Here is a 144,179-nt window from a genome sequence, read left to right on the forward strand (position 1 = left end):
TTCATGATAACCCTCTTTCACTGCTTGTTTGAAATCCTAGTAAACATATTGAAAAGTAATATTATGGCCTTGTAAGGGAAAGTGATTTGTGTACTTAACATGACATGATATCACTTATTTATTACCCCCAAACTTTGTAAATAGCAATACCAGGGAATAGGTGAAAACTAGAAACTCAGCTCTGATTTGCAGATTCTGTTGGGTGGGGATTTCAGTAAGTTTTGAAGTGGTAAGTTTCAAAGTGTATATTCAGAATTGGTAAATATATTTGTGATTTCATAGAGTTCTTGGTAGTTTCGGAATATGCACCTTAATTTAATTTTTAGAAAATATCTATCCACTCGGCTCTCTTTGTTACAATTTCGAGGATGAGTTGTCATAACATCCCTAAGTAGGTAGTGAAATAGGGAAATTTAGATTTACTATTCCTAAATCCACCTCTACATACCTCGAAGATATCCTTAACACATAGGTACATATATGTGGAGGTAGGTATAGAAAATGTAGACCCACTCTCCTGGAGATATTTTATTTTTGATATTCTGTCCTAGATGTTATTTTCCATCGATATTTTTGATTTGATATTCAGGGGGAACCCTATCAAATTGTACAAAATGAAGTCTGAAGTAAAATGTTGTGAATTTCATTGAGGAGCGTTCCACCAGTTAAGGCTGAAACATATTTTGGGATAAGGAGAGTAAGGTTTACTGAGCAATTAGCAGGATTTTAAGACTGTTTCTAAGATAGAGTGCTTTCTTGCACGCTTGCTTTTTCAGCCGTGGCCGCTGTAGGTAAGAGCAGTGGGGCGGTGAGGCCAGCTGGGGTAGGATTACGAGAGATGACCAAGAGGGAAAATGTATTATTTATTTCATTTCCCCTTTTGGTCGTCTCTTGATATCTACCCCCCCCCCCCCCCCCCCACCCCCAGACAGCCCTATCTCTTTTTGCACTAGATAGAGCTTAGCAGAGTGGTCAGATTTGCTTCTTCAATCTGTTTTCTCAAGATGAAGTCATAACAATGATTTTAGTGACCCTGGCTTGGCAGATTTACATATGTAGCAAAGGCTGACTATGTGCAATTCTTCCAAGAATTGATGTCTAGTAATGCAGAATTCCAAGTGTAACTGTGCATCGAATATACAGGTTGGAAGGTAAAAATGTGCCTAAATATATTGCATTGCATTACATCGTGCCAAGATATTTGAGAAGATTGAAGTATTTCCCAGACATAATTTCGGGCAGGCATGAATTTTATTTTCATTCCATCCAGCACTGGCTTTGCAGATGGACCAGTCAAGTTATTGAACAGCCTTATTTTAGGAAACATTAATGACTTTGATTTAAAAGAAAATGTTTTTGAGATGGTCAGTTAGATCTTAAGTGTCCTTAGATCTCTTGATTTCCTTTCCATTGAGATTTCAATATGATTGTGATAGTCACATTTCCAAAAACTAGAGCATTGAAGTTTTTGTGAGCTATACTCAAGTTGTTATCAATGTAATAGGGTCCAAGATGATTTAACATATATCAGAGGCCCATACTAGTTCTATCTACGATAACAGTATAATCTGCGCGCAAAAAGATGCAAATCAGTATAACTCAGAGGGCCCGATTCACAGAACTAACTTAAGACAAAATCCTAAACTTACTACCTTTTTGGTATTCACAGAAGGCACTTACTCATTTTGGTGTTCACAGAAGTTAAAACTCCTAACTTTAGGACTCCTAAATGCCTTCTGTGACTACCGAAAGTCTTAAAATTGGGATTTTTCTCAGTTTAGTAGTAGTAAAGTAAGGACTCCTAACTTTAGGACTCCTAAATGCCTTCTGTGAATACCAAAAGTCTTAAAATTAGGATTTTTCTTAGTTTAGCAGTAGTAAAGTTAGGACTCCTAACTTTACTACTCCTAAACTGAGAAAAATCCTAACTTTGCAACTTTAGGAATTTACAGAAGGCATTTAAGAGTCCTAAAGTAAGGAGTCTTAACTTTACTACTACTAAACTGAGAAAAATCCTAATTTTAAGACTTTTAGTATTCACAGAAGGCATTTAGGAGACCCGCATTTGTAAGGTACATGTGACAACAAATACATCATATTTATTGACAACTATAAGGACAACCACAATTTCAAGCTTGCCTGCAGTCAGTCCAGCAGACATCTACTGAAAAATCACTTGGATTCAGGGACATTTTAAGGATTTTGGGGGCCAAAGGCTGAACCTATTTTTGGACCCCCGTTGGAAAAAGCTTTGAATTTAGGATCCAATGTCAGCCCTTACATGCCATCTTTAGCCAGGCCATTGCCAGTGCAGAGAGCACTCATCTAAATTCTAAAGCTGTTACATCTAATATTCAGGGATAGTGAAGTGTGTTTTTCAATATGGTAACACAGCAGCAGCTCACAACTATTACTGTAAATAATCTCTGTGACACCCTCCCATTTCTCATATGTGAGGTCCTGTTTTGATCGAAAAGAAACTTTTTTAAAGGATTTAGCATGAAACATAAATAACATTTATTTGCAAAATGTCTGTAATAGACTTTCACACATTACTCACATTAAAAATAAATTAAAATGAAACAGTATTTAAAGCGGTTTAAGAATGATTCAGGGTCATCAGGGCAAGACCCTCTGCAGATCAGAGCTGGCTCTATCAGGGGCCCCCTGAAAGACTGGGGCCCTTGGCCAGAGCCCATTTTGCCCATGCCTTAAAAAGTCTCTGCTTGGATTAATTTCTGGCACAATCTCTCTGTCAAGCAGCACATTACCAAGAAAGTCAAGACAGCTTGGGGTATCAATTCCCCCTAAAGGGGAAAGTGAAACTCTTCCTCCCTGAAACTGACATCAGAAAATAGTTGGAAACCTAGCTCTCTCTTGCCTGAATGGAGAGGAAGGCCCCCTTGATACAACACAGACCCCATTGAAAGGCAGCTTAAATGGCCCAGCACATCTCTTCAAAGGCCTCAGTATGTTTGAACGTGTTACCCTACACAAACACAACCACACTGGCTTCCACTCCAAGAGTGTATTTACTCTAAGAGCATCTGCAAGACACATCAGGAGGGCCACCAGAAATGGCACCCGCGGGCACCAGACTGAGACAGCAAGCACCGCATATAGACAGATGGGCACTCAAAAAAGCCAGGAGTCCTCAAATGGGAAAAATGCAAGAAAGCGAGAAACAGAGCGTAGCCTTCCTCAAGCTGTCCACATATTCAGATCAACATCCCGCTTAACATCAGAACTACACCAAGCACCCTGCAAGTCAAGAAGAGTCTGATGACTCAGCAGTTCAAAGAACACAATCGCTGTAGGCCGTAGGGTCCATCGCAGGTGAAGATGCAGACTCATGGTAAGCGATCATGGATCCTACTCTTGAGTTCGATCACATTGCTCTCTAGCTAGGTTTGTGCTCCACAGGCACGCCTACATACCTATACAACTCGCCATAACAGCAACGAGACTGTGGTCATTGATCCTGGGCCGATTTACATCCGCCATATATCGGAGATGATTTCCAGGATTGAAAACTGAATAGTGTTTCAACATGTTAAAACTGAGAAAATGTCCCTCACAGCGGGTATTTCATAGGACAAGAGATGACGTAACCTGCATCAGCTCATCTCCTGAAACGATGACTCAGCTGCTCGGAGCGGCGGCCACGGCCTAAAATGAGGTCACTGGAGAGGTTCCTGGAAAGTGACTCTCAGTGTTGACGCACAGCGTGCAGGGCAGGATGCTCGGATCAGCTTGTACCTGCCAATTTACAAAATATCTGCAGTGCAGATTCTGCACTGTGTGACGAGGGGGCGGGGCCTGGTGCCGAGAGCTATCCAACAGGCACTCTGCCCCTCACCAAGTCCCCCTCCACTCCCCCAAACCACCTCCTAAAAAACAAAGAAAAAACAGAGGGTCACCCAGGCTGTCGTTAAGGTCCTGGGATGTTTCACGCCTTTTCATGGGCATGGGCTGCTTACAAACTCCGAAAACGAGATGTAAACCCGCAGCTTTCCCTGCCGCCGTGTGATTTCGGCTCCTCACCAGGTGATCGTGTGAAGGGAGCCGAAACCGTGTGCCACACGGTACGGTGTGAGTTGGCAGGTATGTCAGCTGCTGAAGTGTTTGTACTGAAAGTAAAGTGGGTGTCGATTTCCAAAGATGTTCTCTCCTGCATGTAACCTGCACAAGGTGTGTATCTCCTTGGGGGGATCTCTGGGGGGGGGGGGGAGCAACATTAGGGATTCACCACTTTAAAGATCTCAGCATAGTCCTTTGAAAAGGATGTACTTCATAGCAGCTGGTGGCTGCTGGGGAGTATTGCAGAAAAGTAAATGTGACTGCCCTGGGTCCATACTTTAGGAACTGGAGTGGCAGTGTTACGGCGAGGCCTTATATAGGCCTTCCAAAATGGCGGCGGTGATGGCCGCCCTCAATTTTTGTGCTTAAGCTGTGGTGTTTATGCACAGAAGCACCACGGGGCCCTAGTTGCCACAGGCAGGGAGGCAGCGGGTGTCGCTGGGACCTCTGCAGTGAAGAGGTGCAGAGAATGCTGCTGGCCTGGGCACCCACAGGTGGGCGCTAGAGAGGTCAGCACTCTAGTGTCACCTGTTGTGTGTTTAGTAATGGTAAAGCTATATTATGTTGGAGGGTGGGAAAGGATACCAATGACGATACTAGGGCTTTCGCTGCGAACAGTAGAGCAGGAGGGGCAGGGAGCACTTGCTGTGGCACAGGTCTCCAGAAGCACTGGCGCGGCTTCCATCAAGTCCATTGGTGGACGACATAGGCCTGGCTGTTGATGAACACATTGCATTCACTATGTCAACAATCCTTGGTGCATGCAAACAAGGGAAGGCTAGGTGAACAGGATATAATGTAGGGTGATGCAACCAACTTTACCTGCCTATCCAAGCTGATCACTGTGAAGCTACCACTAAGGAGTGGATAATTCAAAGCAGATCAATCCTTGATTTTAATAAGGGGCGCAGCTCTGGCTACTTCGACTTACCTTGACGGCATGGATGGCGGCTGTTGCAGTAGATGCCACTTTACAGTACTCGTAGATTGGGTGATAATTGGCACTGTCATCACTAGTATCTGCTGCATTACTTATGTTCACAATAAATTAGGTTATGTAACCTGATGGAGGATGTGTTGGGGCTGATTGAGGTCCACAGACAAGTTGATAAGTTTACCTGATCCTCTTTTCTTACCCGAGGCACCACAATGCAGTCATAGGCTTCAGTTCTAACCAGTATCACTTTGTAATGTGATCTAATTTGTTTAACTGTAGAAAACTAAAGACTACAATTCCCAAGATGCAATAGCTTATGAAACTACAGCTTTAACTTTTAACATGTTATTTCTGGCAGCACCGAGCCCTTTGTGAAACCCTGATTTTACAAATATGTTCAGCAATACAAGTGGTGTAATGGTTCTATTAAAAAGTGCTGGGTTGATTTAAAGAGCATTATTTTGTAGGATTTTTTTACCTCCTCCACAATTAATGACTTTTTGAGTTTGCATTATTATGTTATGTTAATATAATTTATAAAGCGCAGGAATCACCTTGAAAGGGGTATCTCCGCGCTACTGTGAACCGCAGGTCAGCAGTATTAGTCTCTGAAAACCTCAGTTTTGAGAAGCTTTCCAAAGTGAAGGTGATCTGTGCAGTTTTGAAGGTGGGAGGGTAAATTATTCCAATAAAGGGGGGCCAGGTAAGAGAAAGCTTTACCCCCGGAGCGGAGCATGCTTTCCTAAAGCGAGGTATGATGAGAAGAGATTGCTCCTTGGACCACAAACATCTGCTCGGCAGGTACAGAAGGCAATTCTTACTCTATGCCAACATCACACCATCAATTGGCATCGATTTCTCTTATTTTGTCAGGCATCACAGTGGCTCATCACAGCCTGACATTTTGAAACCAATGTGATGTAAAGGACATTAGTAAAGCGGTCTGTTACTCCAGGGAGTGTCCTGGCGCTGTGCACCTCATGTGTTGACTGGTAGAGAGCCCTAACCATTAAGTCGGATTGAGCCCTAGTCTGCTCATTCAAGAGGGGACTATTTACCTCAATATTTTAATACTTCATCGTCAAAACAGAGGATCAGCGTCAGAAAAAATGAGCAAACAAGGGCTTTGAAACTAGTGAGAAGCTAAAGGGGATGCATGTGTGATGCAGAGACAAAGATTTTCAGCTGGGAAACGTGTACCCAACAGCTGCAGAATATCACAAAAAGGAGACGAAGGGGACCAGGGGACAAAGGAATTTTAGAGGACATAAAGTAGTCCTTTTCGCCAATCTCTTGCATGCCTCTGTGAAATGGCCCCAAAACATGTGCTCCCAGATAAAAGGGCTTACTACGGGGTCTCTCAGATACAGGTCATCAACGATTGGGGGGTTATCCCCTACACAGCGCTTCACTTGTAAAGTATTGGTGGCCATGGCTCTGCTCAGAAGCCTGAGGCTAGTGCAATTAAATGTTAGCACCCCAAATGCCAAGGCTGCATAGTCCTGAACCCACCTCGGGCCTCAGCTCAGACATGCCAATAATTGCTGGAGAATTCCCCTCTGGAAAGTAGTGCTTATAGGGAAGATAGTAGAAAAAGAGGTGTCATTAATATATCATAATCTAACACTGTAGACCCTCAAACCACACAGAGGAATCAGAGCCTCGCTGCGCTCCAGGCCCAGTGCCGGCGCTATAGGCGCCTTCCATCGCGATCACCTACGATATAGAACCTCAGTGATTACTTTTGCTGCAGCTTCCCTAACCCACCCTCATGACCCACCACACAACATCTTTACACAGTTGTGGACCCCTATCCCTCTTCCACATTGTAAGAACTGGGGGCACCAGCTCTCAAGGGGGTAGCATGGCTCGAGCAGGAAGGCAGCCAGGGGCTTGCGTGTAGAGCAGCCACTTAGCACACTCATCCAATGAAACACACAGTGGCGCAATAATGGAGACCACACCAGTAGTTGTATTTGAAAAATCAAGATCTTTTATATAGGCTTTTAACTAGAGCAATGCATTATTCATTCATTAGCATTTCAGGTAAGCATTTCATTAAGACATTTCATGAATCACGTTCAGGTTGGATTTCCTATGAATGGGTAAACATTTCATTAAAATAATAACCAGCTCATCTAGCAATGAAACACTAACTAACCCCGCCTGTCGCATCAGACTCTCTGACAGGCAAAGGGGTGATTGTATAAACCTGGAGGATCCTACAAGAAGCGACTATAGTAATGCGTTTAAGTAACACATCAAACCTCTCATGGACGCTTTTCCTTGGAGGTAATAAAACATATCGGCAAGTACTTATCAGTCTAACAAGGAACTCCAAAGAACACAGCCTCTAGTCATTTGTGACACGCCTTTCTTCTTGTGAATACAGGTCGGCCTGCGACCTAGATCAGATCATCAGAATACTATGGAAGATCACCTCTGCAAGAAAATTCAGTACAGTGAAGTGAATCTCCCTCTCATTTCAGGCAAGTGAATCTTGTAAATATGGTGCACTATGAACATTTCAGGCTTGTAAATATGGTGCACTATGAAAATTTCAGGCTTGTAAATATGGCACACTTTAATACATTAAGGAACGTGCCTGACCCTCCAGTCTCCAAATACTCGAGGCACATTAGGGGGGCTAACGAAGCCCAGTCACTGTTTTCCCCAGGGGAGGGGCGACCTCGGGCCTCAACCGGCCTACCGCCCTCCTCCCCGGGGGTTACCTGGTGTATTTCGGCCCTCCAGGGCCCTTGCCGAGTTGCTGGCAGAGGGGAGGGTTGTTCGTCCCTCACAGGACCTCCCTCGGCCCAGCGCGGTGCAGTTGTGGCTTCTAGGCACCGGCGCCGGGGCCGCGGTGAGGCCAACGTGCGGGGCCAAAAGGAGGGGCACTCAGGCTCCACGGCCCCCTCTGCGATATTTCCGGCCCGTCCCAGGCCCACCGGCAAGGCTCTGAGGCCGGGGACGCTGCAGATCGGGGCTGGGGCAGCTCCAACCCGCCGCGTGACCTGCCTCGAGGGCGCGCCTGCCTGGACCAATGGCAGCTCAGCGCCCGAGGGCGGGCAGAGGAGCTCCCCGGTCATGTGACAGGGGACAGCTTGGCTTCGGGCCTACCGCGGCCCAGCGTGTGGAGAACGGCGGCCCTCTCCTCACATACGGGGGCCGCCGAGGGTGGTAATTGAAGCTGGGGCGGATCGCCACGCTCCGTCAGGGCAGCTGCACTTCAGAGGCATCGCGTAGGCGTCGCGAACGCCGCAATGGTCACCGGGCCTCGTCGAGTGCCTCGGACGGCACAGCAGCTCCGGGCTGCGGCGGTGAGTGGGGGTCAATAGCGCCTCGGGGCGACAGTGTCCCGGCACCACAGCGCTCACTCGTGGGGGTAAACCATTCAGCTCAGGAGAGCGCGTGGGGGCGATTGCAGGCAGGATGAGTTCTGAGGTGAAAAGTGCCTCAGGGTCACAGCGCTGTACCCACAGGAGCACAGTTAGCTCGGGGCAGGCAGGATGATGCAAAGCGCTGGTCAGGGGGGAGCAGAATATAACGTTTCTCCTCCAGTTCAGCAGGGACAGCGGAGCAGTTAAGACAGTGGAGGAGTCAAGTGGGGCCAGAGGGGCCCACTGCAGGAAGGGGGGATGCGCAGGGCAGCACAGTCCAGTACCTGGTTGATTCCCCAGCAGTTTCTGGTCAAATGAAAGCAGACTTTCTTGGCGATTGGATGGTTCTGCGCCCTTGGATGCTGGTTACTTGAAGTTGAAGGGGGGGGGGGGGGGGGGTTTGAGTTGAACACTTGAAGAGTTTCTCCTCAGTCACTGCAGATGGACCCTGGGGTTCCCTACCACTGGGCCAGATCAGGGGGCTAGCTTAGGACACCTCACCCAGCTTAAGAGGCAGCACCTAAATCCTGTCACTCTCAGTAGCATAGGTTCCTTACTAGGCCCTCCCGCCTAAAACTCCTGCGTGGGTTCCCCCGGTCAATGATGCCCCAACTGACTAGAAAGTTTCCCTCCCTTTCCTTATATAGTGGCAGTTGGCAGTTGGCAGTGGCAGTTGTCGCCTCCCCTATTCTGGAAGGTTCCAGGAGCTTTCCTCATTCTAGCTATGGGCAGGCTGGTAGGCTGGCAACATTGTTTAAGGGTTCCAGCCAGCTCCTGGCTACTAGAGTGCACCTATACAGACCACGCTGCAGTAGCAGGGGCCAGTGGCAGCCATGTTGGGGGAAGAGAGCCCCTGCACCCTGGCATTGATTAGCAATGGGAGGGTGCCCAGAGTCCTAAAGCCAACAAAAAGTAGGTGGGAAAAATGAGGCAAGGGCAAAAAATCACAGGGAAAGACGACCCTAGGGCTGACAGGTCTAACACACATCCACACCCTCCTCACTACTCACTCTTCACGACTACCGCTCCTGCAAACCTCGCACACGCACCAACCCCATTCTCGCACCATAGCCTGTGACACCGGGAGATCTGATATTTCTGGTTACAACTTTCCCACCTATTTATTATTTTCCCTTCTCTTCCCCCCTCTTTTTTCCTCCCTATTGCCACCCCCCACCCTCCCCTGCTCCCCCTACAGGCACCCTGATAGGACACCTACGGGCCTTTGTACTCTGGGCGACCACACTACGCCCCCACAAGACTGTCGAGGTTAGAGAGCCTAGTATAACACCAAAGTGGACACGCGCAGGAAGGGAAGATGGGGGAGCAGTGGCAGAGAAGGGGTCCACTCCTCCTCCCCCATCCCCGGTGGCCCCCCTTCCCTGTGGATGAAGCCCGGCCCAGCCCTGTACAAATGTACCTAGCCTATTCTGTTCATAACAGCACTATCACTGCATGCAAGGCACCATACTCAGACACGCAGCCCTAACATACTCATTTCTCCCAGGATGCCCCCCCCCCCTCTCCCCAGATCCCATTAGGATGCTAGCGGCCCTGAGAGTGCAGCTGCGAGTAATACGCCTGATGCTGCATCATGACCCCAAGGGGGGCACACAGCCCTCAATGACCCCGACACGCACCCAACCGATGGCAGAGATTAACTCCAGAGATGAAGGAACCATACAGCGCAGCACAGAAATTACTTCTTAAAATTCAAAAGGCAGCTCAAAGACCTCTACCTCAATCGTTCTCTCCCAGTCTCAAATCGACAAGCATGCACACTGCAGCACAAAGACACTTTGAAATTAAGACTTTACTCGACCCCTCCCGCTATCCACCCTCCCTCTAGGAGGCCCAGCTCAAGCCAAAGTGCACCCGACTGAGTTACTATAGGACTTCCTTGATTTAATGTTGTACAGCGAGCTGAGACTTCCGAAGCGCCATGAGCCAATATGTATACTATTGCTATAGTGTGTGATATCATCGATACGAATGTTGTAAAGTGCTCTGATACCTTTGAGTCTAGCCAGCGCTATATGAGACCCTTTTTTATAAAACATTTTATTTTAAAAGAGCATCTCAGACACAACCCCCAGCCACCGCCCCTTTCCCCCTCTTCCCCACCCTAGGCTAGCACTGTTTTTGTCCATATAATCCATCTGCCAACCATCCAACCATCAACCATCCGTGGCTACTCACTGATGTAGATTGGATGTAATACATTGATCCCCAACAAAACCTATTACTATGTACTAACTTCTTTTGTGTATATGTTGTGAAAATGTAATAAAGAATTACAACACAAATATATCATAAGCTTATTAAATAAATCAATAATATACAAAAACTAAAAACAACTTGGGAAAGAGACCTGGGTAAATATGAGGACATCGATTGGGAGGAAGAATCTATGCACCTAAGAGAGGTTTAGATTGAGAATAATCTAGTTTAAAATATTGCATACTATACATCACAATCTCTGTAGACTCTACAGGATGGGATGAGCCCAATCTCCTACCTGTCTAAAATGTAACCAAGAGGATGGCACATTTTTTGCATACGCTTTCGGGATGTCCTGTCATTAAAAAGTACTGGGATGAAGTGCTGACAGAATTCACAGCAATTTTGGGCCTCGACACCCGGTACTACCCAGTTTGCCCTTGGAGTGAGGTGGACCTCCCGCAATCTCAATTGTCCTTTTGCAGAATGGGGTAGCCAGAAAATTCCAACCAAATGAAATGGTTGACAGGTAAGGACGTATCAGTGGCGGCTAGAACTATAAAAATATGGTGAAGCGCAACAGCGCCAAACTCACCATAGCTACTGCTCCCCGATCAGCGTCCTCCAGCAGGAAGGGAATGACTTCCTTCCTGCTCAGTGGAACACCATCAACCAATCCTGCATGAGAGCAGCTCCAAGATTGGTGGGAGCAGGCTAACCCAGCGCTCATTTTGAGGCTGAGGTTCTGCGCCAGCAATTCCCCGGCTGTTTCACAGCCATGGGATTGCTGGTCTACAGTGCGCATGTCGGGCTGGCCATAGCAAACCAGTTGGCCAACCTGACAATCACTGTAATCCTGCAATCCCAGGATTCACCCCCACCCCCTGCACTCACACTGTGGCTTATAAGTAAAATGTACCTATTTGTGTTTGCCTGCTGCGGCCGCCCCTGATGGAAGCAGGGAAAGTGAGTGGAGGGGTTCTACAAAGAAATCTGATAATGTTTAGGACAGAAAGAGAATGCACTATGGGATTAATAAACGAGAAGTGGAAAGGAAAGGGAATAATAGGTAGTTTGACATTTTAGGGAAGAACCACAAAGACATGTAAAAGTACATACAGGAATACTTCTTTAGTGCTACCTCCGGCACTGATAAATGCTTTATTGAATCAGACCATTGTTGTTTTGCCAGATTCCATGTATGCTCCTGAAGCTGATGACAGCACAGAAGATGCCTCTATGAGAGGAAACACATGATGGTCGCATGGTCCACCTGGATGGAAAACAGCCTTTACAACCAGGTTTTTACCTCGTTAACCATTTACCACGTATTTTTCAGTACTCATATTTTTACTGCAAAAATGCATTTTCAACGCCTGCCAATACCATGCATTTCAGGTACGTTGGGGAGGTGGGGGATCTCCCCCCACAAATACATTGTTTTTAAATATAAAAACAATGCATGGGATCGGCATGCATTTTAAATGCATTTCCGCTGTAAAAACATGCGCGCTAACAAATGTGTGTCAAAGGCATGCAAATTAATTGCATGCGTTGTACTGTCATAGAACCATCTGGATGAGTCTGACTAGTTATATTTATTAGTTTCAGTGACTCATGCAAAATGCAGAAGTTGGTTGTTTAAGCTAATGTTGCTGTCAATCGTAGGAAAAGCATTTCTTACTATGTTACCTATTAGATGGGCACGGATTTTGGATTCAATTAATAAATGTTACTAAAAGCTGTCATTTTCAAGAACCTTATTTCAATTCCACTTATTGAATGTACCCAGGGTAACTGAAATTAAGTGACTCTGGAGCCATAGTGCTTTCAGCATTATTATGTATTTGATGCTTTCGCCATGTGAAAGAAATTTGGTTATTGCTTGAGGGTAGCGGAAGCCCCACCCAATCAACAACCACAATCCTTTCTCGGGGTGAACCACAAAAAGTCACAAAATTACCCTTTGCTTAACCCTCTGGTAGCTTGGCACAAAGTAGTCACGCTTAACTTAGAGGCAATGTGTAAAGTATTTATGCAGCACACAAACAGTAATAAAGTGAAAATACAACACTAGAAACATCACACACCAATTAAAAAAATATAAATAAAATGACACCAAAACAAATTAAATTTAATCAGTAGAAACAGAGTTATATATTTACAAACTTTTTAGTGTAAAATAGTGCATAAAAGATCAAAGTGCCCACCGCAGGTATCTGGTGACACGAGATCGCAGCTAAGTCAAAAGTGAAAGCCGACCACGATGGAGCATGGATTGGATACCCGAGTGGGATTGGGATCTGTCTTGGCTTACCTTTGACTTGGAAAATATTTCAATGAAAAGTCCTGGAGAAGGTACAGCTTAGCGGGGCTAGACAGTAGAGTGTGATCAAGGAGACTCGTCAGTGCCAGGAAGTGCTGGACGAAGTCTCGGAGAAGCCGTCGACAATGGCGGGGAAATGTTCAGAGCAGGAATGGCTGGATTTCCAGGCTCAGGAGGTCATCCCTATCGATGAAGAGTCTCCCGCCATCGAGCCCAGTGAAGATTTGAACTTGGACAATTTTTGGGAAGTCAAAAACCTCCAGCAGGACGAAGCTGCAAGCCCTAGCCAAAGAGGCACCACGAAGTTGGATGTCACCCTGAGGGGTCCCACTAAACAGGATTTGCTTTTGCGGAGAAGAATATAGTGGGAGCTACCACGAAGTGAGGCTGAAGGGCGATGCACCTTGGTCAGATCGGCTGACAGGTAGGTCCTGGTCTTGTGTCGGTTCTACTGGTTCTTTATGGTGATAATGATTCTAAGTCCCAAATTTTAGGGTTAGGCAGGAGCAGTACCCCTAACGCCACTTCCCAGGCTCCCGGACCTGGGGGACACAACTTGGGTAAGGACTAGGACTCACTCCACCAGAGGCCAGGTGCAGGGCTCAAGGACCCTGGAGCTTGTTATGTCCATGTCACATCTGGTGGTCCTGGGTTCAAGCAGATGGTCCTGTTCGAAACAGGCCTGCTCCACAGGATCTTATGTTTTAGAACTAACCGAATGCAAGAGCCTGGGTCTTCAAATACAGGCCAGCCATCTAAGGTCCTGTACTAATTGGGGATTCAAAGAGCTAGGGCACTTTCTAGTGACTGGCAGAGGCATTACCTGGCATGAAGTTCAGGCGAGGTGTGGCACCACTAGTAATCCTCCCTTTTTTGAACATATTCAGATTTTAAAAGCTGATTTGCACGTTTTTAATACACGCACTGCCTGTTTTTCACTCACCTCCCCCTTCCACTCGGTATTGGTGCCGCACCTCCCCGGTCCACCGCAGCTTGTGCTGTTTGTGTGGAGGGAGTCCTGGCAGGCGCAATACCACCGTACCCTCACTTCTTGTGGCCCGAGTTTGGCGGCCATTTTGGGGGTAGCGCTCTAGTCTTCGGCAGCCTCCGGCTACCATAAAAGAACACCATGCCACGTCCGCGCAGCGGACAATGGGTACAATGGGTCACTACTCCCACACGCCAGGAAGGAAACATTCTAGACCTAATCTTCGCAGAAGAAGATCTTATATCCATGAGAGAAACCCTACCAGTGGGATGGTCAGACCATTATCTAATAACATTCAATATCCACACTCTGGTTAACATTGGGCCTGCAAATAAACAGGTCAGAACCTTTATCAGCCGAGACTGGAAAGGACTATTAAAAAAAGGGGAAAAGGGGAATGCCCTCTTTCAACTTCAGACCCTGTTTAATCCAGAGAATGACATTACTGTGAACTATCGTTCGCTCTGTGACCATGTGACCAGGAAACTTGATCACATTGCACCACTGAAAGTAATCATGAAAAGAGGCAACCCTTCCACGCCCTGGTACACGGTAAAACTGAAAAACCAGAAAATCGTCTGTAAAGAGGCGGAAAGGCAATGGAGAAAAGATTATACAGAACAGAACAGACTACTCTGGAGGCTGTCAATAACTAAGTATAAAAAAGAGATTGCCACAGCCAAAGCAGAACACTTTGCAGCTATTATTCTAAAGAGTTCTAATAAATCATGCGACATCTTCAAGAAAGTAAGAGAATTGTCCAACCCTAATTGCGCCAATAGCAATATCAAACCTTCGCAAGAACTATGTGATGGCTTGGCCTCCTTCTTCGAGGAAAAAATCACCAAATTAATAGAGAGTATGGAGGATGCCCCAAACCCCTTATCACAGCACCAGAGTAGCGTGGATAACGGGAAGAAGAGAGAAGGAATGGATGGGCACCTAATGCCAAAGGCCATCTTGGACAAATTCGAAATTCCCTCAGAAAAAGAGTTTGCTCAAATAGCCCTTAAAATATCCTCTGGATCCCCACTGGATCCTCTACCCCACAAAGTTGTAAAGGAACGTAGGGCTGAATTCTTTCCCATACTCCATCAGTTATGCGGTCAATCCCTCTGCACAGGCACTGTGCCGAGGGAGTGGAAACAGGCGGTTATCACACCCCTGCTAAAGAAATCGAATCTGGACCCCAGCTGCCACAAGAACTACCGACCCATCTCGCTCCTGCCGTATCCAATTAAGATCACGGAACGGCTGGTCAGTAGGTCTCTGTCCCTCTTCCTGGAAACAAATGACATTCTAGAAAAGGAGCAATTTGGGTTTAGACCAGCCCATGGGACCGAATCAGCTTTGCTGATGGTCCTGGACAACCTGCGAATGAGGGCGGACAGGGGAGAATCAGCAATCTTAATTTTGCTGGACCTGTCCGCCGCGTTCGACAGGGTGAGCCATGACATCCTACTGACAAGGTTGGAAACCTTTGGAGTAGAAGGAGCGGCGCTCGACTGGATGTGTTCGTACCTGACAGATAGATGGCAGGCAGTGGCACTCCCCCCATACCAGTCTGAGTTTGTTAAAGTCCCACATGGGGTCCCATAGGGGTCTGCGATCAGTCCAATCTTTTTTAACGTTTATATGCAACCCCTGATGGGCATCATCAAGGCTCATGGTATTAGCGTGATCAACTATGCGGATGACACGCAGCTGATGATCTCCCTTGATGGTGCCCATGCAGAATCACTTGAGACATTCCACATCTGCATGCTGGAAATGGCAACTTGGCTAAAAAGTAACTTGCTACAATTTAACAGCGGTTGTAGTGTAGTTCCTATTTTCCCTATAGGCTCTGCACATTGGAATAACATAAACAGCAGTGTAGACGTAGGACTGCGGTCTTCTAGGTCTCTACTGACTATGTTAGACTTAATTTAGGTTTGCGCCAGCTAGCTCAGAGGTCACTGGAAACTTTCTTGACTGAATAGGAAGTGATCAGCTTCCCTGGCTCAGACAAGAAGGGATTCAGCTTCCGACAACCGCATAAACATGACAACTTTGCTCCTGAGAATAAGAGTCAATCTCTAGAGTCGTGTGAAACAATAGACAGCTATTTCACTCAGTCAGTTGTGCAGATTTACTTTCACCAGGGAGCAGAGAATAGAGAGACGGGCGTTTTCAATAAAAGATATTATTTATTGAGCAGTCTTCCTTCTCATGCAAGAGAAATGAATTGCCACAATTGCAAGACTTGTTATTATGAAAAGTGCATATAGTAAAAGGAGTATTACAAAATAATACTGTAAAAGCATTGATATGGTTTCTTAGCCATAAGATAGTTAAAATGAAATAAAATATATACATTCATATACACATTAGCTAAGGACCTCAACTGGTGCTTCTAACTACGCCTACCCCAGTGTACCTGACCTAAGTCTAATACAAGGGAGGGAGTAAGTAGCAGTTTAAGTTAAGTTGGTTTTGCCAAGAGTTTGTTTCAAGAATTCTCTCTAAGGGTTTAGTCAGCACCGTACCTCTGGAATAGAATGCAGGAGGTCTGGTATCTCCTTCTTAGGACCCGATATCCCAGTCACCCGCAAGGGTAGGCTGGAAACGCCGGAGCTGGATTTTCTCAGCAAGAGAAAAGACAGCATCTTTCTCAGCGCGTCAAGGAGGAGGGGCAGCGTCCGTGGGCTTCTCGCATCTGCTGGGCTCTCTGCAAGGGGACGGCTGTTCTGCTCCAGTATTCACCACCATCGTGTGCTTTCTTAAGGCAACGTTGGTATATTTATACCTGAAAGGTGCCGAGTTTGACGTAAGTTTGTGGACATAAGACGTCAATAAAGCAAGCAGGGCTTTCCCAGGTTGCTGGGGGTTTGGTATGTCGAAAGAACTCAGTGTGCTATCTAGGAATCTAAGGAAGTGTCTTCTGCTGTGTCATGGACTGTCATGGACTGCAGAGGCGAGTTACTGAAATATGGCTCTGATCGTTATGCCATTATAGGGATATGTATTGATTATAGCCGTATAGGGGTATGAGGTCACAATATTGATCGGGGTCCTAGATAAAACACATCACGGTAAAACAGAGATAATGCAATGCAAAGTAGGAAGAATCGCCAGAAGCCTGCCTGCTGACTTCTGGCCTTTAGCCTCAGATGGACCACTGACACCAGTAAAGACGGTGCGGAATTTGGGGGTCAGCTTTAATGACAACTTAAATCTGGAGACCAACGTCAACAAACAGGTGAGCAGCTGCTTCACCCTAATGCGGGGCCTCCGAAAGCTTTTACCTCTCCTTCCAGCACAGACCAGAGCAACTGTAGTCAGGAGCACTATTCTTAGCCGCCTGGATTATTGCAACGCTCTGCTACTGGAATCTCCTGCATATCTGATTTCTAGACTCCAGAGTATCCAGGCGGCAGCAGCCAAAATGGCACTCTATCAAGGACGTCGATCCTCCACTACTCTAGCACTGGCCAAGTTACACTGGTTGCCCGTGCATCAGAGGATTCTTTTTAAACCCCTATGCATTGTCTTCAAAGCAGCACATGGTCTGGGTCCCACACCTCTACAAAACAAATTCAAATGGTATGAGCCCACACAGACCCTCTTCCTCATCCAGTAACCTTATTAGTATACCTAGAATCAGGAAAGCAACTCACGGTGGCAGAACCTTTAGCATAGCAGCAGCCCACCTTTGGTGGCTTTCCGCAAGAAGGTAAAGACCTGGCTCTTCCCTAAAGTCTAACCACCCCAAGAGGAACTTGTTCACTCCCCCATCCTGCCCCTTGATGTTCACTTCTTAGTCGCACTTTTTCACAGTGCCAGGATGCCCGTAGGGTTGCAGCGTGCTTTAAAAATGGCATAAATAAATAAATAAATAAATCTCACAATTACTAAAAAAAGTACAGCCTTTTATCTGGCTCCGGCCCAACTCCACTTGCGACTGCTCTATTTAGAGCAAAATTGAGAGGGGTGGGCAACTGATATCGTTGTATACAGTCCCAAGGGGAACCTACTATCAATCAATCAATCATGGGCATTTGTATAGCGCGCTACTTACCCGGAAGCCGGAGGTGGATCGGGAGGGAGTTCCATGTCTTGGCTGCCAGGTAGAAGAAGGATCTTCCCCCAGCGGTGGCTTTGCGGATGTGTGGTACGGCGGCGAGGGCGAGGCTGGTCGATCGTAGCAGGCGGGTGGGTGCGTAGAAGGTCAGGCGGTTGTTGAGGTACTTGGGGCCCAGGTCGTGGAGGGCCTTGTGTGCGTGGGTGAGGAGCCTGAATGTGATCCTCTTGCTTAGATGGAGCCAGTGCAGGTCTCTTAGGTGGCCGGAGATGTGGCTGTGTCGGGGGATGTCCAGGACGAGTCCTGCGGAGGCGTTCTGGATGCGCTGGAGTCTTTTCTGAAGTTTGGCTGTGATTCCGGCGTAGAGGGTGTTTCCGTAGTCCAGTTGGCTGGTGACGAGTACCTGGTTGACCATCTTTCTGGTTTCGGTGGGGATCCATCTGAAGATCTTACGGAGCATGCTCAGGGTGTTGAAGCATGACGACGAGACGGCGTTGACTTGTCTGGTCATCGAGAGGGAGGAGTCCAGGATGAAGCCCAGGTTGCGTGCATGGTCCGTTGGTTTGGGGGTGGTGCCCAGGGCAGGGGGCCACAAGGAGTCGTCCCAGGTGGAGGGCGATGATCCCAGGATGAGGACTTCCGTCTTGTCTGAGTTCAGTTTCAGGCGGCTGTTCTTCATCCATTCGGCGACGTCTTTCATCCCTTCGTGTAGGCTGGTTCTGGCGGTGGCAGGGTCGTTGGTGAGGGAGAGGATTAGCTGGGTCTCGTCGGCGTAGGAGATGATGTTGAGGTTGTGTTTTCGTGCGATGGCTGCGAGAGGGCTCATGTAGACGTTGAAGAGGGTAGGGCTGAGTGATGACCCTTGTGGTACGCCGCAGAACACTTCGGTGGCCTCGGATCTGAACGGGGGGAGGCAGAGTCTCTGGGTTCTTCCAGCAAGGAACGAGATGATCCACTCCAGTGCCTTCTCTCGGATTCCAATGTTGCTGAGGCGCTGTACTAGGGTGCGGCGGCAGACAGTGTCGAACGCTGCAGAGAGGTCCAGGAGGATGAGGGTCGCTGTTTCCCCGTTGTCGAGCAGGGATCTGATGTCGTCGGTGGCTGCGATGAGGGCGGTCTTGGTGCTGTGGTTGGCTCAGAAACCGGACTGCGAAGGGTCGAGGGTTCCGTTCGTCTCGAGGAAGGCGGCAAGCTGTCTGTTGACGGTCTTTTCGATGACTTTGGTGGGAAAAGGGAGGAGCAAGATGGGGCGGTAGTTCTTGAGGTTGGTGGGGTCCACTGTAGGTTTCTTCAGGAGGGCGCTGAGCTCGGCGTGCTTCCAGGTCTCCGGGAAGGTGGTGGTGTTGAAGGAGGTGTTGATGATGTCCCGGAGTTGGGGTGCGATGATGGAGTCGGCCAACACCTAGGGCCCGATTCACAAAACGAACTTAAGACAAAATACTAAACTTACTACCATTTTGGTATTCACAGAAGGCACTTACTCCTTTTGGTATTCACAGAAGGCACTTACTCATTTCGGTATTCATAGAAGTTAGGAGTCCTAACTTTAGGACTCCTAAATGCCTTCTGTGAATACCGAAAGCCTTAAAGTTAGGATTTTTCTCAGTTTAGGAGTCGTAAAGTTAGGACTCCTAAACTGAGAAAAATCCTAACCCTAAAAACTCATGTCCTACTTTTTAAATACAATGCACCCTGTCCTGTAGGCTTTTAGGGCCTACCTTAGGGGTGACTTACAGGTATAAAAAGAAAGGTTTAGGCCTCACAAATGATTTATTTTGCAAGAGAGAGCACAAGCACTTTAGCACTGGTTAGTAGTGGTAAAATGCACTGAGTCCTAATGTCAACACAAAACGAATTCCAAAAACAGGAGGGGTGAATCCAAAAACGTGTGGGGAAAGACCACACTAAGCATTTCAGGTCTAACACCGTGTAATCCACCATCTGCTGCATAATGTTCAGATATCACCAAAAGAACAAGCATTGGCATAGCCAATAGGTCTCGCCTTGGGGACCGTAAAAGTGTTTAGCCATGCAACAGTTAATGTTCTTGCACCAAGGATATTGTGCTGCTTAACTAAATACTTATAAGGTCCCAAAAGCAAGACCTATTTGCTATGCCAATGCTTGTTGCTTTAACTGTCGGCACAATTTCCTACGAAAGCTAAAACGAAAAAACTCATACTTTATTAACACACTTTTAACGTGTTTTTCTCTGGACGGAACATCACCAAAATGGACATTCCAGACTTCAGCTGCAGACACAAAGTGAATACCGAATATGGTGAAAATCGATCCACGATTAACACAGTTTTAGGCAAATAAATAACTAACCTTTCAATGGAAAGTGAAGCTGAACCATAACTACACAGCGGTAGTCCCTGTGCAGTAAATATTCTGAAGTCCGAATAAGCATGTGCAAAATCATCTTTTGGAAAATAGTATAACCACAGGTTGGGGAAGGAGGGGCACAATAATCTAAAATAGAGGGGGTCAAAAGAATATAATCAGAAAAAGGCAAGCAACAGACTGGTCTACAAAATCAGAGCCGAAAGAACGGAAATAGGATTCACAGACAAAAAAAGCAAGTTGCGGCAAATTAGTTTCTTTTGGGGTGTGTAACTGTTATAGATGGCCATCGTTTTAGCTCTCGCTTTTCTAGCAAAACCGTGGGATGGGTGATGACAGAAACAGAGTTGCAAGGTAAAATGAAGAAGCAGATTTGGGGAAAAGAAACAAGACTCAAATAGCATATAATGACAGGATACGGAGGTGTGGGGAGAGTTGACAGGCAAGAAAGGGGCCTCCCCTGCACGTAATTACCTCTAACTCTTCATTCACCTCCTATATGTAAGAAGGGTAATGGCGCGACGATAGCCTATGCTCGGGCCTTGGTGAGAAGGAGGGAAGATCTGAAGCAGAGCCCGAACATGGTGCAGTCGGCTAAGTAACCTTGGAGAGAGAAGCTAGTGGGCAGCACACTGACAATTACACAAGGCAATAGAACAAGGACAACCCACGCCGCTTACAACGTCACGTTCTGGAAGTATCTAAGGACCTGAGCACGATGACACGGAAGAGGACAAGAAAAGATAGTCTGTCTGCCGGGCGGCCATTTTTAAAGGTGTTCTTTATCAGTGTGCATATTAGAGTTCACAAAAATATTTCCTTTATATAAGACAAAAGAAGCAGTTTCTAGCAAAGTAATAATAGTGTGCATAAGTCATTTGTATCTATCCATTTTATGTTGACATATATGGCCATGCGTTTGTTAATTTGTAGTAGCCCTTTCAGCACGTAGGGAACTTCTCCTCTCCTGTAAGATGCTTTAGAATTCACTTGTTTTGCAAACAATGTTCGTATTGTAATCAGTACGAGCACAAAGCTCTCATTAATGGTGACCCTTGTAGTCTTACAACTTAAGCCTAAAATGAGTGGTTTTGTGGGTACTTTTACTATTTTCTTGATATGTGCTAGGTTAGCAGGACACATTGCGGGCGCCCTTAATATGCCTGTTTGATTGTGCACTTGTCAGTGGTCTGAGAAGATGGTAAACCGTTTATGTCATGTAGTGATTGCTTGACTTTCTTGTCACTCTAATCAAACAAATTAGCATTTTTATTTATTTCCTCGTCTGAGGTAGTAAGCGCTTTATATAACAAGCACAAGGGTGGGCGCGCGCCTCACGCTGCAACAGGGAGAGGGGAGAGAGGCGCGATTAACTTCCGGGAGCGATAATTCCTACCATATGGCAGCGCTCGCTCCGCAAGTGAATCTCCACACGTGCACGCATTGCCATTGAGGGCAATAGAACGAGTGCACTTCTTTGGGAGAAAAGCCAAAGCGACGGCAAAACGTCTTTTTACCTAAGTAGCGCATGCACGCTGCATAGGCGAGACCTAAAAGAAGTCAAAGGGTACTAAAAAGCACCAAAAATGGTTGTGTTGATTGACAGACGATTTGTAGCGGTTTACCGATGGCATTTCAGTGGTTGATTGCTTCATTCTGCTGTTTAACTGGTACTAACAATTTGCAACTTTGTGTAGGCAGTATTTTTAGGTGTTGAAATGCCAAAATAAGTAAATCATTTTGTTATAGAACAGTCCATATTATCCTTCATAAATTGTCATTTCTTCTTGCACAATTTTGTGAACTCTGCTGCATAACCCTGGCTTTATTTATTAAAACACCACTGCCTGAGTAAATAGTCAAAATTATACAGGCCATCTCAAACCTCTTGACAAAAAGCAGCATTATCATGCCCGCTTCGAAAGTACGAAAATAAATATTTACCAGTCGACATTTAGAAAATCCTAAAGCTTCATGATTAGACACAAGCTCATTTGAGGAGCATGAAAGGCTGAGTGGCAGGACTTGAAATTCGACATATTCTGCACTTAGTATCTTGGCTGGTTTCTGAGTAATTACTTTAAAGCTGATCAAAGTGTCTTTGTTGCTTAATATGCAAGCAACGTTTTCGTCATTCAGGCGATTGTTTAGTCTTGACAGGTGATTATTTGCCTGTGCATGCCCTATTACTTTAACAATTAGGCCAAGGATGCAGTTGTTCGTTAGGCCTGGTTTGCAAGACTTATTTTTTACCAATTCTTTGCTATATACATGGAGATGACTGTGGCTCCACCCTACATGAGTATTACCCTCTCACTTCATGCAATTGGCAGCTTGGTGTAATATTCCACCACCTTGGAATGCTTGCATTGCAATACATGAGGGCCTAATTTAAATGTAAACAAATTATGTTGAATCATTATACATTAAAATTATGTCTCTTTTATATGCACTGCATATAGAAAGCAGTTGGTTCTTGTTTTGTTTTTGTCTGCAACAGGATTTTTTACAGAATAATTTAGTCAGGACTCAAAGAGGGAAGTCAGATATATTAGCTTTGCCAATGTTTGCTCGTTTTAGCATTCTTGTATGGTCAATAAGTGCTGTGCTCCAAGCATAATAGCTTTGAATGTGCTATAGACATAAACACAATTAGGACTTTAGAAGACTCCCATGGGGTGGCATTGACGGCATGAATCATCACAGTTTAGCTGGGCTGCTTCATTATCCCTGGTGCTCCACCGGTTGTTGTGCTCTTGGTACCGCTGCCAATGATGACATGCTGCAGGTGTAACAAAGCACAAAACTTCGATGAAAATGCAGTACATTCACAACAATGTCTCATCAGGTCTGCAGTACATATCTGAAATGGTTTAGTCCCTCACACCCCTGGGCCTCATAGCCACTGCAGCTGCTGCACCTTTGATAACTTTGCCCCTGCCTCCTTCAGCTGAAGGGTCTAGCAGATTATCATAAAGATAGGTATAGAACTCATCCTGCTCTGGCATGAGATGCAGGCCTGACATGGTCTACTTATCACCCACCTGGATTGCACGCAGGAGGGTAGGGTGCTCATGGATATGTAGTGAAGGGTGCATGGTTCCTAGCGGGTCTGCAGGGCACTCTGAATTGAGGTAGGGGATGGGATGCTCATGAGAAGTGGATTATGGGGTGAAAGGTGCTAGTCAGGGTGCTCATGGACAATGGTGATGGCTACCAAGAGGGAGGGGCTGCCCCCTACCCATGTCAGTGGGGATTGTGAGCTTGATGAGGTGTGCACTATGCTCTGATTAGTGGTGGCGGTTCAGGAGTCTCAGTAGGAGGAAGCGTCCAGGGCTATCTGGTCATCTTATGGTATCCCTGGGTTATGCAGTTACCCTGTGAGCTGCTGTTGATAGTGCCAGGTTAGCTTTATTCGCCTTGACCTGAGGCACCCGCTCTTCGCCTTGCCCTGACCATCTGCTCCCGAATTCTATTCAGTACAAAAGAGGGTAGTGAAGAACGGAACATCTGAACCAATCAAACACTCACACCCAGTCAACAGATGTGGGTTTAATCCATCACCGTTCTTTATTCCACTCTGCCACCCCAGTTCAGACATGGCCATATGCAAATCAGTCTGACTCTGTGCCTCATGAGAACAGTCCAGCCCGAACTGCCAAGCCATGCCTTCCCTGGACCGGAAACAAGCTTCCTAGGACTGGTTTCTGGCATTACAGCCATCTTCAGCCAGGCTTGCTTGAATCCAGTGGCAAAGTGAGCAAGGAACTCACGTCTGAGCATACCCTACCAACTTATGGTGAACAAAGCGGTACAAAAGGGGGTGGTGATGGACGGAGCATCTGAACCAATCAAACACTCACACCCAGTCAACAGATCAGGGTTTAATCCATCACCGTTCTTTAGCCCACTCTGCCACCCCAGTTCAGACATGGCCATATGCAAATCAGTCTGACCCTGTGCCTCATGGGAACAGTTCAGCCCGAACTGCCAAGCCATGCCTTCCCTGGACCGGAAACAAGCTTCCTAGAACCGGTTTCTGGCATTACAGCCGTCTTCAGCCAGGCTTGCTTGAATCCAGTGGTAAAGTGAGCAAGGGACTCACGTCTGAGCATACCCTGCAAACTTATGGCAAACAAAGCAGTACAAAAGGGGGTGGTGATGGACAGAGCATCTGAACCAATCAAACACTCACACCCAGTCAACAGATCTGGTTTTAATCCATCACCGTTCTTTAGCTCACTCTGCCACCCCAGTTCAGACATGGCCATATGCAAATCAGTCTGACCCTGTGTCTCATGGGAACAGTTCAGCCAGAACTGCCAAGCAATGCCTTCCCTGGACCGGAAACAAGTTTCCTAGAAACGGTTTCTGGCATTACAGGCTTGCTTGAATCCAGTGGCAAAGTGAGCAAGGGACTCATGTCTGAGCATACCCTATCATTCTATTAGCCACTCTGGAAGATTCTGGACTCTCTTTCCATGCTCTTCAACCTTTTTCTCAAAGATGACTAATCCACCCCATGTAAGTCCTAATGCATAACTTTACTGCAAGTCCTTGCATATACCACTATATTCAGCATCCAACAATCTCCAACAAAGGCCATCATTTAAGTAAGATATTAAAAAACAGCACTTTTCCTTTCCCTACAGTAAAATGCTCAAAAAACAGCACTTTTAGCACACAGCACTTTTCCTTTCCCTACGGTAAAATGCTCAAAAAACAGTACTTTCAGCACACAGCGCTTTACCCTGTTGCAAGTTAGGCCGACTACCGACGCTTGTCATCAATATAAAGAAGAAGGAGCCCCTGCTGCCAGCAAGCCGTACCCTTTATCTGCAAGAAGCATTCTTTCTAGCTCTGCCCCCTTATTTAAATCGCTGCTAGGCACCAGATCAATGCTGCCGGGCACCTTATGGTACCTCTCAGGGCACGCACTGCTCTGCAGTTATATGCTATAGCAATTTATAGCCATAGCTAGCTATCCTCAGCTGCCCCCAGCATTCTATGGCTCTGCGCACATCGCTTCACTTATGCCCTGCATCCTGCACTTTATTTTACATCCCTAGCCTGCCCAATACTTCTCTTTTTTCTGTATAACACTTTTGGGTCAAATTTTACCTTTTTTATTGTGTTTTTATAATGCTCTTTTAAAAATGTTTATTGCATGATTGTAAAGGTTTTAATTAACTGTACAATAAATTCAACTGTCAACTGTCTTCAACCTCAGAGCTGCCTGACTCCAAGCTGCTACGGTGCCTGATGTTCCTTAAAGCAGCAGGTCGACCATCCAATAGATTCAATGTTTTTTTGTTGTTGTTTTAAATAGGGCAAACTCAGCTCAAGGGCCTTGGAGCGCTCTACACAAGCGTCAGATTACATTAAAGAAGGACAGATTAATTTTTTCACTGGTATGGGGAAGATTAAGTGATTTGCTGAGAATCACAAGATGTTAACCTGACGCCGGGACTTGAACCTGATTCGCCAGTTCCAAAGTTGGCAATGGGTGCTTGGGGACAAGAGACCAGCGTAAAACAGCAAAGGATGGCACAATGGAGAGAGGAAGGCATTGTCTTGATGCTTAAGGTGAATCTTAGCCTGTCGGCAGTCTTAGAAAATCTGGCCACCAGTGGTAGGGAGTGAGAGGAGCAGAGTGACACCTGCAACCTCGCTATTTGAAGGTTGAAGTTCATAGCACACAGAAATCTTGATTTTTTTGCCCCTACGTCCATCTACTTATCTAGGTTTCTAATGGGCACCTCCCTGGCCCATACTTCTAGCATCTAAAATCGAAAATTGGTGGGGCACGGACTCAACCTAGCTTCACCCCGTTGCCATCTACTCCAAATGTATCTGTACTGGCCAGCCCAACCCCAACCCCTTTCCAGTTACATGTTGCCAATACTCTAACCCGCCCTGGGCCATTGTATTTAATGCCCCCAGACACATCTTCGTAGTGATACTACAAGAAGCCTTGACCAACAACTCGACGTCGCATGGCTGGCTTGTGCATCGAGTGGAGCCCAAGACCACCCAACGAATATGCACTGAACCCCACAACGTCTAAAAATAAGTCATTACCCAGATCACTCAAACCCCCAGATCTGTGTGAGCTGCTGCTGGGTGTGTTCCTTCTCCTTCTCCCCCTGCACTGGTAGGGCAATGCCCCTCCCGCCCATTAATACCAGTTGCCCCTGGGAAGGGATTGACCCAATTTCACTCTATGTATTTGCTATGTTTTGGAAACAATAGGTCTGCTACAGACAGCTAATATGGCATGAACTCTTAAGGTTAATGAGATGCCTAGTCTACCCTATATTTGTCCAATGAAGAATAGCATTATTCATTTATTTACTGTTTATTTTATTGCACAGATATCCCTACAATAACAACTTTGATGACAAATTCACAGTGGAATGTCTTGCCAAGGCTAGGCAAATGGCAAGTTCAGAGCAAGTCATTTCATTTCATTGGTGATTTATGTGTATATTTGTTTATTGCCTACTTTTCCAGTATGCTGAGTACCACAATCAACACTACAAAATGGTATTTGCTTTTAAAAAAATATTTAATATTAAATGTTATCCAGGGAAGAACAGGTGAACATTTAGAGTCATATTTCAATATTGTTTACAGAAATAACATTAACCAACATGTTACTTATTTGCGGTACAGACCAAACCATGTGACACCAAGCAGAGAAACCAATCAAAATCTGTGCCTAACAAGCCCTACGTTACGTGCCTCCGACAGTGTTCCTTGGCTGTATCATTTCAATCTGTGTGCTCCTCCTGTTAGCCTTTCCACTACCTATAGTTTAACTTAGTCCACTACAGGGTCATTGTGGGGATCCGGAGTCCTCCATCTCTGCACAACAGTCAAACTAGTAGCCGACAATAATTGTGTTATTAATTTTCCTGTGGGGGTGGACAAGGTGCATTGTCGTTCTTCGTCCACAAGGCTCAGAAGCCGTTGACAATGGACAACACTTCCCTTCCAAAATATCTGGACTCGGGCAGGCATTCCCACCATATATGTGTGTTTAAGACCCCCCCCCCCTCATACAACAACCCCTTCAACGCACATTAGAACTGCCACGTATAGCCTTTCAACACACAGGCTTCAAATACCATCTCAGCATAGTTTTATATGCACATGCTTTATAATGAGCACAGTAGATGCTTTTGCTGCTGTCTGCCAAGTCAGTATCCACTAATTATCTTTCCACGACCTCAGTTCAGCAGAACTGGGTCATATGTTTATTCCTTTATTCAAATCATGTATCAAGGAAAAGAAATTATGCAATAAAAAAAAAATATTTATTTGACTCCCTACATGTGTGTATAGTAGTCTAAACAAATCCTGGTTCCCTACATGAACTTAGTACATTGAATGTGCCGCAGTCTATGGACATTTATTCCATGGCATTCCTACTTACATGAGGGAGGATCAGAAATCCAGGACCTCCTGAGGTATAGTTCTTGCTCTGTGCACAAGAGGGAAAGCACAGTCCACTTCTAGTCCCCAGGTTAATTCTGCCCTGATGAGACCCACACATTCCAAGTAGGGTTGAAACGTCGCCGACACTACTATAGGATAGTCTAACAATGAGAACACCAGAGAACAATCTGGCTGATCTTGCATGGATTAAGAAATGAGAATTCAGACATCCTTGTATATACTAATAACCTCTTCTCAAATTTGAAGTCACTTTATTGTCACATGTTTCTATAAGTCTGGTTATGATTACTTTTACTTGGGTTTCTATATTTCTAATTCTATTCTTCAAAACATGACTCACTGAATTTTTTCAGCGTCATAAAAAACACACATGTACAGAGTCAAATATATATATATATATATATATATATATATATATATATATATATATATATATATATATATATCTATATATATATATATATTTATATATATATATATATATATATATAAGAATATCTCCGAATCCCTCTGCAGCGCCCAGCCGGAACACAGCCAAAGAAACGAAATACAGACTCCAATTTACGTGGATCTAGCAGGTCTTTATTTTAAGTTGTCAGACGCGTTTCGAATACCTCTGTATTCTTTCTCTATATATATATATAATTTTACTGCATACTTTCTTCTCCTGGATACATGACTTGAATAAATGAATAAATATATGACCCAGTTTGGCTGAACTGAGATCATGAAAAGATAATTACTGTGCTACTTGATCGTTTTTCTTGATCTTCATATTACCATCTGGCAGACATGTCTTATTCTACTTTTGTCTATCTTTCCTTTGATTAAATCAACACAGAATCAGAATCTGTGGCAAAATGAAATTGCTTCTAAAATAAGTTCAATGGGGGGGGCGTGGCTTGGACGGCAATGAGTGGAGACGAGTAAGTCCCGAGCTCCTCTGCACCCCGGGACCAGAAAAAGAATAATCAGTGCAAAACTACCGAAAAAGTAGAATCCAAGCAGAGAAATACCAACGGGAACCATCCGGGCACGTCACACAGCAAGAAAAACCGAGCCGAGCAAAAGACCTGGCACCCAAAAATAAGGAAGTATCGTTCGTGTGAGCAGAGCGGAGCGGAATCTGAAAGATGGCGGGAGCAGCGCTACAACGGGTGATAAACGAAGGCACCGCTTACCGAGCCTTCGGCCTTAGTAGGCGCTCCAGTGCCTCGGGCTTGCTGGTAACGTTACATTGGTTGCCCATCCGCAAGAGGATCGCCTTTAAGGCTCTGACCTTGGTCTATAAAGCTCTTCACAAGGGGGGAGCTAAGTACCTCCAAAAGAGACTGGTCTTTTATCATCCGACCAGGTCTCTGAGGTCGGAATCCCTGCACCTTGCTGTTGTCCCTCGGGTAAAGAAAGCGCGCCTTGGCGGGCGCTCTTTTGGATTGCTGGCATCTCAGCTATGGAACTCTTTGCCGCTGGCCCTGCGGGGAGCCACTAGCTTGCTGGCTTTTAGGAAAGGCCTTAAAACGTGGCTTTTTACTCAGTAGCCGTTCTCTCTTGAATTCCTGGCTCACTGCTCTTTTAGTCTTTCATTTGATGTTATGTTATTATGTTGCAGCTTTTTTGCCTTCTCCAATAAAAGCGCCGGGACACTCTTTTTGAGTAGCCGTGCGCTATAAAAAGGAACAAATAACATAACATAACATAACATAACATAACCGAGCAGATTAACAGATCAAGGCCACAAGGTTAGCGCAGAGCGACTACAACAACAATAGCCCCTACAGCACCCCCGCCCAACTTTTACCGAGGATAATAACAGAACAGTGTACAAGACGCAAGCATAAGGAAAGCAAAACCGACACTGCTACAGGGGGGCGGCCATCTTAGAAACTCAAATTTAGTTACTCCAGCCCCCGGCCAGCAAAGACAAGGCACTACTGTGGCAGAGCAAGGTATAAGTGCACCGAACAGAGTTAACGGAACCACGCACCCGCCTTAGGGAAGGATACACCCACTAGAGCGCTACCGAGCTAACTAGCGAGCAGGGCTCACACGAACAGGTGGGCATCTTGGGTGTGGAAGCAAGCACCGAGCAAGCACTGAGCCGCGAACAACGAGGCATAGCACAGCTAGAACTAGAGGGGGACGGCCACCGCCAAATCGTGCGGAGACAACTCGGCCGCCGCCCAGACAGTACGCAAAATTGTACAAGCAAGCGCTCCACAGGCAAGAGGGGGGAGCAATACACAACACGGCGGCCATATTGAGAGGAGAAGCGAGCACTACCCGCACACAATCAGCAAACAGTAATACAGCGGCCATCTTGAGAGGAGAAGCGCAATCAGCCGCGCACAACCAGGTACACGAACAAGCAAAGAAGCACAAGGTGTCCAACCGCCAGCTAACATCACACCGGCCATATATAGAGGAGCAACGTGCACTGATCCGCCGACATATAGCTATACCGAGGAAGCAATCCACATCACAGCGGCCATCTTGAGAGGAGCAGTGGGCATTTACCCTACACAATCAGCAAACCGCAATACAGCAGCCATCGCGAGAGGGGAAACAAGCAATTATCCGAGCACTACCAAGCTTATAGCTCCAGCAAACCACAACATAGCGAACATCTGGAGAGTGGTAGCGAGAAGCTATTCGCGCACACCCAGACAAAGCACAAAGCAGGGGCACCTTGAGCGGCAATACCACTATAAACGGACATACCATAGACGGACATACCGATCATACCATTGAACCAACAGAATAACAACAAACAGAAACAGATCAACCGCCCTACCGCTCAAAACAAGAAAAAAGCACACACAAAGAGCGCACTGCCGGAGCATGCAAAAACAAAAGCGAAAGTGGCCCAACACAACTAAAAGCAACAGCAAAGCCTAAAACGAAGGGAGCCACAAGAGACACTCGCCCAAAAATAAAGCCAGTCCCTGCTGGAAAACCAACAAGACAAAAGGCACAAGACAAGGAACCAACAGCAGGAGACGAAAATAGATTTGCGATCCTACAGTCCAAAAGAGGGCTGAGCAACATAGCGGGTAGCGATGGGAAGCTATCCCAACAACAAAAGAAACCGAAAGCAGACGCCACACCAGAATCTCCACTCAAACTGAGAACAGACATCAATGCCACACTAGATGTCATCCTCAAAAAACTGGCCGAAGTTCACAAACTAGCGAAATCGACGAAAAAAGACACGGAAACCATCAAACTGGAACTCGCAGCATCTAGGGCAGACATCCACACTGCCAACAATAGAATCAACTCTGTCGAGCAAAGAGTTAGCAACATCGAGAACACATCACAACTGTGAAACAAGACCATGGGTCACATCGCCAAAGTGACAACGGAGCTACAAAAACAGGCAGCCGATTTCTAAGACAGGCAGAGAAAAGGGAACATAAGAATCCTGGGCATCACAGAAGGTGAAGAAGACAAAGCAGGCTCGTGCGTGGCCCTGTTACAAGACCTCATCCCGAAACTGACAAATCTGAAGTTCGAAAACCCTTTCGAACTAGACAAGGCATACAGAATCCCGGCGCAGAAACAAGGCAACAGACAAACTCCAAGGCCAATAATATGCAAAACCCTACGCTCACACCATACAGAAGCGATATTCGGAGTGGCAAGAAAAAACGCAAACCTACAATGGGGGGGTAACAAGATCATACTCACACAGGACTTCTCCAAACCAACAGTAGATATCCGAAAAGGCTTCCTAGCACAGAGAGAAAATGTAAGGTGGAAAAACATAACATACTCCTTTATCGGTCCCACAAAATTCAGAATAACCAGCAACGGCGCAACACTAATTTTTGATGACCCAAATGAACTAGTACGACATCTAACGGAAACGTCACCACAAGCTATGGAACTAGCAACGATGTCGGCGAAAAGAAGAGCATCACAAGATGACGCAGAATAGGCGACCAGCATGCAACAACAACAACCAGATCTACCTCACACACGATCAACCAAATATCTACCTCTTTCAGACAAGGTCCTAAAACATTAGCACTAACAAGCACTGAATAAGCCAAGCAACGTATTTACCTCAGCAAAGTCAACGTGCACACCTCCAACGACTGGACAACGCGAGAAGCCCAAGCAGTACACCAAGAAGCCAAGATCCACTACAAGAGTAAAGCCACACATATCCTTTCTAAAGTACAATCTAGACCTATGCCTAAAACAAATCAATACTAATAGAGCCAAGGGAAATAGGAGGGCGCACCAAAGACGATTCACAACAAGATCGCCAACCCTAGTAGAGACCTGGGGAAGTGGGGAGCAGAGGACATTGCTGTTGCACGCTTCCAGAACGACGAAGTAGGGAGGGTGGAGGGGGTGGGGGGACGGAGGGATAAGCAGAAAGGGAGAGGGGGGGATCACCTGTATTCGTCATTTATGTTTTGCAGTATTAGTCACGTTCGTCATGTTAGTCATGTTAGTCATGTTAGTCAACACCATACCCAATGCACAACTCCGGACAGGAGTCAGGCCCAAACCCTACGCACCAAGAACACCTTGATACCCGACAAGACAGACCGCACAATACACTTCCCAGACACTCAGAGACCAAGCTAGAGCGACCACAACCAAGACACAGTGAGTAAGAGGGACACTCTACAATTGGATCTCAAGGTGGTATCGTTAAACATGAAGGGGTTGAACCACCTGGTTAAAAGAAAAAAGATACTAGACTATCTAGCAGAAACTAAAGGAGACATCATCCTACTGCAAGAAACTAAACTATCGGCATAAGATGCGAATAAGCTCAAAGCGCGATGGATAGGCCAACTAGCATGCGCACCAGCAGTAGGAAAAAAGAGAGGAGTAGTCACCATGATGAGCTCTAAGTCCAAAATAACAATCGAAAAGGCAGAACATGATGAGGAAGGCAGAATTCTGCACACACAACTCAAAAGAAGAGAGGAGACAATATCGGTAACAAACATATACGAGCCCAACACGGAGAACCCACCATTCTGGGAGAAAGTAAACAAGGTACTAGGAAGACACCATACGAACGATCTAAACATAGTAGCTGTCGATTTCAACCTAGTCCTAAACCACACTCTAGACAGACAATCACCCGCCAAGACAACACCAGCAGCCACCCATAGCATCTTAAAAAATATCTGCAATAGATTCCAGCTACAAGACCCATGGAGATTACAGCACCCAGACACTCGAGACTCCAACCCGCACAATACCTACAGCAGAATTGACTACATCCTCATCTCTAAATCACACACGCACCTGATTGAACATTCAGAGATAGCAACTAGGACGATCTCAGACCACTCGTGCATAAGTCTACACCTAACAGGCAGACACAACGACCACATCACCAGAAAGTGGCGATTCAACAACATAACCATAGCTAGACAAGAAGACAAGGAAACATTAGAAACAGCGATCAAAAACGACATCAGAGAAAACGATATTGAGGGCACCAGCCCAAAATGTCTATGGGAAGCCCTTAAAGCGACTATAAGAGGCAACCTCATAGAAATTAAAGCCAGGAGAGGTAGAGAAGCAAAAGCGCATCTAAATAAACTAGACAATGACATAAAGCAACTAGAAGCAAAACACATAGATGATCTGACGAACTCAGACCTCCTCCTCACCCTCACAGATAAGAAATATGAATACAACAGAATCCTAAGTGAGAGGGCAGGTCTGTGGATCAGGAAATACAAACAGATCAACCTATGCGAAGCCAACAAAGCAGGGAAGATTCTAGCTTCATACCTCAAACGCAAACAAAGACAACACTCCATCCCAAACATTACTGACAAACAAAACATCACACACACAAGCCATAAGAGTATCTTACAGACCTTCAAAGAGTTCTACAAAGAGCTTTACACCAAAGACAACAACATAGACGAACATGGCACCACAGACTACCTAAACAAACTCAACCTGCCCAAACTACTAGATGAGGAAGCTAGAGCATTAGGCCAGGATTTCAAGCAATCTGAAATAGCTACGGCCATACACTCACTTAAAGACAACAAGGCACCAGGGGATCACTGACATAATATCGAGGGACATAATATCGACTACCAAAAATATCGGCGACAAAATATCGACAGACAGAATATCGACTTTGTATCTACAAACAGGTAAGTACAAAAATATTGATTAAAAAATATTGTTTACAAAAATATAGTTTGTAAAAATATCGACTTTATTAAAAACAATGTTTAATTAAATTAATATTAAAAATAAATTACCTTATAATAATAAAATAATTAATTCAAGTTATAAAACAAAAATTTACAATCATATTTGTTAAAACATATATATATAGTAACATAATATAATAAAAAAATAGCCAATATTATTACCTTAGGATAGCAGAAGTGTAAAATTACTATTCCCACTCCAGAGAGTGCAACAGTAGATAAGGCGTTGGATAGCGTAGAGGTAAAAATTACTATTCCCACTCCAGAGATTGCAACAGTAGGGAAAGCGTTGGATAGCGTAGGGGTAAAAAATACTATTCCCACTCCAGAGACTGCAACAGTAGGGAAAGCGTTGGATAGTGTAGGGGTAAAAATTACTAATCCCACTCCAGAGAGTGCAACAGTAGGGAAAGGGTTGGATAGCGTAGGGGTAAAACTTACTATTCCCACTCCAGAGAGTGCAACAGTAGGGAAAGCGTTGGATAGCGTAGAGGTAAAAATTACTAGTCCCACTCCAGAGAGTGCAACAGTAGGGAAAGCATTGGATAGCGTAGGGGTAAAAATTACTATTCCCTCTCCAAAGAGTGCAACAGTAGGGAAAGCGTTGGATAGCGTAGGGGTAAAAATTACTATTCCCACTCCAAAGAGTGCAACAGTAGGGAAAGTAGATACTTCATATATTCTTTAAAAATGTATTTATTAATATCTATAAAACAATTAATTAAAAGTAATTATCAATTTAATATAATATACAAATTAATTAATTACAAATACTAATTTAATTTAATCATTACAATTAGTTATCTATTAATACTAATTATTTACAAATTAACAATTAATTAATTAGTCATTAAAAACGTACTTAACAATTAAAATCTAATAAATACCCCCAAAAAATTAACATATGTAATTAGTTATAATTAAATTACTTCCCACCCTATTCCCCTATAAACCCACAACCCACTACAGAAAATAAATTAGTAAAATTAACATAATTATCAATTAATCAATTTAATAAAATTAATTCTCAATGCAAATTTAATTAATTACCAAGTAGAAATTATTTAACAATTAATTATAAATAAATAACACTACATACATTAACATATTTAATTAATTATACTTTAATTACTTCCCACCCTACTCCCCTATAAACCCACAACCCGCTACAGAAATTAAATTAGTTAAATTAACATAATAACCAATTAATCAATTAAATAAAATTAATTGGCAATTAAAATGTAATTAATTACAAAATAAAAATTAAATAACAATTAATTATAAACAAATACCAATAAATACATTTACATATTTAATTAATTAAAATTAAATTACTTCCCACCCCACTCCCCTATAAACCAACAACCCGCTACAGAAATTAAATTTGTTAAATTAACATAATTATCAATTAAATAACATTAATTGGCAATTTAAATGTAATTAATTACAAAATAAAAATTAATCAACAATTAATTATAAACAAATACCAATAAATAAATTCACATATTTAATTAATTATAATTAAATTACTTCCCACCCTATTCCCCTATAAACCCACAACCCGCTACAGAATTAAATTATGCAAAATTTAAATAACAGTAAATTCATTAATTAAATTACATTATAACATAAATTAACACTTTTAACACATAAAATACACTATAAACAATTTGATATTATTAAATGTTCGATATTTTTATTAACCTATATTATGTACTTCGATATTTTGACTAGCTATATTTTAAAATTCGATATTACATTACTTACCTTCAAAACGATAATTTTGATGTCTATATTCTGACCATTCGATATTCTGTCCAGCCTATATTTTGTACTCAATATTATGTCCATTCGATATTTTGTAGTCGATATTTTGTCTGTTTACCCACCAGGGCCAGACGGCTACACAGCACCCTTCTATAAAAAGTTCAAAGAACTTCTCGCACCAGTCCTGACAAAAACATTCAATCAATGCGCGAAAGAGGGCACAACAACAGCAACTATGACACAAGCTGATATCATAGTCATCCCCAAAGAAGGCAAGGACACACAATGGCCCAAAAACTACCGCCCCATATCTCTCATCAACTTAGATTGCAAGATACACACAAAAATACTAGCCACCAGACTCAACAAATTCCTACCGCAACTAATCGGGAACACGCAAGTAGGGTACATGAAATCACGTATGTCACATGATAACACAAGACTACTATGCCTCATGATCGAACATGCCTCAAACTCGACGCACCCAGCAGTAGCTATCACACTTGACGCGGAAAAAGCGTTTGACAGAGTCTCCTGGCACTTCCTTGAGAAGTGCCTACACCAATACAACGTAGGTACTGAATACACGAAGAAAGTAATGGCGCTAGACACAAAACCCATAGCAAAGATCGCTGTAAACGGAGGATCCTCCGCACCATTCGTACTTGAGAGAGGAACGAGACAGGGTTGTCCTCTATCCCCGCTACTATTCCTACTAGCGCTAGAACCCCTGATCAAGGATATCCTAGCAAACAGACAAATCGCAGGAATATCAATAAACAACTCAACAGCCAAAATAGCCGCCTACGCTGATGACCTTTTAATCTTGACTAACGACCCTGCCAAATCCATACCAGCACTCATGCACACAATAGAAACATATGCCAAGCACTCAGGCTATAAACTCAATTCCGACTGCATGCCACTCAACGTCCATACCACCAGAGAAGTGATAGATAACATAGGACTGGCGTGGCAACCAAAAGCCATCAAATACCTGGGCATCCAATTAAAAAACAATCTAAGAAGCACTCTAGAACTAACCGAAACAGTGACGCTGACCAAAGTTAAAACCCTGCTGGATTCCTGGTCACCCAAGTTTATCACCTGGTGGGGCCGCATAGAAACAATCAAAATGATGATCACGCCAATAATTAACTATCTCGCAGACATGCTTCCAATTGCCCTTACAGAAGACTTCCACAAAAAATTAGACTTAATGATCAACAAATTTATATGGCAGACAAGAAAGCGAGAATAGACCAACGCAAGCTCAGAATAGCAAAAGAATTAGGCGGGCTAAACATAGCGGACCCAAAAACGTCCCAACTAGCATTCATAGCTAGACAAGGAATGCACTGGTTGCTTTCCACCCAAAAATACACACCACGTGGCCATGTGGCTACACACCCACGTGGCTAAGCATAGAGAGAGCGATCCTAAACAACTCTGCACCACTCACTATACTAACAGCAAACAAACACGCACTCAACAACAACCCCATCCTAAGGCTCACAAAAAAAGCGCTACTGACCGGAAACTAGAGGTCAGCATCAAACATTCAAGATGGGAAACACTTTAGGGGAACCACAAGATTAAATACAGAGGTAAAACCCTTGACACGAAGGCTTGGAAATGCGCAGACATCCACTTCCCAATTCAACTAGAACCAGATGGAGTACCTTACACTTTTACACCACCTCAAAGAAGAACACAACTTGCCTGATGTAGAACTTTACAACTTTTTAGCCATCAAAACAGCCCTAACGAAGACAAAGATTCACAGACAGACCCCTCTATCTTCCAACTAATGGAGAACATAAACCAGACAGGCCACCAAGTCTCGCTTCTATACAAACTGCTCCGACCTGGCACGTCCAAACTAAACGACAAAAAAACGGCCTATTGGGAAACCCATACTAAGACAAAACTGTCACAACAAGAGCTTCACACCCTGTGGGCTTCCCCTTCTAGAAATATGATATCGCCAGTACTGGCGCAGACAAAATTCTGCCTGTTACACCAGGTCTACTGGATACCAGCAAGACTAGCATCAATAGGACTACTAGACAATGACAGATGCTGGAACTGTGACACAGAAAAGGGAGACCTAGAACACAGCTTCAGAGAGTTCAGAAGCCAGATCTTAAGCCCACTTTTTAGTATAGGTTAAGTGTGATAGGGGAATACTTTGTCTAACACCCTTCTACAGTCAAGATGATGGCCATGTTGCCCCCCCTTCAGAACAAAGATCTCTCTATTGGTGGTCTCTCTGCCCCCTCTTCCTCTCCCATTAGAGGTTGTCTAGCCCAGTGTAAAAACTGTCAGACAAAACACGTCACTCTGGGGCATATTATCAACAAATAGCGATATTTATCTCTAAGTAGGCTTGGCCGCAATTTTTTTATCTCCGCGCATCACCAGATTTTATCGCTGAGATAACGTGCTATTAACAACGTTTATCTCAAAAGCGATAAAATTCCCGGCGATGGCGGCAAAATCCATGAATATCGCTGAGAATATAGCAATATTCACGCATTATCGCTAACAGGGTCTTAGCCATTATATCCACCTCCCATTGGATGTAATGGCTAAGAACTGGTCTGAGCAGGCATTAGTTTTTGAAGATATTTGCGCTTAGCGCAAATATTTCCATCGCTGCGCCTGTGTTGGTAATAGGCGATAGCGATGTTAGTGACTGCTTTCAGTAGCTAACAGGTTGGGTACGCCCACTTTGCATGTCATTAGTGATAAATATCGCTGACATGCAGAACGGGCCCGAAACCGCTCGCTATCGCATACAAGCTGTCGCTAACTGCTGTTAGCGACAGCTTGCTAATAGGGCGATAGAATTATCGCTGCCTAGCGGCCAAAAACGGCCGCTAAAGCTGCAAAAATTTCCTATTGTCCCCCTTGATAAAATACCCCCCGGTCTCAACTGGACACCCTGTACTCGACTCTTAAGACTGCCGTTGTCAAGCAGCTGGCCATAATGCAGTGCACCTCCCACAGACGAATCCAGATAGCCTCTGTCTGATAAGCCTGGCTCACGGGGGGCTGGGGGGGGGGGGGGGGGGATATGGGTCAGTGCAGAATGGTAGGTTGTGATTCTCTTATTCCAAACAGGTGTTTTGAACAGTAGGCCAAGTTTATTTTGTTAAAGAAAATTGGAGGGCCTTGAGTGGAGTGGATTCTTGGATGTAGCCATAACAGAAGCAAGGGAATCCTGCTCATCGTCTGCTTTGATCGAGACCAGGGCTTATATTTACCTAAAAAGCGCCAAGTCAACGTTGGAGTTAATTGAGATACTAGTAGATACCTTTCGATATCTGGTACACCCAGACATCCTACGAAGGGATTCTAGATAGTAGTGATTTGGCGATTCGTAAAGGCGTATCCTTCTAAATAAAAAAAACAATTTTCTTCTGAATACTCAGGGTCACTAGAATTATGCGGCAGGGGAGGGCAAATTATGCATCAGGGCTCCATAAATTATGCGGCACGAAAAGGCATTACTTCTTTTTTTTGTCATTTTTACATTGCCTGGGTATTGGTTGCACCTCGTTAGTACCCGTTTAACACCCAAATGTAGGAATAAGCAACAGAAAGGTGACCAGTCAACCTTTGCATTGGACTTTCCACTCCGGGTCAACAAGAGGTGCTGCATTTTTAGTTAATTTTGAACCGTTTGAACTGAAATTTGTTTTTAAAATAACATCTGTAAATTATGCATCAGATGTTGGATTATGTGGCAAATGCGGTATATCTATTATTATGCCAAAAATGCCACAGCCGCAATATTGCATTATTCCAGTGGCCCTCTGTATACTTTTCAAAGTATACAACATTATTAGCAATGTTCTACAGAGGTATTGCAATCTGGGCATAAAATTCATCTAGATACAGTTAATTCTTCCCACCTAAGAGACTTTAAGCCGTCTTCATCTGTAGAAGCCTTCATGTAACATGTAAAGCAATGGGGTGACGTTGCTATCATAAAGGTTGATTATTCTGTGGGGAATCATTACTCCCAGATATTCAATCCCTTTTGCAGCCTACGTCAACCCATTTCATATAGTAGTGGTTCTTAACATTGTGACTTCTGTGGACCCTCAGTGAATTACTGCTGGAAGCCAGGGACCCCCGCTTAAGCAATTTCTATGATTGAACCTCAAACCAATATAGAAAATACGGAAACACATATACATTAAACAACACCACTAAGAACAATGAATCAAATCAAATCAAATATTTCTTTATTCGGTTTTTGTCATGTTTAAAACTATAAAAGCATTTTGATAAAATAATTTACATTTTGCTTTCTACATTGATATAAAATAGTGCTTCCTAAAGCAATTCATAAAAACATGTTTGATAAAAAGAGCACACAAATTAACTATTAAATGCTCTATCATTTATGTAGTATTAAAAAACAACATCCTGATATGTACATACTAGCTTGAGGAGGGACAACTTCATCTTATTGAATACATAATTGGGGTTGTCGATTCACAAAGTTATAAGACGGTTTTTCTATTTTCAATCGATGTCGAAAGATGCATTTCAAAAACTTGACAATATACCTCGAAGTCCACTCTTCACCCACACACTGTAAGGCTAACAAGGCTGGGCGGCATCTTCTGAGTTTTAAGTTTTAATAGCGGGATAAGCCAAATCTTTCTATACTCCCAGTAATATTTACAGAAAAAGAAAGTATGGATGGTTGCCTGGATGAGGTCTCATCACACGGGGATCAAGGTAAAACTAGGTCCCAGTTATTCCTTGATGGAGACTTGATGGAGATGGGGTTAAATATGTTACACCAGACGGTGTAACATATTTAACCTAAACCTGATTAAGAGAAATCTCTCAAAGGTAGTAAAATCATAGGTTAAATATGGCTGTATAATAAAGGTAGTTTGAACGGCCATGCAATGTTGGACAGATGGTTTAGAGGCTTCATTGGCAGTCCGTAATTCTTCAAGATGGGTAAGGGACAACACTTGTAGTGCCTTCCTGGTTAATGACCAAATTGAGGTTGGAACCAGGTAGTATTTTTCCAATCCTAGGTCATTTAGAAAAGATTTTATATAAAATAACCAGCCAACTTTGCATGAGAGGTCCAAACCCATACAGTCTAAAATGATTTGCTGTGTGAAAATGTTTTTGTCTGACGACCATATACGGTGCTAGAGAAGAAGTGGTCCTATTCTGGCTAAGTCCGAAATGTGGGGAATCACCAATTCCATTTGGCACGAGAAAGTAGATGCACTCTTTAGTAACGTTAAAAGAAATCTTAGAAAGGCATTCTCTGCCACTTGTAGATTGTTTGTATTTGCGTACCCCCACACTCCTGCCCCGTATAGCGTCACAGGTTGTCATTTTGCTTTGTAAATCTTTAAAAGCTCAACTGGTGGCCTCTTTCCTAATTTTTTTGAGAAATTTACAAGGGCATTGGTAGTTCTCATACGGTGGATTTTTCTGGACTCAATAGCTGTGTTCCAGTTAAGTTTATGGTCCTTGATGATCCACAAATATGGGTATTGTGTTGTAGTTGCCAGTTTCTGCTGATTTAAATATATATCCTTTGTCATTTTTTCCCCAGAACCAGCTGTCATGACAAAGGTTATTTTTTATATTAATTCGTAAATCCAGGTTACCCATAAATTCAGAGTATCTGTTTAGAGCCTTCTGTAACTCTAAAGGGGTGCGCGCCAGTATCACTGCGTCATCCGCATAGAGCAGAGCTGGAATCGGACGATTCTTTGCTAACGGAAGGCCCTGGCTCCCATTCAACATAGCTCTCTCCAAGCCGTTGGTATAGAGCGTGAAGAGGAAGGGAGCCAGGACGCAGCCTTGTCTGACTCCTCTCTCTACCCCAAATGACGCAGATAGCTCGCCCTTAACCCCAAACCTTACCCTTGCTGAGGCGTTAGAGTATAATTCGCGGAGGAAGTTTACCAAGGGTGGGTCCACCCCCATATCCAATAACACAGACCAAAGTTTTGCGTGGCAAATGCAGTCAAAGGCTGCTGACAGGCATGGGCGTCCACAGAAATGTTTCCGGGGGGGGGGGGGGGCAAAATCTTAACTTCAGCACTCGCCTTCCGGGGGGGGGGGGCAACATTTTAACTTCCTCACTCGCCTTCAAGGCACGTTTAATGCAGACGGCCCATTGTCATTCTTTATGTGATGATCAGCAGCAGACAGAATGACAATGGGCCTGTCCACAGTCCGCTCGAGGTCGGGGAGGGGCTGCTGCAGCCTCTAGAGTCCAAAGAGAACTGCGAGAGGCCCCAAGTGAGAGAACATTTAAACTCCTGGGGCTTCTTGCAGGGAAACAGCCTGCTGTAATCTTGAACATTATGGACCAAAAGGAATGGTACCGGCGATCCAGGGGGGGGCAAGCGCACCCTCTTGCCCTCCCCTGCGGACGCCCATGCTGACAGGTCCACATATACCATGTGGATACTGCCCGCCTTCGCACATACGTATTTTCCTAGTAACAATGTCAGGTTTAGGGCCTGTTCAACTATCCCTAGGCACTCCCGGAACCCGAACTGAATACACGAGAGGATTCTGCCATCGTCCACCCACCCCTGGAGTTGTTCTAAGATGATTCTACCCGCCACTTTACCCAGGGATTCCTGCAGTGAGATCGGGCGATAGCAGGATAACTCCTGACTGTCCCCCTTTTTAAAAATAGGGACCCCTGGAGTTGTTCTAAGATGATTCTACCCGCCACTTTACCCAGGGATTCCTGCAGTGAGATCGGGCGATAGCAGGATAACTCCTGACTGTCCCCCTTTTTAAAAATAGGGACCATAATTGATTTGGACCATGAATGTATTAATTCCACCTCGCACGCTGCTTTGAGTACCCTCATCAAAATTGGAGCCCAAAGATCTAAGTTCTATTTGAATAGATCTATTGGGACCCCGTCAGGGGCCTTACCGTTTTTGCTGGCTTTTAGGGCCAGGAGGAACTCATTGATATTGATTTCTATTTTTAATGGCTAGGGAGTCGCTAGAGGGGCAAAAGTTGTAAAATCTTGTCTAACCTCATTGACTGAACCTTTCTCAAAAATCTTTGAGAAGTGTTCCACCCATTCCACTTCATCAATAGCCACTTCGATGGTAGGTGAATTTTTATTATCAGATAAAAATGGGGATTTAATCACGGCCCAAAAGGCTGAACTGTTTTTATGAAGACCACATTTATGACTCTCCTGGTCATTTCTGGAGGATCTACTTTCTCCCATTTTAAAGAATATCCATTTAATCTATCTAGATGTAGAGTATTTTGCCGTAATGCACTAACTATGCTTTGAGTACGATATTCATGAAGTGGGCAAAATGTTATACTGAGAGCGCAGTGGTCGCTTAGAACATTAATAAGTGTTTTAAACCCAGTAGCACGATTACCCACCATGTTAGATATTAAAATAAAATCAATGGTGGTGTACCTGTCCCTACCAATAAATGTTGCATCCAGCCGCTAGGTTGCAGGGCTCTTTTTTTTTGCAATTACAAGATCCAAGTCGAAAAGAGTTTCATTTAAAGTGATTCCAACACTTGAGTGGGAAAAGTGCACCATGGGATCCTCGTATTCATCAGTTAACCTGTACAACTTCCAATTACTGTGTAGGCAAGGATGTTTATTAAAATCACCACCCCAAATTATGGTAGCTCCTTTACCCGATTCCCTTATCAATACCAATAGTTGAAATCGCAACTGACGCAATACCATCAGTAGTTCACCATCCGGCAAATTATTATAAAAATTTAGCAGGAGAACCGTCTCCCCTTTACCAAAGCGGATACTCAATATTTGGAAGTTTACCTCTAAGGCCACAGTAGTTATTTGCACACCCCCTATCAAGTTTGAGATAAAAATACTTAGGCCGCCTTTCGCTCTGCCGGATGCTACGTGTAATGCGGGTGAAAAATAGGTTTTATAACCTACCAAGTGTATTGTACTGGTGATCCATGTCTAGTGGAGACATATTATATTAAACTTCTGGAAAAAATTCAGCCCGGTACCATTTTCTACCTTGGTGCGCAATCCAGCTATATTCCAAAAAAAACCATTATCGGCGCACCTACTTTGACTAGGTTATTATCCGCTAATGGTTTAGCATAATCTGCTATTGAAACTTCCGTCGTTCCCGGCACCACAATATTTCCACACTCATCTATAGATGGAAAGTGTTGGACTTGGCCCTTTTCACAGAAATCTTTTGCTTTTTGCTCCCCTGATTCCGGATGTCCCCCCTTGTACTGTAATTGTATAGGCCCTGTGAGGTTAAAATGCCCTGGGCTATATTAAAACCCATGCTAGATGCAGGTGCTTGACTACCCTCAACATGGCTGCCACTGACCCCTGCTACTGCAGCGTGGTCTGTATAGGCGAACTCTAGTAGCCAGAAGCTGGCTCGAACCCTTAAACAATGTTGCCATACCAGCCTGCCAGCCTGCCCATAGCTAGAATGAGGGAAGCTCCTGGAACCTTCCAGAATAGGGGAGGCACCAACTGCCACTGCCAACTGCCAACTGACACTATATAAGGAAAAGGAGGGAAACGTTCTAGTCAGTTGGGGCATCACTGACCTTGGGAACCCACGCAGGAGTTTTAGGCGGGAGGGCCTAGTGAGGAACCTATGCTACTGGGAGTGACAGTATTTAGGTGCTGCCTCTTAAGCTGGGTGAGGTGTCCCAAGCTAGCCCCCTGATCTGGCCCAGTGGTAGGGAACCCCAGGGTCCATCTGCAGTGACTGAGGAAAATTCTTCAAGCCTTCAACTCAGGACCCCCCCCCCCTCTCAGCAACTTCAAGTAACCAGCAACTAAGGGCGCAGAACCATCCAAGCGCCAAGAAGTCTACTTTTCCTTGACCAGAGACTGCTGGGGTGATCGACCAGGTACTGGAATTGTGCTGCCCTGCGCATCCCCTGCCTTCAACTGGGCCCACCTTGCCCTTCCTGTCTCCCCCCGACTGAACTACTCTGCTATCCTTGCTAAACTGCGTGGAAAGCGCTATATTCTGCTCCTCCTGTCCAGCGCTGTATTTAAGACTGCCTTCCCTGAGCTAATTGTGCCCCCGTGGTTCAAGCGCTGTGATCCTGAGGCGCTTTTCTCCTCAAGAATCATCCTGCCCTTTGAGGCGCCGCAGTTGCCCCCACGCGCTCACCTGCTTCGGTGTCAAGCGCTGTGTCTAGCCCCCGAGGCGCCTGAGGAGACCGCGTCACCATCGCGGCATCGGCACCGCCCACGCAACACCTCCGAGGTGCCTCCGGCCTGTCCTGCGGCCGCCTGCCTCCACGCGGTGTCCAGCGCTGTGATTGCCCCCTCGGCGGCCCCAGTACGCCAGGAGAGGGCCGCCGCCTCAAGTGAGCCAGGCCGCGGTAGGCCCAAAGTCAGCACGCACCCCACATGACAGGGGAGCTCCTTCGCCCCACCCCCGAGTGCCGCGCTGCCATTGGTTCTGGCCGGCGAGCCCTCGAGGCGAAGCACGCGATTGGTGACAGCAGCTCCGGCCACTGCCTCGTCCCCAGCGCCGGTGCCCTGAAGCTGAGCCTGCACCGCGCTGGGACGAGTGAGGCCACGAGAGGGTTGGAACCCCCTCTCCTCCTTTAAAACTGACACAAGGGCCCTGGAGGGCCGAAGAAGTGAGGTAACCCCCTGGGGAGGAGGGCGGTAAGCCGGGAGAGGCCCGAGGTCACCCCTCCCCCGGGGTTCTCTGAGACTGGGCCCTGTTGGCCCCTTTCCCCTTCGAATGTGCCTCACTAGAATGGAGTTTGAAGCCTGAAGTGTTTAGCGTGCACCCTATTTACAAGCCTGAAGTGTTTAGCGTGCACCGTATTTACAAGCCTGAAGTGTTTAGCGTGCACCGTATTTACAAGCCTGAAATGTGTAGCGTGAACCGTATTTACAAGCCTGAAATGTTGTAGTGCACCGTATCCACAAGCCTGAATTGCTCATAGTGCACCATAGGTACAAGCCTGAAATGAGAGGGAGATTCACTTCACTGTACTGAATTTTCTTGCAGAGGTGGGCTTCCATAGTATTCTGATGATCTGATCTAGGTTGCAAGCCGACCGGAATTCACAAGAAGAAAGGCTTGTCACAAATGACTAAAGGTTGTGTTCGTTGGAGTTCTTTGTTAGACTGATAAGTACTTGCCGATATGTTTTATTACCTTTAAGGAAAAGCGTCCATGAGAGGTTTGATGTGATATTTAAACGCATTACTATAGTCGCTTCTTGTAGGATCCTCCAGGTTAATACAGTTACCCCGTTGCCTGTCAGAGAGTTTGATACGACAGGCGGGGTTAGCTAGTGTTTCACTGCTAGATGAGCTGGTTAATATTCTAATGAAATGTTCATCCATTTATAGGAAATGTAACCTGAACGTGATTCGAGAAATGTCTCAATGAAATGCTGATGAATTAATAATGCAACGCTCTATTTGAAAGCCTATATAAAAGATCTTGATTCTTACAAATACAACTACTGGTGTGGTCTCCATTATTGTAGCCACTGTGTGTTTCATTGGATGTGTGCGTTAAGTAGCTGCTTTACGCACAAGCCCCTGGCTGCCTTCCTGCTCGAGCCATGCTACCCCCTTAAGAGCTGGTGACCCCAGGTCTTACAGTAAGATTTCTAATAACCTGACATCTTTACTAATTAATTCAGTGCTAGCTGTCACCTCTTCAATACGATTTGGTGCTGCTGGCTGTAAGCGGGTGTCCACTGATAAAGACTGATTACCTTTAGGGCTACCCATTTTGGTTAATAAGATTACTGGTTGTTTTAAATTGTGGCAGTCCCCAGAAACCTGGTTAATAAGTCAATCCACTCCTTCCAGACCGGAGAGCATGGAGAAGCGGTTGAAAGTAGGGACATTAAAACCAGAAATTTCACTGTGGTACCCATATAGAGCACAAGCTCTTGGGGGATTTGCCAACAGGGATTGGGGGTAGAAATAGCTCAAGTTCCGAGTCGAGATTTCATCCCCTCCCTGCACAGTGTACCAGTCACCCATATGTCTGATTACTCTACGGTCCCTAAAGTTAATGATGATAAGGTCTCCCCTTATGTCCTTCGGTCTGCGACCCACCCAACCAAGTCTTCTGACATGGAGAATTTCACTGTTGATGTTTGCAGGTAAAGGTCTATTACAACTTAACCAGTATATCACTTTATTTTTAAGCTCTTGGTAACCCTCAGTCTTCCCAGCCTCTAATTCCGGAACCCCCGTCATTATCACCACATAGGGTGCCGCCTCTGGTGGCAGGTCTATTATTTGCTGGTTACCCCTTGGGCACTTAATAGATGAGGGTGTCCTAGGTACGATTGTTTGGGATTTGTCGGGTTTTTTAACCTGCCTAACCCCTCCTTCTCCCCTAGGGTTGGTATGGCCTTTTTCTATTGTCAAGGGGGTCTTGGGGATCTTTTCTATGTGGTTTATCAGATAATAAGGGCAGGGAAAGCATGTTACAAATAGGTTGTGATTTTCTAGTATTTGTAAGCTCCCTGGTCAGATCTATGTTAGTTGTAAGTGTTTTTTCTATGGTCCCCAATTGCTCTGACAATCTTTTGACCCTCTCTACTAATGGCAATGTTAGAGATTTCACTAATTGCTCCATGCTCCCCATTAGTTCTTTAATAGACTGGGACGATAGGGGAAGATTATCTGGTGTATTCTCCCGTGCCATAATTCCTGAGCTCCTGTAGGGGCTCTGAGTTACTTTCTATGTTTTTGCGCTACTTCCGTTGTGGCTATTCCCCCCTCGCTTTCTTTTTTTGGTTATCTGCACTGGGCCAGTTGTTTTATTATACGATTTCTTTCTCAGAGATTGATTCAGGGATATCGTAGATGGTTGCTCATCGGAGATGATTTCAACTGGTGGATCTACAAACGAATCATCTTTGTTTCGTTCAGTGGAAGATGTTTGGTTTTGTAGCTGTTGGGGGATGCTAATATCGCCGGTTTGATCTCTTTCAATACTATGGGCAGGTGGAGTAGTCGCCAACCGGAGGTTGCCCAGAGATGAGCGTTTATTATATAGATGTTCCGAAGATAGACGCCATTCCGTGATGGCTATCTCACGCTCAAGAACTGAGGCCGCCCTAGTAATAAAGAGATCCAGTGTCCCCCTAACTGATCCTCCCACCACGGATTTTCTACCTCTACTAAGACGTGGACTCATGTTCCCTTATGCAATTCCGCTTAAAGAATGGAATCAAAAACAAATTGGAAGAAGGAAATTACATAAACAATAAGAACAAAAGAATAGTGTGTAGGATATTGCAATATACAATCACACAATACTAGCGATTGAAAAGTCCATCAATTAAAAGTACAAGTGGTTTAAACTCAGTTCTTACGGTAGAGGTATCAGTACCAGATGTACGGGGGTGGCCCAGCCCAGCCTTAGCCAGCCCCGGACGGCCACAGACAGCCCGCCCTTTGCCCGGGGTTCACCCGGGCACGTTCCCGCGTGCGTTCCGCGCAGCGGGTTCTGTGCGTTGTGAAATAGGTCCGGTGGGTGGGCGGGTGGGCTTTAGGCACAGGTGTTATCAGGGCACGGACTCCTGGGAGATGGAGTCCCGTGATGAGGTGCTCTGCTGGCCCCCAAGGCCAGAAACGTAACAAATGCGGCAATCTCCAAATCCCGATAGGTGCTCCTCCTGTCTAATGCACACAGCCTCGGGAAGTCAGGATACGAAGCGGGACCCGCGCCAGCGGGTACCGCGAGCTGTGAAATAGGTCCAGTGGGCGGGTGGGTGGGCCTTAGGCACAGGTGTTGTCAGGGCACGGACTCCTGGGAGATGGAGTCCCGTGCTAAAGTGCTCTGCTGGCCCCCACGACCAGAAACATAACAAATGCGGCAATCTCTAAATCCCGATTGGTGCTCCTCCTGTCTAATGCACACAGCCTCGGGAAGTCAGGATACGAAGCGGGACAATGTATTGATTATTTTATTTAACTCACTAGCAAAAAAATTGAGAAGGTCGGAGCTTTCCAAAATATAGTTTTTTTCTAAGAAATGAAGCAATAAGCTTCACTATCTCACTATTTCACTTAGGGGAAGATTTACAAGCCCCCTGCGGCACCAGTACGTCACTTTTTGTGACATACTGGTGGCGTATTTTACTGCTCCATATTAAGAAGGACAGGAAAAGCCACCTTGTGTGGCTTTTCCTATCCTTGTAAATACGGCCCTTTTACACGCAGCACTTTGTGTGAAAGGGGAGTTCTATGGGTGTTGATGTGGGTGTTCCCATGCAACACCGATGGAACTAGACACATTTCCAGATTTACGAGGAATCGTGACTCTGGAAATGTGTGTGAATGTGACGCCTCCCCGGGGGAGGCTTGGCGAGGCGCAACGAGGAGAAATGTTTTCATTTTTCCTCGTTTTTTCCTTTTTCAATGCGTGCTGCATTCTACAGCACGCATTGAAAGAGGAAAATGCCTGTAGTGATTGTTTTTGTGCAGGAAGGTGCCCCTTCCTACACAAAAACAATCTCCTCATGACGCAGGCAGCTGTTTGTGTGCCAGCGCTGGGTAGAGCACACAAATGCAACATATCATTGTAAATATGTTGCATTCTTGTGCTTTGAAAGTGCTGCAGCGTTGCGCAGCCAAAGGGCTTGCATTGCCGCGCTGCAGCACTTTCTCGTAAATCTGCCCTGAGTCTTTTTCAATCCTAACGCATGAATGTTGGCACATTGTAGTATTGTTTCTCTTGAGATCACCAATCATCCAATTCAAAATTCTGTTTTCTGTATTTGTGCAGCTCCCAAAGATCAAGATAAGGATACAAACTTAGGGGCCGATTATGATCGCGGTTTTCCCGCATCCTCCGGGCCGGCGGAAGCCACTGCTGGCCCGGAGGATGCGGGTAAACCGCTGCGGAGCCTCCAAAGACCCACCGCCAAATTAAGATGGCTGGTGGGTCTTGAATTCCGTCCGCAGCTTTTCCGCCGCGGTCGCCTTCCGACCGCGGCGGAAAAGCACTAACATGGCTGGCAGTGTCTATCAGACACCGCCAGCCATATTAGGATGGAGGGAATCACATGCTTTTCCGCGGCGGGTTTTCCGGATCTTTACTGCAGGGGCCCGCTGCGGGCCCCATAGGTGAAGGGGGGGTTGGGGGTGCACATGGGGGGTACCTATGGTACCCCCCTGCATTTGTATGCAGAAAGCGGCAGGCACCGAGTGGTGCCTGCCACTTTCTACATACAAATGTAATGCGTGCATTTTTAACATTGCTGCGGGTGCAGCTTGAAGCCGCACCCGCCGCAATGTTAAAAATAGTGGATGTGACCGCCAGGGTGGCGGTCACATCCTAATTGCACAGGAGGCAACGCCGCAGCCCATGCGGACGTTCCCTCATCCTCGGTGATCGCGGACGGACTCAAGTCCGTCCGCGATCATAATCGGCCCCTTAATTTCTAGTTTCCAGTTTCAAATTCCAACACATTTACAGAGCGTTTTAAAACTTTGAGGTTCAATGTTGCTTTCTATGTATATGAACTTTATACATTTGATAAGGTATTTAATTTATGTAGGCTTGGGTAGATTAATATGGCTTTTAAATAACGTGTTAAAAATTACCATTGTTTATGTAGAGTGAAGTGTATAAAAATGTGCTAATTTTAATTGTTCTGCGAAAACAGTAAGTTTAGCATCTGACTTACCCTGTCAATATTTAACTTAATTAAAATAAGAACAGCTTGGCTTGCAGTAAAAGCACTTTCCATTTTATGTTTACCAAAACAGTGCAGGATGCATGGGAAACATCAACACCGTGAGAAACATATATTTGTGCATACTAAACAAACCTGTACTCACCATTCTGAATTAACAAACAAATGAAAAACATATAATGAAGTGTTGCAAAAATGTACAGACAGACTAAATCACCAAAAATTAAATGTATACGTTTTTTTAAACCAACCTTTTCACTGAACATTTCTTGCTCACAGGTTAGACGTCTGGATACCTTGCTTCTTCTAAGCTATCCTGAATAATATTTAGGGTGCATTCTCTGTTCTTCACTGGCCCTTCCTTTACAACTAGGTTTGCATTAAACAAATGCCACTACAAACAAACACACAACATATTACTTGATTTTTGAGTAAAGAAACCTTCACTTTAATCGTATGTTGTTCAACGTGTAGATTCGAGCGCCTGAATAGCTTTGTGGGTGATTAGTGTGCTATACAAATAAACACAATATAGCATAACGTAACAAGTGTTGAGAGGGCACGTTAAAAAATGTTACCTAGATCCACTTCCGAAGTGTTTTGGGTGTCTGGTCCTTTGGGCATTGTTAGACCTGGCATCTTTTTGCGTGGCTTCCCCTGTCTCTTTGCTTCTGACCTCCTGTTTCTGACTGTGCTGGACTCGTGTTTGCTTGTTTTGGGACTCTGGACACTTAACCACTGCTGACCAGTGCTAAAGTGCATGTACTCTGTGTCTAAAATGGAATAGAATTTGGTTTCTCCACGATTGTAATATTTAATTTACTAGTAAGCCCCTAGTACCATGCACCGTGTGTGCCTAGGGTGTGTAAATCAAATGCTTCTAGTGGGCCTGAAGCACTGATTGTGCATTCCACATGAGTAGCCTTTCAAACATGTCTCAGGCCTGCCGTCGCAGAGATTGTGGGTGCAGTTTTGAACTGCCTTTTCGACCTGTCATGTTTGCCTACATGCCAGGCCCAAACCTTCCCTTTTATTACATGTAACACACCAATAAGTAGACCCATGAGCAGGGTGTAGTGTACTTAAAAGGTAGAATGTGTATTTGTTAGGTTCACATGGGGAGAGGTGTGGTGCTGCGGCCAGGGCGACTGACGCTGGGCGCTGGGGATCACGGTTCGATCCCTGGCTCCTGCGGCAGGGGTCTGCCCAGCACCATGCAACTCTGGGCAATAGCTTGCCTAATCTTCCCAACGGCCCCAGCACCAAAATTCCCCTTCGGGGGTGATTCCTGTGCTATACTAGTACTGGATTTACTACATGTCCTGGTACTGAAAAACGGCTAACCTCATTTTTACTACAGCAAGGCCTATCTCTCCCATAGGTTAGCAATGAAGTTGCCTTGTAATATCTTACAAGTATATCTTCCAGTTGGGAACAGATAGAAAATTTGAGTTTGGTGCCTATGGGCTCGCAATTTAGAAACACAGCTTTTAGTAAAGTTGGTTTTTGTAACGTAGGACTGAAAATACCACTTTTAGAAAGTTGGCATTTTCATACTTAACCATTCAGAGCCTCTGCTTGTCCCTCCAATATATGTCTAGGTGGGGTGATAGTTGGGCTTTATTAATTTACTCTTGACAGTCACACACAAAGCGAGCGACGGTGAGCCCTGCATATCCTGATAGGCTATCACGCGGCTGATGAGTCTCCCTGAGCTATGTTTCCAGGTGTCTGAGAATATGTCTGAGTCAATAGAGGCATTGAGTTTGGGTGTTGGTGCTGTGCTGATCAGTAGGAGCCCTTTGGTGAAGGTGGGGGCAGGGGGCAGATGGGTCGCCCAAATAGATGGTCTTAATGAAAGAAGTGATTTAGATGGTGGGCCAAAAGGTCAGGGTTCGTTCTGTGGGCATAATGGGAAATTGAGCTGCAACAGTGACAAGGTTCAGTTGAAGGTTGAAGTTGCTGTATATGGAGGTGATTTTGTTACTGAAGAATTCCTAGAGCTTGTTGCAGAGGTCTTGTGAGGGAGTGCTGTTGCTAGAGGAGCAGGATCCATGGTGAAGTCTTTGATGATGTGAAGATTTCTTTGCTGCCATTAGTGCAATCAAAGATCATCTTAATGGGACACATATGCAACTGAAGTGTGCAGCCTTCTGAATATTCATAATGAGTCATCTGGGAATTTGGAAGAAGTTGTTCTATTGCTTGTCTTAAATTCCTTTTTTTAATGATCTTTATTTTTAGTTATGGAGCCTATTTTAACTTCATATCAATAAAAGAGGATGTTACTTTCTGGTGACTGCTATATATTTAGACTCAGCTTGTGACTGATTGGTGGTTTCACTTGCCCTCACCCTGTAGTTTGTGACCCAGGCGTTGCTGGGAATTGAAGTTTTTGTGATTCATGACTGCTAGTAAAAGTATCTGGAGAAGAAAGCAAAATATTCACCTCAATGTCTTTAATAAAATCAGGACTTTCTTACACTCTTTGAGTAGGAAAATCTGCATTGCAGCACCTCCTGTCATTTCACTCTGCTTGAAGCTACCACTACCTGCTGGAGTGCACAGAATACTTGGTCAGCAGTTCCAGGCTGCTTCCTGTGATTAGTTGCTACAGACTCAGGACACAGATACACATATGGCCCATGTTGTAGCTGACTGTCTCGGGACAACAATGGTCATTTGGAAAGTCCTGTGTCGGTTTTGACCCTGATGGCCCTGGCCACCATCCCACGTATCCACAAGACCATGCCTGGAGGATTCTTCTCCTACTTTGCTGCCAAGATCTGGAACTCCCTCCCTCTGCACATCAGGCAATCACCACCGCTGCCGCAATTCAGGAAGGACCGCAAGACCTGATTCTTTGACTGAACCACAGATCCACCCTCCACACCCCACTCAGCGCCTTGAGACCCTCACGGGTGAGTAGTCGCGCTTTCTAAAAGCACTGATTGATTCATTCAGTAATGTCACTTAAATGGCCCTTGTCCCACACTGAGTAATCTGAGAGCATCCAATCAGATGCTTCAATCATTGAAACTAAGTTTACAATGATGTTAATGAGCATATAAGTAGAGTGCTTTAAAAAAGATGAAAATGTAATCATTAAAAAATGGTTTTCAAGTGAAAGCATTTTAGAGTTTAGCAGTGCTGCAAGCCAACAGAAGAGTCAGCTCAGAAAACGCACATATTATCGCTCCTTAGCAGAATTTCGGATAACAGTTTGTACATCGTGGAAAATTGTTTTTGGAAAGAAAAAACATGATACCTAGTTAACAATTCCACAAAAAGAAGCGTATTTGACAATTAATGCAAGCAGCACTTTGCACAAAAATGCACAAAAAAACATGCAGGTGACTTAAAGTGAGACTCGAAGAGGACTGAATATAGTTATAGAATTTGTTGTAGCTGTATAAATCCCGAAATACCGGATCAGGAAGTTCACCGAAAACTGAAATTGTGTACATCCACTTCATTATGTTTCCATGACATGCTTTTTATCGTTTTTAGTAAATGTGGCAGTGAGGACGTGTCTGGTTCGAAGTGTTTCGCCAGCTGTGTTTATTTAGAAAAAAAAGAAACACAGACCACACTTAATCACAAAAAAGAACAATATCTAATTGAGCATAATTAAGTTAAGTGTATCATTTAAGAGCTGAATTCTATAATTGGCTGCAGAAGTATAAGCGATGTTTTCCATTTGCATCATTATAGCCGAGGAAGAAACAACTAACAGGTAACCTGGAACAGGACCTGGGGATGTGTCATTCAAAACAAATGTACACATCTCATGGATCCCTGTACTCCTTTTTAATGTAAACACAACCCTTTTTACAGATAAGTTTAAATGAAGTGTGCAAACATCCCTGGTTCAAGAAACAGCTGCGTCATGCGGCAGGTGGTATTTGGTAACAAACAACGTCTCAACTGGTGATACTCAAAAGTAAATTCATAAAGTATGAATTGCATTACAAGGAGACAAAAAATTGCACACATAATGCTTATGGCAAGGTGAACAGAGCAAGTGAGACGCGTGGTAAGGTGAAAGAAACAGTGAGAAGGCATAATTAAACCTGGTGCATAAAATGAGCACTGGGACAACATTTTGTGTGAAGCTTGTTAGGAGCCAAGGGAGCTATAAGTCCGAACAATTTTGTCAACGGCTGTTAGACTTGGCCTTGCTTCCAGGGTCATCCCGAACATTTTCGCCTTTCCCCCTACCCTTTTTGCTGCATGTGCGTGATTGAATGCTACGCAATGGTGTGCAGAGGTTTATTTTCACCAGTGAAGGAAATGTCACTTTTAAAATGGACGCCATTGCTGTGTGCTTTGTGCCGCCTGCCTGCAGTGGGTTGGCGGTCTAGTGTTCAAAGTGACGGGGTGCCCTACACCTCCCCCACAGTGCCAGTTGGAACTGGAACTGCCAGGAGCCATCTAGAAGGTTCTAGCCCTTTCTGGTAGATGGGGTGAGGGGGGTATATATAGGGGGGCTATGCCTCCATGTGGTCAGACTGTGCATGGACCCTTTGTGCTTAAACATACAGCGGGAGCCTACCCCGCATATCTGCAGCTGGTTGCGTGTGCCCAGCCTGCGTTCTCTACAATTGTGTGTGTATTATAAAGAAAGCGGGTGCCCGTCCCGCGTTATGCATCTTGGTCGTGGGTGCCCACCACGCGTTTCCACCGCTAACGGGAGCCTACCCCCTTTTATGCTGATTTTGCCGCCCATCCGGGTGCCCATCCGTTTATGCCGCCTTTTGCTATTCAGACCAGCGGGAGCCCACCCTGCGGTCTTAGTGCCAATTTCACGGGTGCCCACCCGCTTCATGCTTTAGGATAAGTGGAAGACCACCCGACAATTGCCTGTTTCATACGCGAGAGCCTACCCTGCGTATCACCACTGCAGCCCAAGGAGCGGGAAGAGCCTGACCGGGAAGTCAGGCAGGACGAGTGTGACGGCAGGCGGGGCCTGCCCCGGAACCAGGAAGTGGCCGCGTTCAGAGCGCAGGGCTCCTAGGTGTTGGTGAGAGCCCCGCGTGTATCAATCCTGCCGCCGGGACCTGGGTGAAGCCAGAAGAGAGGCTGCTGTTGGCGGGGCCCCCGTGAGTAAAGGGAACCCCGATCGAGTGCTGGGCCGGACAGAGTCCCGATGTGACGGCCAAAACCGGAGGAAGACAACCAGAGCGGTCCGGACAGGGCGGGGGACGGTCGAAGCACATACCTGAGTCTTTCCCCTGCCTGAAGAAACCTGGTGACCAGCGGAAGCCTCAAGAGGAGTCCCGGTGAATGGGGCTCAGGCTTTACTGGTGGGGGGTGGAGACGGGGCACATTGTCGGTGCCCGCCCCCCCTTTGGCCCCAGTGAGGGCCCCATAGGGCCTGTGTCGGTTTCACAGCTGCCCTGCTATAGCTCGGGAGCTACTACGTTGTGGGCCACATTTCTTCAATTACCGAGTCCCAGGGGGGACTCTAACGTGCCAGTCAGTGTTCTTTTTTTTGTGGCTCCTCATTGACCGTGAGTGCACGTATGTATGTATGTATGTATGTATGTATGTAGGCATACTTATATAGCGCGACTGTCACCCAAAGGGCATCCTGGCGCTTTGACCACAAAACATTCCTACCGATGTCAATTACACTGCCTTTGGAAAAAGGTAGGTTTTAAGGTCCTTTCTATAGTACAGGAGATCCTGCTTGCACCTTAGGGCCAGAGGTAGGGAGTTCCAAAGCTTGGCGGCCGTGAAGCTGAATGAGCGGCCGCCCATCCTCACCCTTTTTATCTTAGGAACAGTCACCAAGAAGGCCGAGGAAGATCTCAGAAGTCTGGCAGCAGAGTACCAGGAAAAAAGACCTCGCAATACCACTAGACCCAGCCCATGCAAGGCTCCAAAGACCAAGCAGGCTGATTTAAAGCAAATCCGTTTTTGCACAGGTAACCAGTGTAGGTCCGAAAGGGCAAGAGAGAACGAAGCAGACCATGGCCGCGAGAGCGCCAGTTTAGCTGCCATATTCTGTACCCGCTGTAGCTTCATAATGAGAGTACTGGGAGCTCCCAGAATCAGTGCGTTGCAGTACTCTAGCCTACAGAGGATGATACTCCGCACTGCTTCCGTCCTCGCTGAATGAGGAAGTAGTGGCAGAATCTTCCGCAACATGCGTAACAGCAGCATGCAGGTCGACGTGGTTTTGTTAACAAAGGCGTCCAGCTGGAGACTAGGCCCGAGCAGGACACCTAGGTTACGGACTGAGTCTGCCGCTGCGACTGTGCCTAAGGTAGAGGAAGGCCAAAGTCCCTCTGGCAGAGGGCGAGGCGTACGATCTACCGAACAGTAGAGAACGTCAGTTTTTGCCCCATTAAACTGTAACGAGTTCTGACACAACCAATCCGCAGCTGCCGCCATGCATTGGTGAAAGAATTCGAGGGAGACCGCATCCCTGCCCTCGATGGAAAAAATAAGCTGAGTGTCATCGGCATAATTGATGACAGACATGCCGAATGACTTAATCAGACTTATTAGAGGGCCAAGGTATAAGTTGAAAAGAATCGGGCTAATTGCAGAGCCCTGCGGCACTCCCTGTTTTACCTCTATCACCACCGAACGAAACGGCGGCATAGCCACAGATTGTCGCCTGTTACAGAGGTATGATGCCAGCCAATCCAAGGCTAAGCCAGTTACCCCGGACTCCCGGAGCCTGCCTAATAGAACTGCATGGTCAAGCGTGTCGAACGCAGCCGACATGTCAAGCAACACCAGAAACGCTGCTCCTCCCATGTCGACACGCGAGGGCAGGTCGTCCAAAACGGCCACCAAGGCAGACTCCGTACCGTGGGCCGGCCTAAAGCCAAATTGGGCCACGTCCAAAAGGTCGTTGGATTCAAGGAAGCTGGACAGGACCCTAGTGACCAATTTCTCTAAGATTTTTATTGAGAAAGGCAAGAGTGAAATAGGCCTATAGTTGGTCGGACATAAAGGGTCCAAGGTGACTTTTTTTAGCAGTGGGGTAATTACTGCCAGTTTCCAGCTATCCGGGACCGTGGCCGTGGTCAATGACTGGCAACAGATGGAATAGAGCGGAGGGAAGAGCTCTGCCTGGAACGCCTTCCAAAACTTGTGTGGCAAGGGGTCTAACGGGGAGCCGGATGACACACTATTTGCTAACAGACAGAAATCCTCCAGGGAAGGAGTAGGAAAGCAGGTCAGCCGAGGCTGTACTGCTTCCTCCATAGTCACCTCCCGAGCTACTCCGCTGACTTATTCCAAGGAGCACAAATCAGGGTGGCTAGATAGGTCGGGGGCAGAGAGTCCCGCCAAGATGGTATTAATTTTTTCCTCAAAATCCAGGGCTAATGAGTCGCATAGTTCCTGCGAGGCCGGAATGGCAGATGTAGCACAGGCTGGGTTGGAGAGGTTTTTAACCAACTTAAACAAGGTTTGTGACTTGTTACCTGCTTTGGCCAATGTGTCCTCGAGAAGCTTAGCTTTAGCCAACCTAATCTGAGATTTATACTCCTGGAGGTTTTTTTTATAAACCAGTCTATCTGTTTCTGAATAGTGTCTTCTCCAGACCAGCTCCGCCTGTTTGCAACGAAGTTTCTGCTGGAGAAGGTCACTAGAAAACCAGGGAGTGACTTTCTGCGGTTTATCTTTCACCCTGCGCAGTGGAATCATCCTATCAAGTGAATCAAGGAGCTGATGACAGAGAGTTGAATAACTCTCCTCCACATTCTGGCCCAATGAAAAGGCCCTGGGCAGTAGTGTTGGTATAGAGGAGCCCGTAAGAGCACGTGTGTGACTAACTGCACCGAGGGGGCATCTCTGCCTTCCATAGTCCTGGTGTGAGGCTCCAGAGGCACCGTAGGTGCCAGGGACCATTGGTGACTACCCAGCTGCCCCGCCGGACAGTGGGCAGCTGCAACGTTCCGGGGGCATTGTTGATTTGAGAGTCCCAGAGGAGTGGCTCCCCCTGCTCAGTGGCGCCAAAGGCTCATCTGCAATGTTGGTGGCGTTCACAATGCGCACAGCTTTCCCCTAATGTTGCTATGACTTATTCTGTGTGTAAAGGACTGTTCTGCCAGCAGAGCCTAACCTTGCACCGTTGAGAACTGTTTTTGTGTGCCCCCATACTGCCCACGGAGCGGCAGCGACTTCTAGGGAGTGGTGGCAATCTTTGCAACGGGTGGGCATGTATGAGGTCGCCCTTCTGACTTGAAGTCTAATCCATTTCTATGCGTAGGGTAATCCTGCCATGATGTTCATGCTTTTATGCTAATGAGAAATGCCCTAATGATGCCTAATGTACCTGCAAAGATTCATGCCTAAGGTGTTTATACCCCAGGTTTCCTTGTTGCCTTGTGTCTCTGTGGCGTTTCTGTGCCGCTGCTGCTCTCCGGAAATCTTCTTCCCCTGGTGGGACAAGGGTCCTAGGGCCTACGCCGACATCGCCGCGCAACCCGCACCACCGAGGTCTGCAAACTCTGGGACTCCAATCCCCAGAGTGCACCGCTGCACAACACACCTGCCGCGAGTGAGCGGGAGGCGGGGCCAATGCGCTCATAGTGCAGCCTCTCCCACCGCGACACGGGCCGCGCGCAAGACGGAGCCTGGACGAAGCCCAGACCAAAGGCGGGCCCGTCTGAGGCCGTCAGAGACCGAAGGAGGCTGGGCTGAGCCACCTTATTTGGTTTTCGGACTTGGGAGGAACATTCAGGCGCAAGGTAATGTGAAGCATCTTGTACATAATTGACTTTATTGCATTGACTGGTGGATCAATACTGCTATACTAGGGTTAATTGGCGAGTAAGCGGAGAGGGGTAGCCGGGACTTTGGATGCTTTTATCGTAAGGGCAGAGTCACTTCTCATGCATGAGATTCAGTTGACGGCGAGACAACTGTCCTTGGACCCTGCAAAAAAATTGCCTATGCACACGTATGCGAAGATTCTGAACATGGGTAGTATTATAAATCACAAAGCACTATCATTACAACAAAGACACAAGAGAATAACATTGATTCCTTGAAACTCCGTGTTCATCAATTTCAAGGTTTATTCGCGATAGGTTTTAAAAAACGGCCAGTCTACCGGCTCACCGTGTTCCCTGTGTCGACACACGGAACACGGTGAGCCGGGAGAGTGGACGTTTTTTGAAAACCGGCGCTTCGGCAATACTCGAACATTGGAGGTATCCGCTCCAATCCCTTCGTTGGGTCTTCCGGTCTCTTGTGGACGAGCCTTTAACTTATGAGAAACCATTCTGCCTGTGAACGCTTATGGGATTGATCTATTCCTTGGTGTCCACTTCGTTAGAGATACCTGATGGTGCACTCACATCAGTCTACATTAGAGCGCTTCTACACATGCGTGTTCAGCTAGAGACAGTCACGGGCCCGCCGGGTCGGGATTATCACCAGTGGTGCGACTTGACTGGACTTACGCTACTGAAGATAGCCCTGAGGAGTCGCGAATACTTTGTTCCTATTGCAACGAAACACGTGTCGGCTGGTTGTGGAACGAATAAACCTTGAAATTGATGAACCCTGAGTTTCAAGGAATTCATGTTATTCTCTGCTGTCTTTATTGTAATGATAGTGCTTTGTGATTTATAATACTACCCATGTTCAGAACCTTCGCATATGTGTGGATAGGCAATTTTTTCGCAGTAGTTGAGTGTGTCTGTGTACAGACACACTTGTTGAGCGGTCTGAGGGTTTTCCTGCTCGCCAGTTGCACCGTCTTACTATTCCAGTAGTTCAGAATTTGTATTGCGTATACTGTTGGCAGAGCGCCTTGTCTCTTTCTCTGAGATACTAATTTGTCCTTGGATCCTGCTACGCTACAGTCTCGTCTGTCGCTGGGGGGCCAAGTTGATTCCAATACACTATACCCAGACATAGTTAATGTATCACCACTCACAGCTGTTCATAGCACTCGGAGCCCACTTTCGCTACCCCTGGACTCTCCTAATACACCCGCCCTAGGCGCACCCTGTATTAACTCTCGGGGACACGCTGCTAAATGTCACAGACACCATAAATCAGCTGTTCAACCAGTTAAAAGGAAGAAATTTGTTGTAAATACTGTAAATGCTAAGCCCAAACCCAAATCTACAAATGTTAAAAGTGGGGTATCCACCAGTAGTCTGGAAGTTCACGAGACTGTCAACACAACCTCTGTTGTGACTCGACAGACATTATCCCAGAGAACAGATTCGATGTGGTTGGTATGGGTACGGCAGCTTTGGGTCTTACCACGGAAGCGCTCAAATCTAGGCTGGACTGCTTAAAGGAGGAGATTGCCAAGATCTTTGATTTGGGGAAAATTGACGCACCTGAACTTTGCTATGGACAAGTTAAGCGGGGGAAGCTCAATAATGTTTTCACTGATGCGGGAGAGGGGAACCCCATGATACCAATAACTTCTGCAGCTGATTGATGTGGTAACGAGATGCAGCCAATCGTTATTGCCCCTCCCAATGACATCCCCCTCGCTACTTTATGTGTATCTTGTCGAAACCGAAGAGATTTTTTTGTACCTAACCCTACCTCCATTGGGAGAGATAACCAGGTTACATCAAGGCTAGAAAATATAAATAATCTGAACTCGGTTGCAGGGAGTGCAAATTGCAATCCGCCCCAGTCAGGTACCACTGTGGCTGACCCCACTAAAGATACTAGTGAGCACCCTAGGAATTTAGGTAAAAACCCAAACACCGATGTTCTGAATTTACCACCTGCCTCTAGTCCCTATGTGTTAGTCTTGGCCGGTGTCCCAAACCTCGTTGGGGGCTAGAGGGAGTTCTGGTCAGATCTTCGAAATAAATCTGTAGACTGGCTACGTAAACATAAAAACTTCAACCCTTCCTCAATGGATGAAATTATCATGGCCAGGAGAGTAGGGTGGGTTGGTCAATCAAATAAGAATATTGACGGCAACTGTATTGTTCTCAATTTTCGAAGACCAGAAATGGTCTGTCGCCTACTAACCATCAGAGAGCAGGCCTTCACCGTCAACACAGACATTTGTACGCTTCCCTTAGGCTATTTTTATAGACCATTAGTAATACCAATAAGGGATCCTGATGTACCAGTACTGACAGCTAATAGGCTCACGCACTTTCCAACTTGGACGCTCAGGACTGACAACCACTATCGACCCCCAAAATACAGGCCAACGAGGGAGCCACATCGGGCATCGACCCCATATCTCATAAAAACACAGATAGGGCAGGGACAACTAGGGCTAGCAGTGGGGCTGGTCAGAGAGTCCTAAGCTGGAACATGGCTGGGTTATGAACCAGGTTTTATTTTTTCATCTCCCCTTCTCTTGAAGATCAATTAAAGGCTGCAGAGGTTATTGCTATAGACCACGGGGATCATAATCCTATTAAAATAGTACTGAGCTTTGCCCCAAGACCCGCGTTCCAGATTGAATGCAGGGTTATGAATTTGATCCCCTCAACTGATAACCTAAGACTAATATGGAAGGGTGTTGATAGTGGCAAAATGTTTAAGAAAATAATTAAGGGACATATGCATCTTATTAATTCCTGCCTGTCATCACAACCTATACATACAGAGGTAATTCAGGATTTTACCAAACTTTGTCAGGCCACAAAAACCCTGCTATCAAAACCTGCCCTTCCAGTAGGAAGCACTCCTAGATGGTTCGACCAAGAATGTTCACTGGCTAATAGGAATTTACGTAGGGTCTTGTCAGCCAATCCAAGGTGTGCCATAGATGTTCAGTTGGCAAAGAGGGAATACAACACGACAATTGCAAATAGGAAGAAAGTTCTACTGACGGAACGTTGGGAAACCCCTTCCGAGGCAGCTAGCTCAAACAAGCATTTACAATGCAATGGTCTCAGCATTGTTAAAGTTAGAGCTATTGGCATTGCTCATGACATTATTTTTATTTATGTTTTTGCTTTTAAAACATAAATAAATGGCATTGTCATTTACAATGCCAATAGCTTAATCGCTCGCAAATGCGAGACCTATTGCATTTGCACCCACACAGAGCCACTCGCACACACATACAGAGCCACCCACACAGAGCCACCTACACACACACAGAGCCACCTACAAAAAAGCTACCCACACAGAGCCACACACACATACATCACAGAGCCACACACACACAGAGCCACACACACACACAGAGCCACACACACAGAGCCACACACACACACACACACACAAAGACACACACACACACAGCCACACACACACACAGAGCCACACACACACATACACAGAGCCACAGACACACACACAGACACACACACCCACACACACAGCCACACACACACACACACACAGCCACACACACACACACTTCATCCACCCACTAAGTCCATCCACCCAGCCACCACTCAACTCCATTCATCCACTGACTCCATCCACTCAACCACACCTTGTCAGGGGTAGTAAGCACTATATAAATACAGTTACAAAACAATACATAAAACGAACTTGTGCAAGTACATGACACCTTAATGAATCACAATCACTTGCTCTGTCTTGATCCAGGCGTAAAAGCAACTTAAACAAGATAAAAGCTTTGTAAATTAACCCCATTGAAACCATCGATTTGCCAGTCTCTCCCTTTCTCATTGCTCTTACTGCCAACTTTACAATAATGATCCTCAATCAGAAAAGAGAAGTATATAATTGAATGGCACAAAACAGACAAATGCGCACTATACAATATTTCACAACAGACACAGGTGAGATAATGGCATGGGAAGATGTTTTTACGTTAGCAGTTATGTACACAAAAGTGCTACGGATACCAAAGAAAATTGGCACATTTTGTAAACTGATACCTCATGCTGTAGGCTCCAGCTCCCAACTCTTGGACAATGCCGGAGAGGCTGGCATCGAAGTCCTGTACCAATCCTGACATGATGATTTCATCTGCAAGCGGCAGTTTGAGACCCCAGGCCATTTTAATCCACTGGTTCGGTCCAGCAGCCCCAAAAGTAAACCCCTGAAAAAAATCCTTTCTGATAATTAGAAATTGTTTACATAGACTATTCCCTCCCTTACCCCCCCCCCCCCCACACAGGCTGAAGGACCTATCGCTACCGCCCCCACACAACATGATTTCCTATGTAATGCTTTGCCACCTCAGCGAGATTCTAACATGCACCGGGACTGCTCTTGTAACTGGAATTATGGTTGCATACAGGGTCATCCAGTACAGCCGCAGCAGTACAGGGTCCCACAGATCGTCCCATGGTAAATCCTAAGCAGTACCCTAGGCCAATGCGTTACCTGTAACAAGGGCTTCGGGTGAAGGCAGATGTCACAATCGCAGTCTTCTCACATCCATAACATTGTTGTAGTCTTGTATTTCTAAAGGCCAGCGTTAGAACCAGAATGCAAAGTGAGGTCAGCGAATCCGCCAGAGCCCGCGTCCATCGGTTTACGCGTGTGTTTCATACGGTGCTCCATCACTCATAGGTGTCTGGACATAAAAATGACCCATGACAATGGTACTCTACTGGGAATTATGAACCAAGAGGCCATGATTTATTTTTTTTTGTGAACCTGGGGCACATTGATGGCCATCCCTAGGTCTGGGGGAAGAATCGGCTGTACACAACTGCGGGGGAAGAACTCAAAAAAGGGCCAGCCCCATTACGCTCCCCCTATTTGGCAGTGGTGGATTCGAGGTAGATTGATCAATTGAGGAGTGATTGGTCAAGTACCTCTGGGACTTCCCACTCACAAGATCTGGTGTCATCAAGATCACCCATTTAGCACTTCATACTTACAGCCAGACGTGGAGCCAAAGAATGTATATTTTACAGGTCAGCACCATGACATGCCTCGCACAGCCTGACATACTTTGAATAAACAATAACACACTAACACACACCTGAGGTGAGAGAGCTCTAAGCTCCTGGAAGGGCAGAGGCTCATCTATGAACCATCGCTCCCAAGAAAGACCTAACCCTGCACTTCAGAAGCACAGTCAGAGCCAGCACAAATAGACCGTAAGCAAGGCCGCAGCGTAGCAGCCGACAAAACAGATAAAAGAAACTAAACATGTCCTCCCCGCCCCGCGATTAACTAATCCCAACTCCAATACCCAAACCCCCTGCACGCCTAGGCTGCATGTCGCCCACACCCCACCCTCCTGCAGCGCCGCAAACATACCCACCGCACACCGGAAAGCTGGGCCTCCCACCCCTCCCCCCTCTCTGAGGGCCATCCCTGAGCCCGCCACCACCAAACCACGCACACCCTAGGAACACCCTGGAGCCCCACAACCCTCCCCGGCCCAGGTGGCAGGCCAAACACCCCCGACACATATGCAGGAACACCAGCCAGGGAACAGGACAACCTACCCCTGAAGCCTGCCACACACACGGACCGTGGGAGAGCCGAACGAGAGCACACACACCCCACACCGCCCAACGCAGCAAGCCCAGCACCCAGTAAAATTGTGTCAAAGGCAGATCCTGACACCAATCCTGCTCTTTGAGTCACTGTCATCTCATCTCGACCGCTACCCACGACACACGACGGGGCCACTTCAGTAACGGCTCGGGTAGTCGGGCTGGTGAAAGTAGCATTGAAGTGCAACGGAAACAAAAGAGGGTCCGGGTGCAGCCGAAAAGGAAGAACGGGGCCAAATGGTTTAATGTTGTAGCCGGTGAGTGACAGAATCGAGTGCCTCCCCCCGGCTAGACCCGAGCGATGTGTGCAGTCCCGGCGTTGATGCAGTTCAGGAGCATCAAGATGGTCGTCGGGACCCGATAGTCAGGAGAGAGACTCCAGCTCACCGGATCATAGGAGCCCTCTACACTTGCTGCCAGACAGAGCGCTAGTGCCAGCGTGTGCTAAGAGCCATCGGAGCAGCGGGGAGGGCTGTGAGATACAGTCCCCATCACAGCCGAATGTGTGTGCCACAGTGAACTCTCCTTGCAGAGGGAGGGTGTCCCTGAACAACACCACGTTTCTCCGAGGCGATGCAGAAATGCCTCGGAGAAACGCAGCCTCATTTTGGGATTCGGGGGCGTGTTTTCTTTCTCTCCTATTCCCATTGGCTGGAAGGTAAAATTCCAGCCAATGGGAAGAGGAGAGAAAGAAAACAGAAAAAAGCTAAAAAATACCCCCCCGAATCCGGGCTTTGACGGAGTGATGCCCCTCTCCTCCAATGGCTGGCCTCCGTTTAGGAAGCCAGCCAATGGAGAAGAGGGGCGGGTTCAAGGCCCCACACTGAAAAACTAAACTTCTCACCAGCGAGACTGCGCAAGCGCACCCTACGCAGGCCGAGACCTAAAAAGGGTAACATCTTCTGGTCCGCAGTAAGGGACCTCCAATCAATGGATCAGGTGATCAACCCGATCAGCTGTAACATTTCCAGTGAGTCCTGGGAAAACCATTTTTCAAAAATGTATGCTACCCCCCAAACAGAGACAGTACATTACATGCCCGGTCCACTGGCCACCATAAGGGCTAACCATCATACAAGTAGAAGAGGCCATCAAACAGAGCATAGGGAATAAAGCGCCACGGCCAGATGGTTTGCCAATCGACTTAATTAAATGGAATTCAGATTTCGGGGCCTAATGCATACCACCTTACCCGAAACAGTATTATAGTTCGGAATTTTTAAAAAGGAGACAGATCCCACCCGAGCAATTACAGACTAATATCATTGATAGATAACACCCTGAAAATACTGGGCAGAGTTCTGTACAACAAAATTTGAACCTGGACAGAAGAAAATGATATTTTAGATTCATGTCAGTTATGCTTCCGGAGCAAGGTGGGCACAGTCGAACAATGCCTTAATCTTAATTTGGCTATTGGGAAATGTACCATTGCACAGAGGTCGCCGGTCTACTTGGCATTTATGGATTTGTCCACAGCTTTTGACCTTGTAAATAGGTCAAAGCTGTGGACAATCCTTTTGGCAAGTGGGCCGGATGAGCCGCTGCTACACTTTTTAGCGTAACTCCATAAAGATCTTCAGGCACAGGTAAAGATTTGCATTGGAGGAGAGGTTTCAGGAGTTATCAAAGTAGAAAGGGGGGTAAGACAGGGTTGCGTCTTGGCCCCCCTTCTTTTTATTATCTACATTAATTGGGTTGAACAGCTCTTTGAAAATTGCAACTCAAGATGTTCCCATAATTTATGGGAAACCTCTCCCTGTGCTATTATACGCAGATGACGCGGCACTTTTAGGCCACACTCCAAACTCTCTGCGTATCTTAGTACAAAATTTTGTAAAGTGTATGGACGGTTTGGATCTGTGTGTTAGTTTAAAAAATCTTTGTTTAATGTGCTGTGGTCCTGGGAAGCAAGATATAAGTTCTATCACAGTGGATAGCCAAAAACTGACATGCGTTCATTCATTCCCTTACCTTGGGCTGGTCTTTGCTGCGAACGGCTACTGGAATGAGCATTTAGCCCGTTCCAGGAGCAAGTTCTCAAAGGCCACCAACTTGATTTTGAGTCTCCCCCGCCCTAGGACCACTGGAGCCATTTTAGCCATTCAGAAAATATATAAACTACAATGCACTCCAGTGGCCACATATGGGGCCGAGATTTGGGGCACTGTAAACAGTTCATGTGTCCAGCAGGAAGAAAATAGGTTTTGTAGGAAACTGCTGGGTATCTCAATCTCGACACCACAATATATATATCACAGGGAACTCAATCTTCATTTTATATCTGATTTTATACCTGCTCGACCCGCTCTTTTTTGGATATCAGTATGGAAGAATCAGGCTGCTTCCCTTACCCGAGAGATCATTAGCGACTGTGTCAAGTGTGAAAAGGGGATGGACGTCCCTTGATTGAGTGGAGTGCAACAAAGTTTGCGCAGTATCAACAAGGAACAAATCTTTTTAGATACAAGTACCGTCGAAACTGTATCCAAAAAGGAACTGAGAGACGCCCTCTATTCTTTACACAACAAAGAAAGGATTGATTTAGAATTCACGAAATCATCTATCCGTAAATATAGATCTATCGATCAGTATCATCATCCTTTGCATATATATCTCACCTTACCCGTGAGCCGCTGGGAAAGGAGCCTGTTATTCCGTCTAAGAGCTGGAACTGTTAGATTTGCATTGTGCTTTCCCCTCGATTACCACCCCAACCTCAATTACATACCATGCCCTTGTGACGGGAGGAGTGGCCAATCAATTATATACTTTTTATTCTTTTGTTAGTACTATATTAAATACTCTAGGTGGCTTTTAAACCCTTTTTTAAAAAGAGGCGGCCTATTAGTTTGGATGAGGCCTACTTGTGTATAGCAACCCTGGATGATGAAGATTTGATCTTCTGCACAAGCACTTTTCTTAGAATTGCTATTAGAACACGCAAGTCCATGTCGGATCCTTGAGATTTTATTTTGGAATAATTGTAAAATGTTTAAATGTTTTTATATATTAGTAACTTATTTATTTTTATTACCAATTAAGTTATTCTTAAACTGTAGATTTAAAATGACAAAAAATTGTGTCAACACTATTGTAATTCTTTATACCGTTGTATGTTCTCAAACTCTAAGATTGTTCTTTTTTTGTTACGACATTGTGCATTTATGGGTATTAAGGTACCCGAATAAAGTTTATGAACTGAGCTGAACAACAATGGTGCCTATTGTGATTGATGATGCCTAATGCCACGCTGATGCCTTTCGTGTCTTTACACTAATGATATTGCATTTATGCTTCATCTGTTTTACTGCATAAGGTAGCTGCAGGCTAATGCTATGCAAATGTGCTTATGCCCAATGTGACGCATGCTGATACAATACGTAATGTGTTACATGCCTACTGTTTTCATGTTTAATATTAAGCCTAAGGGGCGGAGATGCCCAGATGATGCTAATTAAGGAGTCCATTAGGATGGCGGACGGATGCATGACCGCTGTGCTGGAGGCGGCGGAAAATGAACCTCACCGTCCGCCAGCAGCGGGCCTTCCGTACGCCATATTAGGAAGGTGAGCTGGGCACATTTACCGTCCGCCGCGGAAAAACGTGAACCGCCGCAGGAACACACCAGACACCACGGCGGACAGATCCAATCCAACCTCACCTCCATGCGGAATGACGTCCTGACCATCCGCAATATTACGCAATCTGAAACAAACCAGATCACCGCAGCGGCAACACCTCCATCTCATAGACGGTGGAAGCAACACAACGGAGAGGGAAAGCAGTGCCTCGAAACCCACTGCACGGACCCGACCGCCATGGACCCAGCCCTACACGCCTTGCTGGCCCTGTTCGTACTACACTTCCAGCAAGTCATGCACCGTCATGGACGTTGCCGCAGGTACGCAAGCATGCAAGATACACATAGCATGAGACAGGATACATGAACACTGTTACCTGTTCACACCAGCAGTGTTGGATTAGAATGAGGGCACTAGGGCACTGCCCGAGGGGCCGGTGTCCAGTCCCAGCTGAGGGCTGCTTTTGTGGCCAGCCGTGGTGGACCGATTTGTGTGGTCCGTGCATTTGTAAACGACCGCCAGCGGCCCAGTGGGTGCCTGAGAGGCCTTCCTGTAAGTAAATGTGCGTTCATTGCCAAGCTTCCTTCAATGGCAGAGGTGTCACTCCATTACTCTTGCTGGGCCGAACCAGTAATATATGAATATTGAGCGGTGCAGGGGGCATGATCAAAACTCGCCTCACTTGTTGTCAGGTGTGTCACCATTGTGAACTAATCCGTGGTAGACAGGGCATATTGTAAACACAAGAAATCCACAATGCAAGTACACAACAAGCACGGACACTGACAAAGTACACAACATGAGTAACTGACTTTATTAAACATCACAAAGATAGCACTCTGATGTACCCAGGAGCCAGCCCAGTGGCCAGTACACATTGCAGAGCATGTCCATGAGAAGCTGCACAACCAAGGGGCAAGAAGTGTGGCTCAATGGTTGGAGCGGCAGACCCTGATGCAGAGGTCAGGCCTGGGACCAGGGTTCAATTCCCGCCTCGGCGGCTCTTAGACTCAATCTCCCCGGACCTGATAATTCTTGCCTCGGTGCCGAGTCTAATCATGGGTCCCACTCTGTGACTCTGGGCAATAGCTTGCTTAATCTCCACAACGGCCCCAGCAGCGCTGTGGATGCCTGGCTTCACCTTGGGCGTGCCCAGGAGGGGCATCTCACAGGAAAGCCAGGAAGGGTTCCACAGCGGTATGAATACAGCGCTACGAGACCTCTGGGTAGAAGGCGCTATATAAATACAAACACATTTACATTTACAAGAAGCAGCACAGTTCCAGGCAGGGCAATGAGGCAATGAGAGAGTGCAGAGCAAGTCCATGAGAAGCTGCACAGTTACCACAGAGCCAATGGCCAGAACAGAGCAGGTACATCAGAGGCAGCACACATGAGAGGCACATTGCATCACATTACTACAGGGCCAATGGCCAGAACAGAGCAGGTACATCTGAGGCCGCACAAGTGAGGGGCAAATTGCCTCACATTACTTACAGGGCCAGTGGCCAGAACAGAGCAGGTACATCTGAGGCCACACAAGTGAGGGGCACATTGCATCACATTACTTACAGAGCCAATGGCCAGAACAGGGCAGGTACATCTGAGGCCGCACAAGTGAGGGGCACATTGCATCACATTACTTACAGAGCCAATGGCCAGAACAGAGCAGGTACATCTGAGGCAGCACAAGTGAGGGGCACATTGCATCACATTACTTACAAGGCCAGTGGCCAGAACAGAGCAGCTACATCAGAGGCAGCACAAGTGAGGGGCACATTGCATCACATTACTTACAGAGCCAATGGCCAGAACAGAGCAGGTACATCTGAGGCAGCACAAGTGAGGGGCACATTGCACCACATTACTTACAAGGCCAGTGGCCAGAACAGAGCAGCTACATCAGAGGCAGCACACATGAGAGGCACATTGCATCACATTACTACAGGGCCAATGGCCAGAACAGAGCAGGTACATCTGAGGCCGCACAAGTGAAGGGCACACTGCATCACATTACTTACAGGGCCAGTGGCCAGAACAGAGCAGCTACATCAGAGGCAGCACAAGTGAGGGGCACATTGCATCACATTACTTACAGAGCCAATGGCCAGAACAGAGCAGGTACATCTGAGGCAGCACAAGTGAGGGGCACATTGCATCACATTACTACAGGGCCAGTGGCCAGAACAGAGCAGCTGCATCAGAGGCAGCACAAGTGAGGGGCACATTGCATCACATTACTTACAGAGCCAATGGCCAGAACAGAGCAGGTACATCTGAGGCTGCACAAGTGAGGGGCACATTGCATCACATTACTTACAAGGCCAGTGGCCAGAACAGAGCAGCTACATCAGAGGCAGTACACATGAGAGGCACATTGCATCACATTACTACAGGGCCAATGGCCAGAACAGAGCAGGTACATCTGAGGCCGCACAAGTGAGGGGCACACTGCATCACATTACTTACAGGGCCAGTGGCCAGAACAGAGCAGCTACATCAGAGGCAGCACAAGTGAGGGGCACATTGCATCACATTACTTACAGAGCCAATGGCCAGAACAGAGCAGGTACATCTGAGGCAGCACAAGTGAGGGGCACATTGCATCACATTACTTACAAGGCCAGTGGCCAGAACAGAGCAGCTACATCAGAGGCAGCACAAGTGAGGGGCACATTGCATCACATTACTTACAGAGCCAATGGCCAGAACAGAGCAGGTACATCTGAGGCAGCACAAGTGAGGGGCACATTGCATCACATTACTTACAAGGCCAGTGGCCAGAACAGAGCAGCTACATCAGAGGCAGCACAAGTGAGGGGCACATTGCATCACATTACTTACAGAGCCAATGGCCAGAACAGAGCAGGTACATCTGAGGCAGCACACGTGAGGGGCACATTGCATCACATTACTTACAAGGCCAGTGGCCAGAACAGAGCAGGTACATCAGAGGCAGCACAAGTGAGGGGCACATTGCATCACATTACTTACAGAGCCAATGGCCAGAACAGAGCAGGTACATCTGAGGCAGCACACGTGAGGGGCACATTGCATCACATTACTTACAAGGCCAGTGGCCAGAACAGAGCAGGTACATCAGAGGCAGCACAAGTGAGGGGCACATTGCATCACATTACTTACAAGGCCAGTGGCCAGAACAGAGCAGCTACATCAGAGGCAGCACAAGTGAGGGGCACATTGCATCACATTACTTACAGAGCCAATGGCCAGAACAGAGCAGGTACATCTGAGGCAGCACAAGTGAGGGGCACATTGCATCACATTACTACAGGGCCAGTGGCCAGAACAGAGCAGGTACATCTGAGGCCGCACACGTTAGGGGAACATTGCATCACATTACTACAGGGCCAGTGGCCAGAACAGAGCAGGTACATCTGAGGCAGCACAAGTGAGGGGCACATTGCATCACATTACTACAGGGCCAGTGGCCAGAACAGAGCAGGTACATCTGAGGCCGCACAAGTGAGGGGCACATTGCATCACATTACTACAGGGCCAGTGGCCAGAACAGAGCAGGTACATCTGAGGCAGCACAAGTGAGGGGAACATTGCATCACATTACTACAGGGCCAGTGGCCAGAACAGAGCAGGTACATCTGAGGCCACACAAGTGAGGGGCACATTGCATCACATTACTACAGGGCCAGTGGCCAGAACAGAGCAGGTACATCTGAGGCAGCACAAGTGAGGGGCACATTGCATCACATTACTACAGGGCCAGTGGCCAGAACAGAGCAGGTACATCTGAGGAAGCACAAGTGAGGGGCACATTGGGTCACATTACTTACAGGGCCAGTGGCCAGAGCAGAGCAGGTACATCTGAGGCAGCACAAGTGAGGGGCACATTGCTTCGCATTACTTACAGAGCCAATGGCCAGAACAGAGCAGGTACATCTGAGGCCACACAAGTGAGGGGCACATTGCATCACATTACTACAGGGCCAGTGGCCAGAACAGAGCAGGTACATCTGAGCCAGCACAAGTGAGGGGAACATTGCATCACATTACTACAGGGCCATTGGCCAGAACAGAGCAGGTACATCTGAGGCCGCACAAGTGAGGGGCACATTGCTTCACATTAATTACAGGGCCAGTGGCCAGAACAGAGCAGGTACATCTGAGGCAGCACAAGTGAGGGGCACATTGCATCACATTACTTACAGGGCCAGTGGCCAGAACAGAGCAGGTACATCTGAGGCAGCACAAGTGAGGGGCACATTGCATCACATTACTACAGGGCCAGTGGCCAGAACAGAGCAGGTACATCTGAGGCCGCACACGTGAGGGGCACATTGCTTCACATTACTTACAGGGCCGGTGGCCAGAACAGACCAGGTACATCTGAGGCCGCACACGTGAGGGGCACATTGCATCACATTACTTACAGGGCTAGTGGCCAGAACAGAGCAGGTACATCTGAGGCCGCACACGTGAGGGGCACATTGCTTCACATTACTTACAGGGACGGTGGCCAGAACAGAGCAGGTACATCTGAGGCCGCACACGTGAGGGGCACATTGCATCACATTACTTACAGGGCTAGTGGCCAGAACAGAGCAGGTACATCTGAGGCAGCACAAGTGAGGGGCACATTGCATCACATTACTTACAGGGTAAGTGGCCAGAACAGAGCAGGTACATCAGAGGCAGCACAAGTGAGGGGCACATTGCATCATAACATAAACAGGGCCAGTGGCCATAACAGAGCAGGTACATCTGAGGCAGCACAAGTGAGGGGCACATTGCATCATAATTCAAACAGGGCAAGTGGCCAGAACAGAGCAGGTGCATCGGAGGCAGCACAAGTGAGGGGCACATTGCATAATAACTTAAACAGGGCCAGTGGCCAGAACAGAGCAGGTACATCTGAGGCAGCACAAGTGAGGGGCACATTGCTTCACATTATTTACAGGGCCGGTGGCCAGAACAGAGCAGGTACATCAGAGGCAGCACACATGAGAGGCACATTGCATCACATTACTACAGGGCCAGTGGCCAGAACAGAGCAGGTACATCTGAGGCAGCACAGGTGAGGGGCACACTGCATCACATTACTTACAGGGCCAGTGGCCAGAACAGAGCAGGTACATCTGAGGCAGCACAGGTGAGGGGCACATTGGGTCACATTACTTACAGGGCCAGTGGCTAGAACAGAGCAGGTACATCTGAGGCAGCACAGGTGAGGGGCACACTGCATCACATTACTTACAGGGCCAGTGGCCAGAACAGAGCAGGTACATCTGAGGCAGCACAGGTGAGGGGCACATTGCATCACATTACTTACAAGGCCAGTGGCCAGAACGGAGCAGGTACATCTGAGGCAGCACAAGTTTGGGTCACATTGCATCATAACTCAAACAGGGCCAGTGGGCAGAACAGAGCAGGTACATCTGAGGCAGCACAAGTGAGGGGCACATTGCTTCACATTACTTACAGGGCCGGTGGCCAGAACAGAGCAGGTACATCAGAGGCAGCACACATGAGAGGCACATTGCATCACATTACTACAGGGCCAGTGGCCAGAACAGAGCAGGTACATCTGAGGAAGCACAAGTGAGGGGCACATTGGGTCACATTACTTACAGGGCCAGTGGCCAGAACAGAGCAGGTACATCTGAGGCAGCACAGGTGAGGGGCACACTGCATCACATTACTTACAGGGCCAGTGGCCAGAACAGAGCAGGTACATCTGAGGCAGCACAGGTGAGGGGCACATTGCATCACATTACTTACAAGGCCAGTGGCCAGAACGGAGCAGGTACATCTGAGGCAGCACAAGTTTGGGGCACATTGCATCATAACTCAAACAGGGCCAGTGGGCAGAACAGAGCAGGTACATCTGAGGCAGCACAGGTGAGGGGCACACTGCATCACAATACTTACAGGGCCAGTGGCCAGAACAGAGCAGGTACATCTGAGGCAGCACAGGTGAGGGGCACATTGGGTCACATTACTTACAGGGCCAGTGGCCAGAACAGAGCAGGTACATCTGAGGCAGCACAGGTGAGGGGCACACTGCATCACATTACTTACAGGGCCAGTGGCCAGAACAGAGCAGGTACATCTGAGGCAGCACAGGTGAGGGGCACATTGCATCACATTACTTACAAGGCCAGTGGCCAGAACGGAGCAGGTACATCTGAGGCAGCACAAGTTTGGGGCACATTGCATCATAACTCAAACAGGGCCAGTGGGCAGAACAGAGCAGGTACATCTGAGGCAGCACAAGTGAGGGGCACATTGCTTCACATTACTTACAGGGCCGGTGGCCAGAACAGAGCAGGTACATCAGAGGCAGCACACATGAGAGGCACATTGCATCACATTACTACAGGGCCAGTGGCCAGAACAGAGCAGGTACATCTGAGGAAGCACAAGTGAGGGGCACATTGGGTCACATTACTTACAGGGCCAGTGGCCAGAACAGAGCAGGTACATCTGAGGCAGCACAGGTGAGGGGCACACTGCATCACATTACTTACAGGGCCAGTGGCCAGAACAGAGCAGGTACATCTGAGGCAGCACAGGTGAGGGGCACATTGCATCACATTACTTACAAGGCCAGTGGCCAGAACGGAGCAGGTACATCTGAGGCAGCACAAGTTTGGGGCACATTGCATCATAACTCAAACAGGGCCAGTGGGCAGAACAGAGCAGGTACATCTGAGACAGCACAGGTGAGGGGCACATTGCATCACATTACTTACAGGGCCAGTGGCCAGAACAGAGCAGGTACATCTGAGGCATCACAAGTGAGGGGAACATTGCATCATATTACCAACAGGGCCAGTGGGCAGACCTGAGCAGGTACATCTGAGACAGCACAAGTCAGTGGCACATTGCATCATAACTCAAACAGGGCCAGTGGCCAGAACAGAGCAGGTACATCTGAGGCAGCACAAGGACGGATGTCATACGGACAGTCCCATGGACAAGAATATTGCAAGGGTTGTTACAATGAACAGTCCAGACATCAAGTACAATGAGATTTGAGTGATGGAAATTGCACCTCACAGCACAGAATCAAGTGGACTGTGGTACCTCGTAGCTTCGGACACAATGGCAGGACCTGATACAGGAGTGTGAGAAATAGCCACAGCTCCAATGACTGACACATGAGCGATAGACCCAGACACAGTGGCAGGACCTGATACAGGAGTGTGAGAAACAGCCACAGCTCTAGTGACTGACACATGAGCGACAGACCCTGACACACTGCCAGGACCTGATACAGGAGTGTGAGAAACAGCCACAGCTCTAATGACTGACACATGAGCGATAGACCCTGACACACTGGCAGGACCTGTCCCTGGACACTGACCAACAAATACCATGCCAGCATCTGAGACATGAGATTGGACGACACACACAGTGGCAGTACCTGAAACAGGAGAGGGCACAACTGACACAGTGCTATTACATGAGGCATGACAGCGAACAACAGACACAGTGCCACTATCTGACACTTGAGAGTGAATTGCAGCTGACACACTAGGACCACTGAAATGATGAGCCACAGGGCTGTATTGGCCAGGAAGCAGGGTGGCTCTGGGAGCTGGGGACAGCTGTAATGGAACGACATTGGGGTGGTCAGGTGTTACCGGTGTGTGTTTCCGTTTCTTTGGGATTTGGAAGGGCACCCTGGACATGACTGGACTGTTAAGTGGTGCGGGCTCATCTGAAACATCACCCATCAAAGGTGGATCTTGTGCATGTGGCGGTCTGCTCTCTGGGGACGTGCTGGAACCTGCTTGACGCTTGCTTTGGCCCTGCCTTCTGCCCTCTGCATCATGTGTAATGGGGGATTCAAGTATACTCCTTCCTCTGCTTCACCGGGGCGTGGATGGGAGTAGAGGTATGGGGTCCTTCACCTCTGACACATGTGGTTTACGTTCCTTCACCAACACCAGCTTCAGGGGACGCATGGGTGATGGATGTCTGTCCATGGGAGACGCCTTGGCCCTGGGAGGTGCCTGCTCCCTGGGAGTAGCCTTGGCCATGGGAGACGCCTTGGCCTTAGGAGGTGTCCTGTCTTTGGAATGTGCATTATCCGTGGGCAGTGCTCTGTCCCTGGGAGGTGCCCTGTCCATTGAAGGTGCCCTGTCCTTGGGAGGTGCCCTGTCCTTGGGAGGTGCCCTGTCCTTGGGAGGTGCCCTGTCCCTGGGAGGTGCCCTGTCCTTGGGAGGAGCTGTGTCCGTGGGAGGTGCCCTGTCCTTGGGAGGAGCCGTGTCCTTGGGAGGTGCCCTGTCCTTGGGAGGTGCCCTGTCCTTGGGAGGTGCCCTGTCCTTGGGAGGTGCCCTGTCCTTGGGAGGAGCCGTGTCCATGGGAGGTGCCCTGTCCTTGGGAGGAGCCGTGTCCATGGGTGGTGTCCTGTCCTTTGCAGATGCCCTGTCCTTGGTCTGTGCCTTGTCCATGAGATGTGCCTTGCCCTTGTTAGTACCTTTTGAGGGGGATGCCTGTGTGTCCTGTGAATCTGTGCCCCCATCACCCCTGTGTGTCATCTCCAGGGTAGCTGATGTCGTGTTCTGTGAAAGATTTCCCTTTCCCAGGGGATGGTGTCTGGGGCCTCCGTTGCCTGCCTTGCTGCCTGTGGCTGCTTCTAGTGCAATACCCAGAAAATGATGCATGTTCAGAAGTGTCACTCTCCCCTGAGACAGTAAGTGGTGTGGATGGGGGAACTGAAGTAGAACCTTGTCCATGTGATTGTTGAATGGCTGCAGACACTGTGTTGGATAAGGACTATACTGTCCTGTGGAGACCAGCAACATCACCATGCATCCCCTCCATGAATGCTACCACCTGCCCCAACTTCCTATCGTGGTCCAGGAATGCATTTATCATGTTTGTTTGCCCTACACACAGCTGTCGCAACAGATCAACTGCCTCAGCACTAAGGGCAGTTTGTGTAACAGGGGCAGGGGCAGCCGTGCCTGCACTGAAGGCCACTCTGCTCCCCTTACTCCGGCGAGCACGAGCAGTACTTTTTGCAGTTGATGGCAGTGTGTGCCCAGTGTGCTGTGTACCGATTGAAGGTGTAGATTGTCCACTCCCTGTGTCTACCAACAGTGCTGACTCCCCACTGCTGTCTGAAGATGAGGACAATGGTGTCTACACATGTGAGTCCTCAGGGATAGTCCTGTCCCCCTCTACGGGGCTGCTCTCTTCCATCTCAGACTGTGTTTGTGTGGTCTCTGATCCGGATGCATTGCCACCACTTCCCTCCGTCGTCTGTCTGCCAGTGCCTTCGTCCAAAGCTGAAAGATAAAGATCAGAGGTATACCTAAGTGCCACGCTCACTAACTGCAAATTACAAAATCCAAACTTCCTTGACTGCTGGACAACATGTCGCACCCATCCTGCACATAAACCACCCCTCCCAGACATCCTCATGTCAAAGAATTAGTGGGCCCTGTGACACATGTACATGAAACAAACAGGGCAAGTGCATTTAGACCACCACACATGTGATGCCATGTGACCACAGACATGAATGGCATGTCCTGGGCCCCTGCACTACAATGCAACCGGTATGTCCAGCTAGCTGACATGGATGTTGACTCTCACTCGGCTAATGCCACCAACATGCAATGGCAGCACACCATATACACCATGGATGTCACTACTGTGTCTGACCAGCAATACATGCATGCACTCCCAAGTCACAAACCCATTCAGTGTGCTCACCGCTAGTTGGCTGCTGCTCCCCTCTCAACCATGCGGACATGTCAGGATGTGTCACAGCTATGATACGTAGCATTAGAGGGGTCATGGTACGTCGTGCAAGCAGGCCTGACCGGTCAATCAACCCCAGTGTCATCTCTGCCACACTCTTGCTGAGCCTGCAGATGTCGTCCCACCGCTTGTGGCAGTGTGTGTGTGTCACCTGTTGCACACCCCCACTGCCCGTACATCACGTGCTATGGCCCTCCACATGGCCTTGCAATTGTGCAGCTTGACCCACCATAATGGAAGACAAGAGGGGGCAAGTCAGTGAACAGTTGGCCGTTCATACAGATGGAAGGCACAGGTAACTGTCAGCAGCCATGCACAGTACAACATATGTGACTGACAGGACAATATGGCATTAGTCCATCATGGAAAGCAGGTGAGGCACAGACCCACAAGATAGCTGTGATCTGTCTTGACCCAGAACAGCCACAAGACTACACATATCATGTTTGTCACCCTTCAAAGATAACACTGCGCAGCATAGAGGTCAATCAGGCAGTGACAGAACCAGGAACACATCACAGCATGCCTGGCCTGCTGGGGCATACCCACACTGCCTCCCACAGAACACCGCCCAGATTGCAGACACCAGGAGTCAGGGACCACCTCAAGCACACCAACATGTTCCCCACTGCACTTACCACCTGACCTGGGGCACCGTAGAGCCGTTCATAGTGGCTGAGCATTTATGCTAATGTGTTATACGTAATGGCTTCTTTCCCCCTAATGCAATCAGGGTTATTGTACTGCCTAATGTGAGATGCCACATGCACATGTTAGGCCTACTCTAATTTATGCTAATGATGACACCGCTATGTTCCTATGTTTATGCCTCACGCAAAGGTGATTTATGCCTAACGCTAACGTGATTTTCTTTTTCTAAGGGGATGGTGCTGAGGTCCTTTATTCACCAGTAGGCACTGGTTAGTTTATAATTACTGTTCTACATAAGGTGATGATGCTAAGTTCATTTCTTTTACCCAACAGGTACAGACTGATTACGTTTATTATTACTAATGGACCCTCATTCATTCTTCGTACGAGGTGATGGTTCTGGCAGTGGCCCGATTGGCCCTGCCCTATAAATAATTCCCCTTGTATATTGCTACCTGGTGTCAGTTGGCACAGTGCCTTTACAGCTGTGATTGCCTGATAACGTGTTCTGCATAATACATATGCTGTTTTTCGCCTAACCTGGTGTGTAGTCTCTTTTGTATTGTGCCTAGTGTGTCGCCTGTGAGTGTGTGCTGCGCAGATGCTTTACACAATGCTCCTGGTTTAGCCTGCCCGCTCCTCACCACACTACCCCGTTTCTAACAATGGTGTTTCGACCTGTGTTGTTTTAGGTCATCATCAGGATGGTATTATACATCTCAATTGCAATTGCTCTTTGAAAGGAGGAAAAGAAGAAAAGGACTCAGGAAGAGGGTACCAGGTGGTGGAGAGGGATAAAAATGCTGAGGGAGAGATACCTGATTTGTTTTCTGAAAGCCTGTGGGGGGGAGGAAAGTGGAAGATAATTAAGTGGACTCCAAGCTCAAGGAGTAACCACGGGGGTGGACAAGGTATAAGTGAGAAATCAATGTATACATAAAGAGGGTTTGGGGATAGGGTAGTTTTTTGGGTAGGGGCCAGGTTTTAAGGCTCAGGGTGGGGAATTGGGGTAGTTTAAGGGCTCGGGCGTGGTGAATTTCAGGGCTGGGGTATCGGGTGTTAGCGTGCAGGTTGGGGGGGGTTGGGGGGGGGGCTCGATGTGCACTTTAACATGCATATCCCTTTAGCAATTATGCCTTTGCAATAAAGTTTAGGCATGCATTGTTGCATCATACAACTAACAACGGGAGATCAATCAACATGAAGTTGAGACGCTAAAAAAAAGGAAGAGAAAGTCAATGGGAGTGTTGCGGGAATACGGCTATGAACTCAATCAGGATGCGACAAGGGTTCTTACTGTGTCTCTCTATGTCATTGGTGAAGCCTCAAACAGGAGGATGAGTGCTTATGGGCAAGCCGTCGCTCTGCCAATGTGGGTGTTGGCTCGGCTGCAGGCGAGCAAGGCATGCTGGGGGAAATCAAACCACCAACCAGACCGAGCACTAGACTGGGCGCTTGGTTATGGGGAGAGGAAATGACACATTACCCCGGGGGGCAGGAGAGAGGGGTAAGGTGAAAAGGGGAAAGAGCAATAGCAAGGAGGCCCGAGTATGAAGGGGAAAGAGAGGACAAGACCCGTAATGGGCATGTGAACAGAGAAAAAAGTTATATACATTTCATTAAATGTATACAGTGATAAACCAAGATTTTCTGAGAAAGTTTAACAACATTAGAAGTCCCTTTCAAAAGAGGAGTGTGCAGTTGGACAGATTTACGTTAACATGTCTAAGATGCGGATGCCGGATATTTAAAAACAATTAAGGGTTTATAGGTGCAGATTACCAATAGATGATAGTCAAATTCAGTGGACAATTCCAAGATGAGCATGTGACTGGTAAGTGGCATCTTGACAATAAGGGGTAATTATCAAAATCAAACTAAAACAGAGCAATTGTTGTTAATAAACAGAGTAGGAGGATAGGAGTACATCTAAGAGGGTCTGTGTACAGAGTACTCTAGCATAAACTGTATTGTTCCACTCGTCAAGTGTATTGAAGCCCTCGTTGACAGAGTTGCAATGTGTGAGCCACCGACATTCGCATCTTTGCACCAGTAGTGAGAGGTCACCGCCACACAGAGGGAGGGATGGTTGATCTATCACTTGCAGGTGGTATTTGCACATGACTTACACAGTAGCGGCTGTTGCCATTGAAGAGTGGCGGGTCGGGTGGGGGGGAAATGAAGGGGTCAGGGGGACGACGGACAACAAATAAAATACAAAAAATAAAATAATAACTTACTTGAAGTCAGCCACATTGCGCTCTTCTGCTCCAGTTCACTCCAGGCACAGGCTGCCAGACTCCCTGGGGCCAATCTCGATGCTGCTCTCATGCATGAGAGCAGCGTCAGGATTGGCAAAGCACCCTAATTGTGTGCTCCCAGTGAGACTGGGAGCCTGTGCCTGCTATCTCCAACTTGGCAATGCAGCTTGGGTTGGAGACAGCTTCGGTGCGGATCTTGGTTTGGCCGTCCTGAGACAGCTGGCCACACCCTCATGCGCACTGATACCAGTGCATACCACTCCCCCGCACGTTTTAAGGTTTTTAGATATAGTGATGTGTACATTACTCAGACACTAATAATCATATCATACGCCATACTATATGTCTGCGTGCCATTAGTGCTAAGCCGGTTTTAGATACCATCATTATCACCGTTTTTATCAAACAACATTGGTCCCAAACATCGGAAAATTTCAGCACACAATGAAATATAGACAGAGTCAATCTATATTTTAGAAAGGCATGTCCAGCCGGACAGTGGTCTTTCAGAGTTCTTACTCAAATTTCATGTATTTAAATCACACGCAGTACCTTCCAACAATCAGCCAGTGTGGACCACAAGCCTGTGTCCAGTACTAACAGAGCAGGTACATAGGGTTGATATACAAAGCAAAGAAGGGCTTTATAAGGCAAAACAAGTAACTCTATCATCAATACAGTTGTACAGAGTATCACAACTAAGCACTTCACATCCTATAGTAATCACAGTTGATTTCAGTGCTTATAAGGTCGATGGCGTTTCGGACCCTTAGTAAATCACAGGGTCCATCATCAGGACAAATACAATGAAAAGCCGATTGTGGGTAAACGTGAATTGTTCATTTCCGCTACCCAAGGAATTAGCCTCTATCTTTTAAGGCTCCTCGGCATTTAGAGGCTTAAAACCATAAGGCTTTTCATTGTATTTGAGTAAAAACTCTGAAAGACCACTGTCCGGCTGGACATGCCTTTCTAAAATATAGATTGACTCTGTCTATATTTCATTGTGTACTGAAATTTTCCGATGTTTGGGGCCAATGTTGTTTGATAAAAGTATGCTCCCCGAGGTCCCTTCTGACTAATATTGGGGTCCCTTGTTGTTGTTGAATCATTATCACAGTGACACGTACACTTGTATTTTTGCACATGATTTTAGCCATGAAATTGAGGATTATTAACATCTAGAATCCAACCTGTTTACAGTTCATATTGCGTTTTTGCACATGAACGTGGCAAGGAAATTGAGGATCTATAATACCCAGTTTACAATTGCATTTTGCACACGATTTTAGCAATGTATTAAGGACATATGCATATTTATATTTTTGCACAAGACTACAGCAATGAAATCTGAAGACCATTAATATCTAGTGCCATCTTGAATATAGTTTATATTGCACTTTAGCTCATGATTTCAGCCATGAAACAGAGGATCTGTAATATCCAGTTTCATTTGTATTTTTGCACACAATTTTAGCTACAAAATTGAGGATGGTTCAAATCGGATGTTAACCCATATACAGGTAACTTACATACAATTGGTAGATGACTAATGCTGATGTGGGAGTCAATGATCTAGGTTAAAGTGTTTGTACGATAAGAATAAATGATCTCTACTTGTAAATAAAAAGAATTTTTGATAATCTGATAATTTGATGATTTTAACACAAAATTGTAATGGTTTTAATTAACTGTACACAATAAAAATATATATGTCACTCCCCCTCCAGTGACTGTCATCCGCCTGGCCCCGCCACCAAAGACTCGGCCAGGAAAGAAAACATAAAATGATAATAAAACGTTTTTATTATTGTTTTATTTTTCCTTTCCTGCTGTTTTGAGGGAGCGGGCAGGTAGGTGACGCCCCTCCGCCATAGCGGAGGAGCCGCCGCTGGATTTAAATCTATCTATAAAAAAGTGAATAATATGTATACAAGTATAATAGGGCTTGTTTTAGCACTCGCTCTTACTGTTTGTGTGTAGTTTGCACAGTCCTCACCAGGCATCATCTAGTGGAAAGTACCGAAGAAAACTAAGTTAAAAGGTTGATATTGTAAAACAGATATACACTCTAAAAATGTCTGCTTCAGTACCAGTTCTCAGTTTTAATAACCTTGTTAACACCTTGCTTGCGGCGGCGATTCTCTCCCGGTGCTGAACATTCCATTTGCGGGTGTGGTCGTGACGGAACCATTCCGTCATCCGCACAGCTCAACCGTGAGGCATGACGGAATGGTTCCGTCACAAGCATCGAAGGGGTTAAAGTTATTGCCTTGCTTGATAGTGCATGGAGGGGCATATTTGTCAATATTTCACGCAGTGCAGCAAGCCACCTTGCTGCATGCAGTTCTTGAAGCGAAATGTCAGGAGTGCGCCGTATTTAACGTTATACGATGCATTCCTGTTCTTTACTTGCCCTGATGCCCATTGTGCTGCCTAGCACCAACGCAGGCACCCTTGGGTCGTAGTGCAAGGGTGGCCGTGTGCAGGCAGGGATGTTTTGGAAGGGACATCTTCCTGCACAAATTTAATACTCAGAGGCATTTCCCTCTTTCTATGTGTGCTGCATAATACAGCACACATAGAAAGAGGAAAGAACAAGGAGAAATAAGGATATTTCTCCTCGTTGCGCCACACCTGGGGAGGCGCAGCATTTTGACGCATTCCCAGGTCTACCAGTAATGGTAAGTCTGAGAATGTGCCAAAGTCCATGGGTGGATGTGTGGGAACACCCACGCTCCACCCATGGAACGCCTCCCTGGGGCACAGTAATGCAACACAGCTGTGCTGGATTGCGTTACTCTAGATTTCTCAAGCCCTGCAGGGCCCTGCAAGGTGTCCTTGCATGGCTTAATAAATCTGATTTAGTAGGTGTGTCGCCCTTCTGCCTCCTTGCGCGGTGTACGGGCGATGCAACTCTTTGATACGTGTGCCCCTTGAAGCTAATGTGATCCTCCTTCATCAATAGACCAAATTAAGAAGCATCACTTTCAGGATAGGTAGAAACATAGATTTCTTTCCAGAAGACAGGTCATTGAAGATCCAATAGCTGTTGACCTCACTATTAAAGCTGCATCAAATACTGGCAAGAATGTGCACGAAAGCACCGCCGCAAATGGCTTCATGGCATTCACACTCAACCCTTGTTGAAGTATATTTGTACTTTTAGGTCCCACTCCCAACATCTCAAGACTAGGAAGCCCTGGTCCAAGTGTCCCTAGAAGCATGTTATCCCTCCTTTGGTGGCTGGATTAAAGGAATCTTCTGAAGGATCTTCCCCTGCATTCAAGTCCTCCAAAGTTCTGTACAACAGATGTCAGTTATCTTGGTTTGGAGGTACCCTGGAGCACATGTCAACATAGGATCGCCGGTCACCTATGGAAACTCAACACTCTTACAATTACAAATTAGAATTGCCAGCAGTTCTACAAGATATAATGTTCTTTCAATCTCATATTTTGAATCAACATGTCTTACTAAGGTTGGATAACTTGTACAAACCTATTGGGGATACATATAGTATTACCTTTTGTATTCTGGTATGACATCTGGCTCATTGGGAAGAATATCATCTATTCTCTTTGAAGGCTGTTCAAATGTGGGATTCGGAGAACATTCAAGCAGATCTTTTGAGCATGAGGTTTCTTTCGCAATTAGCAGGTGTTTTCGATCTGCTGATGCCTTGACATATTGTTTGGCTGATATTCCTCTACTGGTTGGATTCAGGGAAGATTAAATAGAAGTCTTGTTGCATCATGGGCAGAGGCTCCAGGGATTCTAATTGTAGAGGCTGCTATAAGGGCTTTCCCTCACACCTTCTTAGCTCCTTATAACTTGCAAAGTTTGGAGAATGATGGGTGGAACTTTGGTGTTGACATGCTTAGTTCCATCCTGTCGTAAACGTCCTTGTTAATTTATTTTAACCATTGGGTATGCATCAATAATTAGGGGCATATTTACAGGGAGCTAGCACTGCTGCAGCGTAATTTTATTTTTACGCAGCTGTGATGCAATCAGTGCTCCACACTGCTCCTTAATTACAAACCGAGGCATTAGGCCCAATGCGCCAGTTAGTAGAGGCCTGGGTCACACTATATCTGCGCCAGGTATAATGTATGCGGGGTAGGCACTCCCACATTAAAAGCCACATATAACTGACATTGTTTACAACTTTTCACTGCATCACTCTACGGCCTGACAGCGTCAAAATCTGTACGCCCTCTCAAACCAGGCGTAAGGATTGACGTAGCGGTTTTAGCATTGCACTCACCTCTGTGTTCTGATCCATTGCTGGAGTTGCGTCAGTCTTACGACCAATTCGAGCGATGCGTCACTTTAGCGCCTAAAGATATGTCACAATTTTTGTTGCATCAGTGAATCCTTGCACCATGGAGCACTGTATAGTAAATAAAGTGCATCCATGGCAAAGTTGGGGTATTTGGGGCAGGCGCAAGAAATCTGACGCATCGATGCAGATGCATTCGTTCTTGTAAATATGCCCCTTAGTGTAGAGTGTTTCTTTAAGATGAAATCTGTTGTTGTTTTATTGTTCTTAAGAAGTAATCACTGTGAAGAGGATCGAAGACGTGGTGGGAAAATACTAGCTATTTAATAATAGTATTCATTACTCTTAGTCCTACTATACCGTGTCTGTTTCAGAAATTATCCTCTTCGCATTTTTAACTCTTTCGAAATGTGCCGGGCTGAGCAATGTGTCCCCAATTACTTCCTGCAACACTAAAGCCATAGGCTAGACCAGGCTACCAATCAATGTGGCATGGGTACCATGGAGATTTCTGAAACATCTACATTCATGAGTTGCGGTGTGCCACTGAAGCCAGATCATAGGTACAGTATCTTAATGGTTGACATCCTTTAATCACTACCGTAATAAACCAGGTTATTATTGAGAGGGGTGAGAGCCCAATTCAAATAATAAATGCATTTCTTGTCAGGGTGAACCACAAAAGTCACTAAATAAACCTGTCCCTAACCGTCTTGTGACTTGGCACAAATGTGCTCAAGCTAAAGTTAGAGGCAATGAGTAAAGTATTCATGTAGCACTCAAACAGTGATGGAATAAAAACAGAACACAAGAAAAATCGTAAACTATTCAAAGAAAATACACTAAATATTAATAATTAAAATGACAAAAAGAATCCATTAAGTAGACCCGGAGTAATGCATTTTTAAAGTTTGGGTAAACAAAGCACCAAGAAGCAAAAAGTGCCACTCGCAGTTATTGGACCATGCTGTGGCGTGAAGTACAGACGGATAGAGCGGTGCTTCCTCTCCCTGAGCCGCTGCCAGGTGAGGTGAGGCTCATTTCTCCTGCAGAATAGTGACAGAAACTGTCCTATCCGCAGGAAAGAAACAGACACCTAGGATATCAGGAGCCCACGTTCTTTTTTCCATTATTATTTGTTTTATTTTGCCACATTATTTGCAGTAGCACCTACACTTTGGTCCTGATGAAAGCAAGGACTATTTGGTCCACCTAAATTGCTGAAACATGTTGACCTATATACAAATTGAGTAGTCATTTTTTGTAAACTGCTCTTTTGCTGCTTTGTTTTTAGTATTGGAGGATTGAGCAAAATAATAAAGGACTATTATTCACTCACTCATTTTTAATACACTTTTCACTCTCACATACACTGCAATTCAGTCACTCACTAGTTGAGATACTAAGTTAACATCACTAGGGCCCCCCATTGAGTTTCTGTGCATGGCAGACATTCCATCTAGTCTTCACCCATGACACAGATCTCAAGGAGTGAGGACCATGAGGAGTCTCAAATGGTGAAGGGCGGTTCCGAGTGACTGATGGGTATCCTCATATGCATAGGGACCTACTGTGATCAGACCAATTTATATCCACAGAAAATGCCTTTTTGTAAGATTCTCTGATCCTGTCTTAGTGTAGTCTCTCAGCTTTATCATATAAGGTAAGAAATCTTGGAGTAGGCTGGCCTGGCGTATGCCGGTCCAGCATAAGGGTATGAACAATTGCTCTGGGGCTCTGGGTGTGGTTCTGTACTGGGCTGGACAAGGAAGTAACTAATGCATGTGTCCCTGTTGTTGTGTCGGCGCCACCCATACTGCGTTTGGCAATGTGTCACTCTTTGACTCAAGTCCCATGACATGAGCAACATGGACGTAAGGGGGAATCAATGACCCTACATTCATCCATACTTCCACACTTGAATGATCATAGACATGACACATCGGTGTGATTATGAATGTTTAATGCACATTCAGTGGAGTGTTGCAGCTGGAGCAGTACAGGACAAGCAAACCCCACTTTACAATGTTGGTCTGTGGAGGGCCAGCCAGAGCCCTTCGGGGAATGACAAGACCAAAGGAAGCGGAAGAGTTCAGTCCACAGTCTGATTGCTGTGTCATTGGCGATCAAACAGAATATGGCAGTCCATGTCGAGGTCCAAGGTGAGTGTCACAGAGTGTATCAGGGCACAGTGAAAGATGATGATGCAGAGGGCAGAACCTAGCAGAAACCGGCCATATGGCGGAGATGAATGCTACTGCATCCTTCGTACCACGAAGGCAGGTCCATCTGCATCTTCGCCCACTGCTGTTTCACGTGCCTCACGTGTGGGTGGTGGTATTCTGTCTACAGCACTGTGTGGCAGTGATACGTCAGGGGCCGGAGGTGGAATGTCTGCTGCACTGTGTGGCACTAACACTTCAGGGGGCAGAGATGTGGATGGAGTGGTAGCAGCGGCATTCATCTGCATCAGGCCTTGTGGCAGCAATGCCATGAGGATGGTCTTGAGGTCACTGAGGAACCCAGCTACCTCTCGCTGGTGTACAGCCGTGGCAGCTGCTCTTTCCGCCTGCGTCCGCTCCATGGTCTCCATTAACCTCCGCATGTGTTCCAACTCCCGTGTGACATCGCTAGAGCCACTCTGACTGGACAGTTGTTCATGTCTCTGAATCAGGACTCCAGCAATGTCAGCCATGGTCCATTGGAGAGCATGGAGCGGACTGTGGGTGTCCATTAGGGACAGTAAGTGATCCCTGATAGGACTTAGACACCCACGTATGCCATGCGGTCGAACCCCACCCGTACATGTTCAGCCAGATTCTCCTGGCACCCCAATACACGGCGTTAGAAGGCCATGTGTTCTTCAAGGGGGTCCTGGGAGGCAGCCTTGGTGGTGGGTGCTGCCTGTTGTGTGTTCTGTGCAGGGGGTGGGGTCGCCTCATAGCAGCTGGGCTGCCCTGCTCCTGGAAGTGGGCTGCGGAGGCTCTCCACGAGCTGTTGGAGGCGTTGGAGTTGAAGGAGTGGTGGTCCTCTTGGTCATCAGAGAAGAGAGGTTCAGGCTGCTCTTCCAGAGGTGTTGGATGTTCCTCTGCAATGTGATGGAGAGATGCAGTTTAACATTGTGTTCACATGTATTTTGTTGCATTGTACATGTTTACATACAGACTGCCTGACTGTGTACATTGTGGCTGTTTGCAAGGAGTTGCCTATTTGATGTGGGACAGTGGACATTTCAACAACATCAAAGATGTGTGTTAGTACTTGTACATTATCAATTCACATTTCAGTGCAATGCCAAATGTGATTGGCCAGTTTCTACACACATGCGGCACCTGTTGTGTGTCCTGTGTTCTGTTGTGGACGTGTTGCGGTTTGTACCACATCGATGTCAATGTTGATGTGCTCTGCATGTTATGTGTGTGTGTGCTGCAGCTCTGATTTTGCTGCCCCTTCTCCCTTACATGCGGTGTGCCTTTGACTTCTGTGCTTATACAGTGCTGAGATGTTGCATACTTGGGTACATTGGTCTCTTGGTGGGAGTTGGGGGTCTGGTGTATGGTTTGACTGCGGATATGCCCTACTTAATTGTGCATGTGTGCCATTGTGCCCATCTGCCCCGTCCCCCCAGTCCCTGGTCATTACTCACCCCGGTGCAGTTGTGTCCGGTCATGTTGAGCAGTGTCCGGTCCCCCAACTCCTGCCACGGTCTCCCCACTGATGACTGTGGATACCATTTCCTCCATCTCGACCAGCTCCTCCTGTGGCGCAGGACTCCCACCTCCAGTCTGCATTGCTGCCTTCCAGTTGTTGGCGAGTTTTTGCTTGGTTTTGCGCTTCATATCATTCCAACGCTTCTTGACCTCTTCCATTGCCCTCTTCAGCACTCCGACTGCATTCACCTTGTCCACGATGGACTGCCATATTCCGTTTTTTGTTGCCAATGACACAGTGGAGGTGACGAACAGTAGTTGGTGTTCTACCACCTCTGTTATCAGGGTCCTGTTTGCCTGCGGACTAAACCGCTTCTTCCTACTCTTCTTGTCCTTGCCCTTCCCTGACCCGTGGTCCCAAGCTGGTCCTCCGGGGGGCTTGTGGGGTTCTGGTTGTCCTCTATACTTGCCCAGGCAACATTTATTGTGCTTCGCTGTTGTTTGGCTTTTGTTTGTATGTTTTTTTTCTACTTTTATAGTGATTTTTCCCGCCTGACGTGTGTGAATTGCAGGCCTGTCGCTGTTTTTCGCAGATTTTTGTATCGTGATTGGCCTCATCGCAACTTTTTTTGCGTTTGTGTTACACATTTTTTCGGCGTTGCGTCGACTTTATCACGGACATTTGACGCGTTATCGTGAGCCTATCGCATGGTACCGCCGTGTTGAGAATAGAACATTAACACAGCGTTATTTTCCTGTGATAGACTGAGATGTGAAGAGTTGCGTTAAGCTAGATGTGTGGTAATTATCACATGTTCTTGAGAATATCCCCCTCAGTTTTTTCAGTTTGCAGGCAGGGCCGGACTGGCCGTAGTGGGCACCAGGCGTTTCCCCGGTCGGCCGCCAGGGTGGGGCCTGGTTTTGGTCCCCTGGGGAGCCATTTTTATTACCAGGGGTGGTAATATCGGCCCCCTGTAACAAAATCGGACGAAACCAGCCCTCGCAAACAGCTAGGCTGCATCTCCCCTCTCCCCAAGCGGGGAGCACTTTGCCAAGGCCGGTTTCGATTCCCAGTCTGGCCCGGTTTGCAGGTTGGAGGAGTCACTCTGAAGGCAATCAAGGGTCCAGGACCTGGAAGGGGCACATTGTGCAGATGAAGACAAGCTCCAGCAGAGGCCAGCAGCAGGACTCAGGCTGGTCCAGTTGGTGCTGGTCAGCTTCAGGGAATGCCAATACCAATTTAACCATGTGTAAGGAAGAAAGCACAAGCCCGTATTCACTGGTTATCGGGGGTGAAGTGCACAGAGTCCTAGTAGCAACTAAACCAGGTTCGGCAATAACAGGGTAATGAAAGCAAAAAGTCCCTCCCGGGGAATACCATGCAAGAGGTGTCAGGACTGACAACTAAGTCAATGATTTCTCCACAGTAAAAAAGAACTCGTCAGCCATCGAAAATCGTATCTTTATATAATAAAATGTTCTGTAATTATGTCATAAGTGTTTTTAGTATTTTTAGAATACCCACTTGGCGGTGGCCATGTCCTCGAACTTTTCGGAACTCCAGTGTGTGTTTTTAGCATCATAAGTAATACATTGCATTGAAAAATGTATAGCCTTTATGCCAATTAAGCAGCTGTGTAGCTTGATTCATGTTTTTTGTCTTCGCCTTGGTTGTAGCTATTAAGATGACTTTCATAAATTATGTAGATTTTGGAAAATACACCACAAACCTGAAAATATAGTTGAATAATCTTATTTATGGCATCAGTTAGGATAGTATTTTTTTAAATGCCAGTGCCAACTTCTACCACTGGTGCCATCCACATCCTCCACTAGCTTGCATAACTGAACCACTCACGCCCCTTGGCATTACACAAAACTTGATTGATTGATTTAATTTTATCACGGTCACAGTGAGAATCAGCAGAGGCACTTCGGCACTTGACCTCTTTATAACCCACTCTAGTGACCTTTGCCATCCGGCTTCACTTAGTTCATCCTTTGCTGCTCATTTCTGAATAGCACCGGCTGGAATAAGTGGAACAGGCTACCAAAGGTCACTGGCCCCTGTGAGAACCAGTCAGCAGCAACAACGCCTCTGCAAAACTTGTATGCAGCGCCCCTGACATTATATTCATTAAATATGAAGCTAAAAAGGCCCAGTCGTGTACATTACGTGCAGGCCAGCTGCATTGGCATAACAAAGGTACCGTAGGAGTTGGATGCACTGTGTGTACGTTGTTCCAGCTGCTGAGTAATCAGGACTAAATGTCATTGTAGGTCAGGCGAGAAAACAGACAACTGAATATAAATGTATTATTATCAATAATATTTATCTGCCTTACTGTCTAGTGCTCCACTAGGGACACGTGGCTTTGGAAAATGTGCTAAATGGTAACAGCAGGTGGTGTACGAAAGCACTTCCTTCCGGTCCCCTCTGAGTCAGCAGAGTGCACCGCGGGGCGCACCGTGAACAGCAGGGGGTCCGCAGCTACTCAAACAGACGCCCCCTGCAGCGCAACACGTCAGTCCAACCCATCATGTCCACAGTTGTATAGGCCGTATAGATTGCAGAGCTCCATGCTGCTGTGTCTGTGCACAATACAGAGAGCTGTCCTGCATGCAGCGAGAAAAAGACCGCCCGCCGCCAGAGGCCTCTGCGGGGCACGAGGCAGTCATTGGGCGTGCACGCGCACGGCACGTGACGACAAAGGCCTACACACCTCGATGGTTCTTATCGGTACATGTGCCAAGCCAGCTGCTGTCCTGGCCCACGCAGGGCATCTTTCAAAGAGCATATACCAAATATGTAAAAAATAAAAAATAAAGAGAACATTAATTTAAATGCAGGCTTGATATATATGTGGCCCATTGAGTTTCATGCCTTGGAAATAGCGATTACCTAATTGCGATTCTCAGAAAATTGCAATTAGGTAATCGCTATTTCCAAATGTGATACATGTAGCCATCAGGTGCTGCTCCCTGTTTCCGACTGTACGCTATAGGCACCTGTGAGTGGACCCCGAAGAGTATCGGGATATGGCCCCCTATCTAGGTCAGTGATGGCGTCCGATAACGCTGGACATTGCTATCGCTCTAGGACCAATTCTAACGTTTTGCTGTCGCAATATAGGTAATTGCACTTTTTTGCGATTTCCTAAATTGCGAATGCATTTAGGGAATCACAATTTCTTAAATGCAATGCGGGAAATAATAAAAAAGTCCGACCTTGCTTTAACCCCTTGCGTGCGGGGCGTATTCCCCGCCTGTGCTGACTCCGCCTTGCGCGGGCGGAGTCATGACGGAATGGTTCCGTCATCAGCACAGCTCAACCGATGCTGATGACGAAACCGCTCCGTCATCAGCATGGAAGGGGTTAAGGAATCGCAAATTACCACCAACTTCTAGTTTGTGGTAATTTGCAAATTCCTTTAAAAATTCACTTTTTGGCATTTTTCTGAGTGGCATGTAGTGCACGTGTGCCACATGCACAGATGCATATTTCAGGGGCGCAACAGGGTGTCCTTTTGGCACCCTTGAAATTGCATGCGCAATTTGCAAATACCGATTTGGTACCAGCAAATTGTGAATTCAATCCTATTTATTCCTATGGGTCTCTAGGCCCATAGGAATGAATGGGAAGGTATTCCTTAATAACGAATCGCAATTTGCGATTTGCTATTAACCCCTTCGACGCTAATGACAAAGCCAGCTCGTCATGGGCGTTACCTGCGCTGCGCGGATGACGAGCTGGCTTTGTCACGTTACGCGGGATTTTTAAAAATGCCGCGCACAGCGGGAAAAGCCGCCGCAGCGATGCGGTTAAGGAATGTGTAGGACTCACGTTTTTTTTTGCAAATCCTACATATATTGCATTTTGCTTTTCTTAAATGGCGAATTGGTAAAATTCACTATTTAAAGAATTGCAAATGCAATTCTTGATTCTTCTGGCCACAAGAGTTTCATTTAGCGATTCCTAGGGGGTCACTAATCAACCTACCTCATTAATATTAATGAGGTAGGCCGCAATTTGGGGCCCCTAGGAATCGCTAAAATGACAGTAATAGTGGGGTCAGCAGATCACCATGTCCATGATTGCTTTTAAATAAAGCAATATTTTTCTTTAAATGCAGCCCATTTTCCTTAAAGAAAAACGGATTGTGTTTAAAAAAAAAAGAAACGTTTTCTGTTTATTTTCTAAGAGCAGGCAGTGGTCCGTTGAACCATTGCCTGCTCTGAAAAAAAGATTTTGCTGCCATTCCCCAGGGGGAAGGGGTCCATTGAGGAACTTGTCCCATTTGCAAATGGGTTACCACCTACTTGAAGAAAGTTGTAAAGTGTGAATGTTGTGCGACCGCATTCACAGTCACAAAACATTTATACACGCCATTAGGATTTGCTATTTGGAAGGGACCCCCTAAACATGCCCCTTCCAAATAGCGAATGGCAAACCCATTTTGCGATTCGTTAACAAATTACCGATTTGCAAAATAGGGTATGACACATGTGAAAAGCATTTTTTGGATTCGCAAACAGGCCGAATCTGCCTGTTTGCGAACACAAAAATGCTTGATACATGTGGCCCTAAGTGTTTCTGACCTTCTCCTACAGCCTGTACCATAGAAAAGGTGACACAAGGGCAAATGCAAGCTTATTAACGGGCCCTTCTGCCTTCCGGTTTGGTATTAAAATACAGCCAAAACTGGGGTGTACTGGACCAGTCAATCCTTTTCCCCGAGTGCAACTGTATCCAGCCACGGCCTGTATAGTGTGTGCCACCGGGGGGTGACGTGGGGCGGGGGAGGGGCAGTGTGGGGGGTTGTAAAAAGCTACAAACAGACGATTTCAGGTAAGTAAGGGGAAAAAAAACGATTATCGTTGCACGAATTGCATCACCAAATGCGATGCAGCGAGCGCAAGAATTTTTTTTTTTTCGTTACTTACCTGAAATCGTCCTTTTGCCGCTTTTTACAACCCCCCCAACCTGCCCTTCCCCGTACCAAGTCAATGCCCGGTGGCACGCCCCATACGGGCAGTGGCTGACAGTACCTACTGCACTATTGATAGCTCCACCCCTGCATACACTAAATTGTGTCAAGTTCTGAATTAATGTATAAGCTGTAGACCCAATGACCAATTAGAAATGCAGCTAGTGGTTTAAAATATCCACGCTGAAAATGCCATCCCCAATGGAGGGCAGCTGACCCCAAGGAGGTCTACCCCCGAGTGCATCGTAGAAGATGGATCAGTCTGACGACTGCTTAGGTGTGAGTTTTTTTTGGGCTACAGTCGTAGTTCAGTGGTATATATGTGGACATTTTAGGGTAACCAGCCACAATTTTGTCTGGGTGACATGTGGCTGGTACCTACTACCTTTTTTCCTCGCCCTCCAGTCCTGTCCGCTAGGGGTTTGGAGTGGTTTATTTATGTTGCAGCTGTTGTCGTTGGGCAGGCTTTGTCTGGAATCGGTGTGCAAAGGGGGATCTGCATGTATGGTTGTTGCTTTAAAGCAGGTGCAAATACAGTTGGCCGAGAAGTTGCCATGGTTTACCGAAGTTTATTATTGGCAGCGGAAATTCAGGCTGAAAGGGAATGGGTAGACAAGCTCATGCTCCAACGAGCCAGTAAGTTAAAGGTTCTTTAGGAAGTTTAGTTAATTAGAGGTTAATTGTTGTAGCAAAGAAGTAGGGGAATTTAAAGGTCTCAGTTGTAGTTGATCAGCTGTGGAGCAAGTAGGCAATCACAGGATTAAATTGTGTGGGGGGTTTAGTAGTGGTGGGGGTAACTTAACATAGGCGAACAACTTTGTGTAGTGTGGTTTGTAGTTTTGTAAGGCAAAGTTTTTGTGATGTGCATCTTTTTTGATAAAATGGCCTTTTTGACACAAACCTGGTGTCAGTGGTTGGTGCTACTCACCCTCTTCCCCAGTATCTCAAAAGTGTGTGCTGCATGCGCAAAAACAACTTAGCTGTAGAGATCAACAAATTCATTTCATGCAGAAAAACTGAAAGAATAAACATGCTTTAATCACCATGGATGGCACTCTTGTGAAACCGTCCAATATAAACTTGATCCTTAGTTCAGTGTCATTATGTGTAAATACTATACTTTCATCATGTACAAACATTCATTTCAATGTTGCCTTCAACAGCATTCCTCTAACAACACGTTGCCCATGTGTTCTATATTGATATGATGTGGGACTTCTTCAGAGCAAGTATGAGTTAGTAAAACGAGCTATACCTCCGTTGTACCGTTCAAGTGGCCATTGGCATTGATAGGTCTTTGTCTCAAAATAACTGCTGATATAATGATAATTACGCACTTATATAGCGCACGACTATCCGGAGGCATCTCGGCGCTTGTACGAATATCACAGAGGAACCCTTCCTGGCCTTTCCCTGTGAGGAGCCCACTCCTGGGCACCCCCAAGGTGAAGCCAGGCATCCTCAGCGTTGTAGAGATTAAGCAAGCTATTGCCCAGAGGTGCAGAGTGGTGCTCATGATCAGAATAGGCACCGTGGCGAGAATTATCATGTCCGAGGAAATTTAGCTCGAGACCCGCCAAGGCGGGAATTGAACCCTGGTCCCAGCCAGACTACTGCAACAGGGTCTGCCGCTCTAACCATTGAGCCACACTTCTCTATATATTCTCACATACTGTTCTGCTTACTACAGACATGATAAGTCAAAAAACAATGTGATGTCCATGTGCATACATTTCAATGTGACAACAAGCATAATGTTACAGTTGTAAACTAGTGCCTCATGCTTTGCAACAGAACCACTTCCATGGAGAAATGATGCATCGAATAGCCAACACTTTGAGGTGAGAAAAGTATATTCCTCTGGGAGGATCAAAGACACGACGGACAAAGTCCGAAAGCAAAGGAGTGACCTAAACAAGCCAATGGCTGAAGGGAGCTGACCTAATGCACACTCTACATAGTGAAACCAGTCGGCTTTGCAGACAGCTGCACTCAATCGCGACCTCAAAATGTATATAAGTCATCACAGAGGAAAATGCTCACAGCCAGTGTATGTCCAGGACCCTAAGGCACCAATTACCAGTCAGGTGGAGTAGAATGACCTCATGCTTTAACACTGCTGACCTTGATTACAACATTCTCCACATGCATTTTTCTGCAGGCAAATCCGGGTGACATATCACAAGCAGTAAAACTGCATGCAGAGAAACCATTCTTATAATATTGCATGATGCATGGGGAGACGCACAATTTAAGCTCCATCCCTATAATTCACTGTTAGATCTGGGGGTCTCTAGTTGGCAATGGTATTCACCTTTGTCCAAATAGGGACCCTTACTTCTAAGTCAGGATAAGGGGATTACACTCCTTAATAACCCATGCTCACCCCCTTGGTAGCTTGGCATGAGCAGACAGGCTTATTTCGAAGGCAGTGTGTTAAACATTTGTGAATATACACAGTAATACAGTGAAAACACTACAGATGGACACAACACAGGTTTTTATAAAAATAAGTATTCTTTATATAGACTTAATACAAGACCACAAATGACAAAAATCTACAATACTACACTTAAGATTGCTTAAAGATGATAAAATGTTGCTCAGTTCAAGTTGATGATCAATAAGACAAAGTTCTTAACAAGTACCTGGATGCGTAACGCAAAGTAAAAAAAAAGCTCATGGGGAGATGATGTGTCGTGCCTCAATCCTTGCGGAGAGTAGGGGATGCGTTGTGGTCCTTACTGGTGCAGAGGTGATGCGTAGATTCTCGGCCTGCGGGCCCGTTGCGGGTGTAAGATGGCGCCTGGATGCGATGATGTGATCCGGATTGCTATGCGAGAAGATGGTGCCCTTGACGCAGCGATGCGATGACGTTGCGATGACGATGCGTAGACGCCTTGGCAGCCTTGTGACGACTCTGTCCTTTGGAGCCGTGACAGGCCCTGCGACACGCTTCTCCGGTGATGCGATGGTGACTCTCTCGATAGCATCACTCTTCTCTGGTGATGCGACAGCAGGCAGCTTTGATAAACACACGCATCCAGGGAGATGCAACGATCTCAGCTGCGGCGGCGACATGATTCCTCTCAGTGCGTTGCGCTTCTAGCTCTCAGCGACACACAAATGTCTGGAGTTGAGAATTCCCAGCAAGGAAATTCAGAGGGGAACTGGAGACGAAGTCTTCTGTCCCTGAGACTTCAGCAGGAGGCAAGCACAGTTCAAGCCCTTGGAGAATATAATGTAAATGATGAAAGTCCTTAAAAGTTCCTTCTCCTTTCCTTGGCAATGAAGCAACCACTGCAGGGCAACCCAGCAAACAGCACACTGGCAGAGGGGCAGCAAAACTTCTGCAGCTTCCTTGGTTCTTCTCCTTGGCAAAAGGTTTCTTGTTCCAGAAGTAATCTAATTTCTTGGTATCAGGGTCCCAATATTTATACCTTAAAATACTTTGTTCTTTGAAGGCAGAGAGGCCCCTGCCTAGTCCAAACCAGTTCCTGAGCACTTTGTTTACATGACTCCTTCCTTCTTTTCACTGTGCAGGGCAGAGACATCCGACGCCCCACAGGAGGAGGAGCCTGCACAGGGGAGGGAAGGCACAGCTCTGGAGCACTTTGTTAACAAGATTCCTTCTCTCCTTTCACAGTGCAGGACAGAGACATCAGACAAGCCACAGGAGGTGGAGCCAGCATTGTAGAGGGAAGGCCCAGCCCTATTCAGGTCCAAGGTGCAACTCATCCCTCCCATCTAGATGCAGATCTCCTGGAATACCCCAGCCCTGTCACTCACAAACCCAGACAAGGAATACACAACCTAGCAGAGGCAGGTCTGGACAGTTAGGCAAGAAAATACCTACTTTCTAAAAGTGGTATTTTCAAATACAGAATGTTAAAACCAACGTTACTAAAATATTGTTTTTAACATACAGAGTTCAGGCATATTAAATTCGAATTTTTACCATGTTCTCTGAGTCAGTTAGGATTATAAGAGTGTAATAATCTAACTGCCCATTCTAGCATATGGAGAACAGGTAGCCTTGCAATAGTGAAAAACTAAAATGGATGTAATTCCATATTAGCACATGCTACACACATCAGAGCATGTCCTACCTTACACCCTGCCCTTGGGCCTACCATAGGGGTGTTTAATGTGAAGCAAAGGGAAGGTTTAGGGACTGGCAAGTTGGTGCACTTGCCAAATCGACATGGTAGTACTAGACTACACACAGGCCTTGCAATGGCAGGCCTAAAACACACTTTACAAGCTGCTTCTATGGGTGGCAAAACCAGTGCTGCAAGCCCACCAGCAGCATTTGATTTACAAGCCCTGGGCACGCATGGTGCACTGTACTAGGGGCTGACAGGTAAATCAAATAACCCAATCATGGAATCACCAAGTAGCACATGCATTTAACAAAGGGAGCACTTGCACTGTGGCACTGAATAGCAGTGGCACAATCCCCAAAGCATATAACCAGCAAAAATATATCAAAATAGAGGAGGCAATCTGTCAAAAATGGAAGGGAGACTCAAGCCAATGATGCCAGGTCTAACAGTCACCAATGTGCAATATTTGCATGCATTAGCACAATATATATATATTTCCTTGTGCCTTAACCTTATTAATTTAAAGTGAAGCTCCAACAATACTGCTGGAGTGCATTCACAGAAGAAATTCGGGATACATGTAAGCATGTGCCCTAATGTCTTCATTATAATGTTATAAATTGTAGTTCTCGTTCACACTGATACCTGGGTACTTTGAGTTATACTGCTTTTACTGAAATTTAATTTATTGTATACTAAAGCACACCTTCAATATTTTGCATTCATTCTGTAATCATCGGTGCATACATAATCATGTATTCAAAATGTACACTGTCTTACTATGTTAGCTTAACCATAGCCCTTAAGCATTTGCATTTAATGTTTAACCTTCAAGGTAAAAGTTGTTTACACTGCAATGTTCTGTCTTTTGCAGGTGCGTTCACATGATCTCATAGCGAGTGAACGGTATATTGTGTGTCAGAGATAGTTAGGTCCGGGCGGAGAACTTTTGGCAGGAATGAGAGACTCTAACAAACTAAGAGAAGAATCCTATTCATGTCATATCAGGAGCAGGGAGACATCCGAGGTCGTCCTGATGTTTAAACCCAAGGATTAGAAAAATAAAGTGTAATTGCCAATTTATACTGTGAGAAGATGGAAAACTACTGGAGTCGATGATGTGGAATTCTCAAATGTTCTGTGGATATAATGGATGTTCACACTTTATTATTTAGAGCAGATCGCTCTGTACTTATCCTATTCTTGAGAGTTTAAAGCTAAATGCTAGTTTCCCTTTTAGGGGTTTTCTACTGAAATCCTAGTGATACTGACATGTTCCTGCTTTCCCTGATTGAACTAAGGGGCATATTATCAAGGAGGTTTATCTCCGCTTTTTTGGCTTTAAAAGCCAAGAAAGCGGAGATAAAATTATCTCCCTATTACCTAGCTGTCGCTAACACCAGTTAGCGACAGCTAGTAGGAGATAGCGACCATCTTGGGCCCCACTTTGCATATCAGTGATATTTATCACTAATGACATGCAAAGTGGGCGTGCCAAGGTGTTAGCGACTGAAAACAGTCGCTAACATCGCTATCTCCTATTACCAACTTTTGGAGATATTCTATCACTGCCTAACCTGCCGTGAGGGGAACGGCCAACTTGATCAGCAAACTCACCCCTGCTTTGTTCCACAACCGCGCCGTGAGGGAAACGGCCAGCGCTCACACCGCCATCCACCGCCATCCACCCGGTGCAGCAGCAGCTGGGGAACTACATCACCCAGCTGCCCCGGGGGTGGACGCAGCGGGTGTGACGACGGACACGCGCCAGGAGGCGCTTCATTAGCAGGGAGCGCCGAAGCGCTCTGGGGATATTCTATCACTGCCTAACCTGCCGTGAGGGGAACGGCCAACTTGATCAGCAAACTCACCCCTGCTTTGTTCCACAACCGCGCCGTGAGGGAAACGGCCAGCGCTCACACCGCCATCCACCGCCATCCACCCGGTGCAGCAGCAGCTGGGGAGCTACATCACCCAGCTGCCCCGGGGGTGGACGCGGCGGGTGTGACGACGGACACGCACCAGGAGGCGCTTCATTAGCAGGGAGCGCCGAAGCGCTCTGGGGACATTCTATCACTGCCTAACCTGCCGTGAGGGGAACGGCCAACTTGATCAGCAAACTCACCCCTGCTTTGTTCCACAACCGCGCCGTGAGGGAAACGGCCAGCGCTCACACCGCCATCCATCGCCATCCACCCGGTGCAGCAGCAGCTGGGGAACTACATCACCCAGCTGCCCCGGGGGTGGACGCGGCGGGTGTGACGACGGACACGCGCCAGGAGGCGCTTCATTAGCAGGGAACGCCTCTCGCACCCGCGAGTCACGCTCGGGAGAAGCCCGGGAAAAGGGCGGGCCGTCTGTGGTCATCAGTGGACTGCAGTGGACGGGCGGGCCACCCCACTAACATCTGTATCAAAGGTGAGCACCTACTTTGGATCACAAAATGGGTGATAGTAATAATTTTGATGCTGAAAACAAGGGTGTTGATACTTCTGTCTCCCTCATGACATCCTTCGAGTCATTGATAGACTCTGCTTTTAATGAAATAGTGGAGACTGAGAGAAGGTTCTCGATGGGTTCCCTTTCCATCCATAATAAAACGAGTTCCATAAGCAGTACAAGCTGTGCTAATGGTGATGTACATCTAAACCCGGAAATAATTGTGGTAAAACCGTCACATCCTCCTGTCGACGTGCCCACTATCCTGGATGATGAAAATACTGTCACCTACATAGCACATGATCCCGCATCTACAATACCAGCGGCAGTAATGCCTAAGCCTATACTGACATTGACATCGCCAGTATCCCTCCAGACAGAGAGTGTTTCTACTATTACAACTGCTTCGCAGGACGATGTCATTACCCTGGACAACACTGATTCTAGCAGTAATAAACCGGGAGGGGAAAAACGCAAAAGAGGCATAACTAAGCAAAGTGCTAATAAAAGGAAACAGCCTTTATTCCACAAAAATCAGCCCACACCGCAAAGTCTGTGGAATAAAAATAAATCTTCGGGCCACAAATCGTCCTTACAGAAGATAAAGACTCCGCTGATATGGACAGTATTTCCGATGCAACTATCACTCATCCTTGCGGGAACTCTAAAACCATATGGACTCAAACAGCAATAATGGGTGATAATTATAATCTCTCTAGACAGAACGGGAACCTCATAGAAACCATAGTGGATACTATTTTTAACCGACTTGAAAAGCAAATGATCAATCAGTTTAATAACGTTTTTAAAAGACTGGACAGATTAGATAACCTGGTCAAGACTGGGGAAATAAAAAGAAAGGGGTCAATCATCCTCGACCAAGTTAGAGCAGATCGTCTCTTGAAGGAATTGGAAACTGCAAACAATATACTGTCATCAAAGAAACAGGACATCACCAGCACTTTGGGTGGGGTAGTGAGCAATTCTGGATCCCCATCCCCATCTATTGTGCCATCAATAACTCAACCCACAACTACTAAAAGAGGGCCAACTATGAATAAAGCTACCTTGCCTACAAAACCAACTCCCATACCTGCTCCTAGAAAAGTTGCTATTCCATCTACTCCTAACATTGCTGTTCCAAATAGCAATAATGGCCCAACTAAACCCTCTACAGCTTCTAGACCAACTGCTGCCAATAACAATGTGGGTACTGGCCCTCAAGGGTCTATTAAACCATTTAAACATCAAGGACCAGCCCTACACTTGCCACTGGATGCTTGTCCCTTTGTTTTGGTCCTAGCAGGAGTACCACCGTTGAGGGAGGACCAGGGGGAATCATGGGTGCAATTGCGAAATAAGAGCATAGACTGGCTGACCAAGCACAAAGGCGTTGGATTTGACATCTCAAGAGAGATTATATCTGCCCGTAGGGTATCGTGGGTCGGCCCTTTACTCAAGGATAAGGAAGGTGACTGTATAGTTCTGAATTTTAAAAATCCTGGGACTGTAAGAAACCTCCTTAACAGAAACAGCAACTATTCTACCATTCCTACTGTTGCAACTATGTTACCCTTGAGTTACTTTTATAGACAAATGGCAACACAACCTCGCCCACCTTTCATGCAATTCCAACCGTCATTAATGCATTTCCAACCACCATCTATGCATTTCCAACCACCCCCTATGCATTTTCGGCCACCACCTATGCAATTGCAACAACCTTATTTCCCATTCCAAATGTATAATAGATTTGCACCTCTTTCGGATCTGGATATGCAAGACTGACCACCTTTGACTATTTCTGTCGAACTATTGTTGACTCCGACATCCGAACCCCAGACTGTTTCACAATCCTCGCCTCAAAGCATCTTGAGTAATTCACCCCAGACCCTTACTCATCTGCCTTTGGACTCAGAACAATCTCTTGTCAGCTGGAATATAGCAGGTTTAAAATCCAAACTGAAAATTACAGAGTGGCACAATTGGGTTGATAATAACTGTGATATATTGTTGCTACAAGAAACGTGGAGTACAACGTCACCAACAATTGAGGGTTTCTGTTGTTATAATCTCAAGGCTTCCCCGTCTCATATGGGTCGACCTAGTGGGGGTCTATCTATTTGGTCCAAAATAAAATGCGGGGTGCAAACTAAATTGATCCCTACACTGGGTATTTGTTGTTTTATGGCTATGAAGTACATTAACAGATTGAAATTATGTATTATTAATTTTTATAATAATGATTTTGTTAGCCACCCAAATGGTAATTTTATGTTATTGTTCACTTTTATAGATGAAATCATGGGGGGGCAAAAGTACGGACCCGTTGATGGTATCTGCATCGGAGGGGACTTTAATGCACATATGTATCGCTATAGCCCAATATGTAAAAACGGGGAAGAATTGAAAAACCATATAGCTTCCCGTGACCTAGTTAATGTTATGGAAATAGTAGGTACAAGTGCAAACAATATAACAACCCCCACTTTTATAGGTCAGGGCTGTGTCTCTACGATAGATTATATTTTCACATGCCCAACATTAAGTGACATAATTTTAAAAGCAGAAGTCGTCTGTTCCGCTTATAGCGACAACTACCCGCTTAGAATAAATTTACACAATCCCCAGACCTCAAAGGTTGCAGTGAAGCGAGAGGTTGGGCCTCAAAATCTAGCATTATCAACAGATAGATTGAGACTAGTATGGAAGGGAGTTGATAATAAAGGAATTCTCTCCAGAGTAATTAAAAAACATCCCGAGATAGTAGAGATTTGCCTGTCCCACACAAGTCCTAGTAATGAGGTGGTTGGCGCTTTGGGAGATTTATGCGGGGCCATTAAAACTGAATCCTCCAAACCCGCTAGGCAGAACATATCCCAGGGTCCCCGCTGGTTCGACTCCTCTTGCTCTAAGGCCAATAGGGACCTGAGGGCAGCCCTTAATACCAACCCAAGGGACTCCCAACTCGTGAGAGTATTAAGATCAAAATATAAAAGTGCCTTACGAACCAGATCTGAGGCCCTAGTAATTAATCACTGGGAATCCCTTACGCGTACCGCCACACTAAAGGACACAACAGGCTTCTGGAAAGAAGTTAAGTCCTTAAGAGCTCTTGGGTCTAACATCAATCCAATTAACAGTAATATAACGGGCGAGGCGTGGGTAGAGCATTTCTCCCAAATCTACGCTATATCAGCGACCCCTCTAGATACTGTCTCTCTACCCTATAGCGCTGAACCTCTGACCTTTTCATTACCTGAGGTTGAGGATGCTATTATTGATGGTGCTAGCAATAAAGCTCCAGGCCCTGATGGCCTTTCCATTGATCAGATCAAATCAGAAATTAATTTCTCGGCCCCTCTATTATGCAACTTATTTAATAACCTGAATGATAGCTCGATCCCCGAATCCTGGTCGAACAGTGTCATCGTAGCTATATTTAAGAAAGGTGACAGGTCTGATCCCGCCTGTTACCGCCCGATCTCACTGATCGATAATACGTTAAAAGTCCTGGGAAGGGTAATTTTCAAACGGATAAGGGACTGGGCTGAAGATAACAACGTTCTTCATTGTAGCCAACTGGGATTCAGAAGTAAAGTAGGCACTATTGAACAATGTTTACATTTAAATCTGAGTATGGCTAAATATATCATTGTAAAAAATCCCCTCTTTATTTAGGTTTTATGGATTTGAGTTCTGCATTTGATTTTGTTAATCGTTCAAGGTTGTGGTCACTTTTGCTTGATTATGGTTTGGATGACTCACTGGTGTATTTTCTTTCTTATCTACATAGGGACTTAAAAGCGCGAGTATGAATTAATAATGATGGCGATTTATCTAACGATGTCCCTATTAGCAGAGGAGTTAGACAGGGCTGCGTACTCGCCCCACTGCTTTTTATTTTATATATCAATAGGTTGAGTAGTACTCTGAGTGAGATCATTAAGGACATTCCAATTATAAACGGTTCCCCCATTACTACCCTACTCTATGCGGATGACGCTGTATTAATGGGGCGTACACCGAATGCTTTACGCATTTTAATTTCTGGGTTTGTTACTTTCATGTCCGACCTTGGTCTAAACACCAATTTAAAAAAATCTTTTATAATGAATTGCGGACCAAAAAAGTATAACATCACATCCATCAAATCCGGTAACAACACTTTAAAATGCATCAGCACTTTCCCTTATTTAGGGTTGTTATTCTCTAACTCAGGCTCATGGCAGCAACACGCTGCCCATGGGAGTAACAAAATTGGCAAGTCAATTAATTCAATCTTATCCCTTCGTCAACCTAAACTGGCTGATGTTGTTACCCCCCTTCTTACCATTTACCGCACCCAATGCCGACCAACTGGGACTTACGGAGCTGAAGTATGGGGCTATTGTAACAGCACGGCCCTCCAGTTGGAGGAAAATAGATTTTGTAGGAGGGTGCTGGGGGGAGTTCCATGTGCCCCCACTTTCATCTGTCATAATGAACTAAGGCTGCCATATATTGTCGATTTTATTAAGTCAAGGCCTGCGCTTTTTTGGATTAAAATATGGCTAAATCCAGCAGCATCCCTAACGCGCAGTATTATATCTGACTGCCTGTCAAGTGATAGATCTCATCATATACCCTGGCTAAATGCAGTCAAAAACAGTCTGCAGTGTGTGGGACAAGGATCTTTATTTAGCTCCCCTGATTCTATTGTACCCGCTCATAAGAATAGTGTCAAACGGGCATTCCTGGATTTATATAATGAGGAAAGGATGAGATCAGAATCCATTAAACCAGTGGTCATTAGATATCTGTGCACTATTGATTCAGGTATTGATAATTCAAATAATTCTCTAAGATACCTGTCAATTCCTGTAGGAAGATGGAATCGGAGTCTTTTATTCAGGTTTCGGGAGGGAAGCATAGTCAACTTGCTTAGCTTTCCTATTGGCTATAACAAAAAACTAGAAGAGTTGGATTGCCCCTGTTCTCAAGGTGGAAAACAAAGTTTATTACACTATCTCTTCTTTTGCGGCCACTATAAACTGTATACCTGCCAATATTTAAGACCTATCCTCTGTAAATATAATTTACGAGACTCCAATCTTGCACTACAATTTTTGCAAATGTTGCACACTGACGAAGTCATTTATACTGTAAGTTGTTTCATAAAAGCCTGTGTGAGATCGAGGGCAAGTATGGAACACGGCTAATGGACAGTAGTACTATGCCATCCTATGTATTTGTGTACTTTACCATTGTACCAGTTATTAATTACAGATTCCATTGCACATGTGCTTCGATTTAAATAATCCTTGTGTGAGAATACAATTGAATTTTGAAAGTATGTACATTAACGGACTAATGCTCTTCCTCTATTATGCATTTTGCACTTTATATATTATGCACTTTAAGCTATACATGCTGCCTCAACCTAATTGGACAAATTGTTTTTAACTTTTTATGTGTGTTTTTAAATGCTCTTAAAATGTATTTTCATTCTGTATGTACTTTTATGGATGTACTAAATCCGAATAAAGATCATTTGCATTGAATTGATTAAAAAATCGATATTAGTAACATCGAAATTGTTTACATCGATATTACTGACATCGATATTTAAAACTTCGATATTACTAATATCGATATTAAAAGTGTCGATATTACCTACCTTCTATATTATGTCCCTTCGATATTTAAACTTCGATATAATTGTATATCGAAATTTAAATCTCGATATTTTGTCTGTGCACCTTCAAGAGTACCTTTTTCAGTACTGTGGCTTTTTACCATCATTGGTCTTGTGTTAAGTCTATGTTATGTTATGTTATGTTATTCGGATTTGTATAGCGCGCAGCTGTCAGAGCAAAGGGGCGTCCCGGCGCTGCCAGTATCAAAATAACAAACCAGACACCAGAGCAGAAAAACGCTGAGAAAAAAGGAGGGTGGAAAACACAGCCTAACAAGATGGGAAGAGGAAAGTTTTAATGGCTTTCCTAAATTCCAACAAGCTTTCCATACTGTGAATCTGAACAGGTAAAAAATTCCAAAGTCTGGACACCAAATAGCGGAAGGACCGACCACCGGCGTGGAGACGTTTCACTCGAGGGACAGTAACCAGGTGCTTCCCCCGAGAACGCAACTGGCGGGAGGGAGCGTAAGGAGTGAGAAGATTCGCCGACAGGCTAGGCGTGGACAGCTTCAAAATCTTAAAGGAGAGACACAACGTCTTAAATTGAATACGTGCAGCCATGGGGAGCCAATGGAGTATCCTGATAGCACCAGCTGTGGGGCAGGTCCGAGGTAGCCCCAACAAAGCCCTGGCAGCAGCGTTTTGCTCACATTGCATCCAAATTATTTCGGCCTTTTTAGCCCCTAAAATAATGGAGCTGGCATAGTCCAGTCGGGATAAAATAGCTGACTGGATAATCAGCTGGCATGTTGAGGAATCAAAAAACTTCAAAGGGACTTAAGGCCACGCAAGAGGCCAAAGCAGGTGCCAGCAATTTTGTTTGTTTGGTCTTGGAAGCTGAGGGAGGAATCCATCCAAACCCACAGGTTCTTAAACACTGCTTTGGTTTTAGGGGCAGAACCCAGAACACTTGGCCACCAATGCTCAGTAAAGGTGCTCGAGTACTTCCCTACTAACAGAATCTCAATTTTGCTGGCATTAAACTGCAAGCAGTTGGTGGTCATCCATTCCGAAACGGCAGCCAGACCATCTCTGAATCTGGAGATATTCAGGGTGGCACCTTCGGTCAGGACCACCACTATCTGCATGTCATCCGCATAGGAGACCATGGTTAGGTCCCATTGCCTGGCAGCTGCAGTCAGAGGCTGAACGTAGAGATTGAATAGTGAAGGGCTTAGTGCAGAACCGTGGGGCACTCCCGGGTCAATGGAATAAGCTTGGGAGAGAAATGGAGGGCCTGACACAAGAAAAGATCTATCGGTCAAGAACGATCTGAACCATTCCAGGGCCTGACCAGCCACACCAACTTTCTCCAGACGCTGTAACAGGATACCATGCGAGACCGTGTCAAAGGCGGCACTGAGATCAAGCAAGATCAGTGCTGCAGTTTGACCGGAATCAAGAATGGTCCACAGATGTTCCGTCACAGCCAGAAGAGCTGTGCTGTGGCCCGGGCGGAAACCATTTTGTGAAGGATCCAAGATGTTATTAGAGCTCAGAAAATTTGTGAACGTGGTATTCACATGTGCCTCCGTAATCTTAGCCACCCATTGAAGGAGGGATATAGGACGGAAATTTACGACCTTAGTTGGATCAAGTGAAGGTTTCTTATGAATGGGGGATACCCATGCCTGTTTCTAAGGTACCAGGACTACAGCAGTAGAGAGAGAAGAATTAACCAGATGACACAACAGGGCTAGAAAAAGAGAGGCTGATTCCTGAAACTGAGCAGGTCTTAAAGGGTTGGCTGGGGAGCCAGATTTAACGTTCCTACTCAGACGAATAAACTCATCCTGGGTGATACTAAGGATAGCCAGAAGGGACGGCAGAGGCAGAGATCCATGAGGAGCTCTAGGAGGGAGGGAGGGCCCTTGAGGAAAGGCCCGATAGATGGTGTGAACTTTCTTGACAAAGAAATGGCAAGATCCTCGCACTGCTGTTTGGACAATATGGGGGATTCCACATTTTTCCTAACCCTAAGGTCTTTAAGAATCTTAAAAATGCACTTAGCTGGGTTAGGGCTCAGCTTAATTACATTGGCATAGTAAGCTGCAGTAACAGTACAGCTGGTTTTATGATAGCGATTGATCTCCCTGAGATAGCAAGCTTTTCTCCTAGGATCATAGTTTTTCCTCCACTCACGCTCCAGTCTCTTACAGGCCTTCCGTAGAGCAGACAATGAGTCATTGTACCAGGGGCTGGCATCGACTGTGCAGCCCTTACACCATTTAGCAGGGATAAGAGAGTCTAACCCTCGGGTGATCCAGTCACAGAAAGATCTGTAGCCTGACTCAGTATCTTCAAACAGTCGTAGAGGATTCGTAGCAAGGAACATGTGGAAGTCCTCTAGCCTCAGTTTACGCCACAGGCGTTTAAAAATAGGTAAGTGGGTTATTTTGTTGGGGGCTCTGTGACGGGGAAGGACATTTCCACCAAAGAGTGGTCGGTCCAACCTATAGGAGTAGGAGTTCCCACAGTAGCGGCCAAAATATTTGAGAAGATGGGATCTAACAGGTGAGACGCTATGTGAGTGGAGCCGGGCACCAGTTGGGTAAGTTGGTATGCGGCTAAATCAGCAAGAAAATTGCAGATCTCATTATCTTCGATTAAATCAAAATGTAAATTGAGGTCACCAAAAATATTAAAATTGGCTGTGCCCATCGCGCGAGTGCGGACAGCCACCCGAAGGGCGACTATAAATGTAGATGCAGGCCCTGGTGGATGATAGATTAGCAGCCCAGATAGAGTCAGATGAGTACTGATTGTAATACTGAACCGTGCACACTCACAGCCCTCAATGGCTTCTTTAACAAAAAGACATGGATAGAAGAATTTCAAAATCACCGCAATACCACCTCCTCTGGACTCTCTGTTAACCATACAGATAGAGTACCCTGGGGATTCCTCCCTGACTAAATCGTGGATTTCTAAATAGTGCTTAGCCAATGACCTCACATTGAGCTGAAAAATGTTCAATTGCTGCCGGGACTGCGCGGTAGAAGGGGGTGAAGCAGGTAATAACATAGAAGGGGTTTACCTGCAGCATAGACAGCCAAACGGTCTCTCCAAGATGTTAATAATGGGCGCACTGCAGAGCTTAACAGTGGACTTAATGGCTAAAAGTTCTTCGTTAGAATAGACAGGCAAAACAGACGGGCCTCGACCAGCGTGCCTGGCGAGAGGTGAGGTACAGGCGCGGACTGGCTTTCCTTTGGCGCGCCATCTACCAGTAAAATACTAAATGGTGTCAGGGGACCAAGAACAACTAGAGCGCCCTCCAAGATGGCGTCTAGCAATGGCCGACCAGAAGTGAGGGTTTTCCGGCGCTCGAATACAGGTCAAGTCGCCCTCCACAACAATCAACCAGGAAGGCTGCGGTGAACCGGGGCAACTTGAGGCCCACTACAGGTAGGCAGTATCAAAGTGCAAACAGGAGTACAGTGCCAGATAAAAACAGCGCGCGTAAACACAAAAAATAAGGAATTGAAATGCCAGCGTAATTGAGTGTAGTGCAGGCAGCACGTCAGCTGATCTATCAGAGGCTGAAGCGCCTGGCCCCCAGTTAAATACCAGTAGCGTCCAGAACAACTATAGCGCCCACCAAGATGGCGTCTAGCAATAGCCTACCGAAAGTGAGGATTTTCCGGCGGTCGAATACAGGTCAAGTCGCCCTCCACAACAATCAACCAGGAAGGCTGCGGTGGACCGGGGCAACTTGAGGCACACTACAGGTAGGCAGTATCAAAGTGCAAACAGGAGTACAGTGCCTGATAAAAACAGCGTGTGTAAACACTATATAAAGATACTTATTTTTTATAACTACTTGTGTGGTGTCCCTTTGTAGTTTCCTTCACTGTGTTACTGTGTATTGCTTTACACACTGCCTCTGAGATAAGCCTAGCTGCTCATGCTACGTTACCACAGGGTTGAGCAGGGGTTATCAAAGGGTGTAGCCACCTTAGTCTGCCTTAGGAAGAAGGGTCCCTACTTGGCCTGTGGCCAGCCACTGCCAACTGGAGACCCCCATTTCTAACACTTCCCTACCTACGGTTGTGAGATGCCGCTTTGCTTTTGAGGGCGCATTGGGTTTCCAAATCGTATGCCTTAAGTTTCACCCAACCCTCCCAAGACATCCCTACCCTTCAAAGACCGGCCCAATGTTGCTGAGCCCCCACACAATTTGATACCTGAGTCTCAACCTAACTTTCATGTAGTACTCCTGGATACAAGCTAACTGGCCAGAATAACACCAATCTATACTGGAGGACCTCTGGCGCTAGAAACCATTTTACATCTCATGGCTGTGTCACATCAATGTCATAAAAATGAACTTCCTCCCCAGAATCCTAGACTTTTTCAGTCCCTACCCACGCCCATCCCACCCCGGTGATATCCTGCACCTACAGTGCAACATTAGGCCTGGGAGTGAAATTGCACTCTGCTTGTTGAGTTTGTAGAGTTTTTCCCACTCCGAGCTCCGTGTAGCATGCAGAGTTCCAAAAAACTGGGGCCGAGTTTTTTCCTTGCACATGCTTGCCAACCTTAAGTTGGCAACGCGAGCTAAGAAAATCTTACTCTAGGCCACCGCCGGGCGAGATTTCTCAACGCGGGAGGTGGCGGATGGCCGTTACCCCTCGCATTCAGAAACCTTCCATTCACGTTGAGGAACCTGCCGCTCGAGTAGAACATCTACTCAAGTGGCGCTGCTCATGGTGCCATTTGCTCTAATTTTTCAGCGTTGAACAAACACCAGGCACAAAAAATTAGCGCAAACTACCACACTCTGCCGTTTGTGGAACACCCCATAGCGCGGCAGGGGGTGGAGATAGGGGAGGCTTAGATTGCCCTAACCTCTTCAAATACTACTGGGTGGCTCATCTATGCTATATCTCGTAGTGGGTTGTCTGTGAAAGTTTCAAACATTGGCTTCATACCGTCAGAGCGAGCGAGTGCCGCCCCTTATGGGACCAAAATTCGCTTCCTAAGCATGCACAGTCAAGGAGTGCTTACATAGCCACCCCCACTAAGACAGTCCTTGAGACATGGGACAAACTAGCACTTAAGAGAAGCCTCACCACATTTCCTTCTCCTACCACACCAATTGCCAGCAACACAACTTCACCCCGGCCCCCGACTCCCACACGTTCCCTAGCTGGGTGACCAGGGAATGTAGAACCCTAAGCGACCTCTTCATAGGGGGCACTATTAAGCCCTTTGACCAATGCAAATCCGACTTCAAACTATCTGAATCGGCACAACTGCAATATTGCCAGCTGCACCACTAGGCGCTCCACGCCCCTTACCCTTCATGGAGCCACAAGGGCCTACACCCCCTCTGAGACACTGGTCAGGCTATATGATGACTCCAGTGGACTGATATCTCAAACCTACCATGTACTTCAATATTCCACGTCTCACCGCGCACACTCATACCAAACACAATGGCAAAAAAAGCACCTCTGAGAGCATCTCTCAAATCATATAGAAGCATACCCCAATGGGAGTCAGTCTATAAGCTCATGGGTCAGTAGTTCTACACCCCAAAATGCCTCCACACCATCTATCCTACAGCCTCTGCCCTCTGCTGGCTTAGTAATAATTTATAAAAAAAATTATTTTGGTATTTGTAGAGCGCACTGCAACGCTACGGGCATCCTGGTGCTGGGAAATAGTAAGAACCGGGAGAGAAACTGTTAAATATAAGAAAGGGCAGACTACAGAGAAGAATTATATCACTGAGAAGAATCAAGATTTTCAGGCTTTAGGGAAGAGCCAGGTCTTAACTCTCTTGCAGAACAGCGTCAAGCTCTGTATACTCCTGATTTCCAGGGGAAGACGGTTCCAAAGGGGGGCTGCTGCCACACTAAAGGCTCTCCCCCACAGGGTTACTTTCTTTATCCTGGGAATCCTAGCAAGGTTGGCAGAAGAATGGAGGGTACGTGTAGGCTCGTACCATTGGAACCTATCTTGAAGCAGCTTGGGTCCTTGTCCATGAAGTGCCTTGAACACTATACCATAAGCGACCTAATAAGGAGCCTGGGGATTTCTGTTTATCTGGTGGCACTGCACTCTAATCCCTACATACTGGAAGGCGACCACAGTGGGATTTCCAGTTTCTGTCTAATAGACCACGGTTATACTGGGCATCCAACCCCTCGATTTGGAAGCGATGACACATACACATTAGCCACATGTTGGGCGCTGTCAAACAACGGATAGCTCGCGCCTAGATAAAGGCTACGGCCACTCCCATTGTACTGAGGCTCTCGCGCCTCTGGCATGTTTTGGCAATGGAGCATCTATCCCATAAATTGACCCGCACTGATACCAAATTCACATAATTTGGTGGCTGCTGCTGAATTACCTCTTTTGCCTGCTTTACCCTGCCATAACTTACAGCATTGCAGCTTTTTTGATGAATCAATGTGTCAACCGCTTGGTCAACAAAGGTGATGCTCAACCCTTACCTGGTGACCCTGCTCCTCCGGTCCCAGACCCCCCCATAATACCATTGGGACCCCCTAATGCACCACTCTGTAACATTGTGCAGGACTTGGGGTCACCTGGGACGCATCCTGACCTTAGAGAGTTTGAAGTGTGTGTTTCCCTGTTTCTGAGTTTGCAGCATGTTTTCTAGCATGGCGCTCTCCCAAGTAGGGCTCCCTCCACCCTCATCACCCCACAATAAGCTTAGACATCTTTACCTTATAGTTTGTGGCAATGCCTATAAATCATTGCCTTTCTGCATAGGAGATGCCATTCTGAACATGTGTTGTATTGTTGTTTTTTCTTTTGTTGGAAAATCTGTAATGAACAGATTACAAGCCAAAAAAAGGTCATATAGTATGTTTGTTTTAAGATATTGTTATACAGATGTTAGCTTGTGGCTAGAGAAGAAGAAATTCCATGATTGCAACAAAAGCTTGATTCAATCACTGACTTGATCTGATGACTACCACTTGATAGGCTGCCAATTTTTGTCACATTTTTCCCTGGGTTACATATTACCTTTTTACCATTCGTTTTATTTCTGCAATTACATTCATTAATATAATCTGCATTAGAACTGGGCTATTATATTTATTAAAGCCCTTTAAAATGTACAGTTTGGATTATTGTGTGCCTTCAACTATGATGAAAAGTGCTTCAGATGACAGTAATACATTCCATTTGCCTGTCACAGGAATGTTCGCTGTCCAGTATGCATCTTCTCCAGGTAAGTCGTGAAAGGTGCCTGGATCATGGCTTCTCTGTTTTTTCTGCTTGTGTTGGTAAGTTGGTCCATATCTATGCTTGCAAGGACTTGTAAAAAGTCTATCCGGGCTGCATTTACAAATAAACTTTCATAAAAATATCATCTTATTCCACCTCGGGCACTATGATATGTGCCTAAGAGTGAACTTATAAAAAAGTTATAAAGGAGCCTGATTGCTTGCCTGTCCGTAAGGCCATGGATGGGTCGTGTCTAGAGAATGGGTGGATGTGGAGAGTGCCAGTTCTTCTAGATTCCTTACTCAGTAAGATACAGGTAAGGATTTCAGGGGGAGCTTTCAACAGAAGTGAAAGTGAACTTACTTATGGATGGGCTGGTCTTGCAGAATTATTATCCCAGAAATGGCAGCATCTTCTGATACAGTGAATCATTACATTGAGGGTGAAGCTCGCTTATATAGCATACAAATTTGCTCTGACAGCAGGCACATATACAATCTATACTGTCCAGTACTGAAGGACTGGGTTTTTCTAAGACCCAGCGGTGCCAGGGGACAACACCTGAAACCTTCGTGGGTTACCTGTTCCGGCGTACAAATGACAGAGACACGGGACACTTCCTTAGGCGTCAAAGATTCGAGGTTTATTTACTGCAGGGAACACAGAAGTCACAAGAAGTACATAGCATGTAGGTTCAAGGAGACTGCTTCAAATTGTATCTGTGGATCGCTCCTTTTATACAGTTTTTCGTCATAGAACAACATGGCAAACAAAAGGTTACAACCTGGTTCCCACAGTAAAATTCATAGGGGGTCGCTTTCATGTATTCAGAGTCCGGAACATAATTACAGTAGCATCGCCGGTTCCCTACATCTTCCCACCATTAGTGCATTCCATTCCGGCTGTAAACGAGTTAAAGAAGAGTCAGAAACAGGTGCAGAGGAAGACAAAGATAGTCAACAGATTGAAAAGAGTGTAAGGGGGTGATATCGGAAACACGGTTTCAGGGATCAAAGGAGACGTGCTAATTGAATGCACAACTGAGACAATAGACCGGCACGGCAAGATGAGCCTCGAGCGGGGCCATCTGCCTTGCAGTGTCATCCCCCTCGTCATAAAAGACACCCTCAAAGGAACACGTGTCTTCCGCAAGAGTTTGGGAATCCCAGGGTCACGAAGCGGACAGTGTCCGTTCACTGGCTACTTGAGGGCAAGAAACAAAATGGATGCTGTATCTAAAATGGAACCCGTGGGTTCAGATGAAGAAACCCACGAAACAGACGAACGGTTTAGGTTAGCATAGCGAAAACGCATACACCCACTAAACTCGTCATTTGCGGTTCATAGATACCAGACTCGACCATATTCGAGCGAGTCAAAAACACCACTTACAATTGTCACAGAACCTCAGATGCTCCTTTTGCCCTCATGTAGGCAAGCACTAGTCGACATCAGAATCGATCTCGATATTCATCAGACCATCCAGATGTTGCTGCAACATTATTCTATCCATCAGTGCTTCCTTGGTAACAGGTGGCCGTCTTATACACGTTGTAGCACAGAGGCCACATAAGGCAGGACCACACCGCACACAAAGACAACACGTGAACAGAAATGCTACAACAACCCCAATGATCATCAGAATTTTCCAACCCCATGTCGACATTAGGCCCCAAAACCACCCTAGTAGCGTCCAATCACCTACGTCCACGTGTATGGACACGGAGATCTTATGCAACTTTGAGATGGCTTGGTAGACAGTTGGAGCGTTATCAGGAATGAAAATGCAGCAACTCGAATGGATCACCTTACATACTCCACCTCTATCTGCAAGGACAACGTCTAAAACCATACGGTTTTGTAACATCATAAGCCTGTCAGCCTGAAGCTCTGCTGTAATGTTACCAAGGGCACTTGCAGTGATATTAGCAGTCGATTCCACCACTCGAGTCAACTGTCTCAGGTTCCTACTATTGATCATAGGTCCCCAAAACGGCAAGAAACCCTTAAAGAAGTCTCCTGCTTCTCGACCGGCAGTGTCCTCTTCGCTAATCACGCCTCTCACAACTCTGGTCTTGTGATAATCCGATCCAACAGTGAAGGTCGGCGGCAACAGATTCGCAATATAACATGTGCCTGAGAAATCACGAGGCAACCATGTATATGCGCGGTCGTAACAAACAAAGTAAGTACCCTTGGCAGTCAGAAAAACAGGGGAAGAGGCCGTCGGTAAAACATACGTTTCAGTACAGGCACTCCTCCCAAGCTGAGCTCGCGGGCTTCGGCCAAGACCTTTCAGACAGAAATTACCGAGATGGGGTACGATCCAGATCGGAGACAAGCTTTTAAGCTGCCGATCACCCACTGACATGCTATACTCAGCATCACTCAGATCTCTGTATGCTCGCACCTCTTCCTCTGGGATAAGCAATGCGTCGAAGATATCCCTATCTAAATCGGCAATCGCTCTTGCCAAAGGCTTGTGGTACGGGCCAGGACCATGATCTGCAGTGCGTGGCTCTCGATGGGGGTAGGAATCTAGTGCGCTGCAAAACATTGTTTGGAATGCTCGAGCTGAACCCTGGGAACTGTAAGGAAGGACCAAGTACGGAATTCCCCTATCTGTGGTATGTGGCATTAAACCACACACCCAACAGTTGGTAGTGTTCATCACCAACTGATGTTGATGAAGGAGCTGAACGAAGGAGTTGTTCATGAATTCCGCACGTCTGACCTGCTCGTGTTGGGGTAAGAGGTGAAAAGAATGAGGAGAAACAGTGGAAGTAGATTTTGGTTCAGAGGAAAGGGTAGGTGAAGCAGAAGGCAATAACGATTGTATTCCATAATATACCCCACCCACCATTAACATGGAAACAGTTAGGAACAGTAGGAACACCTGAAACAGAAAGCATTTGGTACATACAACCCTACGCAAAATATGGATCTTTGCGCAAGAGTCTTCTCCACTTCCGACAACTTTGAGAATGCCATCCTCTAAAACCGTCCGCAACGTTCTTGACGCACTTCGTTCTGTGTAGCAATTGTCAATCCCCAGGAGTTCCTAGAAATCGACGGCCTCCGACCTAGTGTCAGGAACCTACTAAACAGAAGGAAGTACCCGCACGGCCCTACGGTCAACCTGGATGTAAGGTTCTTTTAATCAAACAATATATACAAAATCTCCTAGCTGTGGAAAAACACACACGTGGAAAAGAACTCAGAAATTAATAGAAACCACAATTGTCCAAAAATGTTCAAAATGATAATGGGGGTAACGTGAATTTAAAAAAGGAAAAAACAAAAAATAATTTATTAGTCTCTGGTATTGGAACGAAGAAAATATCTGCTTCTTCCAGGACGAGTCTGCTCTTCAAACAATTGATCAGATTGTGGAACAGAGTCCTGTCGGTCAGACGATAGTTCAGGTCTTGAATTCTCCAATGGCAAATGTTCAACAAAGTTATATGGCTGCACTGAATTATCTCCCACAGGCTGAGCGTCACTGAACGGCACAAAGTTCGGCAGAGTTTCTGTCTCTGATGCAGCGATGCCAGTCCTCACCCACGAGTCCGCTGGTAAAGGTATTGGTACCTTTTTGGTGTGGGTGGCGTGCACCCAATGCTTGCGGCCCTCCAAACGAACTGCAGTTCTCGTGGCGAGTAGCACCTAGAAGGGTCCCACAAACCTCGGCTCGAGGTTTCGCTTCCGGACAAAATTTCTGATCACCACCCAGTCTCCCGGTTGGAGCCGGTGGCCAGGACCCTCCGTCTGTGCCGGCAGTGCTTCAAAGACCTGTTGATGAATTAACCTCAGTTTAGCAGTCAGATCATGAAGATAATCAATCAGCATTGGATATTCAAGATTTGCGAATGACCTGGGTCTAGGAACCCCCCAAATATTTGCAGGACGGCCGAACACAATCTCATATGGGCTGAGCCCTACTCGAGAGTGTACAGTCGCCCTAGTCGAGAGAAGAGCAGAGGCAAAGCATCGGGCCACGAGAGACCAGTCGTAGCCTGAATCTTTGCGAGTTTTAGTTTTAGAGTACCATTGTACCCCTCAACCAAACCTGCTGACTGGGGATGATTGGCGCTGTGGAATTTTTGTGTAATTCCAAGGCCCTTACACACACTCTTCATTACACTCCCCACAAACTCACTTCCGTTATCAGACCATACAATCCGTGGTATTCCATACCGAGGAAAGTATTCCTTCAGTAGGACTTTCGCTGTGGACACGGCAGTGTTGTCTTTGAGAGGATAGGCTTCTATCCATCGGGAGAATGCGCAAACCACAACTAAAACGTACTTCAGGTTATTACATCGCTCCATATGGATAAAGTCCAGCTGGATTACCTCAAAGGGACATGTAGGAGGAGCAAAATGGACAGGGGGTGTGGGAGTGCCCTTGCCAGGATTGTACATCATACATACCATGCAATTCTTGACCAATCTCTCAGCACACTTAGCGATACCATCATTCTTCCATACAGGGGACAACAACTTGCAAATACCTTTCGCGCTGATATGTGACAAACCATGTGCCATAGTCACAACAGCTAGCACATATGCATCCGGCAACATCCATCTTTGATTCTCCGACAAATCAATCCAACATCCATTCGCATCCAACTTTCCTGTGCTCTCCTTCCACTTGGTCCTTTCAGTTTCGGTGGCCTGATTCTGAATCGCTTTCACACTTTCAACAGTATCCTCACACATACCAGTTTCTGCAGGCCACCTTACCGAACTCGTCACATACATTCTAGTTGCAAGATTTCTAGCAGTCTCTTTAGCAATCTCATCCGCAAACGCATTGCCACGACCAACATCATCCGTCACCTTACGGTGCGCACTGCATTTAATAATCGCCACCTGCTTGGGCAATGTAAGTGCGTCTAAAAGATCGTTCACGAGCTGTCCGTGTTGGATCTTCGTACCATGCGATGTCATAAAGCCTCTCTCTCGCCACAATCGACCAAAACTATGTGCGACGCCAAAAGCATATTGGCTGTCGGTAAACACATTCACCCGCTTTCCTTTCGACAGAACACACGCTCTCGTCAATGCAATTAGTTCTGCCGCCTGTGCAGAATTCTGATTCAATCTCGCAGTTTCCACAACCGTACTCAACGTTACCACAGCATACGCAGTCGTCACATCACCATTCGGCAACTCAAAACACGAACCGTCCACATACCAAGTACCATCGGGATCTTCCAATGGAGTGTTTTTTAGGTCAACACGACCCTTCGTATCCTCCTCAGTTCGCAAATAAAAATCATGTGGTGGTACGTCGTCTGATTCCATATTGATTGGCAACAACGTCACCGGATTTAGAACATTGCAGCGCTTTATTTGAATATGACTTGCCAAAAGAGTCAACTCGTAACCGGACAACCTTGCGCTCGTCAAGTGTTGGGTTTTCGTACGATTCAAGAGAGTGTCAACTGCATGCGGAACCATCACCGTAAGCATATTATCCATGACCAATCCTGCAGATTGTCGGATGGACACCGCAGCTGCCGCTGTCGCTCTTAGACAACTCGGCAATGCTCTAGCTACTGGGTCCAAGGTCGAGGAAAAATATGCACATGGACGCTGCTTACTGCCAAATTGCTGCGTCAAAACACTCAACGCACAACCTTCCCTCTCGTGAACGTATAGTGTAAACGGCTTACTGTAGTCAGGAGTACCTAACACAGGAGCCGAACACAACGCATCACGCAATTCAGAAAAACTTTTCTGACACTCTTCCCTCCATGGCAAAGGAGTTGGAACATCCTTGCATGTAAGGGCTACCAATGGTTTTGCTAGCAATGAAAAATTTGGAATCCATTGCCTGCAGTATGACGTGATACCTAGAAAGGCACGCACATCTCACAGTCACAGTCATTCGAGCGATCGCTGCAATTCTCTCTGGGGTCAACCTTCTTCCTTCCTTTGACAATAAGTGACCTAGATAGGTTACTTCTTGGCAACAATATTGCAGTTTAGAAGGTGACACCTTGTGATGTAAGTCACAGAGATGCTGTAACAGAGACACCGTAGCAGTCTTGCAAATCTCTCGTGTGTCCGCAGCCACCAATAAGTCATCAACATATTGGATCAAGGCTGCACCAGCCGGTAACACAAATGCATCAAGTTGACTCTTCAGAGCTTGGCTGTATATCGATGGACTCTCACAATAGCCCTGAGGAGCGCGTTTAAACCTAAAGCTGCGACCACCTAACGAGAAACCGAATAGGTCCCTGCTTTCCTCAGCAATCGGAATGCTAAAGAAAGCATTCTTCAAATCGATCACTGAGAACCAAGAAGCAGATGCTGGAATCAGAGTCAGTAAAGCCGTAATGTCAGGCACCACAGGGAACTGAGGAATCACAATTTTGTTCACCTCCCGTAAATCAATGACAAAACGATAAACAGGAGGCTTAGATGGATCAGTGCGTTTCAGGATAGGTAACACAGGACTATTACACACGTTTCCCCGAGTCTCTCGATAACATCTTTTTCGATCAAGTCATAGATGATCGCTAACAACGCTCGCTCACCATCAAGGGAGATACGATACTGGGGAATACGTGGTAATCGCACATTTTATTTCAATTGGACAACATAAGGGGAGATGTCAAGCAGGCCCACGTCATTGGGACCTGTTGCCCACAAAGATGCAGGAAGCGAACTCAATTCCGGTGGGAGCTTATCAGTTGACAAGCACATAGGAGAGATCACTCTCTGACCCAATGTAAGCTCCACTCCCGCAGGAGAACAATACAAAGTCGCATACAATCGTTCCAGCAAATCCAGGCCCAAAAGATTCTCACCACAACCAGTAGTCAAAATCAAAGGAGCTTTCAGCTCACGAGGCCCAATTGAGAGGGGCAAAGGGCGAGAAACCGGATTGCTAACAGGGGCGCCGGAGAATCCAACGGAAACATTTGTTAAGCCAGACAAAGGTGCGCCAGGGAGTTTCGAATGCATGATAGAACTTTTCGCTGCACCAGTGTCCAACAGAAAAGGCTCAACTACGCCCGATGTGGCTACTGCGACGTAAGGCCCTCTCTGATCAACCGAAACTGATACTACTCCCTCTTTTTGTCCGTGGCTGTCCTAGTAATTATCGTCTTCGGTACCCTGCTCAACATAAAAATCAACGACATGGTACTGCGCGGATCTACCTGATGATGAACCACGCTGATCAAAACAATTATTGGAATCAGATGAAGTGTTAGAACGCTCATTTTGATTCTGAGTAACACCACGACCTCTACCTCGTGAAGCCTGTTGAGGACCACTACGACCTCCTCTAGATGAATTGCCATTATTTCGATCGCGCAGAACCGGACAATCACATTTCAAATGACCCTCACCTCTACAATAGGCACATTGATTGTACCCAAGCATAGATCTCTGCGAAGAAGAATCATTCCGCGACTGTGACCTAGCGGACTGCGATTGCGATCTATTCCGCTGCTGAGAGTCATTCTGATTTGAGCGCGGAGGATACGCTTGCTGCAACAAAACTTTTGTTTTGAGGTCTTTCGTCTTTTTCTCCGCACGATCATTTTCCTCCTTCTCTCTATTTTCATAATATTGAGCCGTGGCCAATATCTAAGCAGCAGTAGACACAGCCCACGCACTTTCTGAATTTTTCAATTTATTGTTAAGTTCAGGCAACAAATTCGATACAAATTTATCCACAAACAATCTCTGACCTCCCTCAGTGCTCATATCTTGACCACTGTGATCGATGAATGCCTCCTCAAATCTCGTAAAGAAATCGGAGACACTCTCGTCCTTCTTTTGCTTACAGGCAGACAGTTTATCCCAGTTAACTTTCATTGCTGGCATAAGTGTCTTCATAAGGGTAATTATTCTTTGGGGAAGATCAGTAATGAGCTGTTCAGGCTTATCCCCACCAACTTGTCGTACGTCAGCTGCCACAAGAGCAGCCCAATCACCGCCTAACTCGGCTGCGTGATTCTCTTGACGAATTTTCGCCCAAACCGGTTGCGGTACGACATTGCCGAACAACATGTCGATATCGGCAAGATTCATTATCGTTGCATCCACCAATTGGGACAACTCTTTATAGTACCCTGCAGGATTTTTGCGGGGATCAGGCAAAGTTTGCTTAACCTGCAAAACTTCCGATCGCTTCCATGGAAGATGTATCCATACTCTCTGGAAGTGTGGCAGAATAATAGGATTAGCCTGCGCATCACCTGGCATCCACACTGGTGGAACTTCACGCATGGGATACTGACCAGGCGTTGCCATCCATTCCTCAGATTCGTCTTTAAACAATGCTCGGGGCATCACAGTGGGACAGAAAGATAGAAGATGCTCGACAGCACGTCAAACATTGCTACCCACAATCATACCACTCGAAAACTGAAGCTGAAGTTCAGTTACAGCGACCAGTACCTCGTTTACCGCATCATTTGATATCGCTTCACGTAAGAATTTGCACATTTCTTCAAACACGAACCTCTGTGTTGGCTCATTAAATTGAGAGAAAGTCTCAACAACTATGCGCGGGGGATTTTTAAGGGGATACCTAATCCAACTTTGCGCCATTTTAATTAGCGTATCACGTTCCCTACCACCAGGAAGCTGACTTCGTCGTTGGGGAACATCAGAATCATCAGACCCAAGAAGCGGTCCGAAAGGAGAATAAAGATTAGCAACAGCATTAGGAATGCGTCTTCGAACAGACGGAGAAGAGGAGTAAAGTACAGGAGCAACAACATTAGAGCTGAATACAGGAGCAGCAGGAGTAGCCATAAGAGTAGAAGTAGCGGGAACAACAGCTTGAGAAGGTATAGACGGTGGAGCAGTAGGGACAGTAGCAGATAGAGGAATAGGGACACAAGGATTCGCAAGGACAGGACCAGCGACAGGCTGATTAACAGCTGCCGGAACAACGGGTTGAGGAACAGGGGGAACCACAGGGGCTGTGGTATCTTGCGCATATGAAGGTGGCGACTTCAGTAGATAGGACAACAAAGGGTCCTCTACTGCTTCCTCTCCCTTCTTATCAGTACCCGTCGGTAAAGCGGGATAACATTTATCCACTGTCATACGTTGTAATCTATCAAAAATGTCCTTTTCCTTCTCTTCTTTGTCTCGCTGAAACTGCTCTGCATTTCTCATCGTTGTAACGATACCTTCTCTCTTATTACGTTTAAGCTGTTTGATTTCTTTTTGCTTGGCTTGTTTACGCCATAACCGAAAGGAATCAAACATGGCCGGCCTTGCTTTCTTTTGAAACAATTTAGCTTCAAGATTATCTAAAATTGGGGTCTCAAAACTACCATGAGGTGGCCAACTAAGGACACCGTCATCTTTAGTATAGCGAACCCAGCAATCATTAAATGTGATAGGACCCACACCATGGCGACTATATAATTCATAGATTGGAGTTCCAACTGGAGGTATCGGACATGGGTCCTCCAATCGGGAATCCGCACCACAACCTCTAAAGCAGCTAAACAAAGTACTACGGCCAGGCATCGTGCACACTAACCGAGTTTCACAAACGTCAAGGGTTTATTGGATTGCAATGTCCCCGCAAAAGTGCAAAAACCCTCGGTTTTTGGCGACTGCAGTCGTCAAATAGAACAGCTAAGAACAAAGTACGAAGAACCACAAATGCAATGGAACCATGCAACAACTAAGCACCCACAACAACTAAGGATTCTGGGAGCGACCCACAAATACTTAACTCAAAGAACAATGGCGTCACCAGGAAGGCCCGTCAATCGTCTCGCTGTACCAAGGTCTACGCCAGGCGCCAAAACAGGTCGACAGTCAGGGCATCAGTCCGTCGCAGCCGTCAGGAGGCGGGGGTCTTCGCGGGAAAAGTCTTCGGGCCACTTATTTCGACAACAGGATCGATGAAGCAGGGTGCACCTTCCCTCGGAGATTTCACACGAAGTTCCTCACGATCGTCGGGCTTTGGACCGGTACCGCTGATGCCGCCCTACGTTGGGCACCAACTGAAGGACTGGGTTTTTCTAAGACCCAGCGGTGCCAGGGGACAACACCTGAAACCTTCGTGGGTTACCTGTTCAGGCGTACAAATGACAGAGACACGGGACACTTCCTTAGGCGTCAAAGATTCGAGGTTTATTTACTGCAGGGAACACAGAAGTCACAAGAAGTACATAGCATGTAGGTTCAAGGAGACTGCTTCAAATTGTATCTGTGGATCGCTCCTTTTATACAGTTTTTCGTCATAGAACAGCATGGCAAACAAAAGGTTACAACCTGGTTCCCACAGTAAATTTCATAGGGGGTCGCTTTCATGTATTCAGAGTCCGGAACATAATTACAGTAGCATCGCCGGTTCCCTACATCTTCCCACCATTAGTGCATTCCATTCTGGCTGCAAACGAGTTAAAGAAGAGTCAGAAACAGGTGCAGAGGAAGACAAAGATAGTCAACAGATTGAAAAGAGTGTAAGGGGGTGATATCGGAAACACGGTTTCAGGGATCAAAGGAGACGTGCTAATTGAATGCACAACTGAGACAATAGACCGGCACGGCAAGATGAGCCTCGAGCGGGGCCATCTGCCTTGCAGTGTCATCCCCCTCGTCATAAAAGACACCCTCAAAGGAACACGTGTCTTCCGCAAGAGTTTGGGAATCCCAGGGTCACGAAGCGGACAGTGTCCGTTCGCTGGCTACTTGAGGGCAAGAAACAAAATGGATGCCGTATCTAAAATGGAACCCGTGGGTTCAGATGAAGAAACTCACGAAACAGACGAACAGTTTAGGTTAGCATAGCGAAAACGCATACACCCACTAAACTCGTCATTTGCGGTTCATAGATACCAGACTCGACCATATTCGAGCGAGTCAAAAACACCACTTACAATTGTCACAGAACCTCAGAACCTGTTAGGCAAAATTTAGGCTTTAACTGACGAAATGCAGCAAGGAAATGATTGCATCTTCAGTCTCTCAGAGATGGAGATGGAGTCAGAGTTTATCTAATGTGTCATTTGGTTGTTTCTGGGCGGCTGCTTCTGCATCAGGACCAGAGATAACAGCCACATAACATATCCTGATAAGATCCTGGAGAAAAGACAATTCTCAAAAAGTATTGTCTTGTCATCTTCCGTTCCATGTAGTGAAATTATTCGGTTCTCATCTGGACCAGAGGAAATTCTAATACCAGGTATAGAAAAAGGCTGTAGATGTAGGGGCATATTTACAAGACCCTATCACCACAGGATTGTCACTTCTAACAACGTTTCTGTGTCAATAGGGGCTTCACCTTATTTACAAGGTGCCCTTTCATGCTACACTTAGCGTGAAAGGGGTGGGCAATGGGTGTTGCAGTAGGCATTCTGCAGCAACACCCATTGGTTTTAATGCTGACCCCTATTTACAAGGGTGGCATAAATAGGAGGCAGCACCAAAATTAAGACTACGGAAAACCTTTTCTTAACATGAGGAAATGAGTAGAAATGCTTAATCTCTCCTTGTTTTTGCTATTTCTATGTGTGCTGCATTGTGCTGCATTGTACAGCAACATGCCATGAATTATTATTTATGTACAGTAAGGTATTCCTTCCAGCACATAAACAATCATTATGAAAAAATTACAATTTGCTACTGTTGCGAAGAAGTGGCGACACATGGAGGTTATTCTTGAGTTTATTTGTAGAAAAAGCTACACAGCAAAACGGGGATAAAAAACACCATCCACCTCAAACTCCAACTGCCCCAGCAGTCACATTCAAATGAATCCAGAATGCAGTTCCAAAAGTACTAAGCAACACTTGTACATTCTATACTATGTCAACAACACTAGAATACAGAACTTCTTAAAGCTACAATACACTTAAGGAAGAGAAAGATACAACATATCCTCCTTTCTCATTAAACAAAGGTAATTAAGGAAAACAATAAAAAACAAGCTGAAATAAAATATAATAAAAAACACAATTAAAAACACAAGTTAAGAATAAATGAGTATATCACAAATAAATGAGTATTTCACATCCTGTATCTTTTGGGAGTAACAATTGTTCTTCCACTTTTCCTAAGAATAGGCTCAGAAGGTCCACTATCCACAGGAACCGGAGAGGCTGGCAAAGAATAAGAAGCAAGATTTTTAATTTTTACAACTTTGCACACATTCCACCATTTCCCCCTTCAACTTGAACAGCATTCCTTCCTACTTTAATAATAGAAACGGGGGGGGGGGGCTAAACCTGCTTTTGCCTTTCCTGACATAAAAAGGAGACTTTATTTGTACCATGTCTCCCACACCAACAGGGACCATTTTCACACTATTTTCAAAAGGAGACATTTTCGTTGTAGAATGGGGAGTTGTCTTATAGAACCATGACATGCTTTTCGGAGAATTAATTACATTACGATTTCCTGATTAGGCCACTTAATGCAATCCCCTACTACTCTGTTCATACGCTCCACAAGCCCATTAGATTGGGAATGATATAGTGAACTCTTTACATGTTTGATACAACATGATTTGCAGTCAGAGGGGCCGATTCACAGAAGTAGCTTAAGGCAAAATCCTAAACGTACTACTTTTGGTATTCACAGAAGTTAGGATTTTGTCTTGAGACAAATTTAAGACAGACTTAAGACAAACTTAAGACAAAATCCCAACTTAAGTCTGTCTTTAAGTTTGTCTTAAGACAAAGTTAACACAAAATCCTAACTTCTGTGAATACCAAAAGTAGTACGTTTAGGATTTCGTCCTAAGTTAGTTCTGTGAATCGGGCCCGAGTGTTGTAAATTTTTTTTACTGCCCTGCAGAAATTTTACCCTAAATTGGATAAACTCAGAACTTCATGCAGGTAAGACCAGTTTACTCAGTCGAACGCTTTAGTTGCATCTACTGTAATGACCGCTAATGGGACCTTATCTACTGAGGCTAGGTCTACAGCACCTATAAGACTATAGGTTAGATCTTTAAGATTCCTGCCTCGCACATGGAAAGGGGAGACCACTCGGTCCCCCCGAACGTATGGATGGGTGCCCCGATCCCCCGCGAAACCATTGTGGGCGGGGGGGCGTGTCCCGGCTGGTATGCCCGAAGCGGCGTGGCTGGAACACGCTCCTCCCGCCCACAAAGAGGTTGTCCTAAACACCCGCCCGGAAGTCCGCACACTGATGGGCGTGCTTGAGGCAGGGCCCCGCCCTCCCGCAGCTGGATAAAAGGTGCAGGAATCCAATGAAGCTTCCTCTTGTTCCTGCGCTCTGAAGGCTGCACCACTCGTCGCTCGTGAGCCCTCAAGGGAACAAGCTGCACATTTTGAGAACTTGTAATATTTGTTTTTCTCTTTCAGTCATCAAGGCGTAGTTGGAGATCAAGTCGCTTCCGGAGGACAGGTCGTGCGGATCGATTACAGATATGCCTGGCAAAAAGCCCGGAAAGAGCTCCGAGATGGAAAGGATGCTGCGCACGTTGGTGAACCAAGTGGCGGTGATGGACCGAAAATTCGGTAAGGTAGACCGGCTTGATCGCGGCTTGGCTGCCCTTAGGAAACAGGTGGAGGCCCAGAATGCCCCCTCGGGATGACCTAAGAGGGTCATCGGACCGGCTTTGCCAAACGTCACCCCAGGGGATAAGGGTAAGAAGAGGAAGGGGAAGGCGGGTCCCAGCGAGACCCCTGTGCCGGTAGAAACTCCACCAATTCCAGTAGCACCAGCGATCAGCCCTGTACCGGGACCGGACGGGGGTTGCCTATCCCCGTGGTTATCACTCCGCTGGTGGATGACCAGATGCCCCCGTAATTAGCGCTTCAGTTAGCAGCAGTGTTACCATGGCTAAAGAAGGGAGCGGGGGGATCTGCGGCTGCGGGAGACCCGGCCGAAGAGGCCAGAATAATTATTGAGCAGTTACGGCAGGCAAGGGATGCCGGGACAGCGAATGTGCCTTCTATTTCCCCGCAGGTGGCGAAGGTGGTCACGGCTGACAACCAGGAGAAGACAACGGACACGGCTGGAAGCGCGGCTGAAGCCGGTAAGAGATCGTTACCGATGGTGGGGGAGGGCGCGGTACCCTCAAGGCGGGAAAGTTTAGCTCAACATGTTCCCATGGTTACGAAAGAGATGGTGTGGGCCAACAAGTACATTAACATGTTTTCACTGTTGACTGCTCATCGTGAGTTAGAATATGCAAAGACCCAGAAATATTTGTGGCACCCCAGTGTATGGCGGGCCAAGATGGCAGAATTCAGGGTCGATGAGACGATGATGAACTGGATCAGGGCCTTTTCTATATTTGTGGCGATTATCGGAGAACGTACACCAGAGGTGTTGAGTGACCTGGCTTGTTATCAGAGCAGAATCACGAATTTCCATGCGAAGTATGGGGGAGATGAATGGAAGGGCTATGATATGGCCTTTAGAAAAGCAAAGGAATTTAACCAGGCCTTGACATGGGATTGTTTGGATACAGTGTCATGGCATGCACAGCTCTTGCCAGGACCAGCGAGTGCTTCAGGGTCGAGCACGAGCGGCTCCGGAGGATTCCCTCAGAGACAGTCACAGCCTTTTCGGGTGAGCTCCGGGGGGGGGGAGTCCCAGCATAGGTCGGGCGGGAACGGAAGCAAGCGAGGGGTGTGTTGGGGCTTTAACAAAGGAACTTGTAACAGGCCCCAGGGAACGTGTAGGTTCTGGCACGCGTGCTCGGGCTGTGGAAATTCCTCACACCCGGAAACCAGTTGCCGATCTAAGGCCAATGGTGCAGAGGGAAAGGGGGGTCCCAAGCAGGATTGATGCGGTGCCTCGAAAGCAAACATCTTCGCCTGTAGATATCTTGGCTTTGACCCCTTGGCTAAACGGATACCCTGATCATGCCTCCGCCGGGACTCTGAGGGATGGCTTTACATATGGCTTCAAGATCCCGACGGGCAATTTTCGTGGGAACTCTTCCTGTAAAAACCAGTTATCTATTCAACACAACCCAACAGTGGCCGCCAAAAAGATAGCGAAAGAAGTTAGCTTGGGGCGAGTGGCAGGACCATTTGGCGGCCCACCAGTAGTGGATTTTGTGTGTTCCCCGTTAGGAGTGGTTCCGAAGAAAGACCCGGGGGAGTATAGACTCATTCACAATCTATCGGCCCCGAGGGGGGCCTCAGTAAATGAAGCGATTGACCCTGAGGTATGTTCAGTGAAGTATGCATCGTTCGATGACGCAGTAGTACTGTTGAATCGCCTGGGCCCCGGTGCATTGTTAGCTAAATCAGACATTGAATCCGCATTCAGGTTGCTCCCAGTACACCCTCAAGACCAGCGCCTGCTGGGATTCACGTTCCAGGGGAAATACTACATGGATATGTGCATGCCTATGGGTTGTTCAATTTCATGTGCCTATTTTGAAATGTTTAGCTCGTTTTTAGAATGGGTGTTCCCAAAAGGCCACAGGGCACAAACATGTGATGCACTATCTGGATGATTTCCTCTTTCTGGGCCCAGCGGGCACTCGGGACTGCGCGCGGGCATTGCAGGACTTCTGCGTGCTCATGCGGGGTTTTGGGGTCCCATTGGCGCCAGGTAAGACGGTGGGGCCGACTACCTCCCTTGAGTTTCTGGGTATAAAACTAGACTCAGAGGAGGGGTGTTTCCGTTTGCGGACAGAGAAGGTGGCCAAGTTTAGGGCTTCCCTGGTACAGTGTCTCCGGACGGAGAAGGTGACCCTACACCAGTTACAACAGACAGTGGGTCAGCTTAACTTTGCATTGAGAGTGATACCGATGGCTCGCCCTTTCTCTCGATCCATTGCTCAATCCATGGTGGGCCTTAGGGAAGGGCACCACCGCACAAGGCTGTCTGCAGAGGTTCACCAGGACATGCTCATTTGGCTGGCATTCTTGGCGGACTTCAATGGCCGAGTGGTATGGAACAGACCCCCTGCCTCGTCGGTGGAACTCGGCTTATGAACCGACTCGGCGGGCAGTGGGGGGTTTGGTGCAATCTTCGGAAACCGGTGGTCGGCGCAAACATGGCCGGCGTGGTGGCGAACAAGCGGCCTAAGAAATAACATTGGTTTCCTGGAATTATTCCCCATCTAGGTGGCCCTGTTGGCATGGCCGGAAGACTTTAGGGACCGCTCGGTGGTGTTTTGGTCAGATAACATGACAGTGGTTGAGTGCATTAATCAGCAGGCAGCACGCTGCAAATGGATCTTGCGACTGTTGAAAGAGATTGTATTGCGATGCATGAGATTGAACGTACAGTTCAGGGCAAAACATGTGCCGGGAGTACTGAATAATGCAGCTGATGCACTCTCTCGTTCCAAAATGCAGGCTTTCAGGGATTGTCTACCCTCAGCGGAGCTAGTGGCGGCACCTTTCCCCGAAGCACTGTGGCAGATTGGTGCCCCGGACTACAAAACCTTGTGGCAGCCAGTTTAGCGCCCAGGACAAGGAGAGCATATGAAGGGGCGTTCCGTTCATACTGCGCCTTTCTGGGGCCGGTAGGGGAACATAGGTGGGGGCAGGAGGAGTCCTTGCTCCAATTTATGGTGGCTCTTCATAAGGAAGGCCGGTCGGCGGCAACCGCCAGTAGGTACAAGGCCGCCATATCATTTATGGCACAGCTCCACGGGATAAGGGATCCGACGAACTCCTTCTTAGTTAGGAAGGCTCTCCGCGGCTGGCAGCGCCTGGAGGGTCGCAGACAGGATAACAGGCACCCGATTGGGTTTGATAAATTAACCACCTTACTGGCAAAACTGGACGAGACATGCTCCTCGCCCAGTAAGGTAATACTGTTCCGAGCAGCTTTCACATTGGCATTCTATGGGGCCCTGCGGATGAGTGAACTGGTGGCAGGGAATAAGCAAGATGTGGAAGGAGGTCTACGTAGGGATCACATACAAGTGAGGGGGGATTCTCTGCTGATCTCGATAGCCAGGTCAAAAACGGACGAGGAGGCCCTGGGGAATAGTGTGGTGTTGCAGCGCGCTCCGGGGAATCCCGGTTGTCCAGTAAGGCATGTGGAGGCCTACCTGAAACAAAGGTTGACAACATGGGGGGAGGGGGCCCTGCTTAGACATATGGACGGCACCCCATTGACAAGATTTCAATTTCAGAGGGTGCTGGCAATTACAATTGCAGCAGCGGGCTTGAACCCGTGTGATTTTGGGACCCATTAATTTAGAATAGGGGCCGCTACAGAAGCTACGGTTCGGGGTCTGCAGGCAGACGAGGTGAAACAATTAGGCCGTTGGTCCTCGAATTGTTTCAAGAGATATGTGCGGCTGCACATGTTGTAAAAGACTGTTGATATGCACTCACGCTTGTTGTCTTTTGTTTGGATTACAGTTTCACGAGCCTGTGACGCGGGGCGGAAATTGGGATCGGCCCAGCATCAGCTGACCAGCGGGAAAGGATCCCGGAATGGAGATCAAGTGGTTTGGGTCGTGGGCCACTCATACGTGAGGCGGGCCGGGGACACATTCAAAGCAGGTGATGCGATCCACACATCTGTGGAATATGGGTTCAGAGTGACCTTCCATGGGAAGGGCGGCCTCTGTATTGACCAATTGCAAAGTTTTGTGGAGGAACTATTAGGGCGGCACAGGTCACCGCCATCTGTAGTCATAGTGCACGTAGGGGGCAATGACTTGATGAGACTGGGAAGACGGGTGTTAGTTGAGCACATACTGTCTGTAGTTAGCTGGTTAGCCAAGAGGCTCCCAGGATGTACGATTGCCTGGTCCCACATGATTCCCAGGAGGATATGGCGGGGAGGTTTGTCTATGACAGCGTTGAACCACTCGGTAAAAAGGGTCAACAATAAAATAGAAAAATTGTTTCGCTCTGCTCATCTCCAAAGCATTTCTCATGGGTGTATCAGGGGCGATCACTGGTATTTGAATGATGGGGTGCACCTGTCCAGGACTGGTAATGACTTACTGATAGGAGACATCGTAGCTTGGCTAGTGGGTTTGAGGAGACATGACCTATAGGAGGTGTGGGGGGGCCAGATAGTCGGTCAACTATCTGGCCTGTGGCGGTAAGGTCATGATCGGTGAGCAGTGATTTCAAGGTCCCTAGGGGGGGCGCCACCCATTATGGATGGGAGCGCCCGGGGGGAGGCGGCCATTGGCCCCTCCCATGGGGGGCGGCACCCACTACGGATGGGTCGCCCATGGGGAGACGGCCATAGGCCCCTCCCAGGGGGAGATGGCTATATGCCCCTCCCACGAATTTCCCGGGGGCTGGATATCCGCTCCGGCGGAAGAGAGTGTGGGGAAGGGGGGGGGAGTCCACGCTGTCCTTCTTACGGATACCTCGCACACGAACTCAGACGACCTTAAGATGGCGTCGAGTGAAAGGGGGCCCCCACGACAAGGAAAGTTACAATTGGCGGCGAGGGTAAAGTCCTCTGCGCATGCGCCACTCACACCGTGAGGGCGGGAAGTTGGTGATAGAAATCTGACACCGGTTAAGACCTTGCCGTTGGCCCTTAATGTTAGGTTGTACAAATTCAAATGTAATGCATTTATCAGGACGCTAGACTCGGCTAGGAAACCTTTGTATTAGAGATTTGTTAAGGTTAGCCTGAAAAACTTGTCTTCATCAAGATGTAATTGAAGTTGAATTTGTACATGATTCATGAAACGTTTTTAATTTAAAGTTTTAAATTTTGTTTCATATTTTAATAAATACGGCCGGGGGGGTCGTGAGGCCCCCCCGCCTTCCAAAAGCTCAAATCTGTGTCTCTCTCCTCCCATGGGGTATTGGTGTTGGGAGGGGTGGCGGGCATCCCGGCCCATATGGAAAGGGGAGACTACTCGGTCCCCCCGAACGTATGGATGGGTGCCCCGATCCCCCGGTAAACCATTGTGGGCGGGGGGGCGTGTCCCGGCTGGTATGTCCGAAGCGGCATGGCCGGAACACGCTCCTCCTGCCCAAAAAGAGGTTGTCCTAAACACTCGCCCGGAAGTCCGCACACTGATGGGCGTGCTTGAGGCAGGGCCCCGCCCTCCCGCAGCTGGATAAAAGGTGCGGGAATCCAACGAAGCTTCCTCTTGTTCTTGCGCTCTGAAGGCTGCACCACTCGTCGCTCGTGAGCCCTCAAGGGAACAAGCTGCACTTTTTGACCCACCCACCAGCCCCTTGTTGCAAAGTTTTGTGAAATAAAGAAATATCGAATGGTGTTATTTGATGTAATAAAACATGTGTGGCAATCATTTCTTGCATCATAAATGTATGACGAGGGTATGCATGTAATTAAATACTTGCTTGTTAGGCCAATTTTTCCTTTGTAGAAACGTGAAGGAATGGATTCAATAAAGTTTGTGCTTTGCTTTAGGACCTTTTTCCCTTTGTAGCAATATTGAAGTCAGTGAATTTGTCAATCTGTTGCAAGTTTTGTGATATTTTTCTTTCCTTAGTAGGTAAAACAATTGTTGTATTTATTTTTTGGTCGGGCGGTAAGGTCATGATCGGTGAGCAGTGATTTCAAGGTCCCTAGGGGGGGCGCCACCCATTATGGATGCGAGCGCCCGGGGGGGAGGCGGCCATTGGCCCCTCCCATGGGGGGGCGGCACCCACTACGGATGGGTCGCCCAGGGGGAGACGGCCATAGGCCCCTCCCAGGGGGAGACGGCTATATGCCCCTCCCACGAATTTCCCGGGGGCCGGATATCCGCTCCGGCGGAAGAGAGTGTGGGGAAGGGGGGGAGTCCACGCTGTCCTTCTTACGGATACCTCGCACACGAACTCAGACGACCTTAAGATGGCGTTGAGTGAAAGGGGGCCCCCACGACAAGGGAAGTTACAATTGGCGGCGAGGGTAAAGTCCTCTGCGCATGCGCCACTCACACCGTGACGGCGGGAAGTTGGTGATAGGGATCTGACACCAGTTAAGACCTTGCCGTTGGCCCTTAATGTTAGGTTGTACAAATTCAAATGTAATGCATTTATCAGGATGCTAGACTCGGCTAGGAAACCTTTGTATTAGAGATTTGTTAAGGTTAGACTGAAAAACTTGTCTTCATCAAGATGTCATTGAAGTTGAATTTGTACATGATTCATGAAACGTTTTTAATTTAAAGTTTTAAATTTTGTTTCATATTTTAATAAATATGGCCGGGGGGGGGGTCGTGAGGCCCCCCCCGCCTTCCAAAAGCTCAAATCTGTGTCTGTCTCCTCCCATGGGGAATTGGTGTTGGGAGGGGTGGCGGGCATCCCGGCCCATAAACCCTTTCAACCTCTCTGCTAGTATCTTTGCGAAGATCTTATAATCTGCATTTAGCAGCGATATGCGTCTGTATGCGTTGCATCAGTCTGTTTTTTTATCGGGCTTAAGAATCAGGGTCACTATCGCATCATTCCAGGAAGGGGGATCTCTTCCCCTACCTCAAAAATAGCTATGAACAGCTCGCTCAAGGCGGGCAACAAATAACAACTTAATTTCTTGAAGACTTTCATGGGAAGACAGTCAGGACCTGCTGCCTTGCTGGATTTCCCCGATTTTATGGCATTTTCTATTTCCTGCTCAGTTATTAAATTATAATAGCAGCTTTCTAAGGTCCGGATACTTTTTGCAGTAATTCTTGATCTAATCACTCTAGAACTTCCATCCTGGTCGTACATAAATCTTCTTTATAAACTTCTTCATAGTATTTTAACATGGTATCCTCGGTGCTGTTCCCTGATGTATTCGGACATCCAGCATTCCCGAAATTGAGCTCTTTTATATAATTATTGGCCAGATCGCTTTTTGCCTTCCAGGCAAGTAGCTTGCCTCAACCTTCCCCATAATCAAAATGGGCCAGTTTACTGGCTATCCACCTTTCTTGCAGCCCCCTTTCTACTACTGCAGGCAAATCTGTTTTAAGAGTTTGAATCAAGGCCATTCCAACGTCATCTCCTACTTCATTTTTCTGAATTTTATGTTCCAAACTCTGAATTGTGTTCTCTATACTAAGAAGTTCTGCCCTGCGCTGTTTTTTTTTGTAGGGCTGGATTGATGTAATCCTGCCCCTCAAAAAAGCTTTGTACGAATCCCAGACAATTCCTATTGGGGCATTTCCCCGATTATTGAGAAAAAAATCCTGGAATTTTATGCCAAGTTTATTTATCACCTCATCGTCTGTAAGTATGGACCGATCCAAGGTCCATCTACGTTGTTTCACTATCGTTGAAAGGACCAGCATCAATGTTACTGCAGAGTGGTCAGACATATGTGCTTCCACGTGGTATAATTCACGGACCTGATCTTTTATATTGTGGTCCACTAAAAACAAGTCTATTCTGGACTGGTGTCCGTATTTTTTATTGTTAAAAGTAAATCTTTTTAGGGCTCCCTTCTTCTCTCACCATATATCGCACCATCCAAGATTCTTTATTGTGTTTTTTATCAGAGCCCTAGACTTATTATGCGTTATACTTCTACTTTTAGTCGTACGGTCAAGGTTACCATCTAAAACCACGTTAAAATCACCTGCCAATATGACTGGATTGGGGAAATCCAGCAATTCAGATAATAGATTACTAAAAGGCATGGGGTCGTCAATATTGGGCCCATAATATCCCACTACAGTATATATTTGATTATCGTATTGAACTTTTGCAATTGCCCACCTTCCATTTTTATCCACCCTGCTATCAATTACCACCAGCTGAGGATTCATCTTTTATCAGGATTGCCACCCCCCTTATAGAGAGTTGCTGCTCTGTACACACCAAGTTCTGTACCCATTTCCTGCTTTTGAACAGCTCCCTCATCTCATCCCACGTTAGGTGTGTCTCCTGTAATAAAATGACTTGGGCTGAGGAATCTTTTAGGTATTGTAGAATCCTCTCGCGCCTATGACACCCCCTTAATCCGTTAACATTCCATGATAGAAATTCTATTGATGGCTTCTGATTCACTGTCAATCCTTTTCTATTTTGTCTTTAACATCCATTCTGCTACGCGCGTTTCGATCTATTACGAGGACTTCTTTTTTTTGTTTTTTCCCCCTTGCTCCCACACCCGTGCAACAAAAACTACCTGTGAACCCCTCACCGTCCCATCCCTTGGGAAACCCTCCTCTGTCTTCCTAATGGCCTAAGCCTAGGCCTAGAGAGGCCCTGGTTTTGGTGAAGTTTAGAAAACCACATACCCACTTAACATCAAAAATAATAATAGCATACCACTAAGGAATCTATGCCTCAACACTAGGAACCCTGTGTGCCTGTGTGCCATATCAAACTAACTAGACGTATCTATCCAACTCCAGCTCCTGTTGTGGACATTAGGAAACCTTCCGCCTCCTCCACCCTACGAAAGGTATGCATCTTATTGTTATTGTTATGCATTACATTTAAGCTAGCTGGAAATTTTAGGTGCTGTAGCACCTAAGGGGGGCGCGGAACCATCCCAGGGGGGGCGCGCGCTCCACTCAGATCTTCCCTTTGTGCCCCTTCCTTTGTCTGGGTGATTCTCCCAGGAGGGGGCCAATTCATGGAGTCGACAGCTTCGGCTGCAGTGCGGCAAGGAGTCTCCTCTGCTAAAAACGAAAGCAAACAAACAGACACGCTTTCAGCTTTAGCAGAGGAGACCCCTTGCCTCCCACTGCAGCTGAAGCTGTCGACTCTGTGAATTGGCCCCCTCCTGGGAGAGTTAGCTCTTCCCAGAAGGGAGAGAAGGTTTCCGGAGAGGGTTTGAGGCACGGGCGGGGTGGGCTCTGGCCTATCAGGTCTATCTTCAACAATAGCAAATACATGAATATCTGTGCCCAACTGCGCTTGACCCAGCTGATAAGTAACATTTTGTTTATTAGGTCACACTTATGTTTTGCTGCTATAAAACAAGAATATCATTGGGTAGTTAACTTGAAAAAAGTTATTTCCCGAAATGCGACTAACAGTGAGCACAGATTGGATTTAGAAAGTTTGGTTTTCTTTACCATTCATGAATTAATTTTTGATAAGGCAATTAACACTGGTGGGGACAAGGAATATATGCATGTCTTTGGCTGCAGCATTTATCTGCATTAAGGATTTACAGCATTTGTCATGTAATTGGCCACTTAATTTCTAAATTTCACAAAAATATTTGTGTGCCAATGGATGACCCCATATTGCCAGAGAGTAACATGCATATTTTGCTGCATAAATTATATACGGTTGCAGCATAATTTAGTCTATACATAGCGATGTTTTTCAGTCATTTAAAGGAAAACCTCGCGCTCCCAGGATAAAGGGAGTATTATTTAATAAATACAAAAAGGAGTCTGTACAAGTGCCCTCCATTCTTTTCGGATTAAGTGAAATTGACCGAATCATTATACATTGCATCAATTACAGCAAATAATAACACTCATAAACAGTAAAATAAAAACTGAAACATTTCCCAACTCCCCCTCTCCCCTCTAAGCTGCTATGTGGAAAAGGGTCTAGGATTCCCATTATTCCTTTCCTCTACATCCTTTGTCCTCTGTGCTTTATTTTATTTGCCTGGTTTGTGTCATACCTGGGTGAACAGTGGCCCTAGCTATGGGTTGTTTTACCATCCCATCTACTGGACTGAAGCGTTTCTAGTCTCACTCTAATTACCTTGCAGCCTTTATCGCCTGAGTCTTCTAATCATCCAGACGCGGGACCCTGGGATCCAACCTGGTCCAACAAATCTCTCATCATTGTCCCCATGCAAGCAGCACTTCAGGCAATTTGTTGTCACGTCTTGTCTTACGTATATGTTCCTCCTTTGCTTCGGCCCCCACAGGTCCTTCTCCCACTTTTCCCTAGTCAGGGGCCTATCGCTCATCCAATGAATCGCTATGCGTCGTTTTGCCAGTGTAAGTCAGAGCACTGCGAAGCATCTGCTTAGTTTGCGCTTCGGGTCATCTGGCAGTATGCCTAGCAGGCACTGATTAAACATCATTGGTACGTTCCAACCCATTGCCTGCTTGAGCTGTGTTAGTATTTCTCCTCAAAATGTAGCTACTGGTGGGCAGTGCCAGAGCATGTGCTAGAAATCAGCCTCAGTAACCTTTCATCTCGGGCATCAGGACTCTCATGTGATAGATAGCATACAGGCGCTTGGGGTACAGGTTGGCCATATGAATTATTTTAAATTGAATTTGCTTAAACCTTTTGCTCACTGATACTCTTCAGACCCATGCATGCATCTTAGACCAATCCTTGGGCAGTATGTGTTCATCGCTAAGAGATTGCCATCTCTCTTCCACTAGCAGTGGCTTAAGCCACTTATCCTTACGCAGTGCTCGGTACAGATGTGTGGCCAGCCAGAAGCCTCCAGTCATGGACAGCATAGTGATAAGCGTGGCTCAAATCCACCCGAGTGACTTACCACACTCACCTATAGTAACTCAGTAAGAAGTCAGCCGGACAGTAGAGAAGAATAAACAGAGTAATTTTATTAGGCCTCAAACTCCCATATGAGAGGGCCCTGTCCGACCTCACCCCTAAGAGTGCGCCGAGAGGACTAACTCATATCATCACAGCAATACATTATAAGATGGTACAATACATTAGGGTACGCCCTTTCTGGAAAATTACTGAAACCCAGGCAGAGGAACAATGTCCTCATGCAAAAGGCATCTGCACCTGCAAGGGATACATTTGCTATCTTTGCCCAAGGCCGCGGAGCTGAGCCTCAGCGTCTCTGGTGCCTGAGAACATTACTGATAAGAGACTTGTTAGTTTCGGCCACAGTTAGCCGAGAAACGAAAACTGCTGCATTAGTGAATTTCCTATTCCTACGGGAGGGGTGGATGAGCGAGTGCGACTCGCAGACACAGAGGAATACACAAAATGGAGGCACACGAGCTAAGCTAAGAAAACTAATATCATCACACATATAAATGAATAATCATGCAAGGAATAAGAATAATGGAAAAAACGTGAACGTATACTTCATCAGTTAGACACATGATGCTAACACACATATGTAGATAGGGATGGATGGGGCATCGAAAAGTGAATTCTATCAGACCCTCCTTTTAGCATCATTGGCTAACTGGAGCGTAGCATTTATTTGCCAAAAGGTAGCGCCTGTACATCCAGTCTAGGGGCAGGGCATCATTCTATTCAAAAATATCATCTTCAATGAGCATCATCCAACGAACATCAGGGAGTTCAATAGCAGTGGAGGCAGGATATTGACCAGACATCTTTTTAGAATGTCGCATGTTCGTAGCACACATTGAGCAACATGGGGGAAGGCAGTAGACACAAAGGCAACATGTCAGTAGTACACTCACCACACCAACTAAACCCATTAATATTTTCCAACCCCAAGAGGAGAAAGCACCCCAAAGCCACCCTTGTAGTGACCATGTCCCGTTATCCTGATGAAGTTCAGTCGCTAATCTATGGAGTTTCTGCACTGCCAAGTTAACTGTCGGAGCTGAGTCAGGAATATATACGCAACAAGACGTCCCGATGACGCGACAGGCCCCACCCCTATCTGCAAGGATGACGTCAAGCACCATCCTGTTCTGTATCGTAAATAATCTCATAGCCTGAATCTCAACAGACATATTAGTCGCAATGTCTGCTTCAGTAAGTACTACTTCTCCATCACCCTGGACAGTCGTCTAATGGCCCTGCTATTAAATATCGGACCCCAAAAAGGCAAAAGACCCTTAGAAAAATCTGTCCATTGTTGCAGGGAAGTTTCTGTCTGGTCTACGTCATCGACCTGGAGTTCTCTCCTTTTACGCTGCTCTGGTGAACTGGGAAACCTACGATGAGTCTTGTGATAGTCAGAAGGTGCCACATACACAGGTGGAATCATATAAGCTAGGTAGCATATCCCACCCCAACCTTCAGGTAACCATAAGTACCTATTGTCCCCGCACACAAAATAGATGCTGGGGGAGTAACCAAAGAGGGACTAAGGGGTAGACGTATTGATGCTGTTACATTACAAGAACTATTGCCAACCTTGATAGGGCCCCTACCCTCTATACAAAAAAATGGTGACGGACCCACTACGGCCAAGGGTACTAGAGACTTAACACTACCATTCCCTTTTGGTGGGTGTCTGTAGGACAGGGAGGAATTTAACTGTAAGAAACTTTCTCTAACTTTGTCAGTATCATTTGGAGTCAAAAACCGTCCCACTTTCTTTTCACATGTCTCTATAAACTTTTGATCAATGCGTCCGTCAGTATATAACCGTCTAAGAGAAGAGGGGGTCATAGGGCGAACTCGCATTGTCATAGTTGATCCTCTGTCTTGCAGTCGAGGAGTCGAGGAGTCAGGAAATCTGGCTGTTGGAAATATTTGACAAGACCAATAAGTGTATACCATCCCACGCAACTATTCACTGGTGTCAGAGGAAGTGCTAAAAATCTATCCTTCTTATAAGCAGCAGAAGGCAGAAGGCAACAATCCACATACCCAACAATCGGTCATATTGAATGTAGCATGGTGCTGGATGCAGAGTCTTAATAAAAACATTTTCTTTGTAACCCTTTCTTATACTCCGTTCACCATAGTCCACGGTGATCATATTGTGTTCAGGAATAGCAGAAGGTGTGGGTGCAAACACATGTACAGGATAAGCCTTATCCAGAAAAAACAGTATACCAAGAGTCACAAGAAAGGCAATAAGCACTATCATGATAAGCACTATTTTCCCTTTTCGGGAGAGGGCCAACCAGGGGGAATTGGGCTCAGGTCTACGAGGAGCCGCAAAAGGCTGCTCCTCATCGGGAATGGGACGACCAAAGGGATACATTGTAACATGACCAAAAATGCAAAAGATAAAAAAATGGAAAAAGGAGAGAAAAAAGGGAAACTAGAAAAATTGTCCCAGACAGTCCTAATACTGGCCAGAGGGGTTCTTCAACCCTAAAAAGGGATCTTCTCCCTGTGTCCGTTAAAGCCTCACAGGCAGGCTTGTACCGTCCATACCCTAGTCCCACGTCGCTTGTCACACAGCATTTGTAACAGAGGAGCACTTAATCTGGGCCCATCAACGGGAGTATCGGAGCTTGCAATTTTTTCTTTTCTTCTTCTCGGTGCACTTGGCTCTGCACGTGACTTTTCACTTGACTTTTCACTTGGCTCCCCTCCCCTCAGTGAGGCATCAGAAAAAGGAATGTAGCTGGGTAATTGCTCGTGTTCTTCATCAGCAACACCCTCTTTTACCCATTTGTCATAGGGTAACGGCAGAGGGACTTTCTTCACATGCGATGCATGCGTCCACGCCTTTCTGCCCTCCACTCGAAGTGCGGTACGCGTTGTTAATAGTACTTGTCGAGGCTCGGACCACCGGGGCTCCAAGCAGGATTTCCGCTGAAATTTCTTCACAATGTCGAAATCTCCAGGGTGGATGGAATGTCCAGGCCCCTCCGGCACCGGCTTCAGGGTGTCTGCTACCTGTTGATGAATAGAACAAAGATCTTTAGTCAAAGCATACAAGTAATCTATCAACAGTGGATACTCAATATGGGAGAAACACTTTGGTCTGGGTACCCCCCACACATTGGCCGGACGGCCAAATATCACTTCATAAGGGGAGACACCCATTTTGGAGTTTACGGTGACTCTGGTAGAAAGCAAAGCTAAGGGAAGGGCGTCTGGCCAACGGAGTCCTGTACTCTCCTGTATTTTGGCCATTTTCAATTTGAGCGTGCCATTGAATCGCTCCACTAAACCCGCAGCCTGGAGATGTAGGGCCGCGTGGAACTTTTGAGTGATGTTTAAGCCTTTACATATATTTTTAATGAGTTCAGCATTAAAGGATGTACCGTTATCACTCCAGATCACCCTAGGCAATCCGAAGCGCGAACAGTACTCCTTAATCAACATTTTAGCTGTAGAAATGGCTGTGCAGTCCTTAGTGGCATATGCTTCCACCCACCTACTAAAAGAGCATACAACCACCAGGACGTACTTCAAGTTGTTAACTCGTTCCATTTCTATATAATCCATCTGTATCACCTCAAAAGGAAAAGAAGGAGGTGCAAAATTTCTTACTGGTACAGGTGTTCCCTTCCCTGGATTGTGTCTCAAGCAAACCATGCACTGCTGGACCAAATGTGTCACCACCTTAGAGATATTCTTATTACTCCAGACCGGGTCCAGCAGCTTGCATATACCCTTGGCACTGATATGTGCCGGACCATGTGCCATTGTCACTACCGGGAGAACGTAAGCATTTGGAAGTAACCATCGTCTTTTATCAGTCACATCTGTCCAACATTCATCAGAATCCAACCTCCCCCCACCATCTTTCCAAGCCCTCAACTCTTCCTCTGTTGCCTTTTCCTGTATATTCTTTACACTCTGTACCGTATCTGCAAACATGTTAACATCTGGTACCCATCTAGCTGGTCCTGCCACAAACATTCGTGGTAGTTTTGTCCGCGCAGTCTCTTTTGCTGTTTGGTCTGCGAAGGCATTACCTCGTCCCACATCGTCCACTATTGTCTTATGTGCACTGCACTTTATCACAGCCAGTCGTCTGGGTAACGTCAATGCTGTCAGCAATCGTAATATCAATGGACCATGCTGTATACGTTGTCCATGTGAAGTCAAAAATCCCCGTTCTGCCCACAGTCGCCTATAATTATGAGCCACACCAAAGGCGTATTGACTGTCGGTATAAATGTTCACATCCAGTCCTTCACGCAGTTCACATGCTCTCAGTAAGGCTATTATTTCTGCAGCCTGGGCCGAATGATAAGGTATTCTAGAAGTCTCCACTACTGTCTGTAATGTCGTAATTGCATATGCTGCCATCGATGTACCATCTGCAAGCTTAAAACAGGACCCATCAACATCCAACTCCCCGTCCGGATCATCTAAGGGCTTGTCGGTCAAGTCTATTCTCCCTTTCGTCTCTTCCTCTGTCCGAAACAAACAATCATGTATGTCATCGTCTTTTGCGTCTGTTGGAATAGGTAACAGCGTGGCAGGGTTCAGAGTGGCACACCTTTTTAATCGTAACATGAGGCGCGAAAAGAGTCATCTCATAACCAGTAAGACGAGCACTAGTTAAATGCTGCGTCTGTGTCCTGTTTAACAAAATGTCCACAGCATGCAGTACCATCACTGTGAGATCCGAACCCAATACGAGCCCCGCCGATTGTCTTATGGAGACCGCAGCAGCCGCCGTGGCCCTCAGACAGCTCGGCAGCGCTCTTGCCACGTTGTCGAGCATCGCAGAGAAGTAGGCACAGGGTCTCTGCTTCCCTCCGAAACACTGTGTTAGGACAGACAACGCGCAACCTTCCGCCTCGTGTACATAAAGCACAAAAGGCTTCTGGTAATCAGGTGTTCCCAGAACGGGTGCAGAACATAAAGCAGTTTTTAGTGACTCGAACGCTTCCTGACATGCGGGGGTCCAGGGTAGGGGTTCGCGCACCTCTTTAGTAGTCAGATACAATAGGGGTTTTGTTAGTAATGCATAGTTAGGTATCCACTGGCGACAATACGATGTTATGCCCAAGAATGCACGCACCTCTCGCTGCGTGTTAGGTACATTCATATTAGTTATCGCTTTTATGCGCTCTGGCGTCAATCTCCTCCCCACTTTCGAAAGGAGGTGACCTAAGTAGGTGACCTGCGTTCGACAATATTGAAATTTTGGAAGGGACACCTTATGCCCCTTCTTGGCCAAATGATGCAACAATTTGATCGTAGCATCCCGACAATCTTCCTCATTGTCCGATGCTATCAGGATATCATCCACGTACTGCAACATAACATTGCCCGGTGGAAGTTCCAATTCATCCAATTGTGCCTTCAGTGCCTGACTATATATGCTCGGGCTTTCTGTATAACCTTGGGGAATTCTTTTAAACCTAAAACTTCGGTCAGCCAATGAGAATCCGAAGAGATAACGGCTGTCTTCATGTACCGGAATACTGAAGAAAGCATTCTTCAAATCCAAAACAGTAAAATATTTAGCAGATGGGGGAATCATTGTCAATATTGTAGTGATGTCAGACACCACCGGATATTGGGGCTCCACTACTTTGTTTACATGGCGCAAGTCAATCACGAACCTATAGACATCAGGTGTATCATCTGCAGCATCAGGCGACCGCCTTTTAAGGATCGGTAGTATGGGGCTGTTACATATGTTAGAGTCTGTCTCCTCCACCACTCCTGACTGGATCAAATCCTGTATTATTTGTAACAGGGCTTTCTCTCCCTCCCTAGGTATCCTATACTGTGGTATCCTGGGTAATTTTGCTCCCACCTTAACCTTGATCGTCACTGGGGCAATGTCCATCTTACCCACATCTGTATCATTGGTAGCCCATAAACTTTCTGGTATTCCTCTGAATTCGGGTGGCAGTGGGTCATCTTTAGAGAAACATTGCAGTGGGCGAGCAACAGTAGGGCCCAGCGTGAGATACACGCCGTCCGTAGAACAATAAATGGTAGCATGCAATCTCTTCAACAAGTCTACACCCAGTAAATTTTCTCCACAATTCGAAGTCAACAAAAAGGGTGAATCAACAGTAAAAGGGCCAATCGTAAGGGTAAGAGGTTTGGAAATGAGGCTAATCACCGGGGTACCTGAAAAACCCACAGAGATATTGTTCTTGCCAGACAGAGCCGCCCCTGGGACCCGAGAACGAGCCACTGAACTTTTCATTGCACCCGTATCTACTAGAAATTTCTGTTGAGACCCCAATAAGTCCGCCTTTACATAGGGTCCCCTTTGATCTACTTCCACAGACACTGGCCCCTT

The 144,179-nt window shown here is 46.4% G+C and overlaps 1 pseudogene; it reads left to right on the plus strand.

Annotated features, from left to right (window-relative positions):
* Positions 1-68,370: 68,370 nt before the first annotated feature.
* On the plus strand, positions 68,371-99,105 carry LOC147725579 (uncharacterized; annotated as a pseudogene).
* Positions 99,106-144,179: the final 45,074 nt, after the last annotated feature.

Source organism: Lissotriton vulgaris, chromosome 3_2, assembly GCF_964263255.1.
Source record: "Lissotriton vulgaris chromosome 3_2, aLisVul1.2, whole genome shotgun sequence".
NCBI lineage: Eukaryota > Metazoa > Chordata > Amphibia > Caudata > Salamandridae > Lissotriton > Lissotriton vulgaris.